General features: G+C 46.2%; 3 protein-coding genes across 4 annotated transcripts in view; all 3 read left to right on the top strand.

Moving 5' to 3' along the window:
* Nucleotides 1-7,633: 7,633 nt before the first annotated feature.
* LOC126522981 (cytochrome P450 3A14-like) lies at nt 7,634-79,232 on the top strand. The gene is made up of 14 exons (XM_050171823.3): nt 7,634-8,207; nt 22,741-22,837; nt 24,094-24,146; nt 25,026-25,122; nt 29,825-29,950; nt 35,822-36,059; nt 39,536-39,660; nt 40,393-40,480; nt 41,604-41,673; nt 52,589-52,697; nt 56,346-56,437; nt 70,809-70,949; nt 75,798-75,960; nt 78,100-79,232. Exons 1-14 carry the CDS (start codon nt 7,786-7,788, stop codon nt 78,187-78,189), a joined length of 1,911 nt encoding a protein of 636 aa, XP_050027780.2. The 5' UTR covers nt 7,634-7,785; the 3' UTR covers nt 78,190-79,232.
* Nucleotides 79,233-85,740: 6,508 nt separating this feature from the next.
* On the top strand, nt 85,741-123,978 carry LOC126522438 (N-acetylglucosamine-6-sulfatase-like). Of its 2 annotated transcripts, none has more exons than XM_050171182.3 (13): nt 85,741-85,874; nt 92,967-93,147; nt 94,023-94,082; nt 99,569-99,772; nt 103,602-103,667; nt 104,720-104,818; nt 106,891-107,064; nt 108,696-108,778; nt 110,625-110,743; nt 112,622-112,725; nt 115,063-115,275; nt 121,845-121,961; nt 123,345-123,978. In XM_050171182.3, exons 2-13 carry the CDS (start codon nt 93,019-93,021, stop codon nt 123,513-123,515), a joined length of 1,539 nt encoding a protein of 512 aa, XP_050027139.1. In that variant the 5' UTR covers nt 85,741-85,874; nt 92,967-93,018; the 3' UTR covers nt 123,516-123,978. The 2 variants fall into 2 exon arrangements, with proteins under 2 accessions (XP_050027139.1, XP_054922384.1); XM_055066409.2 differs by having other exon boundaries at nt 92,964-93,147.
* A 3,182-nt stretch (nt 123,979-127,160) lies between these two features.
* Nucleotides 127,161-128,938, top strand: part of LOC126522437 (uncharacterized) — a 9,682-nt gene continuing 7,904 nt past the window's right edge. Inside the window, exon 1 of the mRNA XM_050171181.2 lies at nt 127,161-128,759. Coding sequence (XP_050027138.1) covers nt 127,998-128,759 — 762 coding nt within the window. The 5' untranslated portion in view covers nt 127,161-127,997. The remainder of the gene's footprint in view (nt 128,760-128,938) is intronic.

Here is a 128,938-nt window from a genome sequence, read left to right as displayed (position 1 = left end):
TTTTGTAGATTCCCAGCCGAATTGATCACAGGAGTGTTGTCGATCGGAGTCGATGGGGCTCTTCTCAGGTTAAGTTCTGGAGCCGTGTTTTGAAACGATCCACTTCGGCGATACTATCGTCTCGGCTATAGTTCTCCGTCAGGCGAGCGCTGATTGGGTGTTTTAGCAAACTCGGATGAGCTAAGTCATCCAATTTTGCTCACCCAGCCAATTAGCGCGCGCCCGATGACGAAGCCGATGTGGATCGTTTCAGAATACGGCCCCTGTTATTCTACTATTAATGACGGCCTATTGGCCTCCATTTTGTCTAGCCTGTTCAGGATCATCGAGACTGCCAGCTAAAGATTGCTGGTAGCCTCTGCCTGTTCCTTAGCTGCCTTCTGCAGGTCGGAAATCGCCTGGTTTAAGTTCAGAGTTGGAGCCGTAACTGCTGTGTCCCTGATCACCTTTCTCTTGGGTGGAGGAGGAGTACTATCCTCCTCCATTCTATTTTCTTGAGTTACCTCCAGTCTCCCGGGGCCTAGGGATCGTGTTTGTTTGTCTGATTTTTGTCGCTATTAAGCTCCTGAATCTCCTGGGTAACTGTGCAATTAATTCTCTCAAGTGCGCATTCTCTTTCCTCATCTCAGCTATTTCGTCAGTATTATTAGAATTATGTGCAGTCTCCTCCGGTGTCCCAGGGCGCGGCCCTTTGACCGCATCTGACCAGCTCACCTTAGGCGTCGTAGCCGGGTGTGTTTGTCTTCCCCTGGACCGGGACATGTATCGGGATCTGGCCTTAGGCGTTGCTCTGCCTCTGGACCCGGATCTGCCTCGTTCGGTAGGCCCAACTGCGAAGCGAAGCTGCTGCTGCTGTTCCTCCTGTTCATTCCTTGCTCTTGGCGAAGCCATTGTCGTTGCTTGACTATGTAGGGTCTTTGAACTTGGCTTTACAGGTTTTGGCGGCTGTGAGATGGCCATTACCGCACCGCTGGCACCTGGGCTGACATGTGTGAGCTCGATTCGGGTTGAACTTGCCGCATCCTGCACAACTTGACGCATCCTCAGGCTTCGGGCACACGTCACTTCTGTGTCCGAGTCTATTACACTGTTTGCAACGTGACTCGAGCCAAGTATTAAAAATATAAATTTCTGTTGCTCAATACGTGCTACATAAGAGTGTTTTTCTGAGCTTGAAAGAAACCCGCGAATACGCGCAAAGTGCCTCTAGCGGCCAGTCGCGCGACAATTTTGCGTGTGTTCACGGGCTTCTCTCATGCTTGGAAAAAAAAAATACTATAATAGCACGTATCGAGCAACAGAAAAGTGTACCGGGAATTTTTCATGTTCCTCTACAATTCTCTCAATGACACTTTTCCCCTAACCATAATTATTGTGAAGTTGATTAACTAAATGAGACTACTTATGTAATTAGGCGGAATGCGAAAAAATAATGTTAGTATCACCAAGCGACGGCAAAGAACACTACCTTTGCTCTATCTAGCTATGTGGAATTTGCATATTTTTAATGTTTGGCTCAAGTTACGTGAGACACCTTGTATACTGTCCTCGTGGAAAAAAGATATGATCATCCCAGCACCCGTCTTTACTCAGTAGCTACAAGCCAATAGCGCTAACAGGCTGTGTGTGTAATGTGCTTGAAAAAATGATAAACCGGCGCTCAACTGTTTCCTAGAAGATAACAAAATACTATAGACGCCTTCCGAGAAGTTAGGTCCACAATAAACCACCTCGTTCGCATCGAGGCAAACATCAGAGATGTGTTTACACGCAAGCAGTTTTTAATTTCGGGGCATTATGTTACTCAGGAGGCGGGAAATGCGGCGTTGGCTTTACCGAAGTCATTGAACCCTCTCGCATCAGAATAAAACAGTGGCCGTAAAGACGGGTTGTTTCGCTGTGTGCCTTTAACCGCAATCCACGGCGCTAAGCGTACACAATCTCACATGAAGAATTAGCAGCAATCTATAACTATTTTCTTATTCATGGCTCCTTCGGAAATGTCCCAGTCGTTTACCTTTACGCACCATAGAGGAGCAAATTACTGTGAACCAAGTTATTGCTATAGTTTGACACTAACTCGATATATGCTATACACATAACGAAGCTGATCATCGCTATTCGTCTTAATTGTTACGTGTGTGTGCCACTATTGAAGAGTGAACGGATATTTCAAAGCCCAAACACACTTACACCCAACACCTTCTGAGGGTGTTCCTGAAAAAATAAACTTTTTTTTATTGGAAAGAAACGGACATTTTTGTGAGGAAAACCCTGTTACGCAAATATATCGCTGCTGAAGACATTTGTTTCAATGCTTCTCTAAGCCCCTCTAAGGGTTTGGACAGGTTTAGACTTTGCTTTCTGAGTATGGACACTGGGTCTATTTTCATAAAGACTTTCGTGCTCAACAGAGCGCAGTTCGTGAGAACGGGCGCAGGGTAAATAACAACAGTGAGCATAATAAGGAAAGGTGGGCGACCAGTATAGTTCAGGAAAGACAAGAAAAAGAAACAATGCGATATAGCGGCATCGAATTTCCTTCGACAAAACTTCAATGTTTTGTATTATACGATCAGCTGTAGACCGTTTTATTGAGGACGCCGCCATTTTGCGATCACAGTGCCGTCTATCGTCCGGCGCCATGCTAGTATGTGGGGTCGCGCTGGAGGGTGCACGGCGAACGTGCTGTTGACGACGACTGGCAAGTTTTCGCGCTTTCCAGAGAGGTGTCAACAAGCTGTTTGGATTGCGAAACTTCATAGCGTGCCGTCAATAAGATTTTAGCTTCGATACAGCCGCAACATCGAACGGCGACGGGCCTAAAGGCTCTCCCGCAGCTCTGCCCACGATCGGAATAGGAGGCGAGTCAAGTTTGAACATTGTCGACACGTAACACATGCATATAACGTGCTATTATTCTATGACTAGCCTTGAACTCTATTAAGGTGTCACTCAGGCGAAAACAATCAGAGGTGTCTCCATGTGTCATGCGGTGTGCCGCACCAACGCACATCCCAATCCAGGTCTATGCAAAGCTCCGAGGAAACAGGTTTTGCTAGCTTTCGCGCTCCTAAAATTTTCGCGATACCGTCTTCTAAACATTGTTTATCTGGCAGCCGGGCATCAAGCTTTACGAAATAAAGAACTACAAAATAACGCGATCGAAAGGGCTGTCAACATGGATAAAATGAGCTGATGACAGTGGCCTCGCATATGCATGCGACGCATGAAAAACGCATGCGACGCATTGAAAAATTATGCGCACTCTTAGGTCTCGAATGGTGCCTGTGCGCTCAAGGGCACCTCGCCTACTCGAGAGAGCGGAAAAATGAACTACCATTTGCGACAGTAACCTTATTTTCTGCAGTATATCACAGGCGCACGACGAGCGGCGTTCATAGCTTGCCGGCGAGATTCGGAAGCACGGGAGCGCCCACGTGAACTATAGTGCCGGCCGCCACACGGTAGGCATGGCTTTGGTTACAGAATGGAAAACAACACACCTTCATTTCTTAGTCACGTACTGTTTTCATAATACGTCATCGGTCAACCTCCGCCAGAACGTTGGTTGCCAGGCATGATAATCTTAGAACACGTTTGAACAGAATAAGTTTAATGTGCGTGCACGAAGGAATAGTGAACTTCATCCATTCGCAACAGTTGACCGACTCGAATACGCGCCTTTCTTTCATATCCCAGTTTGATCATGGGGTGCCGAGTTCGTCGCCTGCGCTCGCTGGGAACAAAACCTTCCGAGCAGAGACGCGATGACATCAAGCCCTTTCTATTTATGCTGGCAATACAAAATGGGCGCTTCTCTGCTATCGCAGGGGCGGTGTCCACGAAGTCGCCGTGGCTGAAGATGCACTTCGCGCTTGCTTCCGAAAGCTATTTTTGCAGCCGAATACACCAGAGCCCGTCGACCTTGAGTCATCTGACATCACACAAAGCCGAGACAGAACTCGCTAGAACCGCGGTAATTCGCAATTGAACCGCTACCTTTGCAAGCTGCCGCTGGTAGAAAACGGAATCCCCACATACCAGTGCGAGGGGGAGAGAGGCGCGGCGCGCTGGTTCGAGACCGCGTTCCTCCTCGCCGATAAAACGGTGTATACAATTGTTTACTCTTAGATCTTCCTCCCGTGCAATGTCCCCATCGCCTGCAGTTGCAAAACAGTTTCGGAAAACAAACGTAGCGCAATTTCTTTTTCGGTGCTTCTCAATTTTTCTGAAGGGCCCGTAGACGAGCATGGCGATGTCCGCGCTATTTCATTTTATTAATTCACGCTGGAACGCGGCGACGGTTTGTTCGGTGTTACGTTCCTTCGCAAACCGCAATGATTAATATACCAGCTAGCCCGCTTGGCAGTTCTTTCGCTGTCGTGGGCAGGCATGCGAAACACATAAACGTCACTGCAGTACGCCTGTGCGTCTTTTTCGGAGCTCTGTGTGCAGTCAAACCAGGCTGGCACGACTGTTTTGCCACGCGAAGCCAATGCGTAGCTTACTGATCCTATGCGTCGCACGTCATATCAGCTGGTAGAAAGAGGTAATTTGGAAAATAGCAAAGCTCAATTATGCGGGCGCACATATGCGAACGACGTTTTATCTTTATATTCTTTTTTCGTTCATCCTCAGTGTCACGACATAATGGAGTGCCGGCAGGGTTGAAGTAAGCATATACATAGAGCGAGCCACTAACAGCACGAGTTTTGACGTATTTAGCTTCGGAAAAACGGAGAAACAAGATTTATCTGCGCGCCACGAGTGGATCAGGAATGAGGGATGTCGCCGCTAAGATTTTAGCTTCGATATAGCCGCAATATCGAACGGTGACGGGCCTATAGGGGCGCTCCCACATCTCTGCCCACGATCGAAATAGGAGGCGAGCCAAGTCTTAACATTATCGATACGTAACATTGGCATATGCATGCACTCTTCGATTTATTTGTGTGGCAGGGTCACTGTGCTTTTATTACGTCGATAAATTTCCAACCGTTAGTCCTCTGTGATACCGTAATGGAGAAAATAACTGAAAAAATGCATTGCTGGCTCCTTGCGCTTTTGTGCAAACTATTGCACAAAAATGAATTTGTTTATTTCATAAATAAACGAGAAATTGGAAACGAGAATGCTGAACACATTAGAGGGAACTGTACTGCATTGATTGGGAGAAGAGTGAGCCAAATTGGAACATTTGAGATAAAGTTCAAACATTAGAACCCCTAACTTGTCATGTTACCAAGCGTCACAAACACAAAGGTGAGTGCCTTGTTCTCGTGTAGAAAGGTACGCTTTTCAAAAAGAATGATACGTGCCTGTGTTCCCCCTGCGCCTGATTGCTGCCATCTCGTACAACATTACAGAGCGCTTGTAGCAGAGAGACAGCCAGAAATGCAAAAAGAAAGATAGGAAAGTCTTACTTCTGACAGAAGAAGGCAGAGTATTACCAACAATCGCACCATACCGTATACGGTCACGAACGCGAATTCGAATGGTTCACATGCATAAGAAATGCAAGGACATTCCAATGATGATCGTGCGTTCGTTTTTATTGTTTCTTTTCTACGTAATTCTAGTGTTCATGCAGTAAGGACGGACATATGAATAGTAACCAAGATAAAGCTTGAATACGACGATCGCGTGCTACCGCCTTGATGGAAAATTCTCAAGCAGTGTATCCTGGCGGAGAAAGCCTGAACTAGCACCACTCGAAAATAAGTACGTTACGAAACGGCCGCCCGGTGCGCATGAATAGAAAGATACCAACCTGTGACCCTCGTATGTTGCGTAGAACATGGTATGTTACCAAACGGTAGCGCCGCCCCATAGAGGGTTAAGTTAAGGAGCGCGACTCGCATACTAATTGCCAGCCATGACTGTCTGCCGGTACAGAACACAGCAACAACAGCGCTTGTTTCTGCTTACCTGTTTTCAGGTTATGGACTTTTTTTGTGCATCTTTCATTGTTGTGTTCTGTATTTCTTGCTTCTCCTACTTCAGAATGTTACGCCTGCAGCATTAACTAACTAACTAACTAACTAACTAACTAACTAACTAACTAACTAACTAACTAACTAACTAACTAACTAACTAACTAACTAACTAACTAACTAACTAACTAACTAACTACCTAACTAACTAACTAACTAACTAACTGACTAACTAAGCAACTACCTAACTAACTAACTAACCAACCAACCAACCAACCAACCAACCAACCAACCCTGGTTGTCGAAAAGAGACAGCCGAGGAGGACGTCGCTAACAGGGACGTCAAAGCGAGGTCATTGTCTTAGTCCTTTGTTTCTTTCAATTCAGCTGCTCAAACTTGTCTTAGCTATGAACAAACTAGAGAGCTCAGTCAAATACTATTCTGACGTTATATCTTTGCCATATGAATCAATTTCTAGTATTCCGCAACGGTCGACCTCAGGCGCGTTATTTTCCGACACCTTTGTAAACAATCTCCAAGAATGTGTACGTCGTTCAAACCTCATTCTGTACGCTAATGACACAAAATTTTACCGCGCAATAGAATCAGCGCATGACTGTGACTTGCTATACAGGATGACGTGAATTCTGTCGCAGAGCGTGGCATGCTTCCAACTTACGGACTAATTAAACTAGAACACTTATTGACTCCTTTACTCGAAAAAATATCCCTGTATAATATGCATACACGCTTGATGACGTTCCTTTCATAAGAGCGAGTGGTGCGCGCGACTTGAGAATATTGTTTGACTCCCGACTAACTTTCCAAGAACTCGTTTCAACCATTCATGCTTCATGCTTTCGACAGAAAGTCGGGCTTCATTTCATAAGGAACGAGAAAAATTACGAATGCTAATTGCTTTGTTCTCTTGCATTTTTCTTTCGTCTTTTCTAAGTTAGAGTATAGTTATGTTTTATGGTGTTGTATTAGTTTGACAAACGCGAAAAAAATGAATGTGTTATCTGACATTTCGCTAGAATCTTGTCTGATCGATTTCCCGGAAGGCGTATTTACTTTGACCATGAGCGTGTAAAGCGCATGTTAACAATAAAGGCCCCTAGAAGTATGGCGAAAATACCGTGACTACTTATGTTTACATAAATCAGCACGCAATCACTCCTGTCGGCGTTTACCACCGGCTGTAGCATTCTCGTTGCAACGCCCAAACTTATGTGATCCCAATGTTTTCTATGTTAAGTCAACTTCTAGTTCTAATGATATAACGCCTGTTTTTATCCATCAGAAATAACCTGTGTAATAATCTTGACATTTTTTAACCTTCTAATGTGCTGGTTGACTGATTTCTGCTTTCGTTCTTAATCGATTATTTTTGCGCTATCCTGTACTTATGTTGGTTCATGTTTGGCATGCTTCTTTTTCTTCTTTCTTCTTCGTCAATTCACAAGTGCACCTTAGCAAGGCTTAGAGCCATTCATGGGCATTTCAAAAATAAATGAAGTGGATGGAATTCATAAATTTTGAAATAAAACAGTAAATGAAAATAAAACATAAATAGAATTAACGAAGCAGTACAGAATGTGTTCGTCAGTGTGAATGAGAATGATGACTGGTTTTCAGTCCAAGGCCTCGCTGGACGCTTTCCGTTTAGGTGGACTCAGCCGGATACCTTTGGTCGTCGATGGGAGTGACTTGAACCAGCCACACAGCGAAAGGGGGCAAAAGAAATTGCACGTGGTGTGAGAAAGGTGGCCCATAAAAACAACGCCTTTTAAGCCGCAGAAAGCCGTGACGTCATAATGAAAGGCGAGAGAGAGAGAGAGAGCGTTTATGTTTGAATTGAGGATGCGGGCAGCGCTTACTTTACGATCGGCATTTTCTTTCTTTCGTTTTTATTTTTGTGGCAGGTTTTTTTTTTTTTATTTCGGCATGACGTCCAGGCTCGGAAGTAAACAGGTTTTGTATTGTTTAAGAGTTGTTGGTCCAAACCCTGCGAGTGCTTACAGTGGTTTAACCAGCGCGACAGCTGCTATATGTCGGGCTCGACGCGATCGTCATCCTGGCGCGCACATACGTCATTCAAAGCTCGGCAGCTGCCCGCTGATCCGTGGCTACGACCCGCACCGCCGAGTTCATCTCGACCCTCCGCCCCGGCCGGACGCAACCTTTTCCGAGCTACTCACTGCCGCTATGATGTCCGTAACGGCGGCGTTGCTTCTGCTGATATCGGTCCTGCTGGCGGCTCTCTTCACGTAAGACATGTGTTGGGTTTGACACATCGAGTTGCAGTGACAAACACTCCATTTTGTGACGCCATTTAAGAGCAGTAATAGGTGCTGTGAGCACGCTCTTACGCTTTGCGAGTTCTCCGATAAAAGCGGGCGGGACGGGGGAGGGGGGGCAACATGACGGAAGATCTATAACGCAGTTGCTGGAATCTACGTTAAGCGAAGCGTTCTCGAAACGTAGCTTCCGTGAAGTACTTTCGTTTTTTTTCCTCATTTTTTATAAGAAAGCTTCCTTTTGAGCACTTCAAATTTTCTAGGATGACTATCCTTTCAATGAGGCGTGTGCGGCTCGAAATTGAACGACCACGAAATCCCACAAAAGAGTCAAATATAGAGCTATCGCTTTATTACAGTCGTGCAACAAACTACCTAATGCATCGTCAAGATTACAAGTGACATGGCCCTTCAGTGACGAAGCCGGTAGACTCAATTTGCTTTTCTCGGAGAGCGGCGAAAGAAAGAAAAAGAACGAAAAACAAATGAGAACACAGCGAAGGATGCAAGCAGCGCCTTTTGCTAAGGAAGAGTGACGTCGTAATTCGATTTGTGCACTAGAATATTACAAAACACAAGTGTTTTAAATGGGACGCACGTTTTACGGGAAGCTTGAAGCGACTCCATAAGTGGTACTCGTGGGCCGTCACCTTTTATGCCAGAATGCCCTAAACTGCAATAGCTGCCTTGAACCTTTAATTAGGATTTCATTTTATTTTCACGAAACTGCGCATCATCACCGACTCCGTGGAGCCAATTATTGCGTGAAATGATGAGCACTAGCCGCGAATGGCGTAAAGTTCTGCTGCGAGCCAGCACTGCTTTTGTGTGTGTGCGTTTGTGTAAGGTTTGAAGTGCATTTTCATGAAATCCAACTATATAGATTACCTATAGTCAGTCGCAATTCCAGACAGAAGGAGATACTGGCAGCTCCATTTTGCACTTAGGTCGTGAACCTTTGCCGTATTGCGAGTTGGGGGACTGATGGAAAACACGTTCATATGAGCTTTCACCTTCGTCTTGCCCCTCACTCCCCACCAAAAAAATAAACAAAGAACAACAAAAACACAGAAATTAGCTGTCAAGGCTCAATGAGATTTCCTCTTGGAGAGTGTCTTTAGTTCCCGGCGAACAGTAGTTTATGTGCACTGTAATCTCATCTTCCCGTGGCATTTTCATGCTTGCGCTGTTCATGCACTCTTTTAACCCTTTTCTTCTTTCTCGAATATATCCGTGGGCTCGCTTTATTATTGTTTTGGTATATCACTATATATAGATTTGTTTCCACATAGTTTCGTAATTTCATCGTGCTAACTTATTCTTTGGGATAGGCGACCCACTATAGTGTTAGATTTCCCATATTTCGCAACTAATAAAGAAGAAGAACCGGGCCTGAAAACTAGTCGCAAAGAATTGTTTTAAGGTAAACAATAGCTCAACTTGATGAATATCCTTTCGATAAGAAAATAAATAAGAGAGACGAAGAAAAAATAAAAGAAGGAAATGCTTAGAACCGTGAAATAGGGCATTAGAACAAGGAATATTGTCTGAACGTCTTAGTAATGTTAGCGATCGCAATATCGCAAAGCCTTGATATTTGGCCAGTTGCCTTATTTCTTGAGTATTTATTCATGGCCGATGTTCCAGCAAAGCCTTTAATAAATTTAATGGCCCCAGTGCAGTAGGTGCAGTCAACTTTTTTTTTTTTTGTCCGCACTCTTTCGGGACCGGCGTCGTCAGCAAAGTGTCTGCAGTATAATCACTGCATAATAACTTTAGCATACGCGCTGGTTATTTTCATGTTGTTTATAACACTTAGAACTTCCTGGGATGTAGTTGGAAGTAAAACGAATGACTGTGGCAGGTGGTGGGGCACAGGATTGCCATGCGTAGGTGTCTGTAGTTCGCTGCTAAAGAAGAAATAAGCGAACGCATCAGCCATTTCTTTGGCGGTTTTGAGCATCTTGCCCTGATGAGCAATTTCTGTTATAGTTTCGCGATTATTTGCCCTAATTAAGAAGAAGTTCACAATGTCCCATTTCTTTGACATTCTTACCGCATTCCAAAATTTACCTTTCGTGCCATGTTTCTTTTTAACTTTTTTCAATGTGGCAGAAAGCTGGTGGTTAGAAAACGTCTTGTACCGAATGGCTAAGTTATCGTTAAATGATTGTCGCTTGGTTTTCTTGTAAAGATTGTCCTTTTTTCACATTAAAGCTAGGTGCTAAGGAGTTAAGCATAGTGACAAACAGTGAAAATGCTTTTTGCGGATAATGTGTAGAAAAGATGGGGGCCCAGTGAAGATTCGACACGGCTTCAAGGAATGATTGCTTGTCTAGTGTAAACTTCGTGTACGGGATCTTTTTCGGAATCATGAGTGTAGCGAAAGCTTAAGAATATAGGGTACTGATCAATTATGTCGGTAATTAGAACACCTGCGTCTGGTGGATACGCCAAATTTGATAGTGCACGGTGATATAATGTGCCTATGGGGAGGTTAGCACATCGTGTCGATATCTTAATTAAACATCCATAACCAACTCTGTTAAAACAACCCGAATAATGTAAAACATCACTAGACGTCCTCTCAGTGAGGTTAATGTTGATGTCACCTCTAACTACGTATTACGTTTTTGATATATGCAACCAATCATTAGGCCTTTGTTATCTTTGCTGAGGAAGTCATTTTCGGGTTGAATCCAAACATCTTCACAATTCATTATGTACGCGTTAAGCACAAGCTCGCTATTTCGGTTGTATGTAATTTCGGAATAGATATATAGTGCTGCGCCGCCATGGTTGCTGAACGGACGATTGGAGTATTCAGCAAGAAAATTAGAAAAAACAGGAAATTAGTTATCGTGGTCGCTCAACCAAGTTTCAGATACTTCGATCACTGAAAATGGGAAGGTGAATGCAGAAAGGAGATGAGAAAATTCGTCGAAGTGTTTGCGCAGACTGCGCGCATTCAAATGCGAGACAGATCGCTGATTATTTGAAAGATTGTTTAACTGGTTAGGTGTGAGATAGGGCGAAATTGTGAGATTTGCCCAGGTGATTTATGTTATCAGGCGGATTATAGTTATCACTGAAAGGTCGGATTCAGTTGCGGCGCGAAAGGCGCGGCTTTGGGTTGTTTACCGCGCCTTGATTTCACAGTTGTCTGTCCACAGAAATCTCCAGTTGCTCGTTTACTTGAGACACCGAACTTTGAAAAAGAGAGCTTTATTTTCAAGCGTTGAATGATAATTAACAAGGACAGGGTTTTCTTTTGCTATTGCAAGGCCGATATCACCCAGGCAAAGTCCAGCTTTTCGTGCTTTCGCGACGAACTCAGCTTACGTCGATCTCGAGCAGAAGCGGGCGATGATATCTTTATGTTCTGCTTTATCAGGAACCTGATGACTAACGTCGAGATCGGTGGCTGTTGCTGGGCAACCAATTTTGGTGCCAATAGTCTGCATGACCGTCGCACAGTCCTCTCCTTGTGTGCAAAGAATGCCCTTAATCTCGACCTTGTTCAGTCTAGAGTATTTCTTGAGTTCGGAAACTGTTTTGGTGAGAGTGTAGTTGTTTGCTTGTAAAGCTTTTGTTTTCGGCTTTTAGCTCATGATTTTCGGCACTCAGATTTTCGACGAGTTTGCTTAGGAATTCCACGCTAGCTTCCAACCTATCAGTTCCTTTCTTCAGTTATATGACGTCTATGCCTGCATTGTTCGCCCTCAGCAGGAATTTCCCAGACGTCGTCAAGAAGACTTTCGCTCACCATTCAAAGCTTGGATTCATTCATTCAACAATTCTTTTGGCGAGCTGCGCATTCGTAGGCACTGTTCATCGAGCACACCCGAAAGGCCTCGCGAGATGGCGCGGGCTTGGCGGTACAAGTTAACGCAAGTTCAGCAGCAATATCTGGCAGCGGCTGCATCAATATTGGAATTACATATGACAACAATACATAAGCGTATGATTAACCTGCAGATGCAAAGAAGGTTGGTCAGTTCCTGTTGCTATTGCCACAACTGTTGCCAGAATGCAAGAATTCGATTCATGTCGACTCTTGTCGGTCCTTATCAACCTTATCGGACTTGATTAGACCCTTATCAGCCCTTATCGGTGCTTAATTATTAACCTTATCAGAACTGCTCCGACCATTATGAATCCTTATAGCTCTTTAGCGCTTTATTCTTCCGCGTCGAACCATTATCATCCCTGATGAGACCCATATAATCCCTCATCACTCCTTATTATCCTTATCAAATCATCGACTGTTTATATGTCTGTGTTGTGCGACATTGAAGCGCCTGAGCCCTCAGAGATCCGTAGGAATTTCGCTCGGTGATGGAACGCACTGACGGAAGGCGCATCACGCGACCACTGAAACGCGAGGGGACTTTGCGTGTTTGGCATTACATTTTCGCAAAATCGGAATTTTATTAATGTCTTCAATGCTCCAAGTCCGGCCATCATGTGGTCCCAGGGACGGCTTTTATTCCACCATCACCAATCGTTCAAGAAAGCTTTTATAGGAACTGTTCTCCTTTAACGTTTGTTTTCTACTGCCGGTACAACATATTCTTATGGATCAGGTATATTCACCTTCGGCAAGCGTCGAAACTGGGGTCGTCGGTTCGAAGCTCACCACCGCTAACGTTTTTCCTTTCGAATCTATTTTCTTTTTGAAAGGCGTGAGCATTTTTCACCATCATCATCAGCATGGTCATCATCATCGTATTTTATGTCCAGTGGAGGACGAAGGCCTCTCCCTGCGATCTCCAATTACTCCTCTCCTTCGCACACCGATTCCAACTAGCGCAAGCGAATTTCTTCATTTCATCGTCCCACCTAGTCTTCTGCCATCCTCGACAACGCTTCTCTTCTCTTGACACCCATTCTGTAACCCTAATGGTCCAGAGGTTATCTAACCTGCGCATTACACGACCTGCCCAGCTGCAATATTTTCTTAATGTCAGTTAGAATATCGGCTATACCCATTTGCTCTCTGATACAAACCCCTCTCTTTCTGTCTCTTAACGTTATGCCTAGTATCCTTCGCTCCATCGTTCTTTGAGTGGTGATTCTTTTGTTCTCAAGCTTCTTTATCAGTCACCAAGTTTTTGCCCCATATGTCAGCACCGGTACAATGCACTGATTGTATACCTTCCTTTTCAATAATTATGGTACGCTTAACAATATCTTCTGTATGCGCTCCAACCCATTTCATTCTTCTGTGACTTTCCTTCTCATGATCAGGGTTCCCTGTGAATAATTAACCCAGGTAAACGTACTCCATAGACTCTAGAGACTGACTGGCCATCCTGATCTATTGTTTCCTTGCCCGGCTATTGATGATTACCTTTGTATTCTGCATATTGATCTTCAACCCCACTCTTACACTCTCTTTGTTAAGGTCCTCAATAATTTGTTGTAACTCGTCTCAGGTGTTGCTGAACAGAATAATGTCATCTGCAAACCAAAGGTTGCTGAGATATTCGCCATCGATCCTTACTCCTAAGCCTTCCCAGTTTAATAGCTTGAATACTTCTTCCAAGCACGCAGTGAATAGCATTGGAGAGACTGTGTCTCCTTGTCTGACCCCTTTCTTTAGAGGTATCTAACTACTTGTATAGAAGTAAGGTAGCTGTGGAATCTCTGTAGATATTTTCCAAGATATGTACGTAAGCGGCCTGTACTCCTTGATTACGTAATGCCTCTATGACTGCTGGTATCTGTACTAAATCAAATTCCTTTTCGTAATATATGAAAGCCATATTGAGAGACTGATTATACTCTGTGGCTTTCTCGATTACCTGATTAATGACATGGATTGGATTCATTGTAGAGTATCCCTTCCTGAAGCCAGCCTGTTCCCTTGGTTAGCTAAAGTCCAGTGTTGTCCTTATTTTATTGCGAAGTATCTTAGCGAATATTTTAGATAATACTGGGAGTAAGCCAATAGGCTTATTATTTTTCAATTCTATAATGTCTCCCTTTTTGTAGATTAGTATAATGTTAGCATTCTTCCAGTTTCCTGGGACCCTTGCAGTTGATAGACATTTCGTACGGAGAGCCGCCAGTTTTCCAAGCATTATGTCTCCTCCACCTTTGATTAAATCGACTGTTGTTTCATCTGCTGCTGCTGCTCTTGACCGTTTCATATCTTGCAAGGCCCTTCTAACCTCATCGATAGTTATAGAAGGAGTCTCTGCAAGCTGTACATTACTGCTTTGAATGGAGGTACCGTGGCTGCTCTGGGTACTGTACAGGTCAGTATAGAATTCTTCCGCTGCTTTTACTATACCTTAGAGATTTCTGATGATATTACCCTGCTTATCTTTAAGTGCAGACATTTTGGTTTGTTCTATGCCAAGTTTCCTTCTCACTGATTTCCATTTTTGACGGCTTCCTCAGTCTTTCTCACGTTATAATTTCGAATATCTCTTATTTTCGCCTTGTTGATCAGTTTTGACAGTTCCGCGAATGCTATCTTACCTCTTGAATTGGACACTTTCATTCTTTGTCGTGTCTTTATTAGGTTGTTTGTTACTTGGGAGAGCTAGCCTACTGGCTGCCTGGGTACCTTGCCTCCCATTTGAATTGCTGCCTCTGAAGCCAGCCTAGTTACGGCTTCATTTATTACCTCTATATCATCTTCATCTCTCTGTTCTAAGGCTGCATATTTGTACCAGCCTGAGTTTGTCTGCTTCTACCCTTACGGCATCTAGGTTGGCCCGTTTCTTCCTGACCAATTTCCCTATTTGTCTCTTCAAATTGAGGTGAATCCTAGCCCTCACTAACCTATGATCACTGGACTTTACCTAACACTTCTACATCCTACCCTATGCTGGGAACAGCGGAAAGTATGAAATCAATTTCATATCTTGTTTCACCATTGAGGCTTTTCCAGGTCCACTTTCTGTTGCTACGCTTCCTGAAGAAGGTGTTCATTATTCGCAGCTTATTCCTTTCTGCGAATGCTACCAGCAGCTCTCCTCTTGCCTTCCTTGAATCGACGCCGTAGTTGCCAATTTTCACTAGGCTCTTTTTCCCCACTTTTGCATTGAAGTCGCCCATTACTACAGTATACTGAGTTTGCTCTTTTCTCATCGCTAATTCGACATCTTCATAAAACTGATCTACTTCCTCATCATCGTGACTGGATGTTGGAGCGTAGGCGTCTACTACCTTTAACGTACACCTCTTATTAACTTTGATGACGACTTCTGCTACCCTCTCAATAATGCTGTAGAATTCGTCAAGGTTGCCCGCTATGTCCTTATGGATTAGGAGTCCTACCGCGTATTGCTTCTTATCTGGGCGACCTTTATAGCAGAGGACATGGCCGTTAGTCAGCACTGTATTAGCCTCGTCAGTTGTGATCTCACTAAGGCCAATGATATCCCAAACAATGTCTGATAGTTTCTGAAAGAGTCCTGCTAAGCTAGCCTCACTCGACAGAGTTCGGGTGTTAAAGGTTGCCATGCCTATCCAATTGAATCTCTAGAACACACCTTGCTTGAGGGCCCAACTTACAGAGACGAGCGAGATCGATATAAAATGAACATGGAAAAGCTCGACCAAAGCCCCATGACATTGACAGGGAAGCTGGTCTCTGGCCTTGCTCATCAAAACATCGCGAAGCCCTGGTATTCTTGTTTTTATATATTTAGTCAATTGGTGTGTTGTCTAAGCTGTGACTCATGCAGTCGTCATATCAAGACTGGGATTTTATTTTATTTTGCATTTACCGTGTAATTGTCGCATCGGACATTTACAAAAAAAAATTAAATTATGGGGTTTTACGTGCCAAAACCACTCTCTGATTATGATTCACGCCGTAGTGGAGGGCTCCGGAAATTTCGACCACCTGGGGTTCTTTAACGTGCACCTAAATCTAAGTACACGGGTGTTTTCGCATTTCGCCCCCATCGAAATGCGGCCGCCGTGGCCGGGATTCGATCCCGCGACCTCGTGCTCAGCAGCCTAACACAGCCACTGAGCAACCACGGCGGGTTCGGACATTTACCCCGCCACAATAACATCACACGAACTGCATTTTTTCCGCTTTTTTCTTCTGCCCACCTTCTTCTAGGGTCTTTCTTCTCCTTCGTCCCATTCGCCGCAGAGTAGCATGTAGGCGAAAACACGCAGGCTAAACATCCTGCCTTTTGATAAAAAGTGTCTCTCTCTCTCTCTCTCTCTATCTCTCTCTCTTCTTAGCTTTGTCCCTCGTTTTAAACGCATTTTCAAGAATTAACCAGCATACTAACGCGCCCCCAAACTGCTTCTATTATTCACTTACTCTGTCTATGACAAATTGTACCTATGCATCCCTCTCAACTTATACATCAAAACGGTTCCAGATGCTGAGCGTTCCACTAGGGTTTTACACTGTAGCACTTACGATCGCATATCACTCAAATAACTAAAATGAGTTACAAATGACTCTGCTAGGTACACAATTATATTGAAATGTTTCAAATGCCCCCTTCCATTCCTTGTCTCTCTTTAGGCCGCATCTTATCCCCGCAGCTGGCTGGTCCTTAACAATTTTTGCAACAGGTACTATAATATAAGATAGAAACGAAATAAAAACTAATTCAAATGGCGACGAGCCGACTGTAAACATTGCAGCATTGAAATTTATTGCTAGGCTTTGTAAAAAATCTATGAGATAGCCGCAAGGTATTTATCTCGGGCTGAGCCAACAATTCACCCAGATTACACAGGCACCAAAAACAGACAATTAGACGAAGAGATTAGCGAGGCGGAATTGAGAGTAGCTCTAGAAAAGCTTAACACTACATCCGCGCAGGGACTGGACGGAATAACAAACAAGACGATCCGAAATATCGATGATGCCTCTCTAGAACAACTTACCAAGTATATGAACGAATGCTGGCAATCCGGTACAGTACGACAACAATGAAAAACGGCCCAGATTATTCTAATACTAAAACCAGGCAAGCGGCTACAGTTGGAGAACCTGAGACCTATTTCACTCACATGTGTGGGCAAGCTCATGGAGCACGTTGTCCTAACGAGACTGACCAACTATATCGAGGATAACGACGTTCTCCCCCCTACAATGTTGGGCTTCCGGAGAAATTTGTCCACAGAGGATGCAATGCTGCAACTTAAGCATCAAATTATAGATAACACAAGTCGGAACACCAAAGCTATCATAGGATTGGACCTAAAGAAATCTTTTGACAGTGTTACCCACGAAACAATACTAAACAGAATAAATGAGCTAGGCCTAGGCCAGCGAGTACACAGTTATATACGAGACTTTCTTACCAACAGAAAAGCACACATTCAGATAGGAGACCTTAACTCCGAAGAACTACAGATCGGAAGCGCAGGTACGCCCCAAGGTTGAGTAATATCATCGATGCTGTTTAACCTGGCTCTTATCGGATTACCAGCAAAACTACAGGAAATCGATGGCCTCAATCACACCATTTACGCTGACGATATCACCCTCTGGGTGAGCGATGGCAACGATGGACAGGTTGAAAACACATCACAACGTGCAATAGAAGTAGTTCAACAATACTTAGCAGGAACCGGACTGGCGTGTTCGGCAGAGAAATCTGGGCTCCTCATTTATGTACCGTCGCGACGTGGCCAAAAACCACGCAACTACGAGGAACGAAACAATCCGGAAATTCACCTAACTACGACAGAAGGAACGCCCATACCCAAGGTTGACAAGATCAGAGTATTGGGCCTCATCATTGAAAGTAACGGCTACAATGGAGAGACCATACGCAAATTAGACAAAATAACATCTCAAATCATGCGGCTACTTAAACGAGTAGCCAACAAACATAGTGGAATGAAAGAAGGCAATCGGATTCAACTAGTCCAAGCGTTCGTAATAAGCAAAATAGTATACGTGGCACCGTGCCTACGACGGTACTCATCAGAAACATACAAATTAGACTGCTTAATCAGAAAAATCTACAAGCAAGCAATTGGACTCTCCATCACCACCAGCAACGATAGACTACTGCAGCTAGGTCTCCACAATACACTGGATGAGCTAATCGAGGCACAACGAATAGCACAATACGAACGCCTGTCCAAAACTAAAACAGGTAGGCAAATATTGGATCGCCTAAGTATAAGGTATCATACCCAACATGGCGTCAAAGTATATATGCCCAGACACATCAGAGACATGATAACCATCCCTCCAATACCCAAGAATATGCATCCTACCCACCATCAGGGTAGACGAGAAAGCAGAGCACGCAATATACAGAAGAAATTCGGTAACAGCAAGGATACGACATTTGTAGACGCAGCTAGATACAGACACAAGCGCGCCTACACAGCAGTGGTGATAAATAACGAGAAAAAATGCACGACGAGTGCTGCAGTCAACACATGCAGAAACCGCAGAGCAAATAGCCATTGCGCTAGCCATAGCACAAACACCAGCGGGTGTAATCATCAGTGATTCCCAGACGGCCATACGAAACTTCGCCAACGGTCGAATCTCCCCAGAGGTACTACAACTTCTAAAATTAGCTAATAACCGCGACAAAAGTGTCGATCTCATCTGGACACCCGCTCACACACTACCAGAAGGTAGCAATGAGGTGGCGCACCGCATGGTTCGAGAACTTACGGACCGAGCCTCGGTTAACACCGCCTCACCGACTACCGATGAGTGGGAGTGGGAAGATCGAATGACCAGATTTCACGAAATTACACAACACCATAGATTGCAGAGGCGTACATTCCCGCCGCCGCACCCAAAATTAAGCAAAAACCAGTCTGTAGTATGGCGGCAGTTACAGACCAGATCCTATCGGAGCCCAGCTATTATTTATGCATGACGGGCAAGTGCAGATATCGCAACTCTAGAGCCACCCTGGAGCATATCCTATGGGAATGTACGGCTGTAATACAGGATAACGGTGTAGCAGCCTCAAACAGCGACAGCCTCCGCGCGCGCTGGGAGTCTGCGTTGCTCAGCTCGGACTTGCAGCACCAACTCTGGGCCGTCCAGCGAGCCGAGGAAGCTGCCAAGGGCCAACAACCCTTGGCTGAAAGCTAGGCGGGGTCCAGGCCCACCCCACCAAATCGCAGGGCACGGAATAAGGTTATTTGAATGAATGAATGAATGAATGAATGAACATTAAAAAAGAAAGAAGACTATTAAGTAAAACCACTAGCCCGCTGAGAGCTGTCTCGAAGCCCAGTATTGTGTCGGGGCAGAAGAACGATCAATTTGCACCCACTTCTCTCATATGGCCCAAGCTGGTCGTGACAAATGACGCGGGTGGCCGCCTGGAAATCGTACGTGTTGCAGGGGAATCACATACTAACTCGCTCAGCAAGGCATTGTCTTTAATCAATTTCAAGTAGACAATTTTTATTAGACTATAATGATTTTTTTTAATATCGCCTGTGGCAGATGGCGTATATGTAGTCCTTGAGCTGGATTACTTGAAGACGCCGACATTACTTACCCAATAAGTCTAGGTCTATAATCGACTAATTAACAAACAACCACGGATTAAGTTTTTCACTAGAGACATAATGGCTCATATTGCAATTTACATTATAAATGTAGCCGGTTAGTCTGCAAGGCATAATCACTTGGAACCAATTCTGAAACGAAATTACTAGCATCAGCGTGCCTAGAGTTATTTAGTTTTCTATAAGCGCCGTTGAATTAGGCAGAACGTTAGCGCTGAATTTACCGTAACAAAAAAAGAAAATGGATGAAGACATGCAATTTCATTTTTTTTTTTGGGGGGGGGGGGGGTCGCCTGTCCCGCTCTAACATCTCCCCCGCCACCATATTTAAAGCGAATAGCCCTCAGTCACTATGTCACCGGTTGTCGTGGTTGACTCGAACGTAAAGGACGCCTGCACTCGCAAGTCGCAGTGAATGTTTCTTATTAAACATCACCCTACGCGACCCCAATGATACGTACGTGTTGTCAACCTATACTGCCACTACAATTGTGCTGGTCAACGGCTCTGTTTTATACGGAATTACGCACTAAAACAACAAATGCTACCTAAATATCCTCACTGCAAGAACTATATGCCTTCAGGCTCATTCCTGCGTTCGGCTATTCGCTTACATTGACAATCATCTGCAGATTCGTGTCGCATTGACATCATCGTCTATAAATCATGTCGCACTCATTGACGACTGGGTGATTACGCCTGAGTGCGCTGTTGGGCTAACTTCGCTGCCGATAAAGGTACGCTGAGCCCCGTATGCCGACGCGGCTGCCTTGGAGTTTGTTATCGCTGATGTCTGCTCTTGCACCTCGCTTTTTGTATTCTCCTTTTCCGCGATCACTAGGCATTTCGCATATTGAAAAAGTCTACGAACGCAGCCTTCCGCGTCGTATTTTCGGTGTATTTGTTTACATGGGCATCTACATCCACAGATCGTTGTTAGCTTCATATATTGGGGAAACGGTGCCTCATTGATACGGAATAATGTCAAAACGTAGCAAAACATACATATCTGCGCATATGAGCTGTGTTCTACACCCTGAGACGAGTCAATGTGAGCGGTCGAGCCACTGAAACAACGGCAACCGTGATCCAGACACATATATATTACGGGCTCTTGTTACTGATTCTCGCTTTCCTTTCATCGTACTTACAGTTTGAGCGTACCACATAGTATTATTAGAGAACGCTGTACTCCGCATAAGCGCTCACTTATAGGCAGTACAGTTCTCTCCCGGAAACTCGGATGCTATCGCTGACATCATTGGTAACTGAGCGAATTTTTGCTGCTGTACCGAATGCAGTGTCTCTTCTTTCCCGTTTGACGCCGAGGTAAACAGTTTTACTCTGGAATTAAGAAATGTGTCAGCATAGCAACACGTACAGACCCACCCATCTACATAGCGAATGCAACTGGCAGCCTTTGGAAACAGCCATGACGTATACATACAGATGTTGGCACAGCGCTGTGTCGCCATTTGCCGCTTATGGTGGACGCGTCGTGCGAACTGAGCAGCAGGGGTCATCTAGTTGCTATATTGCCCCAAATCAAGTAAAGCAGCAGTTTTCTTCGTCGTAACCGCTTAATTTTAAGTTCAAGTCCATCGGTAGCGGGTGCACAAATTCGACGGGGACCAAGGTATAACTTAACTTTCGCTAAACGGGATCAACGTTGCCTCAAACTTTATGTGCACTGCTCGACAGGACTGAAGCTTGGGTATTTCAACCTCGAAGGCATGTTTCAAATCAAGGTGCTGCGGCTATCGCGTTGTCGGTTAGACGGCCGACCGCGTGGGGTTCGGTCGAACGATCATGGTCAGCACGCTGATTCTGTTGTGCCGTCGACAAGAAAGCCCGTCGTGCTACAACTCGCGCCCATCGGTTGCGTCTTTGTCGGCCTATTAGGATAAAATGATCCCAGTGACACACTGTGCTCAATAGTCGGCGTCAGCGTCGTGTTGGTTTCGTATCGACCTAGTGTTACCGCGCCTTAAACGAGCACCTGAAGCCAGACACGCGCTGTCACCACCAGCCAGAGAGGACCGCCACTACGAGAAGACCGTCAGGAACGTGATGCTTTTAAGGTGCCACACAAGTGTAGCGCAGGGGTTAATCGGTAAATCTGCTAGCCATCAATGCAAGGTGACAATTACGTGGTTCACGGTGCAGTCCGGGCGAAGCCCTGGCCGCTTTATGTTTTAAAGTGGAGTTGCAGTGAGCGCGTCTTCGGCACCGCACCGACGTATAGCTATTTACCAGTAGAGTTCCAACGTGGTACGCGGCACGAGTGCTTGCTGCAGTGCGCGTCTACGCGCATTCTTCTTTTTTTTTTCTGTTTCTTCGGGGACTTTCCCCCATTTCAGGCCGCGTGACCGTGAGCACGTCCCTTCCAAAGCGTTTCGCGACTAATCCGCTAGGGCAGGGCGCATGCGCCGTCGCGCCATGAAAAGGGCGGATTATTAGTTTTTAGAGCGATAAATTCAAAATATAATGAGTTATTGCAGTCTTGAAAGATGTATCCTCGATGCAGCCGATGGAGGGGGGAAAGCGGTCCCACTCGGAACTAGTCTTTGGCAGAAAGTAATCTGAGAAAACATTTGTGCGACGGAACGGAACGAAAAATTTAAACCGATAATCAAGAACCGACGACGTGTATGGTGGTTCTGAAATAAATTCCTGTTTAAGTGAATTTAAGAATTTTTTGAAGAAGGCAGCGACGAGAAATATTTCTTCGAAGCTGCAGATTAACACGTCCAAGGCATGATTTCATAAAAGAAAATCTGGCTGTGCGGGAGTAATTTCAAAGGGTGAAACGCGCTGACGTGTTCTGAGCTGACTAAATTGTACCTGCTATTGTTCTTCTTTTTTTTTTTTTGACCAAGGTCCTAAACTAATGACGCATACTCTAGCCTTTATATAATTAGTGTTTTGCAGAACGGTAATTTTAAATGGTCACTTGATCTCCTACGCTAAAAGAGTAACCATTCTCTTTCTGTCTCTTTCCCCGTTTCAGATGGCGGTGGTGGCACTTCGCGTATTTCAAAAGGATCGGTATTCCCGGACCGAAGCCGAACCTAATATGGGGCAACCTCGTAGAATACCACTCAACGGTGAGTGCGCGGTGGGGACAAATAGATCCCTGCCGTAGCTCGAAAGCGCAGTTGTTAACTTGTGCTAAAAAAATGTGCTCCACCAGGCGTGGAAATTGCGGATGTCTTGCATAATGCCGACAACATAGCACGCACATTGGTTTTTCGCCACCATCGCGAAGGGTAGACGTGTGGGCGAATGCAAGATGCGCGTGGAACGTTTGTGGGCTGCACGCAGCTCTACCACAGGTCTGTTCTTACTTTCTGTCACGCTCTGACGTACACATGATGTGTTCCCTGCATAACGTGGCTTCGCGAAGGCAAGCTTGGTTCCCCGCTACTGGCTAGGTGGCATATCTTGGCATGCTCCCGTGACTGGCCTCACGAAGGCGTCGTTAAGCTATATCTGCAATGCGTAAACGGAAAGGTGGGGGCCTTGACTGCAGAGCTACAACTTTTGTCGAGTCTAACGTCATCTCAGATTATATATATGAGCGCAAACTGCAAGAAAGAAAGGGAAGCAAATTAAGAAGCTCGAAGCGGTATCTTGGGTACTTATTTGGCAATCCTGCACAGTCGTTAAGCACTTCACTTTCAAATATAGGAAATTTCGAATATTCACGCACACCGCGATGTAACTCGACATATTCGCACTGTTACACAAGAAACATCGCTATCTCGCTGACTGCTCTTAGTATTTTGGATTCCTCTTCTATCTTGTTTTGTACGTTTTTCAGCAAAGCATACACACATTATTTTAAGCGCACTGAACTCACTGGTGAGAAGTGGTCCTAATTTGGAGCCGGTCCTGGTGTGGAATTTCACATTTGGTATTGTTTTTAGAGTGCTTTAGATTTACAAACGAGTCTTATGACTTTTAGCCTCGGAAGTGCTATCAACAACTGCATCAAAGTTTATATACGCGGAAAGATAGAGGACAAATCCAATTGTTCGATATATATAGTCACATTTGAACTAGAACTGTGCTGGTAGTATAGTCAAATCAAATGGCCACACGTAGGGCCTGAACAAGATGTTAATGTAACTAGTGAGACCCGAACTGTTGTAACTAGTGTAACTGTTGTAACTAGTGAGACCCGAATAAGACAGCCGTATCAAATGGCCGAAGAAAGGGCTTGAATGAAATGGTAAGCTGATACAACGACGGGACCGGTATCATAACATTTCATAGACGTCGTTTAGTTCCAATTTTTCTGCCGGAGTACTTGTCACCTGCATGCTTACGAGAGATAAACTCCATGTTATTTTTTTTTCAGGACATATATAAGGTTATTGGCAGATGGATTGAAGAATACGGCGACATGTTTGGGTGAGCTTGACATTTACTTGCTCGAAGACAGCTTCGAATTGCGTCTTGGTACCGTTGGGTAAGGGATATGCTAGCAAAGGAAGTGGTCGCCTGCTGTATTCACAAGAACATGTGCTGCAGGAGGGGAGGGGGGTTTATTGAGAGGGGTGAGGTGAGGCTGGAGCGGGATCACGTACCAGGGAAGGTGGGTGTTGTCGCGCGTCGATTTATGCCAGGTATCCTGGTGCACGGAAACTTCAGGGGCAGGGTGGCGGGGGGTGGGGGGGAGGGGGATGTTGCAGGCACGTGCCAGTATGAAGCCTCTGCCACTGCACTTAAACCTTGAGTTACCACAAGGCACTCGCTCGACCATGCGTACGCCTGAAAGAGTGAGTTCGCGTTCTGCGACCACCGTGCCCCTCGAAGTACGAAATCTTGTGAAAGAACGAAAGAAAGCAGTTCGCTTTAGAACGGCGGAAAAGTTCGAAGGAAACGAATGACGCGCTTGAAATCGTATGTTTGATGTAGTGAAAATATTTAGGTGTCCTTTGTTGCTTCGTTGTGTAATTCTGTAGGGAACGAAGGCGGCGTCCGGCACATCTGCATGATTTGTGGAAATATAATAGATATACGTATACGCCAACCCGATATATATGTGCTGTCCTGTGTTGATCTACGTCGGGCAATGACGTACTTGCTCTGAACACACCTCGAAATGGAAGTCGACCTGAGAACCTCGAGAAAACTGCTTCTACAGTGAACTCGTGTACTGAGAATCCCAGTAGGCCAAACTTAACCCTTACCCTCCACTACGTCGGTGCCCCGTATATTGCTGTTTTTTTCCCCGGTGGAATATTGGCGCCGCTAAGTGTACAACGCACGATGTACATCTTCTCGCAGTTTCTACAACGGCGACGTGCCCTTCGTCGTGACCCAGGACCTGGAGTTGATCGAGGAGGTGTGCGTGCGCAGCTTCTCGAATTTCACTGGCCGAGGGGTGAGTACATAGGACGACATCTTCCTATCAGAGCGTTATCAGCGTCGGAGACGCGGCCGCTCGGGAAGCTGCGTGAAATTGAGGGCCAAATTTGAGACAACTGGACTCGGTTTACTGGCTGCACGCTAATGGATTATTTTTTGTGTAGGCGTTATTGGGGGCGAGCTCCACCACTGGAAAAGCTGGCGCCACCGTCGGCGTGACGTGGCATGAGGGGTCACGTGGACACAGCGGCCGCGTCGGCTGTTTCGGAAGCGCCGAAGCGAGCTGAAAACGAAAGTTTAAAGTCCCACCTGCGCTGCGGTTTTGATTAAGTGGTGAGGCTTTCCCGCCTTGGGTGTCTGCTCGACAACATTTGAAATCACTATAATAGGTAGTGGCTGCCTTTGGAGGCGTGCAGCATGGTAGGCTACTGCTCGGTGCCGCAGTGCCGGACGTACGCAGCGGAGCCCGGTGTCAGCCTTATTCACACGTAGCCGCAGGACAAGAAGCTGCGTAAAGCTTGGCTCGTAAAACTTTGGACCGGCAGACAGCCATCGGCTACAACTCGAGTATGCAGCAAACACAGCCGCGAGGTATATTTATGCTACGGCGTCGGGACTGCGATGTTCGGTGATTAGCAGAAAACGCGCACTGAGACGTTCGCCCACGCTCGCTGCCCGGCTAATGTCACGACGGTTTGGTCTATGAATTTGTTGATGCTAGACACTGGCAAGTTTACTGGACCGGAAAGGGAGTGGTAAGAAGCACATTGAACAAAGGCATGTCATGTGGTCATGTTTATGTTATGAATTAACGCGCTGGATTACGAAAAAGAAGCAGCGCGAAATCGCCCGCTGAGTGCACACAGTGCGACGCAGTTTGAGAAATAATGTTGAAATGTTCAAGAATTTAGAAGACAAAGAAAGATTGAATCGTCGCGACAGCACATCACAGTCGCCGTAGGCGTCGAAGTCTCTATAACGAAATTATTTTTGAACAGTTCTGATAGCGTCCATGCAACAATGGTTGCATGTGGACTGTCAAATACTCATATGCTGCGGCCTAAAGCTCACGACACGGTGCGAATACGTGCTCACAGCGAAAGCAAAACATTGTGCGCGGACATGCATGCAGACGCGCGCTCGGTCACTGCGAACTCGTGCGATTGCTTCATTGAGGCTTCATTTTGTTATGCCCCATTCGGTTATACAGACAGCCCACTATAAGGACATATTTCACATAGCTTACTCTCAGCGTTTGGCTACCTTTCACGCAAGAAGTCGGTTCGGGAGACTCCATCGCGGCGACCGCGCGCAGTGGCGATCACTGTACGTATTCGGTAAAGAGATAGCATCTGTAACCGGTTCTGTGCTTTCATTTTGCCCAGGATTATTATATCAACAGTCAAAAACTTCCCTCGTTTTGAGAGTACTTACATAAATGTCCAGGAGGGCTGCCGCGTGGTGCTTTTATTGAGCGCCGTAAGCGAAACCTATGAGCAGCGCGCCGCGTGATCCCTCGTACTACGCAAGGGAGGCGCTTCCGATAGATGGCGACTCCGTAAGTCCTCGCCCCCAATACCGTTCTGCCACTGCCGTTATACCTGCTGCGCATGCGTGCAGTTGACAGACTCCTGGTGTGCGTCGCAACCATCCAGCAAGTTTACCGGGACGGCGTGTATACGAAACTGGGCAACACGCAGAGAATATCCGGTGCTCAACTTCCACGGCCAAAACTAAACAAATCGTAGTAAAACCAACGCTAAATGCTTTGGAGCATCCGGTAGGTAGGAATCAAAACACATTAGCAGCTTGGTGACGTCCTTCCTCAGCGTTAATAACATTAAAACAAACATCTGTTCTCAAAAATAACGACAAAACGTTCCTAATACTTTGTCATCGGCGGGAGATGAGACGAGACTGAGAAAAATTTAAATAACAAAAGTTCTGGGAAATTCTCAAGCCGGATGTAGATTTATGAAAGAGAAATTGGAAATCCACACCCTTTGTCAGACAACTTCTAGGATTTATTTTTATTGCTTTTTCGTGACATTCTAGTTCAATAAACCTGTTTATTGTATCACTTGGTATTTTGCGGAGCGGACGTAAACTTGGAACGGTTTTCATGGAAACTCAGTAGGTGGCAGAGCTGTGTTTAGCAACGCACCGTTGGTCTCATCGGCGCGTATAGTTTGACGTTGCACCATTGATATAAAATAAGATAAATTAAAATCTTTGCTTTTACGTGCCAGAAACACGATCTGATTATGAGGCACGCCGCAGTGAAGGTCTCCGGATCAATTTGGATCATCTGGAGTTCTTTAACGTGCACTCAATGCATGGTACAGGACTAGGGATCTGATGGGCACAAATTTAGAGAGAGTTAACATATTAAGTTCTGCGTTAGGCAAGGGAAAATAGCTGGGAGTACTTGACCGAGCAAGTATATGGTGAAGAAGCATCATTTACAAGCGGTGTCCTTGAGTGCTAAACGTTTTGGGAGTACAGGAGCTCCGAGCGAAACAATCCATAAATATTAGGTCGCCGACATTGCCGGCTTTACACCGGCGCCACCGCTTGTTCTCTCACGGGGCTGGCTGCCGGTTTCTACCCCCGCACCGGTCCACCATCTGTCGGTGTAAAGGGCATTTCTAAATCGCAGAAAATTCGCAGCAGCATCGAACGCGCTCTGTCAGGCTTTCATACATAGCAGACCACTGAATTGTCGCAAGCGAATCCATTACGAATTGCCTGTAGCGTTTTCGTAATTCGTTAAAGCATCGTGTATTTCATTGTTATATATAGGGCGATGAGCAAAACGAGAACAAGGTGAAAGCAGGAGCCGACGTTTCGACAAGTGGACTTGTCTTCTTCAAGGCGACGTATGCTTTCCTCGCCACAGTATATATAGGTGGGGTTCTTCTAAAGGGGAGAGGGTGTTAGGCGGGTGCGTGCGGCAACGAGGGAAGGTGTGTTAGCGTGTCGAATCGAGAATAAAGGAATGCTGTGCACAAGGCCAGCCCCCCCCCCCCCCCCCCCCCCACCTCCCCCGTCTGTCAACGCACGCGTGTTAGCCGGCCTGTCAACGGCATCTGACACGCCGGCTGTAAAAATAGAAAAGAGGAAAATAATGGGGAAAAAGGGATACGCCAAGAAATCAAACTAAGTGTTCTTGCCTATAGCTTGAAATTTTGCATAGCGAATAGATTCTAAAGCTCCCTTTGAAACGTTTATTTCAACAGGTCTGCTTCAAGCTGTCCCATGAAAATGTTCGCATACGTGGGAGCGAATGGCATACGCTAGTGCCGAAAGTTTGCAGGTAGTGAATAGAATCTAATTCGAAATAGTTGAGCGTGAGAAATATAGTTCTCACGCTCAACCTATAACCTAAGGAGCGATAAGTAAACTTCAGGAGCGTGCGCTTGGGGATTGATTGCGAGGGATCTAGAAACGGCTTCAGTTACTTCACTCATGGGAATGCTGGTGTAAAGAGCAGAAACATCCAAAGTGACTAGAATAGCGCGGTCGGAAAGGATTTGGTTGGCGTTGATGCCGTCGATAATTCGAAGGAAGTACGGCGTATGTTGAACGAAAGATGGGAGAGTGGTGGGAATGTTTGAGGGGTGGTGATTTAAGAATTTAGATAGTGAGTCAGTAGGTGTGTTGTTATTAAACACAATAGGCCGACCTGGGACGTCCTAACTAAGGAGGAAAAATTACTAGATAAATACCAGTGCAAAGATATTAGAGCTGCAGATCCACCCAAAGAAACTAATGTAACCCCTGCAGCACGTAGCTCCACCTACAGTCCTACAGGCGATCACCTTAAATCACCACCTGTCAAACATCCCCACCATCCCCAACATTACTCACAAACTCAGGAGAAACAACCTGGGAGAAAACAATAGGAAGTGACAACGCATTAGAATGAAAATGTCAAGAAGTAATGTAATGAATGTCTCGTGAGCGGGCAGCTTTCGCCTTTGTCCTCCTTAGCGTATGCTAAAGTGACTATCAGTTCTTTTTTTTGACTCTTGCGTGGTGTGATTGTTCTTTTACGCTTACCTCTGGATAGGTGGTGTGACGGAGGTCGCAGTGAAGGCAACCTACAAGTAGTCAAAAATGAAAATAAAAAAAATTCTAAAGAAATTAAAATTCCTGCCGTCGCCCCCCCCCGCCCCCCCATATTGAACGTCTACGCTGATTCGATTAGCATCGAAGAAATGCTCGGACACACTGTATTGCCACCGTCGAAGCGCGCCATGCATGCGGCGTGCCTTCAGCCTGGCTCCTCTTTCTCGTGCATCCCTCTGGACACGATCCGCCCTCTAGTGGCGCCGCCGCCAAATCCACGCATGGCGCGTGTCTGAATATGCATATATGACACGGGTTCAATTCTGCCGTGCTGCGGATAAACAATACAGGATTTAGTTTGTCAGTGAAGGGTTGCCCGTACCCAGTGGCCCGTACCCAGTGTCCCATGTTGGTCCTAAAATGAAAGCGGTTACATCCATACAGATACAGGAAATTGCGCGAGGTATACGAAGAACGCTAATCACGTTAAAAAGAAAAGCCAGCATCTCAGTCATGACCAAGAGGCCATCGGGTAATGAATACTGATGCTCGTCTCCGAAAGATCACACGTATATAGGTACATATGATCAAAATTCCCTTTTCTTTCTTCCTTCCTTTGTTTCTTTCTTTTCTTTTGTCATTGCCAGGTGACAATGATGATTGAAAAACTGCATCCGGTTATGGGTGAGTCCACTATAAGCATCGAAGGCTCAAAGTGGAGGAGCATCCGAAACGCCATGGCCTGCAGTCTCAGCGCAGCAAAGTTAAAGATGGTAGGTATACGCACTAAATGACCCTCACAGCGTGAGATATCGTGCTTGCCGAAATGCATGACAAGCTTCTCTGTAGGCGGGGTTAAAAAGTGAAACCTACTGACTATTACCCGCGCGCACATACTAAGATAAGCGCAAATAGAAAGCATTGATCACCCTGTGTGGGCCGAAGTCCTGCACTAGTCGTCGTCGTCGTCGTCGTCGTCATCGTAATCATCATCGTAATCATCATCATCAGTATTACATCATCATTATGATCAACATCTGTTAAGTCCACTGCCGGACGACGGCCTCTCTGAGCGCGATCTCAATTCGACCCTCTTTTACTTCATGCTGCAAATCAGCTACCTTCACCACACCGCTTATAGTTATCTTCCGTCTTCGACTGGGCTCGTTTCATTTTCCTTGACACGCATTCTGTAACTGTAATACACCACCGGTTATATACGCATTACATGGCCTGTGCAACCATATTTCGTCCTCTTAGGGCGCATTCACACTTGTGAGTCGCACAGGTCGTGCGACCGTCCGTCGGTCGCCTGCGACCGCCGACCCCGGCTCGACAACGCTGACGTTCACACTTGCAAGGGCCACCTCAGTGACCTGCGGGTCGCCTTCTCGTTCGACACGAGCTCTCTCTCGGGAAGGACGCCGTTCGCGCTCTTGCGGGCATTTCGTCTGCTATGACCGCGTCTCCCGCATTCGAGCTCAGTGTGCTCTAGTCCCTTAAAAATTAATTTATGAGGTTTTACGTGCCAAAACCACTTTCTGATTATGAGGCACGCCGTATTGGAGGACTCCGGAAATTTTGATCACCTGGGGTTCTTTAACGTGCACCTAAATCGTGCACGGGTGTTTTCGCATTTAGTCTCCATCGAAATGCGGCCGCCGTGGCCGGGATTCGATCCCACGACCTCGTGCTCAGCAGCTTTAGTCTCTTGCTGTTCGCGATGTACCACGACGACCTGAGGGAAGAGGAGAATGCCGTGGCGGTTTTAATGTGCAGCTCGGCCGTACAGGCACTTCAAGCGCGTAGGCAATGACAACCGGATGCACAAAGTCTCGCGCGCTACTTCCGGGGCATCGCTGATTAGTTTAGCAGTTTGCGAAACGCAGTCGCAAGGCTGGAAAATCGAGCAGCGTGCGATTGGCCGGCGACCGTCGCTTCTCGACCGATGCGACCACTTCCGGCTGTCGCTTTGCGACCAGAACGGTCTCACGACCTCTGCGACTCGCTAGCGGGAATGGGCCCTTAATCTTAACAAGATTATTGACTACCCCGTTTGCTCTCTCATGCACCGCGCTCTCTTCCCATCTCTTAATGTTACGCCTAGCATGTTCACCGCCAAGTTTCCAGCCCAGATGTTAGTACTGGAAGACTGTCCCGGCCAGGAACCTTTGGGGTATAATAAAAAAAAAGGAATAATAAAAAATGTCATTATGACACAATTTTTGTTTCAAGGAAACCGGCAAACTAGCTGCCAATATGCATTTCATATAGCCTGCCGTACGCACTCCAACCCATTTTTATTCTCGTTTAGACTGCTTTCTCATGATTCAAGTCCATCAAGATAATTTTCAGCACAATCAGGTCAACACTTGACCTAAATCAACCCAGAGAGCGAATTGACTTTAGGAACAAATATGCAAATATAACAATGTCATTAATCAGGTAATTGAGAAATCTGCAGACTATAAACAAATTCACTATATAGATTTTATAGACTACGGAAAGGTGTTCCGTTCAGTAGGTAGACCGGCAGGCACGGACAGGGGAAGGGGGGGGGGGCTTATGGGGCTTCAGCCCCCCCCCCCCCCCGATTCTGTGATCTGTGAATCTCTGATTGCCCAACATATTTATTTGCCTTGTTAGGCGCATTATATACAGTGACTCTTTCGTAGATACGTAGATTATTGGAGACTTATACGCATATTTAAATATTTTGTTGCGAGGTTTTGTGTATACGTGCAGTGAACTTCGTTTCCAGTGACACTTTTCTTGCCCTTTATCAACCTGCATCTTCTTATTTGTATATTCCATTGTATCTTCGCAATTCTGATGTACGAGGGCGAGTCAAATGAAAGTGAGCCAACCCACACCGCGCAACAATGGTTCGGTTCATTATATGCGAGGCATGCGTGTAGCACACAGGCATCTCTCATTTATTAAAGTGACAAGCAAGTGTGAGGATAAATGTTCTTTAATGCTCTCATACACAGGGTTGAACATGGTTGCGTGACATAAGAGACGCTCCAAAAGAACAGCGTGGTGTCGTGGGGTATATGACAGCTGAAGGTGTTTTCCCCAAAAAAATATTTTGTCGCCGTATGGCTGCCGTCTACGTTGAACATTGCATGTCATTGGCCACTGTGAAGCGTTGGAGCAAACGGTTAAAAGAAGGCCGTGAAATTTTCAAAGATGATCCAAGACGGGGCCGAAGTTAACGTGCAATCATCCCCAACACAATTGAAAAAGTTGATGAGCTGATTAGACAAGAAAGGAGGATAAGCATGGGTGAACTGGCAGAGCGTGTGAACATCAGTCACGGTTCTGTTCACACCATAATTCATGAACATCTCGGTTATCGGCTCTTGTGTGCGCAATGGATGCCCAAGATTTTGAACCACCGCCAGAAGACGGAGAGGGTCGGCGCTGCATTGACTCATCTGATCCGATATCAGAATGAGGGTGACGACTTCATTGTCACCTGGTACTAATCATGGCACCACTATTAAGAGCCTGAAACACGACGGCAATGTTTACAGTGGAAATATTCGAATTCGCCACCCCAAATGAAAGCAAAGGCCGTCATTTCCATCGGAAAGGTGTTGTTGACTTTCTTTTCGATCGTCAGGGGCCATTACTGATGGAATTTGCTAAACCTGGAGAGAGTATCAATTGTTTCCGATATTGTGAAACGCCAGATCGGCTGCGTGTCGCAATCAAGAACAAACGACGTGGAAAATTGAAGAATTGGGTCATTTTTCTCACATATACCCGTCAATACCTGTCCCCACGTCGTTGATGTGGTTGACATAAAGTTGGCAAAGTTAAAGTGGGAAACGCTGCAACATCCGCCATACTGCCCAGATCTGTCACCTCGTGACTTCCACAATTTGGGGAAATTAAAAAAAACAGCTAAAGGGAACCAGATTCGCGTCGGACGATGACGGGAAAGAGACAATTACAGTCTTCTTGAAGCAGCAACCCAAGGAGATTTATGAGACAGGAATCACGCGACTCATTAGCCAGTGGGACAAATGTCTCAATGATCATGAAGACTACTTTTAAATAAAGTACCCCATTTGTCATATATTCGCATTGGCTCACGATCATTTTACTCGTCCTTGATATATTTGCAGAACTTCTGCTTTTTATACGTGCTCTCTGTTGCGACTATAATTTAGGTGCAAATTACTCACAATACACCACCGGTGACAGCTGCTCCTGCGCAATACATTGTAACAAAGGACAGCGCCATTGAGATTTTCCCTGGCCGTTGCATATGTACAAATATCTAAACAAAGTTTTTGAATACGAAAGTTTCATTAAAATATTTGTCCTCAACTTGTTCATTTCACGGCCTTACATTTAACCTACCAGCGGTATGCACTGTTTTGCTGGTTTCAAACTGAAAAGTTCTGAAGTTGTGTGATGTTTTATTTACTTATTAAATAGACAAAAAACACGGAAGCATCGATATCAGTTATTTGGGACCTAAATTTTGGGACATACGAGCATATCCTTTTATGAAAAAACATATTCTACTTGTCTTGACAGAGCGTAGCATTCAAAAATTCGTTTGTAGCATCTTTGGCAATGGCAATACAGTTATTATTCATGTATTTGATCCCTCGTCAATCCATGGTCAAGAAGTACAGGAAGCATGCGTGAATATCTCAGCAAAAATATACAAGAATTAATTCTTAATTCGTCGTAATAAAAGCGCAAAAATACCAATCAAGAAAGAGGTCAGGCAAGGAGACAAGATATCTCCAATGCTATTTGCCGCATACTCAGCAAAGATACTCAAGCTATTACACTGGGAAGGATTAGGAGTGAGGATCAGCGCCGAATATGTCAGCAGAGTGCGGTTTAGAGAAGAGATTGTCCTGTTCAGCAACGCTGGAGATGACCTGTAACAAATGATTTGAGGAGCTTAGCTTATGAAGTGTAAGAGTAGGCTTGAGACCCTAATATGCAGAAAATGTTCGAGAGCCTGTCAAGAGAACGAGAATTCGTGGTTCGTCAGCCTGCATAGGATCTATGCAAGGCTACTTTATGTATGCCGGATCGACTACAGAGTGGGATAAAGCGAATTAAGGGATGCAAGCGACAAGAAAGGAGAAAAGGCGGAAGAGTTTCATGGGCGCAGAGGCTGTGTTCTCCCTAGCTGGCTACCCACATTATTCATTAAAGCAGTATATTCCTTTAATATACATGTACCACCCGCGATGATTCAGTGGCTATGACGTTATGCTGCTGTGCACAAAGCCAAGGGTTCAAGTCCCCGCCGCGGTGGCCATATCTTGATGGGGATCAAACGGAAGAATGCTCGTGCATAATAATTGCACGTTAAAGAACCACAGCTGAACAAAAATAATGTGGAGCGTCCGTCACAGATCTGCAACATTGCTTGGGCGCGACAAACCACATGAATAATTCGGCAAACGATGCACACAGCGTCGTAGCTACAGCGCTGCATGTCAAGCAGTAGAAGTAGTTTGCCCATGGCTCTCCCATAGCTATGACATAGCAACATGACTATAACATTGTTCGCAAAGCAAATAGACGAGCTGGTTAACATTACTTTTTGAACTTCTTTCGTCACTTTTTATCTCTGTTTCAAAGAGAGAAATTATTTTGCTCCCAAATGAACACTAAGAAAGTAACTGTCCACGCTCTCGTATATTATTGGAAGAGAAATTTTTAAAAAAGAAAAAGAAAAAGAAACTATCAGAAGCACCGGTTTCACTGGTGCCGTGAAGTGAATATTGAAATCGAAATGGCAAATATAGAGCGTTTAACCTGATTGTAGGTGTCCTATCATAGAAATATATTTACCTGAAGACGTAGGCAGGAACAATAGTTAACGCCAGAGGTGACACCTTGAAACGCTGCGTAGAACTGCAGTGCGCATGAGTCTTGGTTCGATGGGCGGCTGAGCCCAATTGTTTACAGGCGTTACTTGACTTTGGACGGCAGTGATTATCAAGAATGGGCGAGAAGGATCAGCAGTACAGAAGAGCTCGACATTAAGCAGCAATCATGCGAAGCCGACAGATCAGAAACAAAGCTCAGTCTGAGAAAAGCAGAAACTCGTTTCGACTCGTTTAGCTTTGTGTCTGGCCTGCTACCCTGACATTTGACATAAAAATTGTTACAGCGCAAACACATGCAACCACAAAGTATGAAGGACGGGACACAAGCACTCCCGTCCTTCATACTTTGTGGTTGCATGTGTTTGCGCTGTAACAATTTTTATGTCAAGCATGCACCAACTCGCCCAGAAAGAAGTTTTAATGAACTGCTACTCTGCGCAGAGGAAATGAATAAGTGGAATGAAATGGAAAGCTTCCAATGACGCTATTGTACTCATCAGGGAAATGACCTGTTTTATTCATTGGTTGAGGATGCAGAACGAATTATGAATTAGCTTTAATTTAGGCATAAGGCTCGTATCCTTAATAAATGAAAAGGAGAAATGAAAGTGGAAGAAAAAAATATTTTACCGCAGGTTAGAAGTGAATCCCACACCTCCGCAGAAAGTTGTGGCTTCGGTTCTCGGCCTACGCGCACAGCAACGTCTGAATGCCTCATATACGGTGCTGTCCCACTACGCATGACGCTTATCGTTCGTGTTCCCACAGATAATGCCGCTAATGGAAGAATACATCGCCGGCCTGCTAAAGTCTCTGGAGGAACCGGCCAGATTGGGCAACGAGGTGAACATGCGGCAGACATACGAGCAGCTGTCCGCGGACTTCGTGGCGCGGGTCTCGTTTGGCGTTGACGAGCGATTCGAGAGAAGGCCCGACCACTCGATCGCCATCTTTGCCAGTGAATCCTGCAGCAGGATAATGACCGGTCCGCTGCACATGATTGCGCGTGAGTCGCAAATGTTCTACCGCTTCTCCTATGTATGCAGTTGAGAATATTGCCAATGCTTTTCAGCGGGCGACAACGGTGAACCTCAGCCTAAAGCCAACAATTCGAAAAGGCGATTTCGCCATGGAAACAAGTGATTTGCTCCCTTATAACTCCCTCCCCATAAATGGCTAGGTGCTCAAGCGAGTACGAAAGAGTGAAATGGTGGTTGGGTGAGGGAAGTGTTAGTGTTCGAAAGGAGCTCCTTTTCAACGTTTTGAATCAATGAGCTTTGAAATACTGGTAACTCGAACGTGGAGCTGCACCGCGGTAGAGACTACTTGGACTCCGCAAACGTAGGTCGAGTACAGTGACAAGTGTTTGGAGCTAGGAGTGAGCAAATGATTTATTGCAGGGCTTCTCTAACTCTCTGGTCTCGGGGAACCCCCACCTGCCTTTACAAAGTGCCGCGGAGACCCTTTGTAGTGCTGTACTTTCTGTAAGGAACGCAGGCACCAGCGATTACGCTGTAACGTTCGACGGGTGATGTATACATAGCCAACGCGATTGACCCGCCGATCAAATTTCTACGATCGATGCATGTGCCCGCAGCTGTCGTTGCGCGTGAGCGTCACCTGTTTTGGTGGGCTCAAGTTCGCCCAGTAAACAGCTATGGGATTCGCGGTTGTGACACTGTTGTTCTTCGCCGTCACGGCAACGTCAAGAACAGATATGACAAGTCGATTTCGCAAAAGTGGCACAGCTGCTCGGCCAACTTTCTGGGGGGCTAGATAAGTCTCTGAGACTGCACGGCGGCAGCCAATAAGAAGTCGAAGGCTCATTAGTCTTGTGGAACACGCTGAGAGAGCACTGATTGGGTGATGTGTTAAAAATCAAGTACGTTCATAGAAGGCTTCTCTTGTCTTCTTTACGCCATGGTGCTCCGTGGACTAGTGAACGGTTATGTTTGTACTTAAAATGGCTCGAAACATCGCAAGAGGTACTTTAGTTTTGCTCTTCAAGGTAGCCCAAGCATATAAGAGAAAGACTTTATTATTGTTTCACGTACAAGTACAAAAAGGACGGGAATATTTTAGCTCTTTAAGAGGTCACATGCCAGCCAACTGGAGTGCCTAGGTTCTGGGCTAGGCAGTACAACTTCACTCTACTGACTAGAGTATCACCTACGCACTCCAATTGGCGCTGTTAAAGTACTGCTTCGTGGTGTCAATGCGAAGTTTTTCCTACCTGACATATTTCTCACGCGGGTTATGTAGGACTGTATCTTAAGCCGTTTGACTGTGTTTTCTGCTATGACAGAGGGAAAACTGTTTTGAATGCACTCTTCGTTTCTATGCGTATTGTAATCCTATCTATTGTATTGTGTTTCTATCTCTTTTGTAACCACATATTTATATACACGTGTTTGCGTCTGTTTATGCTGCGGCATTTCTGCTCTGTTATGCTCTTTTTCCCATCTCTTTTTACCACGAACAGCTTGAGTTTGTATGTACGAAATAGTACTTTCTGCCATATGTATGAGCTCAGCACTTGCTGCTGACGTGTTTGACTTTACTTTTATTTTCGCGTTTACGATGTAGTTCAATGCCGTTGAATTGCATCTAGAGGAACCAGCCTTGGTCAAGCTGTTCCTAACCAGATTTTCCTGACTGCCTCTGTCTGTCTTGGAGATTAGATAAAGATTGATTTGATTTGACATGATGTGAAAAAAAGTCGTAATGAAAGGATGAGTTTTCAGAGCAAAAGGCGCCTCACGAGACAGCCAGTTGGCGTCATTGCGAGAACAGTCTGCCATATCGTCGAAGGAAAGCTGCTGCATTATATGAAACATCTCATCGCCTTAAACTACTTGGCTCTCAGTCTGAAGAGGAAGCTTTTGCTCCAGATTTCTTACTTTAAATCCATGGTAATGGAGAAACAGTGTTTTTTTTTTGGCAACCAATGAACCGATCCCGACGAAGTTTGTTGCTTTGAAGAAAAATTTGAAATCTCGTAACTATAGGAAGCGATTTCAATTTCGGACGCCAATTTTTCAAAAACATTCGTGAAAATTGCAAAATTGCAAAAATTCTAAGAATGAAGTGGATAAACCTGTAATTAAGCAATAAAAATGTGATATAATTTTAAAACTGCTCCTATTAACACATCTAAAGCACGCGAAAGTGGTGTATTATGCACAGCTCTGATGTACACCGCTAATTAGTGAATAGGACTTTTGCAAAATACTTGTAAAACGTTAACGTTTCCACGTAAGCTGTATATTTTGCATAAAGTTTGTCCACATGAGATGCTCTAACAAATGCAAGATACAGAACTGCGATATTTGTTTTTGGTGCGGAGTCACGAATTTGTAAAGTTTGTGATTCATTTTCTTACAATTTTTCGGCTGTTTTTCTAAGAAATTCACAATCAGAGTAAGAAAAAGCAGCCTCCTAGCGTTGGTAGCGTTTAATTTTCTCTCTAAAGTAAAAAGAAAAAAATATCAAATCGGTCTATCGATTTTCTCATGAAAGCATTTCTCCATTTTGTATGCATTTCAGTAGAGAAATTAGAGTTTGCCCCGAGCTAAAGCTTCCTCTTAACCATAAAACTTTAATTTGAAGTGATTACTGTGAGGATATTCGTTAAGTACATGACATATAACACGTATTCGTACTAAAAGCCCTGAACAGCGCTTTTTCGGAGTGGCTGTTGCGGAGAATAGAGAGAGTAGTAGAATGATAATTCATTAAAAAATTCGTGCCTAACTTCCTTTCACACGTTTCTATGGCGCCTACATTTGACTAGAGCAACTCACCAGACCGATATGTGCTCGACAGAAGTTTCGAAGGCAGTACCCGTCTTATATGTGCCTTTACAATGTTCACACCGAATATCAAGTTTACTGTACCACATAAAAATGCATCTGCCGTAACTTAGCAAGAAAGGGGAGTCTTCATGTTTTCGTACAAACCGTCACAAAATATCGTACAAATTCTTGTACACTGAATTGGCGGGCAATCATTAAAACAAAATTCGTCGACACACATATAGGGAACCTCCGCATTGCAAGACCAGGATAGCTTCCATAGCTTCCAATATCTAAGCCCCACATTTTCATGATTCGCGCGGTTTCAAATAACGTCGAAATGCACTTCAATCGAGATAGCAGAAAACAGCTGAAACATCCATCAGGAAGCATGGATCGCGCGCACTTGGTTCCTTTTGTGCACGAAGCCAGCGAGCGCGCGGAGCAGCTGAGCGAGCAAGAGCAAGCAGCATTCTGGTTGTTACGTCACTCGCGAGAGGGCGCCACTCCTACTACTCGTCCCTAATAGACACGCGGACATATTCGCCCATATAAGTATTATGTACGGTTCGCTCTGTGATGCAGTGGCAGTGAACTTATCTCTAACTTTTGTCTACGTATTTTTCATCTTACAGAGATCAGCCCAGAGTTGCCATTGCTGTTATTCTTCTTTTTCTTATTTGTGCAGAGAGCACCACGAGCTTCGGACGCTTGATGAAGCCGCTGTGCTTGATTTCTCTTGCAACTGAGGGCTTCGGCAATGTGTCTAGGAAGATGGCTAAGATAATTGAGGGTAGGAAAAATGACCCTTCGGTGAGTGGCACGTGTTTTAATAATACGCCCGACAGCATCTCGCGAGCTCTGCGCATTTGTTTGTTTCTTTTTTTTTTCCTTTACTATAATATCGGGGACCTCTTGCACGGTGTTATGGTGCGGGACGACATATCAAAACTCCTAAGAAGCCTCGTTAAGCGTAAAAATACGGAACCATGAAAAATTGATGGCGACGCCGCACTTAAGTTCTCGCACAAGGATCCCATGACGTCATGGATTTTGACGTCAGCCATCCATCGGTGTACACCACAGTTGCTGTCTAGCACATATGACGTCCTCAACGACAGTAGAGGGCTTCGCACAATACTTTTTTTTTTGCCATTAGAAGAAGGTTTACAGCAATGTGTGATTCATTCTACACTGTGTTTGGCTTTTTATGTCGTCATTGCACAGGTCGAGACTGTTTTTGTGACACTCACTTTTTTTAGTTTGCGTTGTTCATTTTATGCATCCCTTAATGGCTCGATTAATGTTCCTGTTAATGCGCCTTGAGAGGTTTGATGACGGTCGCTGTATTGTAGAAGCTGCAGCGTGCGCAATCTCTGCCATGCTGACCTATACACGTCATCCTCTATAACGCCGCGCAACGCCACTTACCAGTGAGTGTGGTCGGAGACATAGGTCGGCGTACCTTGTCTAGTTAGTTGACGGGTGGAACGAGGCGTTCGCCGTACGGCTCCTTGTTTATGCTTCCTTTTCTGTGCCGTGCAGTGTCGAAGACCTGACATTCTGCAAAATCTGCTCGATGCGGAGTACGTTGAGAGCAAAGCGCCTACGAATGGTGCCAAGGTGAAAAACGGTGAGTTCTGTATTTCGCTGAAAACTTATAAGTGCAGCACAAAGCGTACGTCTATAGAAAACGAACGCGATCGGAAACTGGATAAAATAAGAGAGAAAGAAGGTTTAGTCAAGTGTGAACTTTGCGTGCAGACGACTTGACTTTGTCGGTGCCTTGACCACGGAAAATTCTCTTTAGGCATTGTGCCTGATTTGTAAAAACACGTTTTGGCAATTAACTGCACGAAGAACAGACAGCGATAAAGAAGAGGACGGCGTAATTGCAGACAAGAGCGCAGCTATGTGAGCAACATAAGAGGAATGAGAATCAACGGACTGCAACAAGCCGCTCAAACGGCTCGTTGTCATGACATTTGTGCCAAAGTACCCTAAACTTTGTTTATCAAATAAGAAATTGAAGTTTCTAACCATAAGCAGCACACTGTAATTCTGTAACTTAGGTAGAGGCGCCATACAATGTTGGTTTAGCTTTCTGTATTTTGTGTGTGCCTGGCTGTGTGTGTGTGTGCGTGTATGTGCGTGTGTGTGCGTGTGTGTGCGTGCGTGCGTGTAGTGTTTATGTTCAGTACATTGCATATTCAATTCACGTGTACAATTTCGAATATATTTCTTTGAAACGAAAAGAGAGAGAGGTACACTAGACTGACGAGGCTACTGTCATATATATTTGTAGTCGTTTTGAGAAAATGGAAATATTTTTCTAGCGGGCTTTCTTGTCTACATCACCACGAGTAACCATGCAATGGTTCTAATATTTGTTATTTTTAATTTCCTTGATAACTTACCCTGGAATTTGGGCATTATTAATATAATGTGAGCAAAACGTTGAGGGGGGGGGGGGTGTTTCGATGGCGCTCTATGCTTGCGAAGGAAACATGTTGTGGAATATTTCACATTATCAAAAACTTTACTGCAGGATGCACTCAGCGAATCTAGCAGCAATTATTTTCTTTCTTTTCTTATTTTCACGGACACTTGCGAAAGCAGGTGCTTTGCAGAACGAACTGTAATAACATGTGTTTCACATCATTTGGCACAAAGTTATTATTTTGTGCACTTCAAACTCGTCATTCCTTTCAACTGTTTTACCTTTGTTTTTCTCTTTGTCCTTTTTTTCCCGCTAGGACGACTGAGAAGCAGGCCACTTACCAACGTAGAAGTAGTTAGCTGCGCGGCCACACTATTCGTCGCAGGGTAAGATGACACGCACAGTTTGGCCTTGCATTTCACACTACAGTCAGTTCATGCTTACGCATCATGTGTCAGCTCAAGTGACACGTGAAGTAACTCAAGATAAAACATGAACTGCACGTACATTTGGCATTGAGTTATTTCGCATGTCACGTGGCATTTACATTGAACGCGCTTTCCGCTAAAGCGTGCAGACACAGCTGCTGTCAAAGCGGTCTCTGCGCCGCAATCATAGAATACTTTTTTTAACTTCATTAAGTGCGAAATATGTTGGAAAGAGCAAATGTAATAAAAGCAGTAAAATATTCACAGCCTCACTTTGGTAACTCTACACTTACTCTCGAGTCCTATTGTGCTAAACCTGGACACTTGAAGTCACTGCACCTATCAACAGTGGAAACGTCCTCTAACACACCCTACATGATACTATAGGAGCATTGCGTACCCGTCAGGAGCTCTATCCGACGGCACATTCGGTATGTCGGACATTGCGCCATACTGCGACCCCGCAAGGGTCGCTTTCTTCCACCACTTCCAAAACGTGAATCCTATGTTCGATTTGCGCATGAGGGCTAGCACTTCATCAAGGAACGACTAGGGAATGCTTTTCACTGTGGCATAGATCTTGACTACGTCAGCTGCGACAGCCCCTCCCTCGTAGTCGTGATTTGTTTCTGTGCTTGGAAGTTCTCGTTATCGAGTGGTATGATGATGTCTTAGAGTTTGTTTCCGAAGGCAAAATACTGAGTTTTCTCACCGCGTATAACATGCTACAACAGCCTTCACGCGAACGCAACAAGAAAACAGGTGTTTGCTGCAGGGCTAGAACTAGCACAGACAATTCCGCCAGAAATACATTGGTATGAAATTCAGCAGCCGAAACAAAAAGAAAATACGAATCCAGACACGAAGACAACATTCCTGCTTTCGATCTCAATGTATAGCACTCAGCTTCTCTGGTCGCCTAGTAGTTTGGTTCAGAACCCAAATACCCATAATATCTTTTTTTGTTTAGAAGGAGAAACAAACTTTATTAATAGTGAGAGGATTGATATGGTTGGGGCCCTTAGTCCAGGGCCCCAATGGCTGCCGCCACCGCTCGTGCTCGTCGTATCAGGGCCAGCCAGACCTGAGACTCGGAGCGACGGAGGATCGCCTCCCACTGCGCATATGTTGGTTAGGGGGATTTTAGAACAGGGATATCCGACGGTAGTTTTTGGCACTCAATCGTGACGTGGAACGTCGTCGGTGGTGCACCGAATCTTGAGCAGGTGGTGGGTTATAAGGTTGGGGAGAACTCTTTAAGAAAGAGGAGGTTGGGATACGAGTTGGTTTGAAGCCGCCTCCCTGAGACTGCTTCAATCCGGGAGAAGTATTTGGGTGGAGGATGATATCGCAAGCGGCCTAGTATGTAAAAGTCCAGAGTATCACAGTATGCGTTGTGTAAATTGCAGGAGGATCGAGCTGGGTTGGCCGCCTCACTGCCAGGGGCCCGGCAGGTTAGCTTTGGGGCAGCCGCGTGAGCGCGGTTATTGCACGACAGTGAGGCGTGACTGCAGCTATCCAAATCAGCCTAATGCGTGGTATTGAGGAATCTGGAGTTTCGAGGAGCTTGAGTGTGCTGGTTAGAGCCTGATCAGCTTCCATAGTATACGACCCCTGAGGTAGGCTCGAAATGCGTCTTGGGAGTCTGCAATGGTGATATGGTGGTGTTTTGGTGATCTCTTCCTATGAGTGACGATGTGGCTGATGGCGAGTGCTATGACCAACGTCTCCCCCGTGAGCGTAGTCTCGGTTTTAAAGCTACACGGGGAGACGACATCACCCTGATCGTCCACCACCACCGGCACTTGTCTTTCTGTGTTCCTAATCGCAAGAACGTAGTCGCCAGCACCAGTGTAATAGACGGTGCCCTGCGGCTGGGCGTTGAAGCGTTTCCGAGCACATCTAACGCGCGCATACCGGTGACCATTATGATTATCTGGATGCATATTGCGCAGTATAAGTGCTGTGGCGAGTAAGGTTCGAATGTTTGAGGAGCCGGGGACTTGCTCTCGCCTAGCGGGTGAACGATGGAAGTAGCCCAGCCGTGAGAGTAAATGCCTGCTTATGGGGGTCAACTTGAGCCATTCTGTGTGCTCGATGGCGCTATGTTCCCCGAGAGCAAGTAGTTGTTTCGTGGAAGCATAGAGAGGAATTCCGAGTGGTTATTTAACGGCTCTCCTAATGATGGGGTTTATGGGGTTGGTCTGGGTGAGCGTCAGGTTGTGGTATGGGAAGTGATAGGTTAGACGGCTGATAATGCATGCTTTGACCAACCGCAGCACATCGGCTTCCTTGAGTACTGAGAGGCGGTTACTGGCGCGCCTCGTGGTACCTATGATTCGTTCGCACTGTCGTCTAAAAAGATCTACCGTGAAGTGAGCTTTGGCACTGGATTAGAGGTGCTAACAAAGAATTCAGACCATTTGTGCAGTGGGAATTGGTATGCCTTCAATTTTCACCTCAATCACTGCACCCGATGTTTCGGGGCTGTTTCGGGATCGGATTAATAATAGTTCTGACTTATGTGACGCACATTCGAGGTTTCCAGTCGCGAGGTACGCCTGCACTATATCCACCGCGCTCTGTAGGCGGTCCTCAATTACTCCGTTCGAGCCGGTGCTCGTCCAGAGAGTCAAATCGTCCGCATATATCGAGTGGCAAAGCCCCTCGACTTCTTCCAGGAACGGAGACAGTCTCCCCATAGCTATGCTGAATAGCACCGGCGAGAGCACCGGCCGTTGAGGTGTGCCAATTCCGGTAATTTTAATATCTGATGACCACTATGACCCCACTCCCATTGTGGCTACACGGTCCTTGAGAAAGGCTCGTACGTAATTGTACATACGGGAGCCACAGTGGGAGTGGACCAGAATCTCAAAAATGAGACCATGGGAAACGTTATCGAAAGCTCCAAGTGCCAAAAGAGTTCTCGTCTAGGCCCTGATGAGGGGGGGGGGGGGGGTAGCCAAAGAAACCCTCTTTGATCTGAAGAACACCGGGGCGAAATCCAAACTGTGTATGGGAGAAGAAATTTTGCATCTCCAAGAAAGGTTGGAGCCGTCTTTAGATTATATACTCAAGCAGCTTTAGAGCTACGATAGAGCTACTTTTGTTCAAAGTTCTTTAGGAGCTGGTCTCCGTCTCCTCCGTCTGGTGGAGGAGTATTTGAAGCTGCCCATTATTATGAAATTTCGTGTCTATCGGATCTATTAGTGACCGAAGGATGGCGCAGGTCCTCGCGGTGCCCAGCGTACCACTTAGCTTACCGCAAAAGGTATGCCAGTTAGCACTGGTCAGCTGGTCCGCGTATTCCTGGGCTGCCCTCGTTTTTTGGGATATTATGATGCGCAATTTCCGATTGAGTTTTTGCCGCTTCCACCGTTCCTAAAGACCTCGGCTCGCATCCCGCAGATGTAGGAGGTGCGGGTCAACCTCAGGAGTCTCTGTCATGGGGGTTATGTGGCTAGCCATCTTGTTTAGATCGCTGCGTAAATTACTGAGCCAACTAACATAATCGTGGGGTTTTCATCTCCTGTGGCTTGATCCCTATGGACCTTGCGGAGTTTGGTCGAATTTGTAATGCAAGTTTTCTTTTCGGGACGTTTGTAACTTGCGCGAATGATGCGAATGACGAGAATGTGGTGATCGCTACCTAGCGTCTCGCCAGTGTCCAGCCACTCATCCTATACCCCTCTCATGAAAGTGAGATCCGTGCAAGTGTTTCTCGACACTGATTCCCTGGCGACTAGGCTGGGTATGATCTGTATTAGGGTGAGGTCCCAAAGTCGGGTCCCCTTTGGTGATACCCCTAGGCCACGTGTGTGGCATTGAAGTCACCGCACACTACCGACTGTGGGCCCATCTTGATGAGCTCCATGAGTAGGTATTGAAAATTGTCCCCCCGAGCACGAGGTGCACTTTTAGGATCTGTAATCGACATTGTCGCGAGTCTGCGGGAACAATCCCGATGATTTTACGAGGGATGTCGGACGTGAGAGTAGTATGTGTATAGGTGTCACCTACACGAGCGCGCACACTCCCGCCTCGTCCGAGCCCCCTTAGGGTTGTTGTGACTGGCGGTCCTTCATAGCGGGGGATGCCCCACCAGGGACATGCAGTTGTCACGGTTAATGTTCACGCCTCACCTTTCACTTCGCTTCAAGACAGTAACGTCGCCCTCCTGAACGTCACGAAGTGGCCAATTATCGATAAAAGGATCTGGTCGGCTGTGAGGAGGAGACGCTTGGGCATGTAAAAACGCTACCATAGCGTGCTCCGGTTATTGGAGCCATGTTTGAGAACTTGATCATGTACCTTTTTTGAATATAATCCTTTTTCTTTTCATTCTCTTCAACGTCACTCGGAGCCCTTCTTTCTCCCAGCACCTGGCACGGTACCACCAATGGAACATTCGTTGGCCGCACGGACCCCCGACTTCACAACAGGGTCTCGCAGCCACTGATAAGAGCAAGTGTGGCGCCCGTCTCTTGGAGAAATAAGATGTCCGGCGGTTCTGAGACTGCGCCAACGTACTGTTGCAGCGAGCCCCGTTTAGATTGGTACCCCGTGCAGCTCCATTGCCACAGCGTCAGTCCCGCCGTTCTACTTTGCATTTCATTGGAGGAGAAATCATTCTGTAGTTGGGCTGGGCGAACGTATGGGCGAGCGCGCTCGCTTGTCGTTAGTGACGGCACTGAGGATGGTGTAGCGCGTGCGACTAGTGACGATGAAGAGGAGGATCATGATTTAGAGGGAAGGGATTGTGCCGTTAACTCTCGCATGCTCTGCTTGAGTTGGTTGGTAATTTCATGTAGCATTGGTTTCAGCAGTGTGGTTTAGAAGTCGACGAAGGCGGCTGGGATCATTTCCTTGACCTCCGCGAGCATGCTTTCTAGCATCTCCTGTATAGCTCGCTGTAATTCTCGTTGAAGCTCATGCTGGAGTTCGCGGCACATTGCAGTTATGGGCTGGGGAGGGATCTTGGCACGAGACGCTTGTGTTTGTGGTAGGGACTGACGGTCGGTTGAGGGTGAGGGAGATTTTCATAGTGAAGGTTGTGGGCCCTCCACCCAATTTACCCCTTTAGTTCCGATTGGCCCTCCGGATGCTGCTGATGGTAGCGATTGCGATAATGGTAGCGACTTTTTGGCCGATTGTGGTGCCCACAGTGCTGGTGACGACGGTGATGGTGAGAATGTAGCACACCACTACGTGATGATCATGATGAAGAGGATGATGGTGGTCCCCGCTCGCGGTTCTTGAAACGGTCATCAAGGCCTCGGCTCCGGGATCGCGAGAGGGATCAGCTTCGTCACTCTCTGGATTGGACCCGATGATGGTGCTGCTGCCGTTTTCGTTTCTCGAGTTCCCAAAGCACTCGTTCTTATTGGGTGGCTTTCGTGCCCGGCTCGGACAACTGGGATTGGTGGTCGGGCGATCCCCTTTGCAGGTCAGTCACCGGGGGTGGCAGTGGTGAGGCTGGGAGTTGGATGGGTTTTTAGTCCCACATGTGGTGCTTGGCGTGGGGCAGATGTCCGCACGGTGGCCCACTGTGAAGCAGATGCCGGAGACCTAGACCTTCGGGGTGTGTATGAAGCACCTGTACTCGGCCCCATAATACTTCACGTAGCGCGGTACCTTGAGGCAGTAAATGTAATGATGGCCGTGGCTGTTCGCCCCATAAATGCGAGCATAGAGTATTGCCACCCCAGGTGCCAGTAGGTGGTCTAAAAGATCAGTTGGTGTAGTCCCTGTCTCGGGACCCACGGTGATTCCTTTGCAAGAATTATCGGGGGAGGCGACGTATATTGAGATGGGGTAGCAATGCGGGTCAAGTGTAAGCGATGCCATCTTGTTAAGGCTGGTCCCGATTTGCTCGTTTGCCGTGCTGGTGAGGGCGATGTTTTTAGCGGGTTGAACACGTAGGTGAAGTTTTTCGACCACTTGTCCCTTGAGGACCGCCTCAATGTCGACTGCCAGAGTCAGAGAGTGTCGAGGCAACTCACCGAACGTGAGACCGCCTCTTGGGCGCATAATGACTTTAATCTCATCAATGGGTAGAAGTGGGGACCCCTGGAGTCGTCGTGGTGCGATCTGTTTCAAATGCTTTGTCTCTTGGCGGCGGGCTGCTGGTTCTGACAGCATCGGCGCGGCAGCCCCGCCGGCGGCGGGTGGTGAGCTGTGATCTATCCGCCGGGTCTTCTGGATATCCTTCTGTTGCTGGATCACCGCCGTTGGTAGCTTCCACCTCCATGATGGTGGTCAAGGGGTGTTCGCGGCGCTGGACAAAGTCGGTAGTCCCTGGAAGCCAAGCCTGACCAGGTTGAGGCTTAGCTCGAGCACATCCTGCGCGGTGGCTCAGAGACGTCTCGAGCGTTCCTGCTGCGTCTGTGGTGATCTTAACGTCACCGAGGAAAGTTGTGGGAAGCGTCTGTTGTCCAGGAGGGAATAGGATGAGGAAAACTGCGTGAGACACGTAGCGTCTGCCGGTAAACAAGAGCTCCAAACCTCGCGTCTGCACCCGGTGGTAGCTCCAAGAAGCTTTTATTTAGAGCGAAGCTTCCTTTGTTAACACCCAAGGTTTCGCGTGGCGGCTCGGTGCTCGCTTTCTTGACGAGATAATTGGGACTACCCCGAATACAGTATAACAGCAAGGTACTTTAATGCATGCTAATGTGCGGTCGCGTCGGTCGTGTGACTGGGGGTCTCACCATTCATCTGGTAGCGTGAGAGTGGGTTGAGCGGACGAGAGAGCGTCGTCAAGGCCGAGCATAAAAAAAACGTGCATGCTTGTGGAAGTGTGAAGTTCACACTTACTTTGTGGTTCCGAAGCGCATTCTCACTGAGGAGCAATTGGAAACCGAGAGGAAGCGTCTTACCAAGCAGGCATGTATTCAATATGCTGCAAAACGCTGTTAGGAACAGGGACAGCTACTTGAGAAATAAAAATTGTGTTTAGTAAAGGGAAAACAAGACATCCGCCCAAACGTAACTAAGTGCTAAAAAGGAAACCCATACAGGTTCCTCGAAAGAAAAGCCTCGCAGCTAAACAAAAATTCGTCCTTGTCCGGGACTCGAACCCAGGACCAACGCCTCTCGGAGAGAGCCACTCTATTATCTAAGCTATAACCAGGAAGCTAGCAAATGGCAGGGTGAAGACGAATTTATCAACAACTCTATGCAAGTTCTACAAAGGAAACCCATACGGGTTCCTCGAAAGAAAAGCCTCGCAGTTGAAGAAAAATTCGTCCTGGTCCGGGACTCCGGGACCACGGAAATCTGGGTCCGGGAATCCGGGTCCGCGAATCCGGGACACGTGGCTCAGTTGCGCTAGCTGCTCTATGTGGGGCGTAGGCCGCAACTTGCAGATAAAACAATGAGCTTTCGAAAGTATCAAGCGAAAGGAGAGTGTAAAAGTGCAAAGGTTCTGCGGAGACCACAGAGCTAGGTATGCGACGCGTACCGAAGCGGCGAAGCAGGAGGCGAAGCGACAGATAGACGATATACGTGCGGCCGAAGAACAACGGCGCGGCAAGCGAACTCCCACTGAATAATGCGCCGATACCGCAAGACACGTACTTTCAAGTGCACTTTGTCGAAGACGAATTAGGTGCGGCGTGTCACCTATGCGGCAGCGCCTCTGGCTCGGATCGTACGTCGTCAGGGTGTCGCGGCATGCGCGTGGCGCGGTCCTTCAGTGAGCGTTTCTCTGGGAGGATATTATTTCTCTCGGGCTTTGCTCCATGCGTAGGGCTCTGAGAAATGCTTCATATCGACTTAGATAATCATCGAGGATGGTTTCGGTCGCATTTTATCTTCTTTATTTCGTGTGGATGAGTGCTGACGCGTATTTGGCGCTTGAAGATAGGTGTAAGAAGACGTGAAAACTAAAGGCTAAATCGGCAGATCGTCTCAGCGCGCAGCGATGCGATTGACCGATTTCGCCATATACTTTTCGCGCCGTGCGATGCGCTCGCTTCTCTCCACTTTGTACTCCTCGGTGTTCCCACCCTTAGTACTGCAATATGTAGTAAACGCAAAGTGGTGAACGTGCTTAACGTCGCAGATACGAAGAATTTATTTTATCCCCTTCAGTCACGAATTACGTACGACTGTCGATAAATGTGTGAAATTCACATAATTTTATGCCAATGTACTGGAGACTCAATAGAAAGCCAGTCAAGGTGGGACGAGAATGACTATGTGCATTTTATAGACAGCCACCATAATTACATAGTAACTAAATATTAATTTATTGTACAGTCAGTCCTGCCACGTTTCTTCATTAAAATGTTCGATCACCCGCTCCAATTCCATGCAGAGGTTAATTATTGGGCACAAGCATTGCAACAAGGGAAAAACATCTTTCGAAATTACTACCGTAACACCCCACTTCAAACGTCCCGTAAAACACGGTATTGCCTTTACCAAAGCGGTCGTTTGAAGCGATAACTTTTGCTCTGAAGTAAAATGGGTGTATTCGAGGAAAGCAGAATGTTCAATTTACTCAAAGCTTAATGTTCGTTGTGTATTCCTTGCAACCATGGCACAGTAATGGCAAAAGTGAAAATGAAAGTTTCTTGTCTTTTCAACGAAAAGAGGGCGCCAAGACGAAAGACAAGAGCCTGACAAGGTCCTGGTCACCCGTAAAACAGCTGGCATTGTGCACGAGCACTTCACAACAAATTCACAATGAATTCCTCAAGCGTTGTAAAAAGCATGACGCAGTAAGTTAACATGCATGAAATTTGTACTAGAAAAGAATAAATCGCATACACAACTTATCGTATGAGCGGTATAAAGATACATAATTTTTTTTACAAGCATAAAAATGTCAGTCCTAAAATACAGAAACAAAATCACAAAGCTTACAACATGTGCGTCAGAGAAAAACATTTGAAAGGTAGTGAAATAAATACAAATACATACAAAGTCTGTTGACTAAATAAATATCTCATTCCGTTTGTTCCAATAGGTATCTTTTAATTGCAGATTTAAAACGCTTTGTGGAAGGTAATATTCAGTTTAAAGGGCAATTGATTTATTACCGTGGGAATTCGGTACCTTAGTGTTTGCTTGCCATAATTGGTGCATGTGATTGGAACAAGCTTACGTTTCGTCCGAAGAGCATATCGGCTGCTGGAATTATCTGGACAAGAAAAGAACAATTTGTTATGATGGATGTACTTAAGTAGACAGAAATTATATACTTCTTTTACTTTAAGGATGCCATGTTTCTGAAATAGCAGGGACGTAGGTAAATTTGAAGGTCTGCCATGAAACCCCTCAATAGCACGCAAAGCGGTTTTCTGAATTGAAATTAGTTTAAGGTAATTGCTGGACGTCGTAGATCCCCAAACAAGGATACAGTAGGATAACCTTGAGTACAAAAGTGCGGAATACATGGATATCTTTAACCAGGGGGGCAACGAACGAGATATCTTATACAAACAACGGACTGTTTTACTTAGATCAGACATTAATTTGGTGGTGGGAAAATTCCAAGAAAGATTCTCATTGAACCAAACACCAAGAAATTTCTGTTTTGAAACTCTCTTTAATTCAATATGCTCGTAGAAAATTTTCAGAGTGATACTTTCTACTGTATTAATAGGATGAAAAATAATGTAGTTTGATAAATTAAGGCTTAGCCTATTGGTCAATAACCAGTTATGTAGGTTTCTTAAATATGCACTTGCCGTAGCCTCCATTTGGGACAAGAAGTGGAATGAAAAACATATATTCGTATCGTCAGCGTACATGACCAGATTAGGCGATTCGGATATGTTAGCGATATCATTTATACATACTAAAAATAGTAATGGTCCCAATATTGATCCTTGGGGTGGACCATGCTGAATTGCCAATGTCTCTGAGGGTGCGCCATTAACTTGAACATACTGCAATGTGTTATTTAAATAGCTCTTTAGCAAGTCAGATGCAATACAATGTGTGCCATGGCTGTTCAGCTTAGATTGTGGTGTTTTACGTGCCAAAACCACTTTCTGATTATGAGGCACGTCGTAGTGGAGGACTCCGGAAATTTCGACCACCTGGGCATCTTTAACGCACAGCTAAATCTAAGTACACGAGGGTTTTTGTATTTCGCCCCCATCGAAATGCGGTCGCCGTCGCCGGGATTCGATCCCGCGACCTCGTGCTCAGCAGCCCAACACCAGTGATACTGAGCAACCACGGCGGATAACTGTTAAGCTTGCGTAGCAGGGTGTTGTGATGAACTCAATCGAATGCCTTTCGGAAATCTAAGAAAAGACCAGGAGTGTACTGTTTCATTTCGATATTCTTAATAATTTTTTCTTTTCCTGTTAACAGCGCCAGCTCTGTTGATTTGTTTTTCAGAAATCCATACTGCGAGGTAGTAATAACAGTGAACTTATGGGAAGCATTTTCGAGACGAGTATTAATGACACCTTCAAAGACTTTTGATAAAACGGGTAGAACACCTCGAACTGAAATGGGTCTATAATTAGATATGTCATTATTTCCCCCACTTTTGTAAACTGGACATACACGTGCTACCTTCAGCTGATCTGGCTACACTCCGCTTTCTAATATACGATTTGTGACGTAACACAAGACATCACATATTAAATAAGATACATGCTTCAAAGGTACTGCTGGTATACCATCATGCCCAGGTGAAACATGATTTTTACCTTATGTATTAATGAAGCTATTCCATGAGTAGTAGTTGGCATAAGCGCAATAGAATTTTGTAACGGAGTGATTAGATTAGAAAGTGCTTAGAAAGAAAACAAGTCGCGTCCACAAATGTGTATGCCGTGACTGAGGGGTTATCGTAAAGCCTGATCCTCAATCGGGCCCAATCTGAATCTTCGCCTGTACACCGCAGGTACGAAACGATAGCGTCGTCGCTCAGTTACCTGACCTTTGTCTTTGCCAAATACCCGGACGTCCAAGAGAAGGTGCGCCAAGAAGTTACCGATGCCATCTCTGAGCAGGTAAGCGACCCCCTTCATTTACGCCTTCCCACGTGATTGTCACAATTTCCCGGAGGATGCAGCTGCGTTATTTACCAGAGAGTTCTGACTGGTTAACTGAGATAAAAGCTTTATAAACAGCTTGGCAAAGGCACAGTAGCCGAAAGGCAAACACAGTGAATGAGAATGTAAAACACACAATTAATATGTACAATAACAAAGCAAAAAACAATAAAAAAGCAGTGCGCATATCTTCAGAAGTTAAAAAATAATAGGAATAACCATTTCAAAAACTATAAGAACAAGAGTGACGAACCCGCGGCGGAGGTGAAGCAGGCATTAAGCACTCCCCATACTTGGGCCGATCACGAAGATAGTGCAATGTCGCGCCGACCCACGGCGGAGGTGAAGCAGGCATTAAGCACTCCCCATACTTGGGCTGATCTCGAAGATAGTGTAATGCCGGGCCGACCCACGGCGAAGGTGAAGCAGGCGGTAAGCACTCCCCACATTTGGGCTGATACCGAAGATATTGAAATGCTGGCCCGACCCGCGGCGGAGGTTAATCAGGTGTCAAGCACTCCCCATACCTTGGCCCATCCCGAAGATGGTGCAATGCCGGGCCGACCCGCGGCGAAGATGAAGCAGGCGTTAAGCACTCCCCATATTTTGGCCGATACCGAAGTTAGTGAAATACCGGGCCGACCCGCAGTTCGCCATTAAGGGGCCCACATACACAGCTTCGCTGGTCATCCTTCTTCACAGAGTGGAAGGGCACTGAGTTTTTTTAGATATAAATGTTCTTTGCATTTGAGCTTTGTCTCTCGGGTCTAGTAACATACTTTCAGAGTAGGGTTCGCACATCTTTCTTTTTCGGTCATTCCTATGTTCATCATAAAACATAAAAATTGGGAATGGTCACTAATGTCCGATGGTATTATCCCAGCGTTATAAAAAGCGGTGTCAGGGTTTGTGATAAGTAAATACAGCACAGTAGAATTTGATATAGTGACCCGAGTTGGTGTTTTGATTACGTTTGTGAAACCTTGGAACCTGATGAGTGAATTAGAGTTGTGAAGTCCTCAGCAGTGAGTGTAGCATGAATGAATGACTGGATCTCGAACGTTATGTTAAAATCACCCCCACAAACTACTCTAAGGTTGTTTGCGCGAATGAACTACAAGAACGCCTCAAAAACATTAATAAAGTCTAATAAGTTACCACTTGGTTCGGACGATACACAATACTGATTATTTGACAGTGATTTCCAATAGCCAAAATTTAAGAATCATCAGTTTATGTTTGGATACAAATTCACAACATCTGAATATGTCCGTATACAGAGTCACCCCGCTCCCACGTCATTTTATGTGTTTCATATGTAAATTGCTATAGCCATCAAGGCGCAACCTACCACGCATGATAAATACCACGTCTGTGCCATCATAACTGCATTAAATCTCAATTTGCTGAATAAGTACTCCAATGCGGTACTATTTCCATGTGCACAGCGTGTATTCATACAGAATACAAAACTGACCTGTAAGCAGTAAGGGCGAATGTACTCAGGCAAAACAAACTCTTGGTAGTCCATTATGAATTACAGAAGTTTCGCGAAATACCTGTTTCTTTTCTTTAATTTACCTTATATCTTCCGTGCCCTAAAACCCTGACGGCGATGGATCGAAGGATCAGACTGCTTCGCGAGAATTTTGCTATTGAATGTCCGTACCGATTTTCAGTGATCCTCCTTATTTTTCTTCAAGGCCATGCCGAACAACGTCTTTAGAGCTGGGAAGAGGTGCTCCTTCACATATATAGGCGCAGAATTTTCAAGCTCAATATCGCCGTTCGTGACTCTAGTCTGTTTTGATTTCTTCAGTACTTTGTCACTCGTAGCACTGGACCTGAAGAACAATATTATATTTGTTTTTGTTTTTTAGGGATACGAGTCGGTATACGATGGCAGTATTCAATGTCGTTTTCGGGGATTGGTTCAATAATGGCATTTCCAGTGTTAAGGAGAACGCTTGAAACATATTCACCCTCTTCTGAATTTCCAAATTAGCATTTCTCGAATACTGTTCCATGTGGACCATCCTTTATCAGGTCACCATTCTTCGTTTCCAAAGACGTGCACTTCATCTGAAGGGCCACGTTTTCTTTCTGCAGAGTAGAATGTTTCACAATTTCATTTTCCAGTCTTTTCTTTAGTTCATCTATGGATTCATGGGCAAAATCTAGACTCTGTAATGTTCAGCTGTTCATTTCGTAAGTCACGTATTTCGACTCCCAGCTCTCGTTTAACGCCCTCTCACGACTTCTTTTCATTTCCAGCCTAAAGCAACCGTTAAACGAAGTAGCGCTGACTTCATGACTTTCCTAAGTTTCCTTCTCTTCGTCTTTCGAGGCGACGATACCAGCCTATCACGTACCGCCTCTATGACTCCGATATTGCTTTTAGCTTCTTTTTATTAGTAGAAGCGTCATGCTGCTCACCCATTACAATTTGTATTGATTGATGGAGTAATTAATTATATGACTGATTCATTTATTCATTCTCGTCCGAAAGCAACTGGGGCTATGAGAGACGCTGTAGTGGAGGGCTATGTATTAATTTTCATCATGTACTCACGCTTTTGTCTATTGTATACTCGCTGCGTTGCTTTCTTTTAAATCTCTGTTGCAGTCTGCGTCAGTTTCGCGACGTCGAATGACACAGAAGAACGTGTGTGTATCAAGGTCTGATTTGTCTTGAGAACTTTGTTCAAACAGCTTCTTCATTTTGAAGTTTGTAACGTAAGCTCAGACAGTCAACCAGAAAGTGACGTAGGAGTGGCCAGAAGGTTGCATGATGCAGTTAAAAAAAATGCCCCAATCTATGGAGCTCAATCGAACGGCTTGTGCACCACGACAACGCTTCCGATCACACAGTGCTGAGCCTGCAGCGCTTCCTGATAAAAATTGGATGACAACGCCACCTTATCTCACCATCTCTACTCTCAATATCTTGCCATTCGCATCGCTTTATCTCCAAGACTAAAACGAGAGATTAAAGGAAAGTATTTTCAAGTTGTGGAGGAGGTAAAGAAGAAAATGGAGGAAGCATGGAGTGTCACGAGTTTGCAAGAGTTGTTGAACAATTCTGGATGACGGATAAAGAGGAGTGGAGAAGTTCATTGCGTTTGAGAGTCTGTACATTAAAGGTCATTAGTCTTGAAATATTCTAAGAAATGTGTGAATGTATTGATAACAACAACTATCATTAGTTGTGTGTACCCCCCTCTTATGTAACAGTAATTTCTGCGAGTACATGGCCGGGCAATGGTCAAACATAAGGCGGTCATTAAATCGCTTGTGACGAAATAACCGCTCTCTCGCAGGACAAATCTTCTTGCTGAAGCCCTATCCGGCCGAAATTTTTACACGGCCATTCATCGCTGTGTACTGACGAAACGGGTGTAAATTTTTCCTCATGCCCGTGCCATGTTTATTCGCGAGAAAGAAATACATTTCTATGTAATACGTTATGCCGAAAGAGGCATAACAATTTGTTCCCAACGTCATGTGGCATATCTGCTCCATCCATCGAACACTTTGCCCCGCGTGTCTATTTCTGAGTAAGCACGTCCTAAAAAAATCTTTCTTGTTGTCTTGTTTCTCGTGCAGGGCAAACTCGACTTCGAGATGGTGATGAAAAGGCTGAATTACCTGGAACGAGTAATCAAGGAGACAATGCGGCTTTATCCACCCGGCCTCACGTAAGCATTGCGTCAACCATACCACGAATATTTGTGAAAGGTTCCACAGGTCACAAGATCCTTTGCGTCTTTCAGTTTAATGACCTGAAAAAAAAAGAGGAATGAACAAAGAGAGGTAAAATATAAGAAGATCGTGGCCGTTTCTTTTTAGTGGTGGAGAGGAAGATTGGTTACATACAGGTGAAGGAAGGAGAAGAGACTTGATGGACTCGTGAATTATTAGCTTTTTTCAGTGTCCTTGTAAAATGCGTAACTATTATGACATTACCATTAAGTATTTTGTAAGCAATATGGACATGATGTAACAATCTGGTGTTATCAACATACTCGACACAATATATGACGCTACCTAAATCAATAATGAGACTGTACTAAAGCCCACGGATGGGTATTTTGGCACAACCGACGTCACACAAAACAGAGCTACATATAGCACATCTAGAAAAATTGGCAAGTTTTGATATTAGGAACAAGTATAAGAATATAATAAATACATATATTAGTGAGAACAAGCACCCAAGCCAAGGACTGCGACGCGGAGGAAAACTGCAAACCACGGCGCCTGTCATCAGGAGTAGACAAAAGATTTATAGTCAATCGGTGGCGGGACACATACTTTACAAAGCAAAAAAAAAAAAAAAATTCACAGCCTCGCTTATATTATCCCTAAGACGACTTGAAGGCGAAAGCCCAAGTGCCGATGCATTCAAGACGGACACATGACGTACACATCCGCCTTAATTCGCTTAGGCTACTTCGCTTAGTCATCCCCCTTAATTCGCTTAGCGTACTTCGCTTCGTCATCCCTCTTGACTGGAAAGGTCGAGGGTTCGAGTACAATAATTAACTATAGCTTAATTAGTTGTGCCTGAATTAACCAAGGGTCATGGGCTCGACTCCCACCAAAGGTCGAGTGCTCGTAGCCTTTATGTATCTTTAGTGTTGTCGACACGTCTTCGCTCAAGGTCGACTGACCAATGACACATATAAGGCTTTCGCCTTAACGAGCATGTCAGAGTAGCGTGCGGCACCAAAAAGGGGGCTGCGGAGATCTGCGGCGGCAGCGCCATCACCGTAGGCACGGGCGCTGCGCATTGCGCAGCCTTCCTCATCGCGGCCACGTGTCCGTTTCCCTGTGTCCGCCCGCATCATTCTGTGTTTGATGTTGTCAACTGTCAAAATCTCGATTTCGGCACGTGTGCGTCGAGGAGGTTTTCAGGGGGTTCCAATCTTGACAAATGGGCGGAAACTACGGCGAAGCGGCCACGTTCTCGATGTGCAAGGGGAATCGCGAGCGACAGCAGTCGAGCCTTCTGATGATGACAAAATGTATTTATTAAAGGATGGCGCGAAGGCCTATAATGGGGAATAGGAAGAGGAGGGGGGAGGCGTATTCAGAGCCGTCCTAGAAGCTGCGCGTCCTTGGCGAAAGCCAAGAGCGAGTCCAGAATGGCCCTGTCAGAATCCATCGAGCCAGTTGCCGGTCTAATCCATTCCTCGTAGGACGACACTCGCACCGCCCTCAGGTGGTGGTCCCGCTGTTGAGCGTGTCGCTGGCACTCCCAAAACAGATGGGCTGCGGATGGTCGCGTAGCCATGTCGCAGTCAGGGCACCTGTGTGGCGTCTGGAGCGCTTCTTGGTCCGAGGAGGCTGTGGGATGGCCGGGTTCCTGCGATGGAAGGGAGTTGGGAGACGGAGGTGGAGGGCGTCTTTCCCGGCGTGGCCGGTACTGTCGCCACCGTTCCAGCACTTCCGGTGTGAGGACGAAGCCGGAACGCAGCCTATGCAGCAGCACCTGCCCCGACCTGGGAAGACCCGCTGGAAGTGGGTCTGGGTCTGAGGGCACATTCGCACGGAGTTCCCTCTTGCGTCGGTTGGCTGCTGCTCTCAGAGCTCTGTCTGGGTCATACGGGGCTCCATTTGTCGTGTTGCTTGTGCTGGTTGTGAGGGCTTCTGAAGGATCCCGGGAGACGGCGCGGTTGGAAAGGGCGCGCGCCGCCTCGTGGGCTCTCTCATTTCCCTCGATGCCCTGGTGACCAGGGATCCAATGAAGTGTTGCAGTGACCCCGTGGGCTTCCGCACGCCTGAAGGCCTGCTTGACGAGGAGTACTTCCGATGATGATGTGTGGCGCGACTTGCAGGCATGCAGCGCATACTGAGAGTCGGTGTATATATCGATGTGTTTTGCTTGCGTGGTGCTTGAAACTCTATCTAATGCCCAGACTATTGCGCGGAGTTCAAGTTCCGTTGGGTCGTCAGCATCAGCAGTTGTAAAGGTAAAATGTGTCTCACAAGAACCCACTACGTGGTAGGCGACTGCTCCCTCGTTGGTGCGTGGGTCGAAAGCTGCGTCAGTGTACACTTGTTCATGGCTTGGCGGTGCGTCTGCCAATGTCTGCACATGACGCGCAGCGAATGCTGCCCGGCGGTGCGCATGTTGGGCACCCATGTTTCGGGGCGTTGGTGTAGTGTCGACGACAGCAATGTCATCCCACGGTGAGATGTCGGATGGCAGTTGTGGCAAAGTTGATATATCCTTTTCCATGTAGGCCAGTAGAGTCCTGCCTTGTCTAGTGTGCTTCAGGCGTTCCTCGTGTCCTGCCTTCGATGCTTCGATGGTTGCACGGAGGGTAGGCAACTTCGCATAGCGATGTAGCTCCTTGACACGTGTGTGTTTCGGGAGCCCTGTGATAACACGGAGAGCTGATCTGTGGAGTACCTCTAGCTGTGTCCAGTGCCGAGCAAGCAGGTCATAACAGCGCGTTCCGTATATCGCTCGGGATGTCAGCAAAGCACTAACAAGCTTTCGGCATACGTCGGTACCAGCACCGCCCATGCGGAAACAGATTCGTTTTATGAGGTGCAGAGTGTTGTGCCATGTCCGACGAAGGTCTGCGAGCCACGCATCCGCTGTGCCTGTGCGGTCAATAGGTATCCCGAGAACGCGCACTGATTTTTCTGCTCGCTGCAGCGTTTTGCCTGCGAGAGTGAGCGTGAGGGCTGCTTCGTCCTGCGTTGAACCTCGGATCACCACATAGGTTGTCTTCTCTGGAGATGGCCGCATGCCAGTTTGTGGCAGGTAGTCGTCAATAACGTCAAGTGCCGCTTGCAGGGTCTCCTGCTGCTCATCAATTGGTCGTGATGCAGTCCATAACGTGATGTCATCTGCGTAAATTGTGAAGCCCAGTTCGGAAATAGCCTCCAGTCGCTCAGCCAGGCCTATCATAGTCAAATTAAAGAGGAGGGGTGATAGTATGGAGCCTTGTGGGACTCCCACTATGTTAGGGTAAACCTTCCCGACGTCTCCGTCTACCCGGATGGAAAAAGTGCGATCTTGAAGGAAGGAACGCACAAAGTTGAGGGGGCGGCCCGTGATTCCGTGCCTCTCAGCTGCCTCGATGATTGCCTCATGCGTCACAGTGTCAAAAGCTTTACGGAGGTCCACCGCCACCAGGACGCTCGGGTGTCGCTTTGCGCGACCGACTGTCTTTCGACGCAGTACACCTTCCCTCACAAGTAGGAGGCTGTCATGAGTGCCAAGGTTTGGTCTAAACCCTGTCTGGGCTGGATGAAAGCGACCCTCTGTTTCTAGAAAGTGAGATATGCGTGTCAAGGCCATTCGCTCCGCCAGCTTACACGTAGTAAGTGTGAGAGATACAGGGCGCATGTTCGACAGTACATCTGGCTGTTTGTTTGGTTTCGGTATGGGTGTGACTATCGAATGCTTCCATCCTGCTGGGATTTCACCATTGATCCACACTTATCTCCTCGAGAAGTTGCTTTTTTGCGTATTCTTCCAGATTCCTCAGAGCCGCCCACGTCACGCCGTCATAGCCTGGCGCGCTGCGCGCGTTGATGGAAGAAAGTGCCTGTTCGAGCTCGAAGAGTGAGAATGGGGCCTGGATGCCCTCATCGGTCACTGGAAGCGTTTTCCGGTAAATGTCGACGTTCGGGGGCGTCGCCGGTTGGGGAAAAAATGTGTTCGCGGCATCATCTTGGAGTTGGCTGACTGACTGGCTAGTTTTGAGCAAGACATTTGAAATAGCACTGCGTGTTTTACGCTGACCTGTCATAGCCTTGAACGTGTGCCACACCTTGTGGAGGCCAGTTCTTTCGTTGAATGACGAGCAGTGCTGGCTCCAACGTTCCCGATACAGGCGCTTGGCGTATCTTCTAGCGATGGCAGTGCGACGTCGAAGTCGCACACGGTCGCGATGTCGTCGGCCATTGGCTTCGTACGTCAACTGTGCTCGCTTGCGCGCATCCCAAAGGTTTAGCATATGTATGTCCGGCGTCGGAGCATCAGCTCTCACCTCAGTCTCAGTAGTGGCCTTGCGCAGGGCGCGTGACGCCCGCTCCCGTACGGATGAAGTCTTGGATTGCTCCGCAAATGCTCTTCTGTAGGCATCCCATCTGAACGTGCGCACAGTGCGCCCGGCCGCACGCTTTCGTCCCACGTTCAAAGTAATCCACAGTGGATAGTGGTCGCTGCATCAGGCGTCCGGATCGCATCGCCAGTCTTTCACGTAGGCTGGTGTGGATAACGTCAGGTCTGGGGTCGTGTTACGTTGTCCACTATGCAGGGCGGCGCGGGTGGGGTAGTCGGTGTCATTTGCGAGCACTAAGTCAGCTGCCTCCGTGGCATCTGCGAGCGCCATTCCGCGGGGCGTGTGATAGTCATAGCCCCACTGCGGATGCTTGGCGTTGAAATCGCCGCCTATTAGGAAGTCGTCGTTTGGGTAACGTCTCCGCAAAGCGTGAATCCACGTGAATGAACCGCGTGTACGGGAGCTAACTTCAGGGCGCATGTATACCGATACCAGCACTGCATTTCGCTTTGCAATCTTGCAACGGACAGCCACCACCTCCTGCACGGCAGTCGAGTACTGAGAAGTGTCAATCTGCGTTTGCGGAATGTCTGTGCGGACAAAGACAGCCGCTTGTCCCCGTATTACAAATTCTTCGGCTGCACTGGCGATACCATTGTGCTGCGGGTTTCGGTGGCGTTTCCTGTTTCTATGCTCTTGACGGTTGGTAATAACCATTGAACTGTCGTAGTGTCCGATCTGTGCCATTAGTTTCTTGAAGTAAAAGCGCAAGGGGGCGTCCGACACAGTCAAACAAGAGGTTCAGTTCTGTCGCACAAGTGCCGAGCCCTCGGCAGTTCCACTGTAAAACGTGTGGAGTGGGACTGTCGAGGGCTGTACGCGAAGCCGGGTGGCTATTGACGCGAGGCGAAGAGCTGTTGGAGCAAGCCATATTGTCGTTGGAAGTGCTTCTCCTGCGCTTGGAGGAGAGGGTGCAAAAGTTGTTGTACCAGCAGAGCCAGGTCTGTCTGCTGTGTGGTAGTAGAGGTTGTTTCTTGCGTTTTAGTGAGCTCCTGCGGATTGCATGGCTGCTGCTGTCGCTTGGCACGAACACGTTCGAGCAGTGCTGCATGCCTTTTTTCGTTCTCTTCTAGTTTCCGCCGCAGTTCGACGTTCTGTCGTGCGAGTTCCGCAATCTCAGCTTCTACACTGTCTTTCGACGTATCAACCAGCTGCGATGGTGAAGGCAGCATAGGTGTGGTATAAGGTAAAGAGTTCGCCGGTTTGTCTCCACTTGGTTGAGTTCGCTTGAGCGCTGCTGCGTAGTTGAGGTTGCAGCTTTTTCCTCCCGTTGTTGGTTGTGCGCAGTTCTTTGAAACAATCTCGTTCACTGCTTCCTTTATGGTACGTGGCTGCGTTGAGATGTTTTCACTTTCAAGTAGCTGCTGCGTCAATTTGACGTCATGGCACTGGACAGTTCTAGTGCGGCTTCTCGATCGGTGTGCGCCGTGCCTTCTACGACGAGAGCGGGGCCTTGAGCGGAGTTTCTTAGCAATTTTTGCGTCGGACTACAGTTTAGCTGGACACTTCGGGTCAGTCGCCGTGTGACCTTCTTCTTCACAGTTGCGGCATCTGGGCGTCGTCTGTTTGCATTCATTGCCAGTAGTACTACCTTCGTGTGTCTTGCCGCATGTAGGACATACCGCTTCGTGCGGGCAGACATCCTTCTTGTGACCAAAGCGATGACAACGATTACACACGATGCTTTTAGGTTCGTAAATTGAAACTCGGGTGATGCGGCCGTAATACACGACTCTGTTAGGGGGGTGGCGTCCTTCAAAAGTCAGTAGACATGCCCCACGCTTTCCCACTGGGCGCGCGTCAAGGATACGTCGGTGCTCACAGGTCAAGGCTGCCCGGAGTTCAGCCTTTGTTTCATTGCAGTCAACGTCGTATATAACACCTCGACACATGTCTCGTCCGGGTGCCTGATACACTTGTACTGGTATCTGTCCGTGGTTCCCGTCTAGGTGTGAAAGTTTGAGAAGCCCGTCTGCTTGCCTCTTGTCGTGAACGAGCAATCGTATGGTGTTAGATGCTGGTTGCAACGTGTACGTCAAAGGCTTGGTGTTCACGGCAGCGGGTGTGGCCATCACGAAGTTGCGCTGGAGGTCCTTGCCTGGTACAGTCGTGAGCGCCACGTTTACCCGTGGTTTCACGACTAGCACAAAAGTTTCTGGCGGTGTTTCCATCTCGGGCCGCGTTTGGTTGTGCTTACGGCGTTGCACTTTCCACACTCCTTCGTCACCGTAATCTTCAAACGCGTCCTGGGAGAGGGCTCCGGCGTCTCGAATTGTCTCTAGCTTCTCAGTTGAGTTTGCGTAAGACAACAGTTCTTGAGACGCGTGCAATGCAGTCTCTGCTTGACATGGCGTTGTCACATCAGCCTGTAGGCTTGAGGATGTCGGTGGTGCTTGTGTTTGCATGTCGTCTTCGTCACTGGAAGGGGCGGACGCGTCTTCGTAGGTCGATGACGTGAAAGAGTCGTGCCGCGTTCGTTTCGATACCGCACTGGCCGTCGTTGACAGACTTGCAGAGCGGTCTCTATCACGACGGTGGCGGCTGCGGCTGCGTTCGTTCGGTTCCCTATTGTTCTTTCGTCTTTGGCGTTCGCGTCTATGTTGTTGGTCAGCGGTAGCATGCCCACAGCGTTCTTCATGCATCCCAGCAGAGCGTTCTGTGGTAGACGCTTCCGGAACGCCTTCGGGACGTGGCGTAGCCGCTTCCTGGCCCCAGTCTTGGGCAGGCGTCATCAAAGCTGATTGTCCCTGGCGTTGTTCATGGTCGTCAGATGGAGGTAGCTTCGATGACCCGGGCTCGGTCATCAACGCAGTCATGGCCATGCATTAGGCTTAGCAAGGCTGCCCGCTGGCGCGTAAAAGCGGCCGTAAAACGGCCAGAAAGCAACGCACCTTTCCGAGGCTTGTCTCGACGTGTGGCCGAAGCGACACCGATGAAGAGGATGTGCGACAGAAGATGGCGAGACGCGAACAGCGCGCGTAACTGTCGAAAAGAAACGGAGCGCCAGGAAAAGACGTGCGCTCGCATCCGAACCGGAAGTTTATCTCCGTCGAGCCTTCTAAAGAGAAAGTGCCTGCCACATACAAACGCCAACAGAAGCGCACGCTAGCGGGATCGGGTTTCTAAGCGCCTTTTTACGTCTACATCAAGGTGAATGCGGAAGTAGGTTGGTTTATCGACTACGTTTGGGTACACGATCCCTAAGCAGCGGATATTGACCCGTATACATGTGCGAACGAGCTGGCTCGCAGCTGTTACACATATGCGCGAAGTTCTGTCGTTTTTTTATTTACCCGTATACCACACAGCTAAACTTGTGAGCGTGTCATTTTATGTCATTTATGAATCATACCAGCCTGTTACACAGGAAAGCTTTAAAAAGGGGAAGAGATGTGTACACATGGTTAACTAAATTATTTGCGTTGCATTTGGCTCCAACGTTAACCTTTTGCTTTGGTTTTCAAGGTCGCTTCTTTCTTTCTTTTTCGTAAAGCGTATCGATCGCGCAAGCATCTCGTGATTACACTTTGAGTTGTTTCAGACGAGATATAAACAGTGGGCACCACAGACGTTAACGGCGAACTTGGAGTTAAGCAAGGCGAAAGTCAAGTGAACAAAGGACTTACGGCGAGAGCTACGAGGCCATAGAACACTCGATATATATATATATATATATATATATATATATATATTCTTAACGCCAAGTTCGCCGTTATCGTCTATGTATGGTGCCCACTGTTTATTTCTCGTTTGAAACAACTCAAAGTGTGATCACAATATATATATATATATATATATATATATATATATATATATATATATATATATATATATATATATATATATATATATATATATATATATATATATATATATATATGTATATATATATTTCTGGGGTTCTAAGTGTCAAAACCAAGGCATGATTATGGGGCACGCTGTAGTAGTCGACTGCCGAATAATTTTTACCACCTGGACTTCTTTAACGCGCACCTATTGAACGGTACACAGGCGTTTTTGCATATCGCCCCTACTGAAATGCGGCCGCCGCGGCCGGGATTCGATCCACATTCATGACAGTTGTCCCAGAGTCACTGCAACAGCGACTCTATGATAGGTGTTTTCATTCTGCACCGCGCGGCGCCGCCGACAACCAGCGCTGGCTACGGAAACAGCCTTTGCATGTAGGCTCCCTAGCGCTGGCTAAAGTTAGCGCTGGAGTGAAGGCGCTAGACGGCAGTCTGTGGGTCCTACAAAAATACGCTGACGCTATCTAGTTGGGAGGCCGCGAAAATGGTACGATAATTTGAACGATGACGTGCACGCACCTATATCAACGCTTGGTAAGGCCCAACGCGTCGGGCCAAGCTCTATCCATAGGCATACGTGTTCTGAGGAGCGCCTGCACTTCAACATTCTAGCACACCGGTGTCCAGTCCACCCAGACGCTGGCTGCACGTGACTTAAGGTGACACGAAATCGCAGCACGTCCTACGAAAAGCTGTTTTCTCCGCAATCTAGGTTGTGTGTCACGGCGGTGATGTTGGCTCGTCAAGTTTAAGCGCCGATTGCCTTGGCCGTCCAACATGGGACCTCTAGAAAACGTCGTGAAGCACGCTTATACAAAAGTGTATGGCCCTTATATCCCTACGAAGATCAGAGCGACAGCAGGGTGACGTCTTCCCCACGATGACTCGTTGTTTTAAGAAACGTATAATGGTATTGTTTCCACGTTGCCTTGCGTCGTTTATCGCAGCGGCTGCCTCAGTCTCGTTCGCGCACTTGCGTGGACGTCCAAAGGAGCTGGCACAGAAGTCGAAGCAGCGGAAAGTTCGTTTATCGGAACGCACGACAGAACTCACCGAAATCATCCCAATGACTGGCAGCGCCTTGACGCGCGGCGCTATATATGGAGACCGGCCACCGGCGCGGTCTGTCACAGTGACTCAATAAGATGTCGTTGGGCGAGTGGGTTCATACTGCAAGGAAATATATGGACTGCGCGGAATTCAAGACAGGGGCGTAGTAAGGGTCGGACAAGCGTCTCTGTGACTATGTGACCTTTTGTACTATTTCTGTCGAAGATTCGTCCATCGGAGCGCACGACAGAACTGACCGAAAAATGTGGAGGACGCTTAAGCTTGGCCTTCAAGAGTGGAACATCCCTGACTGCTTATCAAGCTTCCTGGCAACTGCAGCTTATGTAACCGCAATGTTTACCGGGAAACAGTGGCGGTGAACGTTATGCACGAGAGCGAGCGGGCGAGCGTCTTGGTAGAAACGCAGCCTCCTGCGTGGATGGATGGATGGATGGATGGATGGATGTTATCAGCGTCCCCTTTGGAACGGGGCGGTGGGTTGCGCCACCAAGATCTCGCTATTATACTGCCTAGTGTCCTACCTAGGTTTAAGAAAAAGAAAACGAATAAAACAACACGATGGACCCCCACAACCAAATTTTCTGACCCTCTATTGGGAACTTTGCTTTTTTACTTGTCCGTTTTTTGTCTTTTCCAGTGGCGTAGCAACAGGGGGGGGGGGGGGGGAGGGGGGGCCGGGTGCACGGGGCCACCAGGGGGGTACGGGTGATGTCACATACGTCTGAAGACACCCGAAAATTGTCGATATACTCGCCTTCCTCGACTACACCCGGGGGGGGGGGGAGGGGGATGACCGAAGAGCTATCGGCCCCGGGTGCCAGACGACCTAGCTACGCCACTGGTCGTTTCCCTACTTTTATTCCACCAATCTTCCAATCGCCTCTTACTAATCTCCATTGCGGACATGTTTCCTTTTCCCCTCCTCTCGCTGAACCCCAGGGCTTCAAGGCGGCGAGTGGTGCCTAAATGGACCGCTGGGCAGATGTCTTCACATTCTAATAAAACATATCCCATAGATGATGATGATGATGTCCTTGATGAGATTGGCGCTTACCCACTCGCGGGGTTTCGCTAGCTTTACCACAAAAAGCACATGCTTCTTCTTCCTTCTCATATCTCGCTTTATAGGTGCGTGTTCTAAGGCATCCTGATCTCGCTTCGAAAAGTAATGAGCTTCCTTTTGAGTTATGAAATTGTTTCTTTCCTGATTTCGTTTTTTCCTCTTAAGTAATTACTCATGGCAGGCTTCCTTTGCATTGCCGCCACCCATGAGATTATTTCAGCCTCTCTGACTTTCCGCTTGACGTTCTTTGTTGCTGTGTTGCCCACCCTACAGGCCGCATACTTGTTGGTGAGCTTCCTAGTTCTTTTCCATATACTGTGAATCAATGTTATGGCTGTAAAAATGCCTCAACGATCTCCCGGCCTATTTACTTTCTTCCATAATCCTCAGTCGTTCTTCATAATCAATTTTACTGTGAGCTTCCCTCACTTCAGCTTCATTTGCGTGGATGGATGGAAGGATGGATGGATGTTATCAGCGTCCGCTTTGGAACAGGGCGGTAGGTTGCGCCACCAAGTTCTTGCTATTATACTGCCTAATGTCCTACCTAGGTTAAACAATAAAAAGAAGAAAAACAACGCTATGAACTACCACACCCAAATTTTCTGATCCCCTATTGCGAACTGTGCTTTTGTACGTCTCAGTTTCTGCGTGGGCCGCAGATGCGAGCGCCACCCGGATGGTATTGTTGCAAGGAAGCAAGTGGGCCGCGCGGTTCTATGAATGGTAGAAACGCTGGAAAAGGTGTCTAAGTTTCCGCACAGCAGAGATATGTTTTCTGTTAAATTCAAATTACAATCCGACGCAATCATGTCTGTAGGTTGTGTTTAGGTTGTACTTTACGATTTTGGTGACGCATCTTACTTTGAGGAATTCAATTATTTAAATAACGTCTCTGCGCCCCGAGTTGGGCCTGCGTGGTTGTGGTTCGGAATGATTCTTCGTCAAACGACGTCTGACGCAAGACGCCGACACCGAATTTTTTGCGACATCGGGCCGTCAATGCTGTCGCGTTAGAACACCGCACCGACTGGCCGATGACCAGTGCCATCAGTGCCTTCGCAGAGAGAGGAGCAGTATGGGAACGCTGGCATAATGATTGGCATCGAAGCCAGCTGTGGAAGAAGACGATAAGCGTGCGAGCCGTGCCACGAGCGGGTCCCTGTGACCACGTGACTCTTTAGGACGAAAACCTTAAGTGGCTCGTTGCGCGATGGCCTTGGAAAAAAATTCGGCGTCGAGTATTACAAAAAAAAAACTATTCACCGACGATTACGTTAGTCACTAATGAGAATTTAGAGCGCAGCTGTTTAGGTGCTTTGAATTCGCAATATATTATGGCAAAGAACTTGATTCTGAAGAACAAGGTGCTCTCGGCGGTGGTAATGAGCCTCTGCTCGGGCAGTTCGTTTAGCAGCAGCGGCAGACGAAGCGTTTTCACCGCATTCTTTAGCAGAGCGCATTCTCTACCGGCAACGGCGCCGTAGGCGAAGCAACGCATGCTGAGTGGGTCCGAAGCCTACGTCAGCGCTTTGCTTCCGCGCAGGCCACATGCCTGGTCGTACTGGCACTCTTTTCCTTCTTTCCCTTTTTGCCATACCCTCCACCGCTTTCCTGTTCACGTCTATCAACCCCTCACTGCGCTCCGCGTTCGCTTTTGCCATTCGCTATGCTCGCCGTCCGCTCGGTTACGCCGACGCCGACGCTCGCCGCAAGAACGGGTACCTAGGAGCTGCTCTCTAAAGTACCCACGTGACCTTCTCTGAGGGAGAGGCAGGTGGGGAGAAGAACGATAACGATCGGTGCGCGCAGACAGAAAAGCAGGTGTTGCGTCGCTGACGTCATGCAGCAGCGGTGGCGGCGGTTGTGGTGACAGTCGACTGCGGAGCAAGAGAGACGGCGATAGAGGACGCTCGCCCGGAGCCCGTGTCCGGGCAAAGCCACCTAGACTAGGTGGATTTGGTCCGGGGCCTAGCGGATTGTCCGGTAGGCCTCGGAAGTACGCTACGGCCGAGGATGCTCCCCAAGCGAGAAACGAGGTGCGCTGTGCGAAGCGGCGGGAGCAAGGCGTTCGACCAAGAGTGCTGCTTTCTTCTGCTGAGAGGATGCACCGTAATTGTATTCGGATGGTGTTACACATTTGTAGCACTTACTGGCAACAAGTCTACTGCACAGTTAGGTTGTGCACTAAGGGCATGCATCTGTAGTTGAGGAGGTCGATCTAAAGCACTTCACGTGTACTGCGGTTGGCAGTGTCTTGCAAGAAGTGTGACTCCTTCGATTGTATAACGTATAACCTAATGCGTTACCAAGTGTGCAGCAGGCTTTCGCCTTCACATGTTACAGGAGTGTAACATGTTGCCGAACTTTTTGTACCATCTTCGGCCACCCGCCAGATTTTTCTGTTTACTGCTCCATATAATGTTTTCATATTAATACCTCATTTTTCCTGTCTATGTAAATAAGTAAATATCGTGCTTTACGCTACCGACTTGCATGACCCCCAAATTATGATTAAACGCTGATTACCCGTAGCGCCGACTTCAGCTCAGCACCGATAACGGACGTTTACGCGTCGCGTTTTTTGGTGACGTAGGGCTGTGATGGGCGGCTCTGAACTTACTGGTCGTCTTTATATGGTTGCTTATCACGCACCGCAAGTCTTACTGTTTTTATTGCCACTGCACTTGTGCGCAGCCACCTTCGTATCCTGAGTGCGGTCAAAGTCGCACCGAACACGTGTACAGAGCGGCGCGCCAGTGGACTGTGAATGTACAGATAGAAAATCAAATGCCGTCGACTCTGCTTCTGTGCAGATTTGGTTTAGGTGTATCCTCTCTATTGGTCATGCTAAAGGGACGCGGTTAGAATTTATGGCTAGTATTGTTGTTTGTCTATGATGAGGTGATGTGTAGAGAAAGCACTGTGTAGAATAAACACGCAATTGGCGACTTGAATACTGCGCTTTTACGCGCCAAAAACGACGACTTGATTATGAGGCATGCCGTAGGGGGGGGGACGCCAGCTTAATTTTCACCGCTAGGGGATTTTTTAAAATTAAATTAAATTATGGGGTTTAGCGTGCCAAAACCACTTTCTGATTATGAGGCACGCCGTAGTGGAGGACTCCGGAAATTTCGACCACCTGGGGATCTTTAACGTGCACCTAAATCTAAGTACACGGGTGTTTTCGCATTTCGCCCCCATCGAAATGCGGCCGCCGTGGCCGGGATTCGATCCCGCGACCTCGTGCTCAGCAGCCCAACACCATAGCCACTGAGCAACCACGGCGGGTTAGGGGATTTTTGACGTGCCCTCAATGCACGGGAGACGGAGTTCGCCTCCATCGGACTGCGGCCGTCGCGGCCGAGATTTGATCTCGCGACCTCTCAGCGCAACACCATAGCCGCTAAGCCACCGCGACGGGTATCAAGTGGTGCTTCAATCGAAATCTTGCGGCACAGCACATATAGTTTTGATAACCCTTAGCAGTGCGAGAAAAAGAGGAAAAAGATATGATTGTTTCTATTTATCAGGAAAATAAATATATATAGCGCTTCACCTAACTATACAGCACATTATCATCGTGCAAGCCAAATAACATTACCGAAGCTGATGCACAAAGCTGTATGTTGCTTGAAAATGTCGTAGATTTCCTGGAATCTGGTCTTGTGAGGTACGCGCAGGCCAGTTATAGGCCTGGTGGTGCGCACCTGCTATGTCGTCGAGTACGGCCGTGCCGCGTGCCCTAATAAAAGTAGCTATGTGCAAGAACAGGGCAAGGGTAAATTGACGCTCGAAATCTTTCGAGCGCCAATTTGGCGCAGTGCAAAAGTTGGCGCAGTGCAGTCAACTGCAGTGAAATGTGCAGCATATTCGCTGTAATTAATGTATGTACATCCTCTCACATTCATGCCTGATCGTAGGCACGACACCACGAGGCCTAGCACTTGCTTCGTAGTGCGGCGCACTCTTCCTCTACCTTGTGCCACCCTCGCGAATCTGTGCCTATTCAAAGCCGCGACAACGCATTATGTAGGTTCGTGACGAGGCAAGCCAAGCAGGACTTCGCATACAAGGGCACACAGTTCAAGGCCGGAACGTGCTTCATGGCGCCGCTATATCAGATCCAGAGGGACCCACGCTTCTGGCCTGACCCCTTGGAGTTCAACCCTGACAGGTGGGAGAATGCTTTCGTTGCACTGATTAACCGTGCTCTTGCTTAGGCGGCTTTAAGGTATCACCCTCTTGAGCTCCTACAATGGCGCACAACATTAAGATATCAGCACATATGACACCGCGTAAATCTGACGTTCGGCGATAAATAAATGCCAGCCTGGTCCAGGTATCCCTGCTTTAATGTATATATTTGAAGGTCTTCATCAGACTGACTCTTCACAGCTCGGTCAAAGCAATCAATTGGTGTCATTCAAAATATGGAATGTCTTATGGTCGTCAAAGACGGTCACATGCTGTATCGCGCCTATTGGTCGCATGCACGTGCTATCAATATGTCTGCGATGTCGTTGTAAGTATTACGTAAGTTAATAGGGTCTGTTATTCTTATTTGTCATTAATACTTTCTTTCTTTTAATCTCGTATGTCTATTCAGCTTTGAAACGTTCTTCTGCTATTGCCTACGTCTTTTTTTTTTTCGTTGATAACAAGCACATGTCCGTTGGTTGGGTGTGCTGATTCGATTATTTGCTATCGCGACTACGTGTGACAATGTACGGTTAATTCCTAAAGAAAACAGCAAATTAGTAATTACGGAATAATTTAAACTTAGTTTTGAGGCGAAGGTTTCAGCAATAATTTTTAACCATTATAGGTTACGTAGCGCGTCACATGCGGCAGTTTTTTCTGCATAGATGGATGCGTTCCTACGTGAATACGTCTTTGCTGCCGTGTATTGCGATTCGCCAGAATTATACGTATGACCTGTACAGTACCCAGAGCAGTCATTCATTGAAAATACTGATGAACAAGATGCAGGTGCTCCTTCTATAAAGAGCGATGAAGTGATAAGGGCATTGCAAGACATTTCCCCGGAAAAAGCGGCAGGAGCAGATAGATTAACAGTCGATTTAATCAAAGATGGAGATGATATTACGCTTGAATAGCTTGCGACCCTTTATACGCAGCGTCTCACGACTTCAAGTGTACTGGAGAGCAGGAAGAATGCCAGCATTATACTAATCCATAAATAGGAGGACGTTATAGAATTGAGGCATGCAGGGTCGGGCCCTCCCACGTCTATCTGTGCGCGGCTTAGCCGTGTGCGGGGAAAAGGGGATCCTGGTAGTCGAGCGAATGCTGAGTACAACAACAACACACCCCTTTGGCCTCGGCTTCACGTAGACGGCCCCCTCGGACTGACCCACCCGGGGACATCGGTAGCTGTCTTTTCCTGTTCTCCTCTCCAATCTTCGTCTTCCTCTCTATCTTTGAATCTTTCGTGTCCTCTCCTTATTTCCTTTTACTTCCAATTTCATAGACAGCAAGGGTTAACCTTGTGTGGTTAGCCATCCTTGGGTACACCATATTTGGTGATAGTAACATCGTACAGCTGGCGTATGTAGGACCTGTCCTTTCAAGGTACTGCAGCGTCCCCTCGTTAAGCTCCGTGGTGGGTGGCTGGCGCCGCTGCCGAATTTATTATGTATATCCATGGCAACTTCCTTCTCCTTACTTCCTGATCGCCCTCAGAAACGAGGGCATATCGAAGACGTCTTCCATTTTTTTGGTAACCGAACATAGAAATTTTCCTGCTTTCACATAATCCACTCTGATAAAGCTGAAGAGACGGTGAGGGATCTCACACTTCGTCGTCTCGATATCTCTGACCGAAGTTTTCGGTCCCGGTTACAAAGCATCGATAATGGCAAGCGGTGATCGGCTCCTGCAGCTCCGCGATTCGAAACAACATGAAAAACTATTAAACCTTGTGTCCTTTGGGGATGTTTCAGTAACAGTGACCCCACACCGTACCCTTGAATACCACCCGCGGCGTAGTCTCCGATGCTGATATGACAGAATTGTCTGAGGCTGAACTTCCGGGGGGTTGAAATGATCACTATCGAAGCAGGATATATGAAGTTCCGGGTCAGGCCGTATGTCCCAAATCCCATGCGACGCTTTAAATGCCAGCAATTCGGCCACAATTCACAGAACTGTCGAGGCTTTCAGACTTGTGCAAAATGCGGTGCAAAGGAACACCTCTCAGAATCATGTGAAAACCTTCTCCACAGTGTGAACTGTGATGGGGAGCACGCCGCGTACTCGCGGTTGTGCCCATCCTGCAAAAAAAGAAACTGTGACAATAAAAGCAAAAAAAAGAACATATAATTTAAGGAGGCACGCAAGCGGGTGTCCTACCTGGCCAAAGTCAGTTTTGCCGAAGTGGCGCGCCGGGGGGCAGCGCCACAACGGCGCCCAGCGACTATCCGGCCCATACTGTGTGAGCCGGCGGTGACGCCATCCGCCCCCTCAGCGGTTGCAGCAGCTCCACCGCGGATCCGCCCGGCATAGCACTATCTTCGGGATCGGCCCACGTATGGGAAGTTTTTTTTTTTTTTTGCTTACAACAACGACACGAAAATTTCCTTGGTCGGTGAAGGTATACAGCTTCGCTGTATAAAGAGGCGCAACATCAATACTTAGCATTTTTATCAATAGACATGAACTCACTGTCAGCAGTGAACATGGATTGTTACGTATTATCTTGGATTCAAAACTAACGTTTACACCCCATATCAAGTATCTCATGACGAAATGCATGAAAACTATTATGCAACCGACCCACAGCAAAGGAGTTCTTCTCAGTGCGTGTGAAGAAGTTCAGGGATGAAATGGGTATCCCACTTTTAGAACCTCGTCTAAAGGCCCTTGCAAAGCTCCTATCGCCGTGGGGATGGCAGCGTATTAAATGTGACACGTCGTTTGCTCATGTTACAAAGCATGCTCCGGAGGAAGACATCCGAATGCACTTTCTAGAACTGCAGTTATAGTACTCATCCCCGAAATTTTATACTGACGTATAAAAGTCCCATGCTGGCATGTCTTTTGAAGCGGTTGGTCCATCATTCTCAGAATCTGATGCTTTGCGCACGGGAACAAGTACCTTTTCTGCTGAGGGATACACAGTAACGTGGGCTGTTAAATGTATCAGGAAAACAACCTACCCAGTGCCATCATGTTCACTGACTCTGAATGTAGTAAGGTCATTAATGTCATTCTGCAAAACAAAAATCCTGTACTCAACGAGCTTTATTCATTTTTGTGCACTCCGTGCATGTCAAGTCAGCTTGCTGTGATCTGCTGAGTGCCCGGCCACAGAAGCAGCAAGGTGAACGTGCTGGCAGATCAGATGGCTACATCTGTTACAGCGAAAGCGAGCAACACTTCCATACCTGTCCGTGTGACAGACTTGAAGCCTTTTCTCGGCATAAAAATTATAACATACTGGCAGCGAATCGGGGACACTGAAACGTCGAATAAGCTTCATTTAATTTAGCCTCAGTTGGGTAATTGGCGACCGATGACAAAAATACGGTGAACTGAAGTAATTCTTTGTCGATTTTGGATAGGCCATACCTACGGGACTCACTCTTACTTGCTGTCTGCTGGGGACCTTCCCATCTGCCTTAAATGGGGAGAGACGCTGACCGTCCTACGTGTCCTGGTGGAGTTCGGTGAATGAGAAGCTGAAAGAAAAAAGTGTTTTCCTATTGCTTACAAACAGAATGTTCCTCTTCATCCAGCAATGTTCCTTCATGTGGACTCATTTTTCAGCAGAAAATCACTTTTAAAATATTTAAGTGATGTTCATTCATTACAATTTCTACGTCCGATGAATTCGTAGCATGACCTAACAGAGGCTACTGCTGCTATAGTACCATTTGTACGGCACATGCCTCCAAGGATTTGCATCCAAGGTTTCTGATGAGGCAGCTTTGCCAATAGCACGCACGTATCTTAAAAGACCGTTTTTTTAGAACGTACCTTTTACGTTCACTGAACACTTTCAAACCATTGTCATAATTTTAACATATTTATGTCTTACGCATTGCACAGCGACTCTACTTTAGGCCCATCTACAGCAGCATTCCATCAATACTTTCTACTTCATTGTCCCATTAAATACTCTTACGCACTTGCACGGCGTTCTTTGGCCAGACCTGGCCCTTGTGTCACAAAACATCGCATACCATCATCAGAATTGAAGAATTATGCGCTCATTAGTCAGTGGCCGTGAGCGGAATCCTTGGGGTAAGGGAGTCAGAACACAAAAACAAAATATAGCTTGAAGTCCCCGCTCAAATTTCTCGTGACGTCATAAGATTACTAATGTAGCTATGACTGATTAACAAGCGCTACACTGCATTCCTAAGGTAGCTATGACTGCATTTAGTCAGTTTCGATATCTTTCCTATGAACTAGAGCAGCCCAGATTCAGAAGCACGCCTTCAGATTCGTGACGTCCTACTAACGCACCAATGCTCCCGGTTCGGGCACAAAATTCAACGAGGAATACTTAAGCCTTCATTTATAAAGCTCAGAAACAGCTGTCACTCCCAGGATAAATGTTTGATAGGGGTTGTTCTCCGGTGTTTTTTGTAATCACATTCAGTCCTGTCGCTGCGGAGGCGGAGTGATTATCTTTCTTCTGACATCCGTTTCCTTTGTGATCGATTCTCTCGCGCACTCTTGCCGTTATTAGGAAGGGTGAAGGACCGGGATCAAGGAAAATAAGAAAATCTCCGCGTTATAAGTGCAGAGCATACCTTCTAAATATCCGATGCTTCATATGTACGCATTTTCTAATGCGTGCATTTCTTTTAATTCTGACACTCAATAAGAATGTGTTCTTCATAGAGGTAATGTACGAAAGATCTAAATCAACACAAAAAAATAAATTGCGTAAAATTAGGCAGCTGTCGTTCGGCATATACCAAGGACCACTGACATTCGTGTTCCTGTCACGCAGTCAAACATTGTGCGGTAGCTTCGATGCATGTGTTTCCAGGTTCGCCCCCGAAAACGACGCTCAGCTGGTCAAGATGGCGTACATGCCTTTCGGCGTGGGGCCGCGAAACTGTGTCGGCACTAGCATGGGCATGCTAAATCTCAAGCTGACGATGGCAAAGCTGCTGCTCAAGTACCGCCTGGAGCTCGGCTCCTCCCAAATGGTGAGAAACAAATTGCGGTGCTTCTTCTTCTGCTGCTGCTGCTTCATCAACATCATCACAGTTTTTCATCACAGTAAAGAACAAAAAAGTCGCAGTTTCGCACGAAAGATGAAGCATCCATTGATATCGCAATAATGGCACGTATACGAAGTATGGACAGTAGAAAAAGGATGTCTACTAGCGCTAGTTGATGAAACAGTCTTTAAACAAGCAAAAAAAAGTAACCTTCATTTAGTGCACAATTCGTAGAAAGGAAGGAAGAAGGCGACGGGACAGAGCGCACACTAATAACCATGTTCATTGCTCAGATGGCGGTAATGTAAGTACAGTAAGAGTGAGGAGGAGGAAGGGAGAAATGAGGGGGTGAAATGACTGTGTAGGCACATGTGCATCAGTATCTCCTGACAGGCATCATGTCAGGAGATACTGATGCTCGTTATCTATTAAGTAGAGGTGTGCGAATATTCGAAACTTTTGAATAACGAATTGAACAGTGTCCTATGCGATTCAGACTTCGAATCGAAGAGACACTATTCGTAAATGTGAATATTCTTTCAATACCTTTCTACTATTTCTAAACGTCAACTGCGCTGAAATAAACATGAAATCAGAGCAAAAGTACCGTAAATTTTCAGCCCTGAAGCCACACTGTACACATAAAATATGAGAGCTTGCGTAGTAGTGCAGGCTACGTCACTTAGGTAGTTATACTTTACAGGCTGTACAGCGATCATTCGCACTTTTTGAAGAGCCCTGTGTATGTGAAGAAACTGCTTGTTTGCTCATAAGCCTCCATTTGTGCTTTTAATAAACGTTTCATAGCGTACCATGTAATGAGAGAAACTTGCTCACTATGAATACTGAAATGTGTACATCGTTTAATATTAATTGTGGTAACGCCTATTCATTGTTCGAAAAGCATTCGATACTCCTTTCGATTAGCTTCGCTTCTGGCAGTGCTCGATTCGTATTCGATTCAATCTCAAAAATAGCTATTCGCACACCCCTACAGATAAGTTAATAGAATACGCACTAACACATTTAGTTTCACGTGCATCGCGAATCAGAAAGGTCTCATGAATTTCGCATGCTTTCTGTCACTGTATTTGCCAACACCTTGGCAATTAATCGTCAAAACTAGAGGTGCACTTGCACTTGGAACAGAGTAGTTCTGACGGCCATGGGAACTTGTAAACATGCACTTACTAAGTTAACAACCATGGTGCCACGCGCACACAGGCAAAGATGAACACATTTCACTCCACGACCACGGACACGCTGTCAAAACGCTGGCGTGAGGAAGCGCGGCAGCAGTAGCGAGTAACTTGACCTGCGTACTGCCTCTCGCTCTAACGCGAACTAAGCGCCGGGAACACTGCGCGCACGAAACTATCAGCCCTCGGCGCAACTAGGCTCTGTCCCCATTGCAGATCGCTCGTAAGGCAGGGCCCGTGCGGCGGCGCTCAGCCGCGCCATACCCAGCCGCCGCCGCTGGAGTAGAACGCTCCTCCCCCCCCCCCCCGCGCCCCGCCCCCTCCTTGGTGCCTTGCGCGTGATGGAAGACGGTGTGCTTCCTCCCCGCCTTCCTCCCTTGTGCGCGCGAGATCGAGCCACCATCCTTGGCTCACCCTCGCACGCCATCAGTCGCAGACATAGCATGCGGCGCGCAGCCACGATGTTATCGCACTCGCAATTTGTACGGAGCATCGCGGTGATGGCGACGACGAAGACGGAAATGTGCCTAGATTATCCGTATAATTGTATCGCAATAATAAAAGGATTATTAGAAGCTCCACGTTGCGTATATTTCCTTTTTCTTTTTCTGGTGGTTGTTATTTTCATATTGCCAGACATGTGGTCAACAGCTCTTATTTTTCCGCACAAAGAACACGGGAGCAAAATACGAAGGAAAGGACGACTTCTAGAGTATTTGAAAGCTAGACTTGTGTCAACGCGGCCTCAACAATCGGGCAACGAACACGTGGTCTCAGATGCCAGGGTATGAAACAAGATTCTTGCCCCATCGCACTGCGGGTAAAGAACTCTGAAAATGATCCGATACGTTCCAGCTACGCGAAACATTGCGGCAACGGTTTGAGAATTTCACATTCTTTTCTTGTTCTTTTTGTCTCGTTACAGGGTGAAATGACGATAAAGTCACGGGCGATGGTGTCAGCTCCTGCGAAAGGCCCGTGGATCATTATTCGTCACCTTAATAAGCACCTATAGCAACATTTGTGCTCCCAGTTTCTGCAACGAATATGTCAGCTACACTTCGTGCACAGACACGCCAAGACCCGCACGCAGTGGTGCACTCTGACCGCTTTAGTACTGCATTGCAGAGCAAGCTTCCTTATCGCTCATGGTGGTGGTATGGCGCATCTTCATCAATCAACAGCTGTTCAAGATAGCGCTGTGTGCTGTTTCATGTGCCTTCTATGTCGGCGTCCTTCTCTCTGTGTTACAGCAAATTGGATGATTCATTATCGCGGTACTGAATACGCCCACCTGTGGTCGAAACATATAACCAGCAACGACAAAGCGTTCGCGTCCTGTGTGAGAACCATGCTTATGTGCTGTAGTGAGCGAACCTTCGCGTTCATATTACGTGGAAAGGAGGTCGTATTTGAACTGACGCCTCTCTCTCTCTCTCGCTCTCTCTCTCTCTCTCTCTCTCTCTATCTATCTATCTATCTATCTATCTATCTATCTATCTATCTATCTATCTATCTATCTATCTATCTATCTATCTATCTATCTATCTATCTATCTATCTCGCTCTCTACTGAAGCGCTGTTTGAAAATTTGACGAGTATCATGCGCCGGACATTGGTAACGTTACATAATGCATAATAACATATACCCTAGTAACTTGTCACTCGTAAACAGCGTTTCAGGCAGGGGCGCACGTCATTTCGCCAACGGAGAGCTATTTGAGAGAAACAGCGGCAAACGCACACTGGAAAGTGCGAGGGTCGATGACTTGGATCACTTTTCGCGCTGTAACAACTTTTCTTGACCTGCCGCGGTAGCTCAGTGGCTGTAACATTGCGCTGCTGAGCTTGAGGTTGCGGGTTCGACCCCGGCCGCGGCATCCGCGTCTCGATGGACACGAAGAGGCTCGTGTACTTAGATTTAGGTGCTCGTTAAAGAACGCCAGGTGGTCAAAATTAATTTGGAGTCCAGCAGAAGGGCGTGTCTCACAATTAATTAGATCGTGGCCTTGGCACGTAAGAGCAGATAACTTCCTTGAATAATTAAAAAAAAATTTTTCACATCTTCTCAACTTCTTTCTCCTTTTCAAGTTGCCTTATCCTTGAAGGTGGGTATTAGCAAAGATATATATATATATATATATATATATATATATATATATATGGTGTCCCAGTTAACATGAACCAATATTTTAAAAATACCCAAGAGCTGTGGAGAAATCGTACCGACTACATAGCAGTCGTAGTCGTGTGTACTTGTGGCCAGTATTTTTTTCATCACAAAGTATTAATTAAATATATTTAATTAGTGACATCTTTAAATATTGCTTGGATCGCAAACATATCAATTACACAATTGTACGAAGCCTCAAATAACCTCCGAATGAAGCATTTGTTTTGTGCTCAGCTTCAGAATACAGGGAGGTTTGAATGAAATATTACAACTTGCATATCAGAAATGTAAAGAGAAAATTGCCCAACATTAACATAAATACAAAGGGCAAACTAGAATGCTATAGATGTCAACGAGGAAAAAATAAAAAATAAAACGAACGTACACTGTTATTTGAGATACACCGATGGGCTCGTGTGTGTGTGTGAAAACATTTATTGTAATGAGGTCCGGAGGTTCGACTTCTTAAGCCAAGGCGGGCCGCTCCCACGTTGGCACTGTCAGGCCAAGCCTTTCAGCGACATTATGGGCCCTCTGGACGGCCCTTAGTTGGTCCTGAAACAATGGGCTTTGAATCCTTTTCTCCCACTGTGTCCATTCTTCAACGAAGTTGGGGAGAGTCGCGGGACACCCCGCCAGCATATGTCTGATTCCAATGATGCCATTACAATCGTTGCAGCCCATCTTAATCTCCCTCTCTGGATATATTTTATTAATAATGTACGGTGTGGGATATGTACTTGTTTGCAATAAGCGCAGTGAGACTGCCTGAGCCCTGTTCAGTTTTGAATGTGGCAACGGGAATTGCCTGCGTCCTAAATAGTAGTGTTTGGTAATGTCATTGTATGTTATTAAATGATCTCTAGATTCCCTGGCTTGATGGTGAACGGCCCGGTTGTGACTGTCACGGTTAGCAAGTCCTCGTGCCAAGTCATGAGCAACCTCATTGAGGTTTATCCGAGTCTCGTCCACTTTCCCCATATGCGCAGGAAACCATCCAATTTCAGTTCTCATAAACCCAATGTTTTCAAAAATTTTAGCTGCAACACCAGCTACGTAGCCTTTATCAAAACACTTTATAGCGGATTTCGAATCACAGTAAATGCAGGCCCACGTATTACTCCTGATGGCTAGAGCAATTGCCACTTGTTCCGCCACCATGGGGTCCTTGGTAAAAATAGTGACAGCATCTTGCACCTTCCCTTGATAATTTGAGACAATGGCCGTATATGCTTCTTTACCTTTCACCCAGGCTGCATCAACTATAGCTGCCAATCGGTTCTGCTGTTCTATTTCCTGCAAGAGTACTTTAGCTCTTGCCCGTGCGTTTTTCATGAGACAGTTGAAAACATACAGTTCTCAATTTCCAACCTGATGGTTAATTTTTGTAAATGATCGAGCATAAAGGGTGCGGTATCGGGTGCATACAATTGTAGAAGTGCGTGTAATAGTACTAGAATTTTTGCCAAGCTACGTGATGTATGCCGCTAAGAGTCCGAGTGGCATAATCTTTTTCAACATATTGAACCAATAAAGAAACAATGTCGTTGAGTGCTCGTGTGATCTCTCCTTATTTAATTTTGACGCACGTACAAACACTTCGCCACATTTTCCAGCAGGGCGAGACGAGTATACTGGCCCTATGAATATAGAAACATTGTCGACGAAGGTCGTCTTGTGCAACGGATTTTGAAAGCTCGAAGTACTTCTTCAAGAATCCACCACTGGCATAGTGACTTGTGCGCTGCGATGCTAAACCCAAGGGCGCGGGATGGAATCCCGGCCACGGCGGCCACATATTGATGGGGCAAAATGCGTAAAACGCCCGTGCAGCGTGCATAGGGCGCACGTCAAAGAACCCCAGGTGGTCAAAATTAATGCGGAGTCCAGCAACATGGCGTGCCTCGTAATCATAGCATGGTTTTGGCACGTAAAACTGCAGAATTTAATTCATCAATGCCAAGGCAGCGGGCTAAATTTATCGACAATCGAAAAACACGCTCGTAACGCTCCAAAGCACTTGCACACGTAAATTACGACAGAGGACGTAATCAACTCCAGAACGTTTAATTTTGCCTACACCTAACCAATAACGTGCCCCTTGATTTCGCCAAGTATAAGCTTCGTGTAACCTAGCCTTTCTTCGGCACACAAGAGTGGGCCGAAATAGCCTTAGGAAACACGGCGTGAGATGGCCATTATCATGCTTTCCAGCACTTGACAAAGCAATGTTTACGAAGCTGTATCTACTACACATGCGTTGGACTTCGCACAAAAATTTGTCATATAGCGTTACTGTCACGTTCGCTTAGGTTGATTTTCGTGGCGTTCGTAGTTATGCAATGGCAGCGGACTAACTTTTGCGCCGCTCGTAAGACACACTGATAACGTTCCAGAGCATTTCATTACGTTATATGCTGCACGGGCCGCAATTAACCCAGATCGTTTCAATTCTGTCTGCACGTAAGCAATAACGTGCCCCTTACTTGCGCCAAATGTAAACTTTGTGTAGCGTATAGATCCATCTAGACAACTGGAAAACACAGCCAGAAATTGCGATATAACGCTTTCTAGCACTTGATAAAGGAAATTGCAACAGCGTGTCCCTTATGTATGCTGAACTTGATCTTGGTTGAACTTGTGGTGATGCAGGGCAGCTGCTCGTAAAACGGTCGAAACGGTCCGGAACACTTGCGTACGTAATTTTCGATAAACCTACACGCTTTGAACTTTGTCTACACATTACCCATAACTTGCCCCTTATTTTCGCCAAATATAAACAAGGGGCCTTGTTTAGTTCACAGAGGACACCGAGAACACCAGAGAATTAACCAGATACAAACCTGGTATAACACATGAAAATGAGTGAAGAACAAGGGTGAAGTAACTGTTTTTAACCGTTCAAATTAAGACAGAAGCGTGATAGTTTCGCCGCACAAAACGCTTAACATTACCCCTATTTTCACCAAATTCGAAGTTGGTGTCATGTAGAGTGGTGTTTAGCAGTCTGGTAAGCATCAAGACTCAAACGTTTTGGCATCCGTGGGTGTTTTGGCTCAATTTATTTGTAGCATTCTAAACGTAGATGTTGATCACCTTCATCTGCGCTGCCACGTTCACAGTGAGGGTTTTCAGGTTGGTCAATATGATGTAAAATCTTTTTTTTTTTTTGTACTTGGTGCCCAGTCTCAGACGGTGAATAACTGTTTCGAGGTGGCTGTTGAGTTTTATTGGTGTATAAAAGTGAATGAAAGGTCCAACATTAAAAAGAACTTAAGGCTTATCCGTTCCATCGAACCATGTTCTTTCGCTACTACGTGCGGATGAATCTCCTAGAATACAACATGCTTCAGATGTAGTTATGGGAAGCGCGCTGTTTGTGTTCTCTCGATGTGCCTGTCGCGCTGCTGCATCAGCTGCACAATTACCGGTTATGTTAGTGTCCCCGTATCCACCGAAGGACAACCGTGTAATGTACCTGATTTGCTTAAGTGTTTTAAAAGCGGAACTGCTGAAGCTTTCTCTCTGCCGTGGAGCGTTACCAGAAAACTCAGCCCAGCTGTGCGCAGTCTCGCGTTGCCTAGCAACCACCTGAGAGAGCATCGAGCCACGTAATCTCCTCGCACCCCATGCGCGTAGGGCGGAGTCATGACGTCACAGGTGAGTAAAGCTGGGAACTTCGTAAACTTGGTCTGGGCATACCATGTTCAGATAGATGATAGAGGAGGAGGAAAGAGAAAAGTAGAAGGCAGGGAGGTTAACCAGAATAACATCCGGTTGGCTACCCTACACCGGGGGAATGGGAAAGGGAAAGCAAAGATCACAGGGAGAGAGAGGAGGGAAGGAAAGAAGGAAATTGCGGTGAGTTCGCTGACGCATGATAGAGAAAATTATAAGCGCAAGCACCGTGGGGTGAGAGGGACCCTCGACCACATAATCTTGGAATGCGTGAGCTCCCTAGGGGCTAAAGCAAACATAAATTGTAGAGAGGCCTCGGAAGCCCTGCTGCGGAGCGAGGTCCCTATTCCACAGCAACAAGCCATCCACCTGGCGGAAGGAGCCGCGAGGAGTCAAGACCTCTTTGCTTGCTTCTAATCGCGGAGGTCCCGTCCCCTGTCCCCTAGGCCTGTGTGCCGGGGTCGGGGAGTAGGGGGCCTCCTTATCTGGCGGTACGTACACCGCAGCGTAAATGCTGCGTAGTTTTTTTATTCGGCTTTTAAGGAAAGCCCGGGAAATACGAAATAAAACCACGCGACTGCGCACATACGCCATCATATCGCAGCGCTCTCAATAACGGTTCGTGCGAAAGAACCGCGTGCGCGGACCGTAGCGAAGTGAGCGGCGGCGGTTCCACCGACTTCACAATGCGTCAGCATCTTTGGTGGTGTCACGAGGAAAGGAAGCGCCGTCGTCCCTGATAAGCGATAGGCTGGACGCACGGTTGAGAGCGTTGCAATACGATAGTGCACGAGCGCAGTCACGTGGTTTTATTTCATATTTCGCGGGCTTTCTTTAACCGTCGAAAAAACTCGCCACGCAGCATGTACGTTGCCGCGAAAAATTGGATCGGTCGTTTCTGAGCCCCCTCTACAACACAACGAAACGCACTTGGCCCTAAAGTAAATATTAAGAATTTTCCATAATTCATCGTAGTTAACTATAATTAAGCGGAATGTAAAAAAAATATACTCTAAGGAGCGCCACATGACGGCAAACCATATGCTGTTGGTTTCATTCAGCTGTGGCTAATCACTTTTTTTAAATCCTTAGCAAAAGTTACGTGATACACCCTGCATATCTGATACAGCGTCATTTGTTGGCCCGCGAGCATGAGCATATCTCGTTGAATAATTATTCCTCCTACAGACAATTGAATATTTGTAATAATAAGCACCCATGGTGGATACGTGGCATGCAGTTTCCAATATTCATGAATTGGCAATATATTAGTATTTCTTACATTATTTTCTGAACGGTAAGAACCGGCATATAACGTTTTGAGCTCTTCTATAGTTGAATTAACAGCTTCGCTGTAAAAAAAAAAAAAAAATCAAGTGTCCGCAGTTGGCTTTACATGCGACTCACGTGTTATGAGAAAGCCAGACCGACGCCATCGCCGATGCCAACGCCTACACCGGATTTTCTGCGACACAGGGCCTTTATCGCGTAAAAATGCAATCTGCGAAAGCAGGCCCGCGTACGCTGTTACTTCCTACCGTACCTATATACCCTTCTTGTCGTGAAATTAGTCGCACGTGCACGGGATGCTTGATCAGGTAGCATTTTTTAATGCTTTTGCTCTGTGGTTGTTATGTTCCCTAGTGCGAAGCATTTTAATAGGTGCTCTATAAGGAAAGTAAAGTTTCAGTAGTCTGTTCACCGCTGTTCGTTTTCATTCCGAGCTCTGTTTTCGGTGTCGGGGATGCGCTGCGAATCATCAGTAATGAAGCACCTAACATGTATCTGCCTGCTCGTCTTTGGTCAACACCGGGTGGTCAAAATTAAAATCGGAGAGCTCCACTCAGGCGTCCCTCGTAGATCACTGCGCAATTCCGCCACGTTAACCTTCACAGTTTGTTAAAGCTTTCTTTGCAAGCCCCCTTGGTCTCTACTGACCGTGGCTGCTGAGTGCTGCGGCTGTTTTACCGAACAGCTCAACCGCTGACAAAAAAAAACAAAAAAATTAGTTATGTCTCCGATGGCGGGATCGAATCCCGGTCCCCGAGCACAGCAATCCGATGCTGTAATCGTTAGGTCACAATCGTTTTTTTTTTTTTATTTCACGTGCACTTCTGTAGTGCCAGCGTCAATTAGCATTTTTGAGGTGTTAGTCGCGCGTGTCACGTGGCATGGCACGGGTGCGCGACAAGCACACGCGCTCGCATTCGAGCCGATTGCGAAGGGGCTGATTGTGGACAGCTCGCAACGTGGAGCATGTGATTCGGGCGAGGGCCTTCGGCATGAATTTTGCACTGACGTTGCGATAACACGGACACTAACACAGGCTCCAGCACTCTTCATGCATTGAAACGAAGCTTCGCTCTATTACATTACATGGAGGTGCGTTGGACCTGCCGCAATGTTTTCTTTCTCACTTGTTTATTTTCTTTCTTTTTCTTTATTATGATTATTTATTTATTATTATTTTTTGTGTGGCACGTTACGCTTTTTTTTTTACGCGGGCTGAAATAGGGCTTCCGTGTGTCAAGCAAATCTGTCTTTATCCCGCCGAAACGGTTTCTTGCGGTATCCCTGTTGATGGACCAAGGCCACGAATCAAGTGCCGACCAACGCAGGAAATAACCAACCTATATGGCCAGCTGCACTACGATAGATGAGAGAGAGAGTTGATGTTCCCCGCGCGATAGCAAGTATCGGGTGTTTTCGATGTTCCTGCCGCCGCAGTGTTTGCCGATGGGCCCTTATCATGCGGGACGCCGGTGATACGACCATTGCGGGCCGCACGCGTCTTCTAGAGGTGTCCTTTCTTCGCTGCCCGATTCGAGGCGCCTGTCTTAGACTGAAGGGTAAGTGCTCCAAACATATCCGAGACTGCGCAATGTGCTGCATGCACCATCATAGATCACGAGAGAGAAACTCAACAAACGCTGCCACAGCCGTAATGGGTTGCATTCTCGACCATATAGAGTTTCCTTGGGAAGTTACTAGAAGGAACTTGGATAAACGTGCTCCTCGAAGAGTCCCGGATGGTCAAAATTATTCCGGAGTCCCCGACAACGGCATGCCTCATAATCAGATCGTGGTTTTGGTACATAAAAGTCCAGATCAACCTCGATTATGTCCTCGATCGACCAACTATTTTCTGCCATATTTTCACCATAAAGTTTCATGCTGAAATTAGTAAAGCGTAATCTGGCGGGGCAGTGGTTTCACTAACCGCAGAAAGGTAACAATTTCTCTGATTTTCGCATGTGTTCGTTCAGAAAGAACACTGAGGCTTCTTTAATGGCTCCATGTTGTTTCATGTCCGTAACTAATAAATGATGTTTCGCAATTCGATGTGACATAAGCACCCATGCTTTTGAGTATTCGTGTTCTTAGATCTAGTGACAGTTGGGCGCTATAACACGCACCATGAGATCTTTCTTTATTTGCATTTTAAGCAATTCCTTTAATTTGTCATTTCGTGATAATAGTATAAGGATCCTGAGACCCCGCTATGGGGATTTGTCCAATATATTGGACATTCAGAAGTGAGACAGTACTCCTGTAACAAGCCTTTCATCCTCCTAAAACCGCGCTGTCCAACTAATTGGACGCCTGCTTGCGCCATCTATGCAGTATTTATGAAAATACATCGTTGAAATTCCCACCGAAACAGTTCCACAATGGCGACATTCAGCAGCGCGGCGTTTTACGGCAGCTGCCGGAGAAGTAAGCACTATTTCTGGAATTTCTACCCGCTTTCAGGGCATATCTTTGATTTTATAATAAAGTTAATACAACAGCGTACGCGCAGAATCCGAAATTTAAACTGTTCGCGCGCTTACTTTTTTTTACGCTTCCTTTGATTTCGCGTGTCCATTACGTTGGACGCTAGGACTCAACCCGGTTATTTTGACCGCGCTTTTGCGATGGCCTTGTTATGAACAGCAGGCGAGTACTATTGGCAATTAGCGGCTTGTCCACGAAATCGCGTCTCTTTTTTTTATTTGGGGGACCGGCCTCGCGTGTCTGATGAAATAAGCCGATAACTTTTCTTTTTTCAGTCTACGGCTAGGACCCGCAAGGCAGCTGTGGCAGGCGGTCTCGTAAGAGAAAAAAAAACATATCGATATCCCTCAGTCAAATATTGTGCGCATGTACAACGCCAAGATGGGTGGTGTCGACAAGGCAGACCGAATGATAAGTTACTACAGGATAAAAGCACGCGTTAACAAGTGGACAATCAGAGCCATCTTTCACCTCTTCGACATTGCCCTCAGCAACTCCTGGGTGCAGTACACGCGGGACATACGCTCCCTAAAGAAATAGCGGAAAGAAATACTCAAATATATGCAGTTCCGCCAATCTGTTACCAAGACTCTCGTGGCTCAAGGGAAGCAGGATGAAACGGAGAGTGAGAACGAAGCCTAGTGGCAGCCGCCATCAAAGCAGGCTCGACCGTCTCCTCGAGAACCCCAAGAAAAGAGCACTACCCACTGCTCAATGCAGGCAGACACTGCAAACGCTGCCCGTTGCAGACTACAGGGCTGCGACATGAAAACAAAGTCCTTTTGCACCAAATGTCGGCTCTTCTTCTGCATCACCAAGGAAAAAAAAGGTGTTTTGAAATTACCCACAGGAAGTGAACACAAAGCAAAATTTTTGTTGGGCAGAGGAATGCTCTTTTTTATGTACTTCATTCACTACTTTCTCTTTCGAGTTATTAAAATATTTTTGCACGCGACTTTGAGCGCTATATCTGCGGTACGTCATTACGTGTGCGCTGGGTGAAAAAAGACCGGGTAGCATCCCAGTGTCCAATATATTGGACATCGCGCTATGCTCAAACTATCAAGGCTATTGAAAAAACATTTAACACTTTTCACCTTCATAACCCTGCTCGCTTATTCTAAAAGTTTGGGAAAAATCTGTGCACCTAAATACATCCCGGGTCTCAGGAGGATAAGGATATAAATGTGACACTAACTCGGGTTCACTACCACCTAATGAAGTTGCGGTGATCCCCACATTGCCGAACGTATATCATTTCTGATACTCGATTTGACACCCACAAACTCTAATTTAAATGCGGGGAGGTTAACGCGAGACACATAGTAGCGTTTTATCAATATGACTGTGCAAGTTTTCAGTTTTACGTAACTTAGATAATCGATTACTAATTCATTAATATACTAATTTATTTACTGAAAAACGTTTCACTGCTTTTTGTACGAACGTAGTTCAATAGCCAGAAATAAAAGTGAACGAGTTCTTTTATATTTTCTTTGTGCGTAATCGTGCTGGGGCTTTGTAAAGTTACTGTATGAAACTAAAAACTTGTTCGAAGCCAAGTATAGACAAATCCATTGCACTGTTTATAATTCAATGTCGGATGAAGCTCTGAATGGGCGCCGCGCGTTGACAATAGTGCGTATTTCCTTGTAGTGTTCTTAGTGTGACGCTGACTTTAGCTCTAACGTATAGCCTAACTATAGAGTGCGACTCTTCTCCGGAGTGGCAAGTATCCTGTCAGTGTACACAAGAACTGTGGAACGTAAAATTAACGCTGGTGACAATTGTGCCACTTCTTCCGTCACGTACGCTTCCAACGACTCGGCTAATGCAGGCGCACTATATCTGATGTCCCCGAAAGTGAGAGAGCGAGAATACGACCCAACAAAGGCAGTTGAACCGGGGGTATGAATGATGGGCAAGTAAGCGAATATGCATAAGCTCTGTCCAAGCTTTGAACCTCCTTGCCGCTTCATACATTATCCTTCTTCATGTTAATTTGTCATTGCAACTTTCTTCCGTCGCAGATATTATTGTCGCTAATCGTTAAAGCGTTCACAACTTGTTAGAATATTACACAAAGAAAGTGTACGAGGAGGGCAAAAATGAAGCAAATTCCACGCACCGTGAGAACTTATGTTATGCGAAGCATTCTTCTAGTAGCTGGCTACTCGGAATCGCTCGAGATTACGCAACGTGTTACCAGGTGGACCAACGTGTTTGTGGGTGTGTGACGTCAGCAGCAAGACGACGGTGACGACGATTCCGTGACGCCGACGGCATGACTTCTACTGCGGCCGTTCGACGCGAGCTTACGGCATGCCAATTTCAGGTTTCCACGTAGATACTGGGCAAGCTTAAGCGAGAGAAATACAGACTGCGACATCATCAGCGACTGCGTGTTATGCAACCGCATACGTACTACCTATCACTATGTCGTGTGGTATGCGTTAAAACGACGATGGCATTTTCACTCGGTTGATGAAACGTTAAAAACGTGTTCGACCTGGGCCGATCAGGGAGGTGGTACAGCGACGCACAGTTTCTGTGTAGCGTTATTTGTTACGAGGAAAACAGCCGCCGAATGTGGGCCGATCCCAAAGACGGTCCACTGTAACGCAGCGTCTCAAAGCCCTAACTATAACGAGGAAAGAACACGGGAAACTGACACAGCAAGTCCGGTTTGGCACGCGAGAAGAATGCGTGCGATCGCGGCCCATAATGGTTAAAACATTTGGGCTGCTGTGCTCGAAGGCAGAGAGGTTCTATTACACTGTTGGCCATGCGTTTCTTTTTACTACATGAGGTCTGAAGGGTGGCGAGACGGGAAATTTCCCTACCCAGCAACTGACCTCTCACAAATTGCCTCTAATGAGGCAAAAAGATGTCTCGTATTGAAGAACTGAACCATACATCAAGTCTGCAGCCCAAAACGCACTTATGCCGTAATGTATGAAAACTAGGAAATAATATGAATTGGTTGCCATCTCAACTACTTCAAACTACTTCAAAGGATTGTTTTTAGGCAATAACAAGGCATAACCTAACATCAGCTAACATATTATTTAATATTACGACAAAACGCAATTCGGATGCACTGCGCCAACAAATATTTTATCACACATCTTAAATTGAAAAAAAAATTTGATTATAGGTTCTTACGTGCAAAAACCCCAATCTGATTATGACACACGTAGTGCATGGGAGGCCCCGGATTAATTTTGACAACCTGGGGCTCTTTAGCGTGCGCCTAAATCTAAGCACACGGGTGTTTTTTGCATTTCCGCCATGTCTAAATGCGGCCGCTGTGGCTGGGATTCGATCCCGCGACCTCGTGCTTAGCAGTGCAACACCAAAGCCACTAAGCAACCATGGCGGGTTCCCACATCTTGAGCAGGTACATCGCGAAACTGGTGCTAATCACAGAATTTTAGAGCAAATCAGTATATGCCTTGAGTTCTTTCAGCTTTAGAATAACAATAGCAGTGTGCTCCCTAGAGTTGTTAATTAAAAACGAAATCTGTGAACTTTAATTTTTGTCGTTAATACGAGTTTCAGTTTCATAGCTGCTCAAAATATCGCACTCATAAGTAGTCTTTCAAAATAGTTCTCCATGCCATCAAAGGTGAAATTAAGACTGATAAGTGGAAATGTGTACACGCCCAGGAACACGCAACTCGCGAATCAACGATGATTATGCTTTTCAGCCGTACAACATCCACGCTGACAAATTTCGTTTCTCTTTTTTAACATGAATTTGAATTATGTAACAATCTGTCCATGCATCTTGTTACTTGAATAGATGTCTGTATAGCTGAGCGTGCTGACGTATTACATCGTCGCACGTCATTGTACACAGAAATTTGGAGTCGAGCACGAGAGCCCCGTTCCTTGGTTAGGCCCCCTCACTCCACTAGGTTCTCCGTCTTTAACTCTATTGGTTATGCGATCCATGGATTTGACTTCACTGCGCAAATCTGGTAGTCTAGAGTATGTGGGTATCCCGCAGAGAAAATACCGACGCCATGAAAACAACGAGGCTCAAACGGCAACAGTGAAGTGTACTGAATAAGCAAGCTTCATCGCGAGCAGGGTTTTCGTATCGTGGCATAGCACGGAGGCGTATAAGTCTCGACATTTAGCTCAGGTCATCACTATGAGTGCAAGAATCTCTGATTGCAATAAGATTTGCATGGCTCTATGTGAAGCCGGATACATATGCATAAAATTGGTATGCTTGAAAAGTGGCAGTTATGCGCTGGATAAAACTCTTTTTCTTTATTGCCGGTCATTGGCCCGGATAAAAAAAGAACATTCACAGATAATCAAAAGGCACGCTCACAATATGTTAGAAACGACCGCAGAACTTGTGCGGCTGCGCTTGTGCTAAAATTCCCTTATCGCCAATGATAATTCAACACGTGGCAACCACTCTGGGATGCACTCCAGCAACTTTTGTTCCTCTACAAAGCCCCGTATGCTTTCTTTGAAATACTGGCGAGCCGCTCTTGCATCGAGATCGGTGTGCCTTACCGCCATTCTACATTTCCAAATGCTATGCAGGGCAATAAGCATGATCACATCGAATGGGGTACCATCATCACTTTCTATTGGCAAGTAGCGAATCCCATACGCATCTAGGGGGAAATCTTTTTTGATTGTGCGCTGGAGCACATCCCAGAGGAAAACGGCATCCCAACAATGCAGAAAAACATGTTCAATTGTCTCCTCCTGCTTGCAAATTGTACAATGAGTGCCCCAAGGAACAAAGAAACCGCTTTCAGCCAGCCATGGTTTGACAGACAGCGTTCCGGAGTGCAATTTAAAAAAGAACGTCTTAGCGCCTGACGGTACTAGCATCGCCTTAACGCGCTTCAGAACATTGTGCCCATGGCTAGCTCTGTAGAGAGACCGATATAAAGGCACGGGAAGAACAACATCACACAGGCCCTTGTACAGATTTTTTCCGGTTGACGTCACTCAAATATTGAAGTGAATAACGCGCTGACAAAAGCCTGCATGAAACCACAACTTCACGTAGAAAACCATAAATACCCCCTGGCAAACTGCCCGCTGAGACAACTATTTCGGGCAAGTGTTTGCCCAGGCGAAGTTGGCAGACAGTGTGTAAAAACGGGTTTTTTGCGTCCCTGAAGAAAAAAAAGCGATTGACTACCTGTCTCAAAAACAAATGTGACAATCCAAGTCCTCCATTTCGAACTCGAAGAAACAAATTGGTGCGACTTGATCTCTTCCATGACGACGCCCACACAAACACTGCGAACACCCGGTGAATTTTTTGGATGTTTACCCTTGAGCAATGCAAGACTTGGAGGATGTACCAAAGTTTGCTCACTAAAATATGTTGCAAATTGTGGCTCTGGAAAACATAGACCAATTCCAGCCATTCCATTTGTTTACCCTGTCCCGAAGGTTATCCACTTCACTCCTCCAGTACGACTCACTGTCTTTGTATAACTGAAGGGGAACACCCAAGTATTTCACCGGAGTCGTAACGAAACTCATGTTCGCAAAAGTGTCTGGGGCCCCACGCCAATCCCCGTGCCAGAATCCCAGGCACTTACCCCAGTTTACCGCGCTGCCGCTTACAGCACAAAAACTTTTAACGCATTTGACAGCCTGCGTTATACTGTCTGAATCAGTGCAAAACACAGCAATATCGTCTGCATAAGCCAACAGGCGGACTTCAACCTCGTGCAGTTTAAACCCGCGGACACAGTCATTCTCCATGACACTCAAACAAAAAGACTCAATATACAAGCAAAACAACAGCGGCGAGAGAGGGCAGCCCTGACGCACCGAACGCTTAACTTGGATTCGCGCTCCCACCACCTTGTTCACAATAAGCCGCGTCGAGCAGTCCCGGTACGCCATGGCAACCCCCTCTCTAATTATTCTACCCAAATTCAAACTCGAAGTTTAAATAGTCGCCCTTTCAGAAGTGGCCGATGCACCGAATTTTTTTCTGGATCTTCCGGGTACCTTTGGCTGATATTCTAGCTACATTTGTTGAGTTTTGCAAGTTTTGGACTCTGCCTAGCCGCATGAGGCTTTTTTTTCTTTCTTTTTTTTTTGCAAAAGCATCACTCTGTCGCAGCTTTATACTGGAGCTCTTTGCCTTCCTTCTTTTCCTCAAGCAGCTCCAGAACGATCGACTGAACTTGGTCTCCGCTGCAACCAGCCGCTACCGTGATGCCACATTTCCTGCTCATCGGAGTCATTGCCCTCCTGGCTGTAACAAGTGTTCAAGCGCAGACAAACAGACCAAACATGCTGTTCTTCCTCACGGACGACTTGGACTTGGAGCTTGGCAGCATGATGGTGAGCACTATAAGCGTTTTGCTGCTAGTAGCAATTACAGGTTAAACGAATTAAACTAATCCAAATAAAAAAATAGGTGCACTTTGAGTTCAGTCGTTGTATTGAGAACAGTGCAACAGCTAGGTGACTACACTAAAGCACTGAAAAAACACTGGACGATATGATTTCGGTGTTTTTAGTTCCGCCGCACCAACCCGTAGTAGCCAAGTAGTTTTGCCGAAGAGAAGCAAAACTATGCTATCGAATAAGGACTGGACCTGCCTACAACACCTGCATTTAAGACGGCGCGTGCCCTTTCTTAGCTTTAATCACGATACTACGCCGCATGAGAGGCCCAGCCTATTTTATGTTCTTGCCCATGCAACCACGCTGGAACGGACACGTTTCTTTCAACAGAAAAAAAGAAGGTTATGCAGGTCCCACGCACTGCGGAAATTGGCGTTTGCAGGCAGCCGACTATCCAGCAACGTTTGGGGCTCGGCAAAGCGTTACGAGTTGGACCAGTTAATGTGTCTGTGTAAGGGGAGAAGCTGGGAGTGTGACGGTGAGCGTGTGTGCATCTTGGCAGTGTTTTTTTTTTATATATATAGCTTGGTTTCGTGCCCCGGTGACATTTCAAGAGATGGTCAAACGGGTCCAACCCCGATCGCGAGTCTTTAGCCGCCACTATACCACGACCACAGCCACAACCACCACGACACGGAAGGGCCTATCGCAGCCCTCTTCAAGGAGTGTGTTGTGCGGTTCTTGTGCAGCAGGCATCGATAAATCCTGACGCAATGTACATGACCCTGCGGTGAATGTTTCGTGCTTTTCTGCCGCGGTTGAGACTTCGAGAACTCGGTGAAAGCGCATCTTTTAACCTGTGTTTGCAGAAACCCCTCGTGAGGACCCGAATGCTCATTGGAGACGGTGGAGTTACTTTCGCCAATGCGGTGAGTGACGATTATATGCGTGCTCGTGAGCAACGTTTTTTTTCTTCTTTTATTTCTGCACAATTTTGTTCGGGGACGTATCAATTCTGTGAGAGGCGAACAACATAAATTTGTACAAGCATTTCGGAACGAACAATAAGAACACAGAAGTGTGCGGATACGTGCGCATATACGCACACATTAGTGAGACGGCAATGTGCACGCTAGATGCTACAATTGATTTTCTACGCAGTCAACTTGAGAACTTTTCTTACTGCACTGGTATCCTCGGTTGGTTGTTTATGAGTGCTCTGGAAAAGCCTGAAATGCGGCACATTAAATTTGTTATGGTATTTTTTTATTCCTTTTAACATTGTACCCTCTTTTTCTCACTCTCTCTTGTGTGTGTGCTGACGAGACATTTGCCGTGTCTCGCCCACAAGCGATTTACGCTTCCGCGGGCCCGAATACTGCTTTGTTTTTCATGGAATAAAATATGTATGTATGTATGTATGTATGTATGTATGTATGTATGTATGTGTGTATGTATGTATGTATGTATGTATGTATGTATGTATGTATGTATGTATGTATGTGTGTATGTATGTATGTATGTATGTATGTATGTATGTATGTATGTATGTATGTATGTATGTATGTATGTATGCATGCATGTATGTATGTATGTATGTATGTATGTATGTATGTATGTATGTATGTATGTATGTATGTATGTATGTATGTATGTATGTATGTATGTATGTATGTATGTATGTATGTATGTACGAGGGGGTGCTGAAAAGTTCCTGGCTTTGTACAGAAAGAATAGATTCAAACTTTTGAAAGTACACATTTATTCAATATATTCCCCCTCAGACAGATACGGTTGTTACATGGTTGCTTCAGCTTTTCTAATCCATTTCAGAAAGAAATATTGTTATAGGTCGTCAAACAAGCTCTCAGCACCATGTTTGACATCAACAATGCCGTCAAATTGGCGACGCTTCAGATGTTTCTTCGAGTTCGGAAACAGATGGTAGTCAGAAGGCGCCAGGTCGGGTGAATAAGGGGATGGTGGACCGATTGCAAAACCCACAGTCTTCAGCTTGGCAGCCACAACTTTGGACGTGTGCGAATGTGCATTCTCCTGCAACAAAAAGATCCCTTCGGTCAACTTTCTCAGGGGTTTCGTTTTTACTGCCTCCTTCAACTGCTCCAGGACACTGGCTTAGTCTTTGTTCCAGAAAACGGATGCCGTGACTTACTGGCCGATTTCTGGGTGCGGAATATTTCCGGTCGTGGGGACCCACCGTAACTTAATTCCTTTGACTGTTCTTTCGTTTCTAGATCATCAATGTGGAACCAGGTTTTATCCTTGGTCACTAACCTATCCAAAACATCCTTTGCATCGTCAACATGAGCCAGACCAGCTCTGGATGCCTCAACTCGTTCCTCTTTCGGTTCGCTGTTCAAACATTCTGGCACCCACTTCACTGAAAGCTTGCGCATGTTTAGGATATTGGTAGTAATGAAACCAACACGCTCCCGGGAGATGTCAAGTAACTAGGGTATCTTTTTGGTGGGTATTCACCCATCCTCAAGAATCAGCTTATGGACAGCACCGCTTGTTGCCGCACCTATTGAGGTTGCAGGGCGCCCACTGCGGGGTTCATCTTCAAATGAGAAACCCACGTTTTTACTGTACTGTAAGAAGAACACGTCTCCCTTAGTATTTCTGACATCTCAGGGTGAATGTTCTTTGCAGACTTTCCCAGAAGAAACAAGAAGTTCATGACGCCCCGTTACTCCGAAGACGCGAAACTAGCTTCTGCCTCTGCCATCTCAAGTTCTATCTAAAATTAAAATAGCTATAAAAATCAGACACTTCTCATATTTTCACCATTGCTTAACAAGATAATAAGCTTTTATACTGTGCCAAGTTTATGTTTTAATTGTACATGCAAGTTGGAACAGCCAGGTATTTTTCAGCACCCCCTCGTATTTATGTATGCATGCATGCATGCGTATGTATGTGTGTATGTGTGTCGTATGTGTGTATGTGGAGAGCGCGAAAATTACCATTCGGCCCCGTCGCCCCGTTGTACTCCGAGTGGCTCGGCTTCTTATCACAGCGTGTGCAATGACATTGTCTAAAACATTTAGCCTGCGAGACGTCAGGATCCCACTAACGTATGAACCTGCTCACGGTGATCCCTGAGGCTATAACCAGGCTGATGAATCTTCCTATACTCCTACATCGCCCCCCCCCCCCCCCCCCGAGATCGGTGTTCGCAGTGCCACATGAGAGCTCTGGAGGGCAGAGGCGATAATAAAGCAAATATGGCAGCGCGCAATGCCCATCGAGCGACGCCACCTTGTTTCAGACTCAATGGAGACGCGATTAGAGGAGCCGTATTCAAAGCATTTGTCGTCACAAGCCAATTAACGTATTATTTCACCTTTAGGATTTAGATGCGGGAGTGGGTAAGTAAACCAGCAAGTAATTTCTTGTTTGGTTCATTAAATGAGACAGGAAATATTTACAGGACGACATTGGCAAACCCTTGCAGGCACTTGAAATGCCCCTGTATTAATTTCCGTACATTGTATATGAAAAAAAAATCGTTTAATACAGACAGGCAAAGAGGCGTCGTGCAACGATACGCTGGTTTGTGTTTCTCGACTTTTTTCTTGAAAAGTGGGAAACTCAAGAAAGCCTTTAGTACTTTGTATCAAGACATAACTGGCGTCCTCCTTGCATATTGCGCATGTTACGAGCTCGTAGAGAAACCGGGGCCTTATTCCTGCGACTTCTGACTATGTTCGTCACGAGTTCGTCCTGTAGCTTTCACCGCCCTGCACGGAGCTGGTGGGATGAAGCAGAGATGCTTTGATAGCTTCTAAGCAAAAAAAAAAATGGAAAGGTGCAATCGCAGAACCAAATTCATAAAACTGAGATGACATGATTTGCTACGTTTCAACTCCATATGACTACAGCTCAAGAATATTGCGAGCGTCCTGTCATTGCAATAATATAAAACACGGCGCCCTGACGCCTGTTGCGGTCCATGGAGTTTCTCACTGGCCACACTTACATCAAAACAAGTGTTAGAAAGAGGGAAGAAAATAAAAAAACGGCCGTGGCTTAGCTTGGTTAAGCCTGGTGATTGCGAAGCAATAGTGTCCGTAGCGCCCCTGGTGAGAGGAGCGGGAGTTAGGCCGCCGTTGGTGGCTACCGCCTCGCATCGCGGCGGCGTGAGATGGGGCCCCGTTTTTACACAGCTGGTGTGACGTCACTCCGACCGTAGCGCCCCTGGTGAGAGGAGCAGGAGTTAGGCCGCCGTTGGTGGCTACCGCCTCGCCTCGCGACGGCGTGAGATGGGGCCCCATTTTTACACAGCTGGTGTGACGTCACTCTAGGTCACGTGGTGTGACGTCACGCAGCGAGGTCACGCTAAAGGTCAATGGTGCCTACCACCGCCTCGCCACGGAACGGGCTGAAGTGCGACCTAAAGTAGTATTGCTTCGCAATAAAAGGACTATAATTCACATGTAGCTTCTTATATATTCTTTAGGTGCGTCATACAATCGAGTCAGCTGCGTAGAAAATGCTGCTCGAACTGGTCAGACTTCTACTTTGAAATAAAATAGTTCTATGCTCCTCCTGATACTAAAACGCTCTAACAGTCTTCTCATGCACATCAAACGACGACTCTAAAACACATAAGACATCGTACCTTTCGTCCTTTCTAAGTCGGAAGAACTTCTTTCGTGGCATGCTGCATCACTTGGAGTAGCCAAACGAAATGGCTCCTATCCTTGCGATTATGCTTGAATTCATCCATGATACACAACGAGGCATGAAATTTCCGACAGTTCTCCAGGCACACACAAACTCCTCGGTCTCTTCAGTTTCTTCGGTGAACAGCGCGAGGCACATTGTTTATATTTCATTGAAGTATGAATCATGTTGTGAGTGACCATTGATAAATGTTTCATCTGTTTAAGGTTTATTAAGGCTTTTGTAGAAATCACTTGTTCAAGCATTCCATAATGTCATATTGCCGTTCCTCGCAATCTTTCCCACGGTCCTAAAGCAACTATACAAGACGCCAAGTTCAAATTCCGTGAATGGTATTTAGAATATGTGGCGAATCATTAAAGCTCACGGCTTAATCGGAAGCTTTCCAAACGTTTACTTCATCATCGTTTCTTTTCCCCTATTTTCGTGCGTCGCACGAGGCTCTTACTTGGTTTCCTCAGCGAAGTAAAGAAAACGCATTGTTTATATTTGACCAAAACTATAGGGGCGCGTTATGGGTAACTTGTAGGTAAACTTCAAAGTTCATGGGTTTCCAGCCTTTGTAATAAATTACGCATGCAAGTGCTCCGTAGCATTATGGGTGTGCTTTACGAGCAGCGCAAAATGTAGCCCGCTGCCATGACGTAACTCAAGATGGCACCAGAATTAAATTTAGACAAAATGGAAGGAACGCTATCGCAAATCTGTGTGCGAAGTTAAATGCGTGTGAATCAAATAGAACTTTTAACAAAAATTCTTAAACAAGTGCTCCAAAGTGTGATAGGGCCGTTATCACCTATCTTCCCAACGTCCCGATCGAGAAAACTCTACGTTACGCCAGGTTTATATTTGGTGCAAATGGAAGCCATTATAAGTACGATGTGTGGCAATGTGTAATCACAAGCGTTGCAAAATATTACTACACCTTTGTTCTATACCTTTTTATGCGTTATGCGAGATTAGTGTAGTAGTTTTTTCTACTGTCCTGTACAGTTGTATTAAACACGGTGCATTGTTTATATTTCTTTATAATTATGGGCAGGTTATGAGTAATATGTAAGCTAAATTCGGAGCATCTGGACCGACTACGACCTTAGCAGTAAATTACGAATGCAAGCAAGCGATTTGGAGCATTATAAGTGTAAGCAACGCACGCTTTATACCACTGCTTTGTGTGAACACAATGAACGCAACAGAAATCAAATTCGAAACAAAAAACAAAGCAGGGGAGGGTGGGAGTGACTATATCACCAATGTTCTGGCGAAGTACGGTGGATGAATCACTGCCTTTGTAAAAAATCCCCAGACAAGTTCTTGAAAGCGTTATATGCAGGCAAGCTTCCAAACGGGCCAATCATTTGCGGGCGATGCTTTAAAGTATGTCGTTTATGCAATTACAAGCCACCGAAATTCGCATCGCAACTGCTCGAAAGAAACAGCTTCACTGGAAATTGCGCTGCGCTTCTGCCAACTCTCAAAAGTCTGCCGTCTTTTTTTCTTTTTTTTTTTTTTTGAACGACGCGAAAACAGACACCACGCGTAGAACACGGCACACCAAGTAACCCACACCAGCTTCCACGCCCAGCAACAAACCTGTGAGAAGTCGACATAGTCGCCAAAATACGGTCACGTCTCGGGTAGAACGTCGGTATATCTTCCGCGAAAGCAGTGTAAATAACAGTGCGTCGTTAATTTTTCGGCGCAGTACGTGACGACGCCATTGTGCTGCCCAAGCCGTTCAAGCATCCTGACGGGCCTGTACGCGCACAACACTGGCGTCTCCAACAACTCGCTGTCCGGGGGTTGCAGCTCGCAGGGCTGGCAGCGAGGGCCCGAGCGGAGCGCGTTCGCCGTGGACCTCCAGCGGTCGGGTTACGAGACCTTCTACGCCGGGAAATACCTCAACCGGGTAAATCTGGGCTGAATAAGGTGAAAGTTCGGGCAGGGTGGAGGTCGCTTTAGAGTGCTCTATAGCTGGCGTCACTACAATGATCTTGTGAACCAAAAACGATGCAGGATTACATGGACAAAGAACTTGAGTAGCCGTGTGCCGACTTTGTAAAGGCTGCAGCAATCTGGTAATCGTCGCGGTAAAAATTCATAGCTTGATCAAGAAAGTTTGCTGTTGGTCTTGATCAGTACAGGGTCAGTCAGAACGAAAACCGTGCAAACTGACTCTCTCTGTCTTCCATTCTTGTCCCACAATAGTTTGGGTTGCTTTCGTTCGGGAAGTTTAATTTCATTTTTTTTTCTTTTTCTTTATTAACGACTTTTGAAGCTTTGGAAACGACCGGTGGAATGTGCCGTTACCGTAGCGGAAAACCTGGGACGAAGGAATAAAGATGGAGAAAAGTGACGAACACGCTCCTTAATTCTCAATTGAAAGAGAGAGAGAGAGAGAGAGAGAGAGAGAGAGACGCACAATTATGCAACTCAATTTCCCGCGAAGCTCTCTTTCGAGCAGTTGCATATCAACAATTGCAATTTTCTGTGATTAAACCGCACACCTTAAAACGTTGCCTGCATATTAGTCGCCCGTCTGAAACGCTTTCGAAAACTTAATATAAGGAGTTTTTTAGCAAAGTTCATATTTCACCAACACATATTTCACTTCGCGTGCGCATCAGCCATACTCTTCCCCGAATTATCACCAAATTCGAGCTCACTGGCTGTTACAGTTCTTTCGAGTACAAGTGAATTGCGCGCTGTTCTTATAACCCATGGACTTATATTGCTCGGGAGCACTCCCGTTAGTAACTTACTGCAAAGGCTAGAATTAACCGACATGCTTTGAACTTTGTTTACACATCCATAGTTTGCCCACCAAGTTCCACGAAATAGAAATAGGTTGGCTTGTTTAGTTCACTAACGATGGCATGGGTGCTTAGCATAACGCAGGAAATGAATAGAAAATTGAGAGTTTGGTAGTTATTTGCAAAGCTTCGAATTACTAAAAGAAACGTTACAGTATTACCTTGCATTACACATAACCCGACCCCGTTTTTCAAAAACATGAATTCGCTAGGTCGTAGAGTTCTCTCGAGAAATTAGGAAGAACGCTTTCGAGCACTTAATAAAGGAATTTTTGACAAGGGCTGTGTTTTATCCGCACCCGTTAAACCTATATGCACATCGGCGATATTTCTTTCACCATTTTTGTTAAATTTAATGGCAGCGACAATTACAGTTCTCCCAATACAGTGCGCTACATTCATCTATGCCGTACGCAATACAAACTTATAGCACTACGAAGCGCTTGCTTACGTAATTTATTGCAAAGGCCGCAACTGACCCACCCACTTTGAATTTTACCTACCAATGACTCAAAACCTGCCCCTTATTTTCAACAAAGAAAACCAAAATTTCACCAAAGAGATTTGGGAGACTCTCAACGTGCCTTGTCGGCCGCATAGAGAGAACGAAGGTTCAGTAATCGTTTGCAAAGCTCATAATTAAACCATAAATGTTGGAGCTTCGCTACATATTGAACTTACAGTCCCCTCAGTTTTCACCAAATATAAACTCGGAGTGACGTAGTTTTTCGGCGCACTTGAAAACACAGTGGATAACTGCGATATAATATTTTCAAGCGGCTTTTATTAACTGACGCGCTTTAAACGTTGCCCACGCATCATGCATAAGATGCCCTCTATTCCTTCAAAGTTTCAATTTTGTTACAAGTTGAGTTTCTTCAGTACATTGGGCAAACTTCCAGTGCGGACCTTAAAGGCCACTTGTAAAGCTCTGGAACGCTTGCATTTTCTACAAAGGTATTGATTGTGCTACACATTTCAAACTTTTGCCGTACGTCCCCATAACATTGCCTCCGGTTTCTGCAAATACAGAATTTGTCTCACCTTATGTTCTCCCAGGGTGGTAGAGAAACTTTGCAAGCATTTAATTTAACGCCTTCAAACAGAAAAAGCACGACAGTTTGATTTTAATTTAGCACCTAGTTAACTCAAACACTTCAAAATTTTGCTTCGTGTCACTCCCTAATCTGCCCAACAGTCCCTCTAAATATAAACTCGTTAAATAATGCAGTTCTTCCAGGGCCTATAACGCATAAAAGCACGTGTAAAACGTGTTCGAGCGTTTGAAGTCAAACTAACAGCGTCGCTGGAGAAGAAAATGTAACACAACGGAACCAACCTATTGTAAATCTGAAATAAATAAATAAATAAATAAATAAATAAATAAATAAATAAATAAATGCCTAATATGTCCCAAAATTTTCTACACGTGCCTAAGAAGATCAGAAAATACTGATCCAGAGTATTTGACATAGGCGATAGTCCAAGTATGCAGTGCGACGGCAGAAAGGGTTGTTGGTCATTACTCTCAGCCCGTTGCGCGTAGCTTCTTCCTTTGCTCTGCGTAAGGCGAACAGTCCAACAAGTAACCGAGGAACGAGTTTTCGCTACAGACCATGGCAAGAAGAATGAAACTGTGCTGAATCAGGGCGAGACACTCCGGCTCCTTTGGCGAATTATATATAAGGAATTAATAGAAACGAAACGAACGTGAACGGTGAGGGCCACCGGCGTCGTTAGAGTAGGCTGTGAAAAAGCTTTGCTTCCTGCTATGTTGGGCGCAGAGGACATACGCGCATCTGAGGAGCCCAGTATATAAGGCTTCCCAGCTGTTCCTCCTAAAGAAAACTTTAGCTTAGGGGATCCTGTTTAAATACGTAGGAAACGAGAAATCAGCTTTCTCGGCCACCACTGCGCCGATTTCGATGAGGTCGTTAGGGCTACAAGTGCCACTGTGCTGTGCGGTGGTACTTTGAGGTGTCAGTGACCGACTGTGTTTATGTCTGTTCCCTTTCTTTCTCTCTCTTTATACTTTCCTGTCGCTTTAACCTCCCCTCTGTCCCCAGCGTAGGGTTAACTTCCCTGCTTTTTCCATTTCTTCTGTATCTCTCTCTCATTGATGATGTTAGTTGTTTTGCAAGAAAAAAAAAAACATCTAGTGACTGTATGACGCGAATTTTTACATTACGCCGTTAATTTTTAGCAAAACATTGTTGAAATCGCAAAATTAAAAAAGAAAACATGTATCAACCTTGCAACTCTAAAACAGCAATATAAATATATCGCGATTCTGTAATCTGCACCTAATAACACATCTAAAGAGTACAAAATTGATGTATTACACACCGAGCTATAGAATGCGCAACTAATTTGTGTGTGACGCTTGCAAAAATGCTCATAACCGTTGTAACAATTTCACGGAAACCGTATATTAATAAGTGAAAGTTATCTGCTTTATAAGCTGTAACGGATTAAGTATGGCCGAAATACGATAGATGTTTTTTGGTTCGGTGTTACGGATGTGTAAACTCCGTGCCTCAGTTTTTTCCGGAACTCGCCAATTTTCGGGAATTTTTGTAAAGCACCTGAGGCCCTGCATCTAAATTATGCACCTAGATTATCCACAATTCAACCTTCTCTCTCTCAAATGCAACAAATTTCGTTCAAATCGGTCCTGCGGTTTTCTCGTGAAAGTCTGTCTGCGTTTTACACGCACTAGAATATGGAAATCGCGGAGTCTACCGCCAGCTAAAAGGCTTCCTCTCAAGAGCAAAAAAATATCTTCGTGAATTTGGCCTCCGATTAGTGTCCGTACGTTTGCTTAGTGTTCTCGTGCTTTTCGATATACTCCTGCATGAACTCACTCAGCACACATAGCAGGAGGAGGTGACCGACTGAGCCGATTCCTCTGTCTTCGCCCTATAGTACGGTCACACGCGGGCTGGCGGCGTGCAACACGTGCCTCCGGGATGGACCAACTGGAACGGCCTGGCAAGTATCTACGTGAATTGGATGCTCTTGGTTCCACCCTATTTGCGCTAGCTTGAGCATTTTCAGGAGAAACTTATCATACGTGCACTTCTTGAGCCAGCATTACACGTGCATCAGCTAACAAAAAAGAGGTGATTTCCCTGAGGGCAGCAGAAAAAAAATAATGAGGACGTATTTTTTATATAGCATAATTAGCAATTGCAGGCATCAGGAAATGTATGATAATTACCAATAGGCAAGTTACGCGCTATTCGGCCTAATTTGTTTAAGTTTGTAAGAAGCGTATTAATTGCGCGAATTCATTTTGTTGATTCATAAATGAAAAGGAAAATTATTCACAACTGAACTGTATTGTCTAAAGCGAGATATTGTATCGGCAACAATGTCTTCGTGTAAAGCAAGGACAAGGATCTCGGATAAAAATTATGAAGGATAGCCTTTGCCGTGGGCAAATGTGTCGTTTTGGCAATTAAAATTTTTTATTTGTCGTTAGAGACAAAGGGCATATTAAAATTTCTGTGCAGTGGAGGGTCTTTATACGTGCTCGCGCTCCTTTTCTCTCGACGACTGGCATTTGCGTGTTGACTGCCTATAGCCAGCGGAAGTGGATGCAAAGAGAGGAGCGGTCCACTCTTGGCCAACTTCTCACGTAGAGTAGTTCTCAACTGTATTAAAGGGATAGCCCGTCGCACCAAAGCGCTGGCCGTTACTCCGCGCGAAGCTGCAATTGTCCCCGAGAACGACCGATCGAGATTAGATCTCCAGAGAGAATGTAGCTGGTAGATTGGGAATGCGTGAAAAACAAAGATAAGAATGCTCCAGGGTTATCTCTAAAGTTCAGGGAGGAAAAGTGGTACCTCTATTAACCATGTCCATAGCAACTTTACTCCCACCTACATTTACAAACTTTCGTACATTATACAGCTCACGGAATCAGCCAGCATGACGGAGATTTATGCGCGCAGGAATTTGTGTTGTATTAGTCTTTTTTTTTCACAGCGTGAGTTTCGGATTTGTATCATGTCCTGACCACCGTGGTCGCTGCCTCGCAGGTGGGAAACTCGGTCTACTACAACTACACGCTGTCCGTTGATGGCACGGCGGAAAAACATGGCGACAGCCCGAACGAGGACTACCTCACCGACGTGCTGGTGAGCCGGAATTGATTCCATAGATGAAGCAACTACCAATAGCAACCAATACCACCAATGATTAACAAGTGAGACTTCCATCAACTGTCCCATCGCTCGTCGCACCACAAGTCTGTGAAGGCCCTTTTGCGTTTTTTGAGGGCGACAGCTTTGTGAACACCTTCGACTAAGTGGTACCCTCCGCGCGCATTCGCGAACTCACCGCGCATACCTATATCATTTTTCTATTGCTTTTTTCCCTTCTCCCAGCGTACGGCGGTCGGCCTTATGCGTTAATGATTATCTTCCCTGCCTTCTTCCTTTCGTTCCTCTTCCTCCCCATCAAAACTTCCTCGGCTGCTTACTATGCCCTACTGTGGCTTTAAGCTTCATGGCGTGTCTTTTCTTTACCACGTTTTTGGCGTCTGAGCAGAGTAGCTGGCATCTATGACAGGTGCCAGGTGCATAAGTTTATTTAAAATGAGAAGAAAAAAAAGTACTCCCATCGTGTGAGCGATAAAGCCGGTACAGCATACGCATCGGCTCTGCCTGTCGCACCGTGAAAAGGCAGTGCACGGGCATGTGGGGACTTCAAACACAGAAAAACTTGTGCCTGTTTTTGTACATGAGAACCATCTTGAAATGATACTCATGTCGAAATACCAACTAGTCCAACATTCAACTATTTAAAATGGTTTTGCACGCACAATTTCGGGAAAATGAAGTGTACGTGGTCGCCTTTGATTCAGTGTACGTTTTTATACTATCAATGAGAGATGTAACGCCAGCTGCTGAGATAGTGAGAAAGAAGAATAAAAAGTATATAGTCAGAATAAATCGCATAGCCAGTAAGTGGATACCTAATAAGATAACTGAGTAAGTATACCGAACAGAAGAAAACTTAGTCGGAGACGGCAAGAACTATGAGACTACGAAAATCGATGGCATTTGGCATATACGGGTGCCACAAGACTGGAAAAATTGGAAAGCACTGCGAGAGTCACATTTGTCCTCCAATACAACTTACTGATTATTATTACTGCGTCATGGTAATTGTCTTTTATAAATTCGAGATAATATCAACAATTTAAGTCTTCGCGGTAGGCTTTGGCCTTATTGAAACATAAAATGCTATCTGCATGCTCCCCGTTTACTGTCCGATTTACGTGTGAGTCACTGTCACGGGAGCAATACAAAAAAACCCCTGTAGGACGTTATAAAGACTACAGAGATTCACTGCCATCCACGATGCGCTGTTTTGCTATGTCCAGAATACTGTTAAGCATGCGGCAGAATGTTCAGTTACAAAGTGCACATGTGTTCTATGCGCATATAGAAGAACGCGACGAAGGCATTCGCTAGGCATGTACAACACAAACAATGTCAAGAGCCTCGAAGCCACTGCGCGAATGACAAGATCTGTGACTGTGAAGCTGCTGCTTGGATCTGTAGCTAGAGAGAGTGAGAGGCGGCCCAGTCACAGGTCCGGTCACATGCACATAGGCTTTCGACAAATCTTGCACTGACCACGATTTATCATAGGCCGTGAGCGCTGATGATGTCATCGCGGCTGCGGCGGACATACCATTGACGACGTCCTGCCGATTGTGCGATTCTCGTCACTTCACCCAAGCAAAATAGAAAAGCATTGCGCACGGCCAGTCCATATAGGCATGCCGAGTGATGATGCCTCTCTCTTTCTGAGTCGATCACTTTCTAGACTATCACTTTCAGCGGACGTTGGTTGGCTAACGTAGTGGGCATAACACCTATCACTCTAGTGAGGCACCTTGTTCGATGCTATGTCTCGCAAAAGTGAAGGTATATCTATAATAGTGATCAACGGGCAACACTGACACAGATGTTCGCCTTGAGCGGCTCATTTATGCATTCACGGCAGATGTTCCCTCCTTCCTACACCTTCTCCCCTTTCTTTCGAGCATTAAGGCACTTTTTAATTACGACTACTTCGAATGCAACGACATGCAGCAATTCAGAGCCGGGGTGGCGTTGAACCTTGACGAGTTGGCGATCTAACGCAAGCTGCATTTGTTACGATTGCTCACCTTGCTGCTGCTGCTGTTTCACTGCAGAGAGCCAAGGCACTGTCATTCCTAGAGGGCCGGGTAGATCAGCGACGTCCCTTCTTCATGATGTTGAGCACGCCTTCGCCGCATGCGCCATTCACACCTGCAGTACGCCACAGGGACGCATTCCCGAACCTGAAGGCGCCCAGGACACCGGCTTTCAACATCAGCGTCAATGGGGTAGGCCTCGCCTGTCACCGCTTGATAGGACGCCAAGGGGAAAATATCAATAGTTCATCCATTGTTTTCATACCACCTACGTATTTGCATTTACGCTGTTTTGTTAGTTTACGCGCATGCGTCGTACACATTAAAAAAAAGTTAAGACACATTCTTTACCAAAACGTTTTAATGTATGATTGAGTAATTTGTTTTTTTATTAATCGAAAATGTTGGTAACATATACGTATGTCACTAGGTTCTTCCCAATGTTAATCTGTTATACAGGCTAGGGTGTCTCAGCTGATGCAGGTCAAGCAATGAAAAAAAAATAAAGAAAAAGGGAAAGGGGGTTACTACGAGATACGATGATGGGACGAATGATGTTTTGTTATCTGCCGCAAACTAGAGTATTTTAATGCGATTAGCATCCTTAACCTACAAGACCCAATTTGGCGCGCTGCTACTTAACCGTTGTCGCGGTTAAGTAGAAGCGCTCTGAAAATAATCTTTAAGAACCAACGCTACTCCTTGGCTGACTCAGCGGCGGCGTAAAAGCGACAAGGTGGCGTTGTAACAGCGAAAATCAATAAAACAGTATTTTTTCTTTTTCATTTCAGTCGTACTCTTTAACGCTTCCCTAAGCCTGTGTGCTTGGGGCTGCTTACATATGTAGCTGCCGCCAACAGATACACCTCCGCCTTGTCAGGTTTTCGTGGCCACCAACGTCAGCCATTGAGTATAGAGTTAGTTTGAAATCCCTCTCGAGAGCACCGATGTCGCGCACGCGGGATTCACTTTCCATCGTTCTTCGCGTTTAGGCGACACAACTTTGAAGCTTGGAAGAAATAACTAGGAAATATGTAGCGAAACGAGCTACAAGCTGCTGAATACGATGTTTTCGAATGCAATGCACAATTTCGCTTTCTTAACTTACGCAATAATATAATTTTGACTTATCAACTAATGAATGATGACTGAAAATAAATCTCCAGTTTCCGGAGGAGACCGCTAATAAAACACCGTTGGTCATATCCTCGAATTTCATAGTACCTCTTTTTTTTTATATGTCCAGGCCTACGTTACCTGGGACACACTGTATAAAGGAGGGTTGGTGATAGGTGAAGGTTTTGGATATTTTGCAGTATATACCATCGAATAATTCTATGCGTCTTGCCTACTGTTCTTGTGGAATTAATGACATTGTACTACTTGTAATTTCCGTACGTGTAGTACGAAAAACAGTTTCAATTGTTGGATCGCATACGCCTAGAGGTACTGCCTGTTGAAATTGTTCCAGCACGTCCTCGTGGCACTATACATGGCGCCTGTATCTGGCTGAAGGAACCTGGTTGTTATACACTAGATATAACCACAAGATACGCTTAAAGCGCCAAACTGTGGTCTTTTTTGCAGCCAGCCACAGTGGGGATATGTGGCTTAGGCTTTCCGGCATATGGCGGACCATCTTCTAACTTGCATGCGATGCGTGGCTTGTGCGACTGGATGCGCGCGCTTACTGGCGGTTCCGGAAGAGGAGGAGGGGGGTAGAAGCCCTAAGATTTCGCCCCCCATCGAGACATGCCGGCACTGCGCCGACAGAATTGAGCGTGCAATGAGTGTTTCGCTCATTTCGTTTTTCTGTATGCCAGACGAAGCACTGGGTAGTACGGCAGGCCATCCACCCTATACCGGAAGATGTGGTTTCCTGGATCGACGAAACCTACAGAAACAGGTAACGGCTAAACGCCCGCGCACGTTAGAAAAGTGTTCACTCAGTAAAGAGCCCTAAAGGTGTCAGCTTCCGCACATATATGGACTTGGCACAATGCAGTGTTTTCCTACAGGCACGACGTTGTCGTACCATGTATACATTTCTCAAGCACCTTTCTTAGCCTCCAAGTTTCTGTGCCATATGTTAGTACCGGCATAACACAATAATCGTACACCTTTCTTTGGGTAAGCTACCGGTGGTGCCTTGCCGGCCATGCCTGCCATATGCGCTCCCATTGATTTTTATCCTTTTTTTTATTTCGCGTCATGATTCGACTCCTCGTGACTAATTGGCCTACATAAACGTTCTAGATTCTAGAGCACAGATTCTAGAGGTTGGCTGCCAATCACCAATTGTCGTTCTCTTGCTAGGCTATTAAACATTCCCTTAATCTTCTGCATATCAGTCATTTGACCTGCTCTTACACTTTGTCCGCTAAGCACCTCAATCATTTGTTGCCGGTCATGTCGAACGTTGCCGAAGCTAAAGACCGCACAAAAAGCTACTGATCAAAAAGTGACACACAAAGTTAAGAGGCCGGAATGCGGCGGTGCGGATTAAACAGCGAACGAAGATAGCCAATATTCTAGTCAGTAGTGGTGAAGGAACAGTTCTTTAAAGATGGCACACTAGTAAAAGACGTCAACTCGTTTGGTTTCCCGACAGAGTATGCCGGCCGTACTGACCTCACACGCACGCCATAGACCGCGCACCGTTATTTTCGTCGCCTTCTGATTCCGGCTGATATGTGTGCCCACCCATCTGTACAGTGTTTTGCTGGATTCCGCTTCGCCGCTCGCCGAGCGGAGCGCATTTGAAGCCAGTGGCAATGCGGCTTCGCGCGGTGGCACGTCGACAGGCCGTGGCGACCATTTGTAAACTCGGCGCGAACCTTCAAATGTGCGCGAAACCGTGCTCTCTCTCTCTCTCATCCCTATATCCCCTTCCCCCGTGCAGGGTAGCAAACCAGACGTGCGTCTGGCTAACCTCCGTGTTCTTCCTCTCTTCTATTTCTCTCTCTCTTTTGTCCCGGTAGTGTATTCACAAGCTCCCTTATTCACGCAAGCGTGCACGCGTGCACGCAGACACGACAGTGACCAATTCTTTCTTCCCCTTAGCAGCCATACGTCTAAAACATTTAGTAACGCCCGTTTAAAAAAGACGTCGACAGGTTCTGCATACAGAATTACTAAGATAGAAAAGCGGTGAGTTTGGCCTGAGTAAATGTTCTCATGTGCTGCTCAGCATTGAAGAAGGAAAAGAAGAGTAAAGAGAAAAAGAGAGAAAAATGTTGATGAAGAACACGAAAGTGGCCAAAAAATAAATATTATCAGCGAGGACTCTTCAACGTCTCAAATCCAGACCACTCTCACACAAGAATCTGATTATAGCCATTGAATATCACACCGACGACAACGGTCCGGCCAATGTCCCAAAAGAAGCATTTCAGGCAAAAGTTGATAGCTAAGCTAGCTTTGAGCGAATATATGCAAATGATTGTCTGCCCACAGCAAAGCTTGGGCTGATATACAGAATGTGTTTGTATAGTCTCAGGTATATCTAACTCTCGTACTCCGGACAGTCTGTGCTGTCGATAAAGTGTAGATAACGCCGAGTGAACGCCCCGGATAGTCGTAACGTGTACATCAAGCGTGCGTTACTTATTTTGACATCACGAGAGACCACGTGAAGTTCTGGCCTCTTTATGGGGTCTGGGGTTTTTCGTCTAGAGTTATGACCGGACAAAGCTAGACCCGAGAGAGAGGGAGAGAGTCAGTGAGCTAGATTTTTCACATCTATTTCACAGATTGCGCACGCTCCTTTCTGTGGACGATATGGTTGCAGACGTGCTGAGCTACCTGGACTCGAAACAGCTGCTGAACAACACTTACGTATTCTTCACGTCCGACAACGGCTACCACTTGGGTGTGTGCGCACGTGGTCTTTTGTGTGGTACTTTAGACAAATGCAAACACACGTAGGCGTAAATTTCAAAGAAGCGGAGCTATGCTCCGCAACTTCGGTTGCTTTATTTAACCTACTATAACGATTCTGCGGAAAATTGTAGGAGTTTTCTTGAACGTGTACCTGCAGTAGAAAGCTTTCCGCGGTGGTCGCCTCACGACCATAAGGGTTGAAAGAACTAAGAAAAGCTAAATCAGCAAAATTAATGATCGCTAGCAACAATTTGTCTAGACCTTGTACTGAAACCGCACGCAGTTCATACTTTCTCGCAGGGAACATGCAGTTTGCCAGAGTACTCGAAAGCACTGAACTTTAGCACGAATAAAAAGAGTATGGAAATTAAGGGCAGAAGTATACACCTGCCATCATCAAGATAGCTTCACCGAAGTCATCCTATGGCGGCTATACGCATAGGATATCCACAACTCACCCATGCCTTTTTTTCTTATAAAAGCAAGGACAGCCAAATTGATATAACTGCGATGAACCATTAACAGTAAATTGTGTCCCTATAGCATACGCCGACCGACAAACACAAAGGCAAATCTATATTTTAAATATTTATGCTCAACGTATACTATTTCACCCCACCTTCATCCTATAGGCGAGAATGCCGTTGTTGACCACAATGTTGTTTGTAGGTTTTCAGAGAGCGCAATATACTTGCACAAACTTTAAAACTGACGTGGTTCTCTCGACCTTTTCATAAAGTTCTAGCAAAGGCAGCTTCTTCTGTATTTATCGCATCATTTCCTTTTATAATGTGTATGGAGCATCATCACCTCTGGTGTTCTTGCGTCATAAGAACCCACGTAACTAAATAACTAACTAAATAAAGGTACAAATATTTTTTAAAGAAATAGAATAAAAATAATGTAGTAAATGAACATGCATGTCAGAGACAAGAAAAATAGGACCTGTTTTCCTTCGCAAATATGCACCAAATCATCCTTAAATTTGTGTGCAGAAACTACGAAACGACAAGACTGAACCAAGTGTACACAAACACAGGATATCAAGCGCAAGCTATCCAATGTTTTTTTTTTTTTTTCAGAAACTTGTGAACACATTTGTGGCGACATCGCACGCGCAGCGACACGTTCCCGAGCCTATATAACGACGCCGTCGACTGTCAACGATTAAGCTTTTTCGCTCACAGCTATGAGGCAGGTGCGCGGACATATATGCCCTGGGAGGCAGCCTTAACGGCATAAGCTTCGATTACTTCCCCTTTTCTTTGGTTGCTGGACTTGAGCATTATCTCCTTCCTGTCAAAAAATATGTTCGCTCTTGTACCGGTGTTCGCGCCTCGTGTCATTTATACACTGCCCCGTTTTGTCCAGCGTCGCCTGCAGCGCACTACGAGGGTATCTCACACATCACGTTCATCAAACATTAAACAAAGCTTGTGGTGTGCTTTGTCTCACGTGCGTCAACTTAGCCCTGACTTCGCTGAGGCACCTTCGTTCTATGGGCGATTCGAATCGGCGAGTGCCGTTTCGGTGTGGGTGGTCAGTGCTGCAGAGGGCAGTATACAGTTGACCGAGGTAGACTATTGCACGAAGGTCGCAGTGATGGACAGTAGAAAGTTTAATCATTATTGCGAAGTGGGTAGTTCGCAGTAGAAAACCCTACTCATGCCGCGGAGATCACTGCGATTCCTTCGAACAGTGCACCCCACGGTGCAGTCTCTGGACGTTAAACCCCACAACTCAGTTCATAGTCGAATACCAACCACCTATAGCCAATGGGGATTCTCATCGTCATTGTGTTCTGCACTGGCGCGGAAAGGCGCTCTGCTTTTAGAGACCAATGACACCGTTTCACTGGCTTTTTTAGGTCAGTACTCGATGCCGAAGGACAAGCGGCACCCCTACGAGACAGACATTCACGTGCCCCTGCTGGTCAGAGGGCCCGGCATCGTCGCCGGCAGGGAGGAGCAGGTGAGCACGTTTATTGATTGTCAACGCGGTGTTAATCGAATCGCATGTTGGCCGTGACGCATCACTTTATTCGCCTTCTTCCAACCAGTTCGACGGTGTCGCCTTCACCTTCATGATGTCGACGGCACGGTGCATAATACTTGTACCTGAGCCAGTTGAACTGTGTCCAATAACCAACCAGCCGGGAGCGACTAACGAGAGAGGTCTCGTTATTAGTCAACTTTAATGGAAGTTTATATATATATATATATTGAGCCTTGGCCGTGAGTGGCGCAGGCTAACGCTCTCAAGGCTTATCTTGAACGCATACACAAGTATATCCAAGCACGTGGACGGGAAGATGGCCGCCGCGGTAGCGCAATTGGTAAAGCACCGCCAGCGTAATGTAGGAGATGAATTCAGCTTTTTGTACGCAAGACGAGGACGAAGAAGAGGCTGAGACACCCGAGCGCTCGTGTATCTCAGCCTCGTCTTCGTCCTCGTCTTGCGTACAAAAAGTTGCATTCATGTCCTACCAACATGCCCAAACAGTCACGTTAGTAATGCGGAAGATGTGCGTTCGACTCCCACCTGCGGCAAGTTATCGTGCATTTTCATTTCCCTTTAACCTGTTATTTCCACAGTTCAATTAAGACATTGCAATTACTTTCCCCTATGCTTCTTCTGGGTTCGGTGCCTGTTTCTTCATATAGTTGTGATGAACAATAATCGAGCCCCTTGGATCCCCCCACCCTTCTCGCTCATATATGTGAATATATAGCCGGCATCTTAGTCGACAGGATACTCCTCGTTTCTTACTTTCACGCTACCGTGATCGAAAACAGCCTGACGAATAGAAATAAGTTACAATATTCGACACCATGAACAGTACTGTGGTCACCCGCATACATTACGCATAATTTCTACACGCAGTAGCTCAAGTTCACACACTGCGCCCACTACACAAAATGTGCAGCCAGCATTTGCATGGTCACGTACAAGTCGGGTAAAATTAGCATACGTACTTTGCAGCGCGCAACGCTTAGATACATAACTTATGACCCGCCGCGGTGGCTTAGCGGCTATGATGTTGCGCTGCTAAGCACGAGGTCGCAGGACCAAATACTGGCTGCGGCGGCCGCATTTCGATGGGGGGAGAAATGCAATAACGTCCGTTTCTCTTGCATTGGGGGCACGTTGAAGATTCCCTGGTGGCCGAAATTAATCCGGATTCGAGCCACTATGGCGTGACTCATAATCAAATCGTGGTTTTGGCATGTAAAATCCCAGAATTCAATTCAGATACATAAATTATGGCAGGTTCAGTTTGGGCACACAACATAGAAACAGTAACACAGCATAGCACAGTATAGCGATACCATGGCATTATCGCCAATAGGTCTTTAATACCATTGAATACCATGGAAAATTTCACTTGCAATTCACTTGTTGGGCATATAGGCCCAATAGAGAGAGAGAAAGATAGCAAAGAGAGGAAAGGCAGGGAGGTCACCCAGACGAACATCCGGTTTGCTACCCTACACTTGGAGAAGGGAAAGGGAAACAGAAAGAGGAAAGCTGGATAGAGAGAACACTGTATGCACGCAGAAAAGCGCCTTGAAATCACTCGAGTCCGAGCAAGGCCTTGCGTTTACCGCGCATAATTTGTCATTTATACTTTCTCCATAAACTTTAACTACCGCAGCGTAATACATAGATGTTCAACGCCTTCGTATGATCCAATACACAAGCGCACATCACTCTCTCTTCCGGTTATTCCCTGCAGGAAACAGCCAGTGTAGGGTGCGCCCTTGCGCAATCTGCGCATTGCGTAAAGGGGGGAGTAGGGTGCGCCCACTTGTTTATACGCTATGTATTGCACTATGCCAAACGCAGAGACTCGACAGACACTGTGCATTGCGCTCCGTCTTGTTGCTCTCAGTTCCACTGCTGCCACTGTGAAATACATAGCGCGTAAGCTTGAACCGTGTATTACAGTTCCAAAAAATTGCCGACAGCTATCTGAACAATGAACATGTATTATCTTGCTGTAGAATTTCTGGTTGCCTCCATACGCGTGCCCAATCGTAGAAAGGGCAGAACGCATTGTTAGGTTGTTGCTCTTTTCTGTTTGTGTGCAAATTACTGTCTATAATAAGCATTTTTTGCGACAGCGCTTTATTTCTTTGACACGTTGATTTCTCCTTGTTTCTATGAGCCAGTGGTGACACTGGCTCACCAGTTTATCGTTTACGGAGAAATGGCTTGACGTAGAAGCTGCCAACGTTTACCATTTAATGCGAACAAACAATCGCTCGACACCGGCCTCTTAAGCGGAAGCATCGCCTGCCTGCGCAGGGCGTGGCATTGAACGTCGACCTGGCGCCTACATTTCTGGACCTGGCCGGCATTCCTTCCCGCGGAGACATGGACGGCGTCTCGCTCAAACCGCTGCTGGTCGGCGATGCGTCCCGCGGCAACCGGCCGAGACAAAGCTTCCTTGTCGAGTACGAAGGAGAGGGTGATGAGCAAGAGCACCCCGGGAAATGCCCAGTGCTCCAAGGAATGTCGGTGAGTTCACACGGAGAGTTCTATGAGGGTCCCAGGCCCGTCGCGTTATCTCTGTTAAAGAAAAATGGTCTCCACTTCACGCTGTGAAGGTGGTTGGACATCGAAGCTGTAAACAACTGGAACAATTACTCATTGCGACGTAGCTTGAAATTATTCGCATGGTGACATTAACATGCAATTTACCTGATTATTAGCCTAAGACGTTTCAACGGCCTGCGACTTGGCTTGCACCGCTACTACAATGAGAGGACCAGAGAGAAGAGAAATGCGCTTAACCACACTTTCGCCTCGCATGCACGCTGCTCTTCAGGAGTCCTCACTATACGTTGCCTTCCCATAGCACTGTGACAACGCAATAAGTTGATAGGAGGGTTCTTCTTTTTCATATCAAAGCGCAGTTACGTCACTCCCTGCGTCGTGTGCTACAGTTGCCGCTTCCCGGCAACAACTGCAGCTTATGCAACCGTAATCTTGCCGGGAAACGCCTGCAGCTAACGCTATGCGCGAAGGCGAGCTTTCTGGTGCTTTTTTTTTTTACTTTCCCCCGCACGGCCGGTGCCGCCGCTGCCTCGGATGCGCGAAAGCGAGCGCCATCTGCTGGTGCCGCAAGGAACCCTGCGGCGCAAGCGGTGCTCTCGTCCAAAGTTTAGCCTACGGACGCGACATACCCATTGGGAAGTAGAGCTACACAGCTTTCTCTGTAAAAAAAAAGAAAATCTGTGGACACCTAAGCACTTATCATGAGTTGTGAATGCGAAAGCCCCAATGCACAACTGAATGCCGCTAAGCGGTCCTTCGAGTTATGAACTCCTCGCGAGCAGGCGAGCGCGTTGAGGCGCTTAGCCAGTTTTGATTTGGTTTTGCCAGGGCGCAGTTAGAGCGCAGGCGAGAGCGTGGGCGGAAAAGGAACGCGCGGTTAACACAGGCTTCCGAGAGCGCGCCTCACGAGCGTCACGTGACGTCACGAACGTCACCAACGCGCGAAGCATGGTCGTGCCGTGGGATCGCAGCCAATGGGAAGTCAGGTGCCGTTTCGCTGCTACAGACGGCGCTGGCGTTTTTTTCGCTCAATGGACCGTTTGATGCTTTCGCATCAATACGAGCAAATTGCGTGGTCGAGGAAGTCCCAAAAGTTCCCAGTGAGGGAGGGTGGACTGCGCTGGGTTAATTTTGATAACCCGCTGGGTTCTCTAACGTGCACCCAAAGCGTGGTACACGAGTTGTGGCTCAGTAGCTACGTAAGCGATATGATGCTGATAGAGAAAAAGTGAGAGGTCACGGGTCTGATTCCCTGCAATCGTGGCCGCATTCCGCTAAAGGGGGAGTGCAAGAACTCTGGAGCACCATGCCCTGGGTACACGTTAATAATTAGTCCGCAGCTACGTACGTAGTACAGCGTCCCTCGCAACCTATGTGTTGTTTTGGAAGGTTAAACCTAATTAATCAATTAATTAATAAGTAATAAAACACAGGCAGTATATAGAGCACGTCGTGGTTTACAGAATGATGGTGCTAGCAGGATTATTTCAGAGTTTAAACAGCACTGTACAGCCTTCTGAAAACTCGCCAGAATAAGTGGCATGCCTTTTCTGAAGACAGCAAAAGAAGTAAATAAATAAAACAAACAAACAACAAAAGAAGAAATGAAAGAAGAAAAAAAAAAGAAAGCGGAATATTTCTTTTGAAGAAGGAATTCTAAAAGTGTCGCGTTCGATTAAGGTAACGCACTGTGTATAGGTTCTATGTTCATGCGAATTTAAAAGATAGCTCAAACTCATTTGAAACAATTCAGAAAAAGAAAATAAACACTCAAAAACGGTCAGAAACCGATTGTCAGTATCGATTTCAATGTTACATTTTGCTAACTATTCATACGGTAATGATATTTCACTCTAACTTTCCCGCTCTACGAGAGTTGCTGATTCAACTGAGTGTTCCACTCCAGGCACATAACAATCTTATCAAACGATATGAGAGATGCCTTCTCCACTAGTCATAAAACTATCTCTTAATAAGTAAAAATATGCCGAGCACCAAGAAGTCAAAACAAAGCACGCTAAGTTACCGAAGTATTATTAATAAATATAGATGTTAAAGCGAATGATAAATAATACCGAATTGAACACCGATTTCCACATGTGTGTGGGATCCGCCAGCTCTTTTTTTTGTTTTTTTTTGTACCTGTATCTTGTTTCTGCTTTATCAAGAGTGAGGTTTGCTTGTGTGTTTGCGTGCAGAATCCAGAGTTTGTCCTTAGACTCTCTCTACTCATGTTTTGTTCTTGCCTACCGTAATGTAAGGTCGCAAGGTGTTACGGCTACAACCTATATATATATATATATATATATATATATATATATATATATATATATATATATATATTATAAGCCATAGATGGCACCTCGCCTTGCAATCGGAAACAAGCTCCGAATATAACGTAAGATGATGCATGCTTTCCTTCCATTGCAATATTTAAAATGTTGCAAGCGCAGCCGTAAGGCGACATAGTTCTACAAAAAAGCCAAACTTTTACAGTGAAGCTGCTAATTGGATTCAAGCGCGCAAGAACGTTAAATGCCAGTTATCACGGTATTATATATTAAAATAAAACTGCAGCACTCACGAAGTTTAGATATTTACAAAAATGTGGCCAATGTGGAGGCATATATTCAAGCGTATGTGTCAATAAGGGTTTATATGGAGTATGTTATGCCTTCGTTTTTCGCCCTTTTCATCAAGCGAGGGACAAATGTGTGGCAGCGCTGGACAGTATTGAAGACACATGTCTCTTAGATACTATCCTAGATGCCCTTAGGGTTTCTTGTATCTGTATCATGATACACCTGGCAAGATGTGTATCGGTATCTGTATTTTCGATACATGAAAGAATGTATCGTGCATCTTAAGATACAAGACACTGGCTATGGCAACATAACTGTGCGAAAATATAACCGTTGGCAGAACTCCACTTCTAAAAGCTGATAATTCTGCCACTAAGCCACCTGAATAAAACTAAAGGCAGCGACATTCTTTTATCCTTCTGCCAGAGCCCTCCAGCGAGGGTAGGCGATGAGGTCAGGATGAAATAAGCAGAATACGAAAGGTCATTGCAGCTTTATGTGCTCTCCGTATACACAATAAAGAAATTATGGGGTTTTACGTGCCAAAACCACTTTCTGATTATGAGGCACGCCGTAGTGCAGGACTCTGGAAATTTCGACCACCTGGGGTTCTTTAACGTGCACCTAAATCTAAGCACGAGGGTGTTTTCGCATTTCGCCCCCATCTAAATGCGGCCGCCGTGGCCGGGATTCGATCCCGCGACTTCGTGCTCAGCGGCCCAACACCATAGCCACTCAGCAACCACGGCGGGTGTATACATGATGTGTCACAATAAAATTTGGAGGACGCTTAAGCCTAGCCTTTAAGAGTCAAACGCGATAGCATTCAAAGACCCCTTACTGCTTTTGGTGCTTCCCAGCAACTGCAGCTTATGTAACCGTAACGTGTACCGGGAAACGCTGGCTGTGAAAGCTATATATGCACGAAGGCGAGCTTTCTCGTAGAAACGCGGCCCCTTGCGTGGGCCAATCCCGGAGGTTGTGCACAGCCGCGGCAAAAAAAAAAAAAAAAAAAACATAATTTTCAGATCTCGGTTATTGCTTTGCACTATTAATATTTAAGTCTGAGAAGATTTAACATAAAATGCATGCGCTGTCAATGTTTTTTTTCAATACATTTGTTTGTGGGCTGTCATTCTCAAAATACTTAGGAATAACCTTGTCAAGAATGTAAGGCCTGTTATGAGCAACTTTGGTGATAGAATGATGCGGCAATAATTCAACCCGCATATACCGCATGTCATATAGCAAGACGTGGCATATACATATACTTAAATATATACTGAAATTGTCCCTCACGGACAACTCCGCAGACGCCGACACCGGATTTTCTGCGACACTGGGCCCTTGATCACGCTATCGCGTAAAACATGTTGATAAACTAACAGACATTTCATTCAAATAAAACAAGGTAGGTCGGAGTTACGAAATTTCTAAGAAATCATTTTTTGTGCGTATGCATTTGCTGCTGTATTATGTAAATCTATAACGAGCAATTTGCGAATGTATCGAAGTATCTTAAGATAGAAATGGAAAGTATCGTATCGGATACAATATTTCATTTTGCAGTAGTATTTTGTATCTGCATCTCAAGTACTTGTTTCCAGAATATATATATATATATATATATATATATATAATGGCAGAATCGCAAAGTATTTTTGCACAGCTCTGATGTCTGGCAAACCAGCGCGCGGCGAGCTTTTCCTCCATTCTGGCTTGTGCGAGCCGGCAAGGTGCGGCTTGAATGTGTTGTCATCGCGTGGTGTTGGAGATGCTTTATCTGCTTTTGTGAAATTGTTTTTTTGGTGTAAACTCATACAAGGTAGCCGGGGAAGCATTTCGTAGTCCTTGGGCGGAGTCATAACTGCGGAAGGTGGGACCTCTTGCCCGCGCAAACAGGCAACAGTGCATCGCCAGCTGCAGTGTGTGTTGCCGTGAACTACTTTGGGCTGCGTCGACTTCCATTCGGTGAAGAGCAGCAGCGGCGTCTGTGAATCGGCAGCTTGAAATGGAAAAATCTTCTCGCTCTCTGATCGCTTGGCGCGATAACTGGAACATAAAGTTGTTCGTATACACGGCCAACGCAATGCAACCCCGAAAGATCTAAGCGCCGATAATTTTAATGTTTTCCTTAGCCACCGGCACCGTGCTCGCGAGTTTAATATCTACCACGCTATGTCCATGTTGACTATCCCGCACGAGGCCGATGCGCTGGCTCAACGCAGAGATTACTGCGGGTGATAAACAATCGTGATACGTTAGTCTTGTGCCTCAGCGGCGACCCTTTGTCCTTGTAAAGTGGTAATATCCAACAGGAATTGCCTAAAAAGATTGTGACAACTGTTCGTGATAACAAAATTTTCGTAAAACTGATGAGTGCGTCGTAGAGGGACGTTCCAAAGAATAAAAATAAGAAAGATACTTTTTGTTATCTTGTAGCTCGTACGGTAAGGTGCTGTTATATAGTATCAGAACTATTTTATCTGTGGGCAAAAAAAAAAAAAAAACGCGTTTAGCTGAGGAGGATGTTGCGCAGTTTATCTAAAGATAAGTTTGAACGCCCTTCAATGTAAACAGCAGAATTCATTTCGTATAGCAGAACGGCACCTATACACAGTTACATTCGTCACGTATGTTTCTTAAGTTCTCATTGCCGTAAAACCACAGCTCGGACGAAACTACAAGGCGAATGTTGTAATAACGTAATGACAAATGTTTATAAGTGCACACAACTGATCTCCGAGGCTGTATTGTACAAAGGTTCAAACGGAAGCACGCGCATCGCGCGGGGTGCTATACATCCGTCCACCGGCATTACATCCACCGGCAGCAGAAACTTCGACCGTGCCAAGTCGAATCGCTTGGCCACCTCTCACAGAACCATTTCCAACGTATAAGACGTCACGTCATACAGAGTATACCGCGTCAGCACGAAAAAACAGCCACCCGAAACAGCTGCAGAACGTACACCTGGCATTGAACACAGCGCTTCGCCCAAGCTATAGCATCGCGGCGCCATCAGCCTGCTCATACATGGCGGCCGCGGCCTGCGCAATATGGCGGCGTCCTTGAAAAATAAACGGCCTTTCCCGTCATTCCGGGGAAGACCAAGCGCGAAAGAGACTTCATATTTAGAGAAAATGACAATTGAAACCACAAATTAAAAATAACGCACTTGCATCAGCCAACTGTTTGTGATGCTGAACGAGCGCAAATTGTCATTTTCGGTAGACCAGCAAAAAAAAAAAAAAAAAATGTGATAGCGTGACTTTCAAACAAGAATGTCTTGCTCCTTTTCTGTTTAGATAGTGTCATTCGTTGTCACACGGTGGTGCGCTGGTATGTGTACATATGAATATGAATACTTCTTCTTTTTTTTTTTTCAAATAAAAATGCAGTTGCGAATCCAGCCGCTGTCTTGTCCGTTCATTCTGGTTCTTTTTGTCGTGCACTGTGCGCTGTTTGACGCGTTTTAAGATGGTCGGTCTCCCAACTCGCACACCTGCCGACACTGCTGAGCAGTCCGCCCACTATATAGTTGGCTGATCATCGCCGTCGGCATCTTGTTGGCGTCGGCGCCGTGTCGGCCCTGTGTGACCGCGGGTCTTGAGGGATGAGCTGTTTGTGTGCTTTGTGGAGACTCAATCCCGTATTCGTAGACGCATCGTAACTTGAATCCCATGCTTCACAATGACTCCTGTCGCGAACGCGCCGAAGGAAACGCAACGGACGTCGTTGTCACGCTCACGCCAGGTGTCATTTAGATCAAGTGAAGCATATGGACTTCAAGATATGATGCATTTCTCAATGCGGGGGTTAGACTAACGCTGGTGAACGCGAGGCCTTCGAGGCAAACAACACTGAACAGGTCCTTTTACGTTGAAAGGCCCCAATGTGCGCGCACCGACTCAAAATGTGAAACTCGCTTTTTTTTTCCCCTTCTAGGGCTGTGACCCGGATATCGAGTGCGAGTGTCAAGACTCCAAAAACAACACGTACCTCTGCACGAGGCACATATCTGCAGAAGCCAACACCAAGCTCTGTACATTCGATGATGAGGAGGTGGGTAGGTGCCATAATGCCGTCAGAAAGGTGCCGTCAGTTTATGAACTGAATTTTGCCAATTGTAAAAGCATCCAGCGTCCGTGCGCAGAATGGGAAAAAAGGAACAGTAAACTATCAAGCAAGACATTCGCACAATGTTTAAATTGTACCATTCGATAAATATATATATATATATATATATATATTCAAGGTTGAAGCAGACAAATTCTCGTTATATCTGTGATATCTTTCGCAGCTGATTTAACGATGACGGCGATATTAGTTAGGCTGGATTCATAAGTTACTCTTCTAAAATATCAAAATCATCACGCCGTCATTAGAAATATGGTAAAACCGAAAGGCAGGAGAACCTAAAAGCGAGTGATGCCGCCATTTTGACGTTCCTGTGGTAGCTCTCGGTATCGCCACCAATTTTGACATAATTTGTTTGGAAATCCTTAATTGTTCGAAGATAAAGAGTGATTGCATTGAAGTAGTTTCACAGACATTAAAGGATTCGGCCAAGTGAGTTTGGAAAATTACTTTGCCGTAGTAAAAACATAGAGGAAAACACGGCCCAAACGCGCAAAAGTACTTCGAAATCTGTCACGACACACATATGCATTAACGTGCCGGCTCTCGAGCTCCGGCTTGAATTTAGAACACAAAAACACTGGCCTTAATTCTCTCCGCTAGCCAGCAAAATTTTCCAACAAAATAAGTGCAAATACTCTTCAATGAACACCTCATGCAGTAGCCAAACCGATATACTAATGATGTTTAAACCATCGCATAAAACATAAACTTTATAGAAAAGTTTATGTAGTAGAAAAGTTTATAACAGCTGTGTCTTACCAGTACTCACGTACGGGGCAGAGACCTGGAGGCTTACGAAAAAGGTTCTACTTAAATTGAGGATGACGCAACGAGCTATGGAAAGAAGAATGATTGGTATAACGTTAAGGGATAAGAAAAGAGCAGATTGGGTGAGGAAACAAACGCGAATTAATTATATCTTAGTTGAAATCAAGAAAAAGAAATGGGCATGGGCCGGGCACGTAATGAGGAGGGAAGATAACCGTTGGTCATTAAGAGTTACGGAATGGATTCCAAGGGAAGGAAAGCGTAGCAGAGGGCGGCAGAAAGTTAGGTGGGCGGATGAGATTAAGAAGTTTGCAGGGACAACGTGGCCACAAATAGTACATGACCGGGGTAGTTGGAGAAGTATGGGAGAGGCCTTTGCCCTGCAGTGGGCATAACCAGGCTGATGATGATGATGATGATGATGATAAAACATAACGTTTTATTATCCTAGTGCACCGCACACTGGGCTATACTGCAGGCAGTGACAATTGCTAAGGATCTGCAGTAACGTTACTTTTCCTTTCTTTTCGGCTGCAGAGTTTCGTGGAGAGCTACAACTTGACGGAAGACCCCTACGAGCTTAAAAACCTGTTCTTGTCGGACCACGGCGCGCTCCGTCGCGACGACGGGCGAATGTGCCTCAGTGAGCTCCGATTCTGCCGGCAGGAGTCGTGCTACGTAAACTGCTGGAAGTCGTCGTCGCGGTAGAACCACAAGCCATCGCCACGAACGAGCTCTGCACCGGTTGAACGTGCGCTGCCGAAACAAGGTCCCGCGCTTGCGCTGGGATGCAGGCGCGTAATTCTTCCCCCGGAGCTTTGTGAACTGTTTCCCGAATAGCGTCCATCCGTCCAGGAACACGCTTGGGCGATTTTCATCATGCACAGACTATAGGAGACCCATAGTGGGTGCCTGAACCACGCTGGGTCAAACTTTTGTTTCTTTATTGTGGTTATACGGCACTGCGCAATGAATCCAACCAGCAGAAAATTTATGGAAGTGTGCGGTATATAACAGCCAATCAGTCAAGAAATTTAGATGTTTGCACATAAGCCAGAGAAGCTTTGTAGCAGTTTTGTGCTGGTGAAAGCGAATTCTTACTGAAGAGCTGCGAGAGGCGCCCATGTATAATTAAGAGAAAAAAGCAATAAAACATCAGTGGAGAGTACAAGACTCATTGTTGTTATCACAAGAAAAGTGACCCACGTGCGTCTCATTATTAATGCGATTAAGCTGTGTCGCAGAAAATCCGGTGTTAGTGTCGGCGGAGTTGCCTGTGAGCGACAGTTTCCGTATATATTTAGGTATATGTATATGCCACGCCTTGCTATGCGACATGCGGTATATGCGGGTTATATTGCCACGCCATTCTATCGCTAAGGTCGCTCGTACTTTGTCTTACATTCTTGACAATTTATTCCTCGTAATTTTGAGAATGACAGCCCACAAACAAATGTCACGAAATAAGACACCGACAGCGCATGTATCTTATGTTAAGTCTTCTCAGACTTAGATATTAAAAGTGCGAAACAATAACCGAAACTTGAAAAATTATGTTTTTTTTTTTTTTGCCGCGGCTGTGCACAACCTCCGGGATCGGCCCATGCAAGAGGCCACGTTTCTACCAGAAAGTTCGCCTTTGTGCATAGCGTTCGCCACCAGCGTCTCCCGGTAAACGTTAAGTTACATAAGCTGCATTTGCTGGCAAGCACGAGAAGCAGTTAGGGGATCCTTGATTGCTATCGCTTTCCACTCTTAAAAGCAAAGCTTAAGCGTCTTCCAATTATCGCGCTTCTGCGTTTGGGGAACCAGGCTCGAAACTATAACCATCGGAAATATATATACAATGTGTTTTTTCTTTAGCTGCACCAAATTTTTTAGGTTGCCTACCGTACACTTCATTGTCATCTTTTGGCGCTGAGACATGGTTGTCTGTGTTGAGCGCCAGCGGTCCGTGAGTTGTGCGGCGCGGGTTTTGCGTCCCCTCAAGAGATGGCGCCACGCTGCGTGGCGCCTCCTTCAGGCGCTTTTTTTCTTCTAGCTGGGCAGTGAGCTCTGTCTCCATGGCGTCCTTAGCTGCTTGTCGTGCCGCCTTCAGCCGGTTTTCTTCTTTTAGCTGGGCAGCGTACACATGGACCAGTGCACAGTATGGCGTGGTGCATGCAGTGTGGTAGGGTGGGGTGTTGTGGGATGTGCCGTTGCGAACATGCACTACACCCAATTGGATATTGTGGCTAGTACCACATCCCACCAATCTGCTTTGCCAGTTGTCACTTCGTGCTTGCATCTACTCTCGATTACGAGAGAGCCAGTAATTGTTTCATCCATGGTGCACTTTCATTCCCATTATCATTTCTTTAATTCAATTAGTTAGTACACGCAATTTCCCGTATGTTGTCATTGGCGTCTTTGTTTGTTGGCTTCTTAAGATATGATTAGTAAAAATCGGGCCCCTCTGTTCCCTTTTTCCTCGTTCATTGCATTACGACGGTCTCGAATCCGGCAACATTGATGCCTTCATGCAGCATGTGTAGGCTTATTGACCTGTTACCGGCCAAATAGATCACGTACTAGTGACGCCTGCGTCAGACAGGATGTTCCCCATCCGCCGCCAAGGTTTGTGAGTGGTGGCGCTGGCTAACACTTCCAGGGTTAGTTCTAGTAGTAAAACATAAATACCACAGAGTATGGATGGGAAAACGACGCCGCCGCGGTAGCTCATTTGGTAAGAGCATCGCACGCGCAATGCGAAGACGCGGGTTCGCATGCCACCTGTGGCCAGTTGTCTTTTCATCCCTTTTCATTTGCATTAATTTATCATTTCTCTAATTCACCTAGTAATTACAAGTAATTTCACCTATGTTGTCCTTGGTGTCTTTGTTTGTTGGCTTCTTATGGCCCCTCGGTTTCCTTTCTTCTTGTTCATAGAGATATATATATATACGTATATTGTGGGAACTGGCACCGTTGCCCACAAAATCTAGACTATAGTGCTTGAAGAAAAGAGGACGAGGAAGGGGGGAGCGGTGGCATACAAGAATTTAGAGATGGCCGGAGTTGGCATCTTTTCAAATCAGCTTAACTGGTCTTTCGCTCTCCGCCTCGCTGATTATACCCCAATATTACTTGCGGCATTTCTGGCAACTGTTCTAGCCATGAGAAAATTGGGTCCACGGAATTCTAAAGTAATAGTTGTTACCGATGCTGTTTCGGTTTGTACACACTTAAATTCTAATAATCGGTCACACCTTCTGAGTATATTTCCGACGCTTTCCCGAAAAATTTATCTAAAGTCCGCTTTGTCTGGCTCCCAGGTCATAGCGGAATCTTTTCAAGCGAATCAGGCGACTCGCTCGCATCCTCGTCAATAAAGGGCCCAGTATTAAATATTCTTCCTTATTTAGATTTTATAAAAGGAGCTAGATTTAAACGTCTCTTATTTTTAAATTGTAACAATTCATCCCTACTTTCTGCAAATTATTTGCGACGGGGCGCCGAAGACGTTACATCGTCCTAGTGGGAGGCTGCCCTACGCAGTCCCGATTTTGAAGCCCAATTATTCGCCGTCCAACGGGCCCGCGACGTGGCGGAGAGGCTGTAAGCCTTTCTGACCCGACGTGGTAGCTTCCCGCTAGGTGCTAGTGCTCGTTCCGATGGACCTCAATAAAGTTTTTCCATCCATCCATCCATCCATCCATCTAAATTTCTGATGGAACACGAGCAAAAGCCTTTCACGACAATGCGAGGTGACCTTAACAAGCTTCCGCTGTAGAATTCCCCGCTTAAATTTTTACCTTAATAAATCTGGTTTCTCTTTTTGCAATGAACCAGAAACTATGGACCATTTATTTATTTTTTGCCGCTGCGTCTGCTCCCTCCACAGAATCTTCCTCTTATTTCCAACTAGTAAACGGGGTTTAGCGCTTACTACACCAAACATCTTGTCCTTTGGCGCCTGTCAATTAGGCACAAGCCATGGGTCAGTCATTACTGCTGTACACAAGTTCATCGAAGCGTCAGGAAAGATCCGCTGCTAGAGTACCGACTGTGGGACGCTTTACTCTATTTTTTTATTTTTCATTTCATTTTATCCAAAATGTATGTATAGACCTTCAAGAAATTTCTGTTAGCATTTAGTTGCCTAATGCTTCGTTTTAAATGTATGCCTTCACCCTCTTTTGGTATTTTATCCGATGCATGAGGCTAGTGTGGCTGATTTCCCGTGTGGGTGTGAGCCATGTTTTGAGGCAACAACAACAACATGCAAGCCATGGCTGGACGCTGCCGGCCAGGACTCAGGCCTGCGGGCTAGGACTGAGGGGCCCCGCTGTCTCCGACAATATATACGTACATATGTATCACGGATTTTTTTTTACTGCTAACATTTTATTTTCTTTACTGAAGATATTTCCTTGATAGCTAGAGAGTAGAGCCAGTGAAAAAGCTCACAATAAGCAATGACTGAAAATTGCGTAGCCGTTTGGAGTAGCTTATTGGTACAGCAAACGTTGGGCCGCGAATGGCCCATTCGTAATTGCGAACCTGTGTCCAAGCCGTCTTACTGTAGCGCTTTCCCGAAATTCCGATGTAGGAACAATACTATTGGCCGGGACACTACACTTCCCTTTTTCAACAAAAAAAAAAATTCCCTCATAACCGAAACATAGCTTACTCCTGTACGGGTCCTGCATCTCGCATCTAGTAGCGTGTGATTTATTATTTGCGCATATAAAGAGGCCACGCAACAGCATGCCGCACCGCGTGTCAGCACATCGCTCTGGCTGTGGACGTAACCGGGTGTTGAGCGTGTTATCCAGGCTGTTGGCAATATGGTGGCGTGAGAGGTGGGAGGGCTAACCAGCGCCGCCAACTATGGCGAGAGCCCTGAATAAAAAGTGCAGTACTGTAAGCTTCTCATTTGCCTACCTCTCATTCATCGCCAGACATCCATGGTAGCTGGCATTTTACTTTTCTTCTGATGCACTGCACATTTACCGCAACGCAGCTATGGAAATTCTCTAAATTTACGTTTAAGTAGAGATAATGTTCGAACGACGAAAACGTAACGCGGCGCGCGCGCTCGCGTGAGCGTGCCAGAAATCCAAACGAGCAGGAAGAAGACGGCGACACTTTGCAACGAAGCGCAGCCGCCTTATAAGTTCGCAGTCCCCGACCTTTCGACTCTGAGCCATGATAGCGACGTCCAAAATCCGAAGACCGCCACGCCTCGTGGACTATGAGAGGCGAAAGATTCGTCGAGTCTCCTTCCTCGAGTCCAGCACTGAGGACGTCACCGAGTGCACGGGCGGGTACACTTCCGAGCCGACCGTCTGGTGGGCAAGAGAGGAACCGCGGCCAGCACTGTGGTCTCGCGATGCCAGGTACGACTTCCGGTTCGGCCGCGACCACGTCGAACGCGAGCCCAACATCGCGCCTACGGGTGCGTCGGCGTCGCGTCTATGCCAAGGGCCACAGCCCCCGCACGCGAGGTTGGTCCCGGAAGGCCCAGCGGTGCCGAGCTATTCCCAAGGGCCGCCGCCGGGCAAGGCACGCGTTGAACTTTGCTACGCTATGTCGAAGGCGCACGAGCTGCGAGACGGGGACAGAGACGAACGCGACAGCCCGCAGCAGCCGTGGTTGCAGAGCTTCGGCATCGGGGTGCTGGTGGCCGCGCTGGTTGCCGCTGTGATCACCCTGGCGCTGACCGCTGAACGGCCGACGGGGGTGTATCGGAAAGAAGCTTCGCCCCTTCCGCGCGAGGTGGAGCAGATTACCCTGGCGGTTGGCAACAGGATTGCCGCGTCGATTGAGGCGAAAGAAGCTGTGGCCAGGATTGGGACTAAAGGGGTGGCCAAGCTTCGAGACGTCGTCACAAAAGTGAAGACGTCGAACCCAGAGAAGACCGAGACGAGGACGCCACCTGCACACCGCCTGGGCATCGAAAATGAAACGGTATGCGCTGAAAATACGTCGTCTATTATTGCGATAGCAATTATAAGTGCATTTCCACCGCCGTCGTCGCCGTCGGCGTCACCGTGATGTTCCGTGTAAAGTCCAAGTGAGATAACACCGTGGCCGTGGGCCGTGCTGTAAGTGCGGGTGGAAGCTTGCGAAAGTGAGCCGAGGATGGT

Source organism: Dermacentor andersoni, chromosome 6 (genome assembly GCF_023375885.2).
Source record: "Dermacentor andersoni chromosome 6, qqDerAnde1_hic_scaffold, whole genome shotgun sequence".
Lineage (NCBI taxonomy): Eukaryota > Metazoa > Arthropoda > Arachnida > Ixodida > Ixodidae > Dermacentor > Dermacentor andersoni.
Note: the sequence above shows the minus strand (reverse complement) of the source record. Positions and strands in the feature narration are given on the sequence as shown.

What these genes read in the sequence shown, in the direction of transcription:
- LOC126522438 (XM_050171182.3), top strand. Translation starts at nt 93,019, where the DNA reads ATGCCACATTTCCTGCTCATCGGAGTCATTGCCCTCCTGGCTGTAACA. An exon ending in ACTACCTCACCGACGTGCTG is followed by an intron (nt 104,819 to 106,890) that starts GTGAGCCGGAAT and finishes GTTTCACTGCAG; the next exon opens with AGAGCCAAGGCACTGTCATT. An exon ending in CAGTGCTCCAAGGAATGTCG is followed by an intron (nt 115,276 to 121,844) that starts GTGAGTTCACAC and finishes TTCCCCTTCTAG; the next exon opens with GGCTGTGACCCGGATATCGA.
- LOC126522981 (XM_050171823.3), top strand. Translation starts at nt 7,786, where the DNA reads ATGTTTGAATTGAGGATGCGGGCAGCGCTTACTTTACGATCGGCATTT. An exon ending in GAATACGGCGACATGTTTGG is followed by an intron (nt 24,147 to 25,025) that starts GTGAGCTTGACA and finishes ATCTTCTCGCAG; the next exon opens with TTTCTACAACGGCGACGTGC. An exon ending in CTTTATCCACCCGGCCTCAC is followed by an intron (nt 56,438 to 70,808) that starts GTAAGCATTGCG and finishes CGCATTATGTAG; the next exon opens with GTTCGTGACGAGGCAAGCCA.